This window comes from Triplophysa dalaica, chromosome 7, assembly GCF_015846415.1.
Source record: "Triplophysa dalaica isolate WHDGS20190420 chromosome 7, ASM1584641v1, whole genome shotgun sequence".
Taxonomy (NCBI): domain Eukaryota; kingdom Metazoa; phylum Chordata; class Actinopteri; order Cypriniformes; family Nemacheilidae; genus Triplophysa; species Triplophysa dalaica.
This window is the reverse complement of record NC_079548.1, coordinates 14111906-14241979: the sequence shown is the minus strand read 5'-3', so window position 1 is coordinate 14241979 and position 130074 is coordinate 14111906. Positions and strand designations below refer to the sequence as shown.

Sequence of the window (130074 nt, the reverse complement as noted above, 5' to 3'; positions counted from 1 at the left end):
GATAAAAATGCCAGTATGACAACAGAGGCAAATGGGAAAAAAGGGGTCTGAAAGAGCATTACTTGAAATTTTATGATTTAAGACTTTGCATGTACACTGGTTACGAAGCATGTTACTTTCAGAAGATATAAGAATACAGAATTATTTATTGTTATGTCAATCACATAATAAAAACTCACAAAAGGTTCTTTATTTATTGTGAGATATTTTTTTGAGGCTAATTTGTTATTGGCCATGTTAATTAACAAGTTCACCTTGTGCAGTGTGAGAATGCTTTGTCTCACACCCTTGGAAAGTAACCAAACAACGCAGTCTGATACACACTGTACCTTCAGCAACCCACGGACTGAGTAGGCTTTGAATTTTCAGGCGTGATTGCCTCGGGGAATTCACACCTTTTGAGGTGTCAATGTACTAAACACAGTTTGTGTGGCATGGAACTGGTATTAATCCTCGACAAACAATTCAATGGACAGAATCCGGCACCTTTACTCAGATTTTCTCAGAATTTGGCTGTGTCACCAGTCTGACATACTTTGTGGCCTTTAGGCCTCACCCAAAAAAAAAGAGAGGCAGAATGTGTATTGTATTAGAGAACCATATATGCAACTTCAGGGTTATGTAACGTTTTCAGTCAAAACTTGCAATACAAACTCTCAGAGAATGTATATTTATCACCAATATATTGAATCAACTGTTTAATTATATTTCATTTAACCCCTGATGAGTCCAGACATAAAAAATATGCACAAGTTTTCCATTTTAAAAGAGGGAAAATGTATGTGTTATAGATGTGAACAAAATAGGACACATATTTATGAGATGACGTACGTTGTAGATTTCTGTGAATTAAAATGTGCAAACCAGAAGCAATAATACCCAACAAAGGGAGAAGGGATGACTCTTTGTAGAAATATTTTCATGTGTCCATTTGTGAGGAATATGGACTGTTATGGATGTGACAATTGACTTACTTGACAATGGAAAACTGATTTAAAAACACACACAAAAAATTGCTTTTAAGAGAAGCTTCAGGTGAGTTTTTAAATTTCCAAATATTGACGTCTGACCAATTTTGATAAAAACCTTTAGTAAATAATAGATTTTTTGTGATATCTTGAAAAAAACAATGGCGCCTGATGAATGTAAGCATATGTTGGAATTCAAAAAATCCAGAAATACTCGAATAAATGCAATAATTCAATAAGATTATTTTATCCAGCTTTCTTTAGGCTACTTTATTTATTTAGGACACAGAGTATATTGTTAAAGGTATAGTTTACCCAAAAATATAAATTAAGTCAACTTTTATTCACTTTATAGTTTCAAAACTGTCTACATTTCTTTGTTCTGTTGAACACAGAGAAAGATATTTGGAAGAATGCTTATGACCAGACAGTTCTTGAATCCTATTGACTACAATTGTTGATTCTGTTGAACACAAAAGAAGATATTTTAAAGAATGTAGGAAAGCAAATATTTCTGGGTCACATTTGACTACCATTCCTACTATGGTAGTCAAGACTATGGTAGGTCCAAGAACAGTTTGGTTACAAGCATTCATCCAAATATATTTCTCTGTGTTCATGAGAACAAATTTTCCTTTTTGGGTGAAATATCCATTTCAAATATAATACATAAAAACACCAAAGCAGTGGATTTCCAGTGACTCTCCACAGCTCAGTTAGTTTGGTGGTCTTAAAGAGGCCGATTGAACTGGAAGATAAGTTGTCCAAACTCCTCCCTGTCTGACCCAGCAGTTGGCCCTGTACTGCGGTGCCCTCTGTGGATTCTGAGAGATGGCAATCTGTCTGTGCCCTCCTCTGTGTTTACGGACCCAGTGGTTTCATCCTGGAGGCTGAGCTGCAGGCCTGGGGCACATATGGGAACTGGTGATGTGCTGGTGGTGCCCCTTCCTGTGGCTGTGGTTCATTACTCTCTGTAATAACTGCACTGTGGGTGTCTGAGCGCTACAGGGGACCTGCACGTCACAATGGGCATCAGGACACCCAGACAAACTGCAAACAGGGTGCTTCGATTTGCCAGGGAATAAAATCAATGCAGGGAGATGCTGTTATAAGTCAGGGAGTAAGATGATGGAACATCTTCAATATGTAAAGGTTTACCGTTGTTTTGTCTTGAATCAGGATTTTACACATTCAAAGACAAATGTAAGGTGTACAGGTTCTTTTTAAATGCTTTAAATAATCTCTTTTTGTCTTCACAGACAGCAAGATTATGTAAATTGGTTTATGACATAATTATTTATATTCATATGGCTGGTGGTACGAATGGATTATGACATCATCATCATTTGAGAAACTAACTTTGTTGAGTTCTCTATGTTCTCGGATATATTTTTTATAACTCACATTGGGATGTATAGGCCGTGCATAAGTTCTGCACATATGAATTTTCATAGTAATTTTACCACATCACATATTCATAATAAAATGGTCTGTGTTGCACTGGACATGTTTGTATAAAGCGTAAAGAAAATGCACCAGAAATTCAGACACAAGGCAAACAGAGAAAGAAAGAAAAAACATTGGAATTTTTTTCTCAGATCTTCAGGGTTTTACAGCAATTATTGTGAAGTGTTACCAGATGTCTCGTGGTGGAGGTTATCTTATCCTTGAGCTTTGCTTTCCTTAAAGCTTTCTCAAACAAAAACTCCACACAACCATGGCAGCGGGCTATGATTTATGTTGTCATCCACAAGATACAGCTAAATCAATAAAATACTCCTTTTATTCTTTTCTCAAGCATGTTTTCAACTCTGATCTGAACATTTTCTCTCTGGAGTTTACTGGCGGTCCATCCGTATTGGATTACGTTTCAGCGGTGGCTTTTGAAATCCACTAGACCTGTTTCTTTCTTGGACTGAGCCATTTTGGCTTAATCCTCAAATTGCACTGAAAATATAGCTGTATTAGCGGTCCCTTTCCCTGTACGGATGAAATATTTAGTTAAACAATCTTTTATAGGTTGTCTCAGTTATTTAACCCCGGGGCGGTTTCTATTTTACCCAAAGACAATGAGGTTTTTCAGAGAGTGAGTGTGTGTTGTGTTTGGATGGAGCAATATCATGCCGCGATTGGTCTCCAGCAATTTTCCATGTGACAGTTTAGATTTTATTCAGAGAAACATGCAGAACTTGTTTCGAAGCCAAATCTTCAATACCCCTGAGAGTGGGCAAATTGCAACGGAAGCCTGTTCTACTAAGTACCGGTCGTTCATTTCACAGATAGGGATCAGTAGGCAAAAGTGCATGGAACATACATCTGCAAGTTTTGATGCAACTTCTGTGAGAAGTGCTATAACATAAAAAGCTATCTTCATTGAACTTCAGTCAGTGCTTAGTGTATTTCATAAAGAATAATACACGAAATGTAGATGATGAAAAGTTCATTGCACTTATAGATGTTAAACTTTTATAGCTCAGGAAACTTAATGGAGTTGGATAACATAACTGAAATCATTCGGTTTTTGAAAGAAGAAAGGAGAAATGTTTAAGCTCCTTTTCAAATCTTTGACTTTAATTGAACTTTTGACTGGTACCTTGGCTATTTAGTGTGAAAAATTGGAAAGATCTCATAAATAAACTCTAAGGAGAGATCTCAATTTCCATTTGCACACCCTTTAATCTCATTGCAAGTGAGAAATTAAGATCTCATTGTTTTTTCTTTCTTTATAATGAAAAGCATAAACAATAAAATGGAAAGAATATTTGTCTTTGAGTCAACTGGCAGGGAATGTCTGGCATGAATGTGAGATGGCAAAGTCTGCTTTCTCCAGTCTGAGGTGACAAAGAGCCTGTTAAGACCCAGCTGCAGGTTTAATTATGCCATCATGAAACATTTTATTGTCAAGTAATTGTGTGATGATAAAACCAGCATTAAAACATTGAAACTCATTTAAGCGCATGCACATTTTGTCCTCACACGCACACATACAGAAATCTGATGAATGGAACAAAAGCAGAATTTCTTTGGCACAGTTATGCATAATTCACACATTTGGTCTAAGCTTTGCACATATAAATGATAATATGACATAAATATATGATATATATAACATATATGTCCACATGTATAAACTATAATGTTTGATATGTTCATATACAGGCACATTATTATACAGCAGCCTTTAATCAGAATTTCAGTCCAGTGTCTGTTTAATTTCCCACAAATGATATAAAGTCATCCAACAGCAATGTGAAAGACTGACAGCATGACAAGACACATGAAAGTTGTAAAACTGCCTTATTGCATTATATATTCATTTTTGAACTGATCCTAAAATACATATATTTGTGTTGTGTAAACATTTATATGAACGTTTTCTTTGCAGTATTCAAGATCAGATTTTTTGTTACTTTGACCACTTTGTCCCATTTCAATTTAATTGACTTAGATTTAGGGAGAAATGTTGTCACTAGTTCAATGAATGAAAGAAAAATGCTCATTTTACTTAAACACGTGATTATAGAAAAACAGGTTTTGTTTTTGAGGCAGCATTTGTGTACTGTGCTTACATCGATTCTGAAGATATTGTACAATAATTCATCCTGTGAGTTTGGATTGCTTTGGGTAATTTATTTGACTTTAATGACATGATAGAAAAACCACGCTGTGTGGTGTATAAGCCTCCAGCCCTGTAACTCGAAGTTCATTTAATTAGTGGCCTGCAGAATTGGGCAGAAACAAACATTTTGGATTGAGTGTGCGGTAGGGCAGAAGGACAAGGGTGGAAAACAGAACTGATGTCACTGAGTGGCTTTATTCAATTTAGGAAATTCTGTGATATTGCTTTACAAATCTGAGATTTTGAATCATTTTTAATATAATATCAGTGAGAAACAGTTCCTTGAATATTAAAAGAAGTATAACACGAAAGTGGAAAAATGAAAATGTTAAGGGATCAGCTATCACTACTGATACAAAAAATTTGCATACGGGGCTTAAATAGCAAATGTAATTGTACTGACATTTAACCAAAGACTCCAATTTAGCCATAGTTGTCAGCATCTGTTTGTTGAGGAGATAAAATGATAAAATGGTCTCTTTTGAGTTGAAGAAAAGGACTGCAATCAAATGTTTGATAAACACAAAGTAAATGAGCACTGTCACACTCAAGTCATTCCTCAGTGCTTGATGAGTCCACACACAGCATCACCCACATAAAGCAAAATATTTGTATACACTTTATTTGAATGCCTGTGTGTGTGTGCGTGTGTGTGTTAGTGGGAGGGATTGTCGAGCTAGCAGGTCTGCTCCCCCTCTACCCTGACTGCAGATGGCTTCAATTGAGCAGGAGATGGTGGGTGGACATGCTTGGTGGTAATTACTAGGACACCTCTGTATGATTCTTTAAATAGCCGGCTTGTTTGCACTAAAAATAAACCCTGGAGTACATAAAGAAATCATGACCTCTGACCTTTGACAGGAGGCACAAAGACTTTGACCATGGCCCCATAAATAGCGGAGGCCCCATACACCGCTCACCTGCAAATGTGCGCGCACACACACGCACACACTTAATGAGATGTAATTGTAGCGCAGCCTCAGGCAGCAGGGCTTTGACTTAGGACGGATGGTGACTCCGGTTTAGATTGCAGAATATTGCAGCTGAAAAACATCCTGGTCAAGTGCTGTAAGATCGCAATTATTGATGCATCCACACTGAAAATACAGCTGCACACTGACTTAGTATTAATTGAGGGTTTGATGTAGTAAGGAGGATTCTGGAATTGTCGATATGTGTTCAGAAATCGTTTAAGGGTATTGACTGCAGACTTCATAGTCTGAAGCTGTCTGGCAGATTGCTGCAAAGGTGAGAAGCATATAGGTTATAAAGACTGCATTGGAGTATACCTCAAAAGCTTCACATGTTAACCTGAGATATTACATTTTAGCATGTCACATGAAAACTGTGATTAGAACCAAGAAGCGTGTAAAAACATTTCAATAGCATTCTATGTGACATTGATTTTCTATGCAAGTCTGTCTATTTTAAGGTAGCTAAAAAATAGATTTTTTATGCCTGACACTTTTTTCCAAAGCACGTATTTTATGAATGTGTGTGTTCCATCTGAAACTCATGACCTTGCTGTTGCTATCTCCATAGACTACAGGAACTTGTTTAAATGACTCGGCCTTTGTTAAAACATCAGAGAAAGCCAGCTGACTAATGGGCCGCAACAGATGTTTGGATCCAATTGAAAGTCTAAAACCTGCGTGAACTTTGACCCAGCCTTCACCAAGCTTCAGCCAATAGTACGTTGGCAGGCCATAGACATAAAGACAAATGGCCCTATCAGTGTAAAGTGCCTAATGACAGAGGCGAGGGGGGTCAGACATATGTGATGGTCGGGGGGTCAGACACATGTGGTGGCCCTTGATAAGCGGCTCTGAAAAAAAGACCTATTTGTGGGTGCTCTGTAGATGAGGAACCTCACCTCCAGCTGAGAAGAGTAAACAGGTTGGTTTGTTCCAGCAAATCCATGAAAATTTCAACCACAAAAGCTTACTGCTGCAACCATTATCTGAACTTGGCCATGACTGACAAGTGTACTGAAGCATGAAACCAGCTGTTTTAACAGGAGAAATTCTGTTATCATTCATATATGATTTGATGGGAAATTAGTTCATGTTGATGAATTTTTTTTGACTTTTGGTCATGGCAGATCTAAGTACAATGTTGAGATCTCCTTTGGAACTCTAAAGAAGTCTTTATTAACTCTCATTGCTGTTTTCATTTTTTACAAGGATCTCAATTTTGTAGGTATTTGTGCAGATTATACATTGAGTAGTCATCAAAACATTGTAGAAAGTGATAAACTATGGCACAGTGTTTTCAGGAAAAACAGATCCTGCTGTGCTCATTTACAAAGAAGAGGAAAGGCCTTTACATTTTCGTTTGGAAGTGATCCAGTCGGACAGAACTACTGCAGTCTCTGGAGAGGTTATGGCACGTCTTTGGCCCCAGTGGCTCTCTGAGACTGGGAACTGATGATTGCTTCAGTATGTGCACGAGGTAAAAGGAGGAAAGATGTATGAGATCCGTTCAGCTGCATTGTTAGAAAGTATTCCACATGGATTTGCATATGTGAAAAATACTTTTCTTATTGTGTGATAATCTGACATCCTGGATGTTTGTTTCAGGCTGGTCACTTCCGTCAGAAGTTGTTTGCTTTTCATTGGGCTTTTCAAGACTGCTTATTTTGTATTTGCGCAATTGAAGAACAGAGCTGATCTTAAAAAGCTTCATTGGTTTTAATAATTTATCCGAACCCATTTTCTCTCTCACATGCAATATAACACACAAACACATTGAAAACACTAATGTATTTTCAAATATCAGTTAGTGAAGAAAACACTATGATATAAACCATCTTTAAAATTAGATATTGCCTTTTGATATTGTAATATTACTGTAAAGCATTTATTTTTGTACTGTAAAAAACATAAATATATAATATATACTGTAAATATGGCTTGAAAAATAATACCAACTCACTTTATGGATTATTTAATACCTATGTTGTTTCATATTGTTTGAAATTATTCATACATTTTCATAATATCTGATATCTGTGTAAATCTGACTAAATACTTTTATTTTGGTCAATTTGATTGCATTTGTTTCTGAGAAAACCTTTATAGAAAATATTTTCTGACATATTACAGGTACAATAATGTGTCTGTGAAATATTGTCTTTATTTGCTGAAAAATTCTGCTGTTAACATCGTAATTATTAACAGTGAAACAATAAATAAAAAGTGAGGTCAGACACTTGGCCTGTTTTCACATAATTTAACACGTGGTCCTTAAGTTAAGGCTGGAAAATGTCTCAATGATTTTCAGCTGGTTTTTAAAACAGTTGTGAGGGACAGGAATTAACCATTCAGAAGTTCTGTGATAGATTTTTCATGGCTGAGAATAAATGCTGAAGTGCATTAAATCAGAGTTGTTTTAATCTGCTTAATACGTTTTTTCTTTCAAATTTATGTTGGCAAACTTTTCAAAACTAAAGCTATAATATAAATGCAGCAATAGGTTTACCAGCTTATGACAATTTGTTTAATTATTATGTTTCTTATAAATAACAATTATGAATGTTGTTTGTATGTTTTTTTTTTACATCATTCAAACAAAAGTCATTTCCAGGTTCCACTGGCTTAACAATGTATAACTATGTATATCAAGAGGGTTGTTTGACACACTTTTCGTTCTTTATTCAATAGCACTATTCAAACAAACATTAGGTCAGTCAAATGAAAAAATAGATTAAAAAGTTTGGTTCCTTGGGTAAAAAATCATCATCAACAACAGACATATTAAATGTCATAAAATATACTTTAACAACATTTGCACTGGTAAAAATGATATCCCATTTGCCTACTTTTTATTTTTGAGATGAATCATTTAATATAATGCAGCAAAGAGGCCAAATATATTTTCATTTATTTTTTTAGAATAATGTATGTAAATGTTTTAAATAAAATTGCCAGTAGTGAGTCCTTAGATGATCCTGTTGTTGCCCTATTATAATTTCTATTTTATTATATAAGTTAATTAAACTGTATTAGAGATCAACAATTGGAAAAGTTTTAAACATTTGCTTTATAATTTATTTGCTAAATTTCTTTTACATTTAGACAATTTAAATTAGATTAATTTCAGTTCAGAGACTTCGTTGCCCAGATGTTAGGATATCAGCAAGATAAACCATCACATTTGACTGTAATTCACCATTTATTTAGTACAAACATTAAGACACACACAAAAATACAAACGTTACTTTACTTTTTTTAACTTTAATTTTATTCTACAATTGTTGAAAATGCTTAGTTAATGTAAATAATTTAGCTTTTCTCTTTAAACTAACCTCGGAAGTGGCAGTTTTGCTATCGGTTAGACTTGCGCAATAATGTCTACACCTCAGCACGCACCCCACTCTGTGCAGGTTGTTGTACTGTTCTGCCCTCTACTGGTGACATCATTTCGTTCACTTTTATCATTTAGTCTAACAAAACAGCTTTTGATTGTATAATAAGTTAATTAAATATAAAAGTTATTGCAAAACCTAAGAAATGTGTAGGCCACGAATCTTATTTAAACATTAACAACAAAACAGCCCCATATGTGCTTATAATACGGTGCCTGTTTGAAAGCCTCTGAATGTTAAAATGCCTTTATCCTCACCTCAGTCACACACTGTTCTCCCTACAAGCAAAATTACCCACGTGTTTCTGATAGCCCACTTTTCTCATTGACAGGAAACGTTTTCTCTGACTTTTTCTGTTGCTTGTAGAGCCTCAATGACAGGTGTGATTGTAATATTATAGTTTAACAAGTAAGGGAGAAGGAAATTATAAATCAGACAAAAATATAAATCAGTTACTAAAATAAAAACAATACTGAAAATATTCTAGCCAAATGCACAGATGGGAGAGAGATAGATTATAAAACTAAAGACAGGGAGTGTTTAGTTTAAGCATCAGACAAGCAAACACAGCCCAAACCCAGACCGTTTACCTAATAGTCAACAGTCTGCGTCTGCTAGACTAGGGAGTGTTGAACTATTAGATAATTGATCATAATTGAAACCACAAATGAAGGAAGGCCAAATTCAAAGGCTGGGAATGATTTCCTCTGGTGGTGAGCTGGGGAATTGAAGGATGAGAGGATTTGGAAACACTTTAGCAACCTGTATGTAAGTACCTTATGTAAGTGTGCAGCTTTACAACCACCAGAAATATGAAACAAGTTTTTTATGTTAAAATCGATGTTAAAATGTTTTGTATAGCTAAGCTCAGGATTCTGATATATGTTATGTTTTGCTGACCAGGTTTAAACCAATGTTTCAATGCCTAATCCCAATCAGCCTTATAATGTTTTGTTGAATGAGGAAAACAAGGTTTGTTCATTTAAAAAAAAACATTCCCCGGCTACTGGCGCTCTGTTATGTCAAAACCCATCTTATTGAATTGCTATTATTGTCTTTATAGGCAAATACGGCAAAATTATATGTACATTACATTTAGTCATTTGGCAGACGCTTTTATCCAAAGCGACTTACAGTGCACTTATTACAGGGACAATCCCCCTAGGAAGGAATTGAAGGAATAGTTTATCAGAAAATGACTCTCATTGACTTGACCATTCTTTGGGTGAACTATTCATTAAAACAAATTTAAACAAATAATGTTTCTATGTTGCTCCTTTTAAAATTTGGCCAAAACAGTCTATATTTGGATGTTCGGTTGTGAGGCATTAAAAAATCTTCCTTAATCCGAACCTTTTCAAAAACCACACCATCATTTCAGACGTCATTGCTCTGGAAAGGGTTTTTCACGTCAGTTATATGATTTGCTCATTTATTTTGTACCTGTCCGTTAAAGGTGTTGGTCTACCACATCTAGATCTCATCTTGAGGTGTGATAGATGGTTTCATGCAAATATGGCGAATGCATTAAGAAGCAATCAACGTGTCAAGACCTGTGATACAGCGAGACTACTTCCTGCCGAGGAGTAAGTGTACCTGACACATCCCCGGGGCAGAGCAGTTCTGCTCCATCTGTGTGTAATCTCACACAATGCCAAAGAAAATAGAGAAATGGAAAGATCATTGTGTGTATCAGCAGGTTTACATGACTTTGAGACTTCTATGATGTCACAATGAGAATTTAAAGGATATATTAAATTTCATTTATGTTCCTGGCAGATGCATTTTATCTAGAGCAGTTACAAATCCAAAAAGCCCTTAAAACGGAATAAGAATAACTAGAGTGCAGCAGATGGAATCACTGTTTTAATAGTGATTTAATATGACGGACGGGCATCAAACCAACAAATGTTATGCAATATCTGAGTATTCACTTTGTGGATTCACAAAAGTGAGATCATGTGAATTTTTAGAACAATTGAGAGAATAACAATACTCATTTAGCGGATGGCACTTGCTAGTTTAAAAAATAAGAACTCACGCATGTAACTTAAGTAAAAAAAATGAAAATAGGCAAACAGGTAAATTTTAGATGAATAAGGACTTTTGGGCAATTTTGTATTCTTACTGATGTGCTTTGCCAAACAGTTAAGTACATTTTCTTGTGAGCTGATTCATTTTTGCCCAATCTTTAAATGTGTAAATCTATTATGAAAATGCATTGGTTTATTTCAACGAGAAGAAAACATTAAATGAACCGCTCACAGCTACAAGAATTGTGTTGAATCTTAGAAGAGATAAATGAAGAAGCCTTGAGAAGCCTTGTTAGATGCATTTTCAAAATGTTGAATAATCGACAGATATGACTGTAGAGTGAGTAATAAAGAAAGTTAAAGATTAAAAGGGTTGTTGTTTTCAGATTTTATGCCACAACACTGCACCACCAAATGGCTTGCATGGCTTCTTTAGTGAAGATGTGGATTTAGCTGAGATGTATTGCTGAAGATGACCTGTTTGATTAAGGGGGGAAATGAGATTTTCCCTAGATCATTCTTATGAATGAATGACAATAAACATCAAGCCTTTTGAACTGTCAAAAAGTGAAATCTGTCATATCAAGAGCAGAACTGACTCTCTGGGTCTTACTTCTTTTTACTTAATCTCATTCATCATTGCCCATATCTTATTTATTATGATCCTCTCTAAGCAATATCTTTAAGATTAGCACTATAAATTTGTAAATACACAAAAAAAAGAAAGACAGAAAAATGGAATGAAAAGAAACACATAGCCTACAACAGCAACGATATCTCAATGGGAGGAGCGAGTTTACCTTATGTCTGTATATATAAAGGTCTGCTGAACTGCATGGTAAAGTGGCATTTTGACGGAACTGCTTTTTAAGAACAAACCTCGTGAAAAATATTGTTCCTTTTTCTCTAGATTTATTTTAGATAAATAATGGATATTTTTAAATTGTCAGCTTTAGTGTTAGTCTTTTGTGCACAGGTGTGCATTACTGTATCAAGTGTCACTGAGGACAGAGATATCTGGACAGACATCAAGAACTTAGAGGTATTCCGACATTTATATTATATAGCTTTTGAGTATTTTTTCACTTTGTGCAGTTTAATGTTGTCGTTTCATTTTTTCATTTATAGGAGATGCCATCGAAAACAGATGTATTAGTGTACTTTGCTGATCTGGTGAAGCGAACCAAAGAGCAACAATTTCATGGATTAATGGGCAGAAGTATAGGTAATGTGTGTATACTTCTTTGAATAGAGAAATAGCTTTGTCAGAAAAACCAAAACCATCATATCTGAGACCGCTTGGGGCGGAAAATGCCTAATTTAGATCTGAATTTATTCAAACACAGAATTCAGCTATTCGAAAAATTCATAGTTTTTCCACAGCTATGCTGTACACATGACACTAACATGTATTACATTAAAACACCAGATCTCTCGTCAAATACTAGTTTTGTTGTTTTAGGTGGTTTTTAAATTAAAATGAATTTATTCTTCCACTTTAGGAATCACTCAGCCTGTGCGACTTGGTGGAAGAAGTAAGTTTATATCCTTATCGTGTTTACGTGCCTGCTTGCACTCTTGTTTATTGATGAATTTATGTGCATATCCTTATTTAGATTAAAAAAACTTGTATTTGTTTTAAGGAAACAAAGGGGAGAATTTTGTTGGACTTATGGGAAGAAGATCTCCTAGTAAAGGTAAAGATATTGTCTATGACCATCATGTTTTCAAGGTTCTAAACATATAAACCATTCATCGTATTGGATGTCTTCTTTGCTTTCAGATTTTCAAGAGGAATGGGACAGACCACAACTTTACTAACTATGCAACTGAATAACGACCTGCTGTTGTGTTAGACACAAAATCATAAAAAAACACCATTTAATCTGCAACATATTTTATACATGTTAGGGGTTTTTCAAATCTTTAAAACTTTAAATATGATAAAATAAAAACAAAATGTATATTAAATTAGGAATCCACAACATCAAGCAATGCAGGCTGTATTGGTTTGACATGATTTAAAACATATAGCCGAAAGGTATCCAGCAATGAAGTGCAATAGAAAATATGATTCACTTTCTTTATAATTCACTGAATCGTTTTTTTATGTTTGACTATATGACTGTGTAACTTGATTTCTAAATCTAAAGAATAAAGATGGTGTCAAACAAAATGATTATGAATTATTATAAATAATAATAAAAAAATAAATTAAACATATTTTGTTGACTTCACTGCATTGTTACTTCCTCAGAGTGTTGTTCACTGTTTTCCTTTGGTGATAAATATGCCATCATCTTTGATACACTAATATACACAATACTGTTTGAAAATATGGAAAGGTGTGCGTTCAGTGAGTCTATCTCAGGTATGTGCTGTACATCATTGTGACCAGCAGGTGGCGATAACTTGCGTTCTGGTACACGTAGCGCTCGACATCGAAGAAGTCGATGTTAGTGTATGTTTTGGGTTAAGTTAAATAGTATTGTAAATTCAACAATAAACAACCTTTAAAATTGCAGATTTACGCAAAGTCTCTGTAATAGAAGACTGTAGTTAATCTGCAATCATTTAACTGAACCGAATGTTGAATCTACAGACGCGATGGTGTTTTATTGTAGCGCGTATAACTGCAAAAACAGTACGAAGGACAAGAGTCTCTCATTTCACGCGTACGCATATTAAATGATCTTAACCTCCTTATGTACGCTCCGAAATCCAAATGATATATCTGTTTAGTTGCATTTCAGGTTTCCTCTGCACAACCCCAAATTGCTGAAGACATGGCTGAAGAATTTAAGATGGAAGGACTGGACTCCAGCTTCACACAGTAAACTCTGCTCCGTCCACTTTGAAAATAAATGTTTTGTGTCCGAGGGGAAGAGAATAAGACTGACACCAGGAGCTGTGCCGACCATCTTTACATTTTCAAACCGAAAGGTGTGGACTCCAGTCAAAATAAAAAGCATCTGGATGTCATGTACGTTAGGCACTTATTTTCTGGTTTTCTTACTGCAGGCTAAGATCGACCCAAGAAGTAGAAGGGCTTTGGTAAGTTACACAACCTTACGTGTGTTTCATTTACATATTAAGATTTTTTAAGGGAGATTTATGCAACATGCTCTCCCTTGTTTATTAATCATGTCCAAATGTACCTCTCCCCTTTGATTTGGGTTTAAAGGGGATTGTTGGCAACTTGAATCCTTCTCATCCAACTGTACAGAATACGACAGCAGACTCAGAAAAGTTGGATCAGTCCAGCTCTGAGAACAGTGCGAAGAAAAGATTAAAAACCACAACAGAAGACCTACAAAACAATGAGCTCATGGGACAAGATGAAAGGTTTGTAATTGCTCATAAGAAAAATTCATAACTGATGACTTTGTTGTAAGGGGTATAAGATTTCATTGTAAGATTGTCAAGAATAGTCAGCATCCTATCATCTTATTCACCACCGCAATCATCAGATGTCTGCTTTCATTGTTATTTCTACTTCATGTGTATTTTCATGCCTAAAAAGACCACCATGGACCATCCTGGGAAATGATGCTCTTGACAAAAGCATGACTATATCCAGCTTTTTTCACAGTGGATACTGTTTGCCAAAGGTATTGCATTTGTTTTCTGTTTCCTCTTAAAGTGATACTTCATCCAAAAATGACAATTCTGTCATCATTTACTCTCCTTCGAGTTGTTCCAAATCTGTATAGATTTCTTTGTTCTGATGAACACGTAGAAAGATATTCGAGAGAATGTAACTGGCTAAATTGGCCCCCCATTGACTCCCATAGTAGGAATATTTTTTTTGCTCTGTTGAACACAAAAGACATTTTGAAGAATGTAGGACAGAAAACAGTTCTGTGGCACTTTTGACTACCATTGTATTTTTCCTACTATGATAGTCAATGGGGGGGAAATCTGTTTAGTCAGAAGCATTTTTCCAATATGTGTTCATCAGAAAATGTATACATATTTGGAACTATTCGAAGGTGAGTAAATGATGACAGAATTTTCATTTTTTGGGTGAAGTATCACTTTAAAAGCTGTGTAGCACATTTCTGGTTTTGCCCATTAACAAATTTTGAATAGAAGACTCAGACAGACAAAAATATTTACATACATTTGGACATTTAAATCACCTAAATAACCTAAAATGTCTATTTAAAGTTTTGAACCTAATTGCATCTGACAATAGTAATAAAATGTTCAATATTACAATATATTTTTTGTTGCCACTATATGCGTGTTATTTCCTTCACAGAACCTTTGCTGGGCAGGAGATGATGATTTAAATATAGTAAGTATTGATGTTCTTCGGTTAATTTTGAAAGAGAGCTTTTAAATATTTAACATTTATGGCAAACATCCTTCTCTCCTAATCCAGATGCCACATGTAGTTTATGGAGTTCCAGGACAAACCGAACCCCATATAATTGAGGTAAGCTGGTTAACACATTATATAATAAGTAGGCTTATAAAGAATGAAAGATTTCAGTTCAAATTAATTATTATCCAGTGCTCAAGATTTTATCATGCAGAATGTATAAGATGCATTGCATTTTATGGAAATAGGAAAGACCACATCAGATAATGATGTTCATTTTTACCGCTGTGATGTAAATTAAATCTTTTCTCCCAGGTTAAAGAGAGGTGGGAGTGGCTTGGCCTTGATGTCAGAGGCCCGTTCCCCCCCACAGTAAATAAGCACACACACATCATGACCCTGACAGACTATCATTCCAAATGGGTGGAGGCATTTCCTTTGACTGACAAACTCTCGAAGGATGTGGCTGTGTGTCTCGTTGAAGTCATTCAACAGCAGGGATACCCTCTCGGAATTCTCTCCCGGCTTCCAAAGGGAACCATTGTGGAGGTAAGAGACGCAAATACATAATGCAAATCAGTTGCTACGGAAAACTCTTCAGTTTCTTCATATTTTCCTTTTTTTTTTTTAGATTAACCGGGAGTTAAAGAAACGTCTGCATCTGAATGCAAACTCCTTGGTAATACACCACCGACAAACTGGTTACCTGGATCTGGTCACTGAATCACTACTCAATGAGTATGCTATCTTTAGGATTATATTATAGATTAACTACCATATCAGTGCAACAAGAATTGAATACTTGGGTTTGTTTTTGCACAACAGGAATTGCACATAACTACTGAATAAATATTATTTAAACATTTATTTTTAATGCTAAAGTTTTTTTTTTTTTTTTTTTATAATTTACCAAAACCCAGCAGTGACCCTCCGGGATCTAGAGTTGTCTAGCCCTGACGTACTGTATGTTTTTAGGATGCTGGATGATCTTGTAAAGAAGCACAAAGGCTTTTGGCATGTGGCACTTCCTGCTGCCACCCTTAGCCTCTGCTGCATGAATCACCCCACGACCAGAGAAAAACCATTCAGCCGCATGTATGCCAAAGAGCCGGCATTCTCATCTTCACCCAGACAGCTCCCTGTAAGTCTGAAGGACAAAGTGTTCTTGACACAGGCTCTTTCATAAGAAGTTACTCATTGATTTAGTTTGTACTGTATTGTAAGTTGATATTCTTGGCAGTTTTACTGACTTTTGTTCGTTGTTTGCTTCTGTCTCGTTGCTTTCTATAGTACAATGCTACTGATATCCGCTTGAGTTCCTTTGTTATATCATCCACCGAAGCCAATAATCTTAGAGCTGACACAGAAACATTGGTAAGACCCTTAAACTAAACTAAATTTCATTCTGCTGTTTGATTGGTTTTAATAACAATATATTTTTTTTCAGGTGCAGTTGAGAAATCCGATTTGACCGGTACAGCAGATGTCATATCACCTCTGAATGTTTCGCTGTTTTATTTCCTGCTCTCTTCTTTTTATAAGTATAAAAACAACAGGTTGTAAATAAAAAGGCCTTTCAAGCATAAATTAATAAAATATTTTTTAAACTGAGACATGCTTCATTAGAACGTGTAAAGCATTTATTAAAATTGCATCAGTGAGTTGCAGTACACTATAGTTTGAGAAAGAAATTTTTAAAATGACAAAAATCTCATTTATTATTTTGGCTTCAGAATGGAATGCATACAATTACTGGAAAATGCTGTTTAGCTTTAAAGGGATATTTCACTGTCAAATCAACATTTCCCAAGGTTTTACTCACCCCCAAGTAGGGTTGTCAAGGTACCATGAACATGTCTTACGATAATATACCAGCTGAATTATCTCGATGCTGTGCCATGTTCATAATGCAAATCTATACAAAAAACACAGATTTAGATGAAATATTTTGTATTTACTATAGTAGACTATATTATACTTTGCACTGGAATATGCTAGTATATACTTTATATATTCAATCTATTATGATTTGTATTTTTCTGTGTAAACCACAGCACTTTTGCCAGTTGAAATTTATGTGTAAAGGTGACAAAAATTAAGTCAATCGTATAAATCAACAAGTTGTCACTGAGTAAAAAAAAGAATTAACACTGTAATTTAGTTTTTTTTCAGCTTTAAATTGATACCATTGAAATAATAATTAAGAGTTTGAGATTAAATGGGTTTAGGAAGTTTTCACATCATACCCAGTATTACCCATAGTTGGAAATAGTTGGATTTACTGCAGTGACTTTAAGTCTCCTGTTTTTTATTTTAATTAAAGGCCCAAACTATTACTTTCCATAATATTTGCATCAAAAAATGCATCCATTCTCGAAAAATATAGCTTGACCTATTTTTACTGCGTTTCCTGACTCTGATGTATATCACTGTCTGTGTGGGTTTGAGCATGGGCGTAAATCTCATTTAACAGTAGGGGGGACAATACATGTAAAATTTCTCAAGAGCAATTTATGAAGGGGACACAAATAATACAGTCAAAAACGACTATTACGTTTATCATGCAGACTTGTAGTCATATTATAACTGAACTGTCATATACTGTAATAAAAGTGAACAATAAAGCTTTTTTCCATTTATATATTATTTGTCTCTGTTGTGAAGATAGGAAACAAATATGAAAACACACTACCCATGATACTACATGTTGACAATGAGTCACTTTTTAAACGCTTATAAAATGTTATCTTGTTTTATACTGCAACATTGTCTGTCAAAGTCACCTTACATCGACATTAATGAGTGGTTGTTATTTTCCCCTGTAGTGCACTGCCTCCGCCAACAGACTTTGTTCATGTTTGTGTACCCAAACAAACAGTCAGTAACAGTGACAGATGCATAAATTCTGTGTTGTACTCGTTGATGAATTGCCCGAGTTTCAGTAAACTGAATGTTTAGTTATTCCTCCGCGCACATACTGCACAATAGATGCTGAGAAAACGATCCTCTCCAACTGAATGAAAGCTGTGCACCTTTAGTGGACGCTAGATATAGTGCCAACATCACAAAACTGTAACTGGTATGTTCAAGACTGTGTGTGACACGGGACCTGAATGGCGGGATCGGTGGGTATAATTGTGGCCGTTAATGTTCACATCATGCCAGATCGCCAAAAATCAAACAATGCATGAGAAACGGCTTCGGCGTGTCAGTTGCAGTGTGTGACGTCCTATGTAACAAGCTGACGTTAACTAGCTAAAGTGTACTAGCTAAGTAACGTTTTAATCGCTAACATAGCAGATTCATGGAAAAGTACATCGGTAAGCAGCATTTTTTGCGACAACTAATTTATTAATGAATCAGCATCAACTATATTAAAGAGAATCACTTCATTTAAAGTGAATAGAATAGCCTTGTTACTGGAGTTCAACAACCACTGATGAACTGAGCCGCATACTTGACTGGAATGTGCAAACTTAAGCGCAGGTGAGATGAACGGGGAGAGCAGGCACTGGATCAAACCACTGTGAGAGGCAGGGGAGGGGGAACTCAACAGTTTTTAAACGCATTTTTTGTGTTTGTACTTTCTTCTTATTACACAATTAGTTTAGGTAAACAAAATATATAATTATGACAATAGAGAATACGAGTATAATTGATCGAGGAGGGGACAACCCTCGGATTGACGGGGGACATGTCCCCTCCGTCCCCCCTGGGATTTACGCCCATGGGTTTGAGTATATAAAGATCAGCAGTGAAGACAGAAGTTCATTTAGCTTTGACTGATTCAGATACACTGCTTGTGTAAATATGTCTTGGGCATTTGTTTTGTTTTTAATCACTGTTGATCTCTGCAGCCTTGATTCAAGTGCAGGTCAGTGTTTTGTATTTTAACAGCATTTTCCATTTTGCCACTAAGGTTTGTTAAAAAGCAGTTTTTGTGTCAGTTTCAATTTGTCCGCTTTCAAACTGATTATATCTGATTATAGATTATAGGGTTTCATTACACAAAAGGTGCTAGAAGGATACTTTTATTACTAAAATGTTATAGTATACTTTTAACTTTTAAGCAAAATAACAGTCATATTTATTCATGTAGTCAAGAAAAGTAAAAAAAAAACATTTTATGATAACCTTGATTTTATCACTGTTTTTATGTGTCTTTCACGTCACTGTTGGACGACTCTGTTACTCCAGAGGTTTGATTTTGTTGAAATTCCACAGACACTGGACTGAATAGACAAAATACATCTAGAAATGCTGATTAAATGAAAATTTGGAATGGTCTCATTATTTTTTCCACATCTTTTTTATAGTCATTTATCTCTTAGTATTTTGTGTAACTGATTCCAACTGTTTCTTTACATCATATTTAGATGAACACAGATTTAAAGGTGGGAGTTACACCATTAGGTGTCCGGCACCTCAGAAAGATGCACTGGGTGTATATCTGAACACCAGACGAAAGGTAGAACGGCAAGTCCTGTATTATCATTGTCATACAGGCGATATAACAGCGAAAAAAGACTACAGGGGACGTGATAATATCAGTCTTGATGAAACGATTCTGACAAGCAACATTTGGAACCTTCAACTGAATGATGCTGGAGCTTCTTGGTGTTCATGCATCGCACTTTTTGGGAAATGTGAAATGACAGCAGGTGAAGGTGTTTTTCTTTCCGTAAATGGTAAGTGCACATTTTTCTGTTTTTATTCTCAGGGTTTAATTACAAACTACAGATTTTGATTCAATTTATTGTCATTACACATATACAAGTACAGTGTAACGAAATGGATTTAAAAAGAAAAATACAGCATAACATGAGGAAAGTGGTGAGAAAAACAGATACACATAATACACCATAGACAAGACTTGCAACAGGGTAAGATAATCCAGCTCCGGCAAGCAGCCATCCGGTCCAGTGCCATTACGGTGCCGCTCACAGACCCACTTGTCAGGCTGGCGGTTCAAAGCACAAGATGTAACAAAACAAAAGTTTTTTTAATGGCTAAAGTGATTTTTAATTTAGCTTGACAGAGCCATCAGGTGAACTGGCTTCTTCCACAGCCAGTTCCATGCAACAAATGTTTTCATGACAAATGTTTTGTGCCAGTTTGTTCAAGATAGGCGGTCAAAACTTAAAAAGCTTAAATGTCACTTTACAATTTAAACTAATGATTTTACAAAATTGACAATGTAACATGCCAACCACGCAGACCACAATTTGTCAAAAATGTCATGCAACACAAAACTCACACATCTACAAATGTGCCGCAGTGGAAAATAACTAAGACAACATTACAATTATTTATCATTGAGAGTTTTTATGGATTTAACTGAAAGTGTAGGGCAATGATCGTCCCGTTACATATCCTGATTCTCCTTATCTCAATGATCCTCAATGCTTCTTTCCATCCTGCTGTGGAATAGCCACATACATATAAAGTAAACAACAGATGATTTTCAACATGAACCATTTAAACAGTCCATGATATTCTTTCATAGCTTAGACATGCATGAAGGCAGCATCAGCTTTAAGGCAAGACAGCAAAGCCTACCACCTGCATCTAAGATCTGGGTCTGGAATGCCACTGGAGTACTGTATAGTGACCCATATGTGTTAGAGCCAGCACTACGAGCCCCGTTGGCACATAGAAGGTTTATTGTAGTCTGCAAGGTCCAGTGTATTTACTTTACAGTCTTTGGTGGAGGAAAGAAGCAGCTGGGCTGCATTCTTTCTGCAGAGAGGCATGTCTCCCCTTTCAGAATGTGATCCAGATAAATGATATAAAATGAGAGCCAAATGAGCAATAATATTTTACATTACATTATAATCACGATTAAACTGTTTCAATAAGTTATAATACAAGATTATAATGTATTATAATATAATGCTTTAACGGAAATACCAATATCCGCTAGTAAGAACCCACCACAGCAGATGGCGCTGTCGAGCAGGTCTGACCTGGAAAGTGATAAGCGAACAACAACACGACAGTACTACAGAAAACCACGCTTATATTATCAGTACTTCAAGTTTCCAACTGCAAACTTTTACCAGTATCCCATTACCGATTAAATCGTAAGAAAGTCGATAAAAATGAGAAAAATAATCATCGGAATTGGTGGGTGAGTAAAATAAACGAACTACGTCAAAAGTATTGTAGTAACGTTATTCTCTCATTGCAATCCATCGTATATCAGTTTAAAATCATGTCTGACTGATGTGCTAGAATGACAAATGGAGGAAAAACCACTCTGAGTACAAACCTACAGGAAGTTTTGCCTAACAGCTGTGTTATTTCTCAAGACGTCTTCTTCAAGGTACCCCGCCCACTTTGTAAGAAAGTTATGTTCTTATGTTACGTCATAATCATCCAACACCTACTTAACATGTCTTTATTATATTTATGTTCTTCCTTTTTCTCAGGATGACTCTATGGTCCCTGTGGATAGTAATGGCTTTAAGCAGTATGACAGTAAGAACAAAGTAGATCACATGTGTAGTTCCCACAATGCATCACATTAAAGTTTGGATTACATCCTCAATTCATCACGTAAAATGTTATCGAACAAGCTATCCTGTTTTGCATTAAACTGTATGTTTTCAGTGGTCATCCCTGGTTTATCCACACATGATTCTCCTGGATGATTTCGATGATCTGTTCTGCAGCTCTAGATGCTCTGCACATGGACAGAATGATGAGTGATATTGAATCATGGCAGAAGGATCCTGAGAGCTTCATGTCATCTCGCGGTCTCAGAGTGAAATCTACAGGATTGCAAAAGCCTAGTGTGTTTGCTCTCATAGTGGAAGGATTCCTCATTTTTAATCATGGGTAAAATGTTAAAACAGCGATTAGCCATAGAGAAATACATAAAGATATCATTTTGTTTTTAAACATGCAGTTTGCATTTATGTTTTTAAATGGGCCATTGTTTCATGTTTTTTTCATGTAAAAGAAAAACGCTTTCAGTTTAAAACATAAAAAGAATATGGTGTTTAGTCATTTGTTTTGTCATTGTTGTAAATGCCCTCTGAATCTAACAATAATGTGATATTTGTTGTGACTTAATTAAATGGGTTTTATTTCATTTCCAGGCCTCTTAATGTCTTATTTGACAAAAGGTTTTTCCTGGAGATTCCCTATAGTACATGCAAAGAGAGAAGAAGGTGGGTGCTGGACTCTTATGCTATTAGATGTGTCTGCTTCGATAAACACCAGTTCTTTCGACTGACACCTTCATCTCCGTCTAATAGCTCAAGAACCTATGTGCCTCCAGATCCACCTGGCTATTTTGATGCGTATGTTTGGCCCATGTACCTAAAGAACAGAAAAGAGATGGACGATGCTGTAAATGACATGGGTAACGCTGACATGTTTTTTGTTTTTGTATTAAATATTGTCTTTAGTTATGTAATGTGGTTAAATCTCTTTGCAGTGTTTCTGGATGGTACACAGAGGCAGGAGGAGCTGCACTCCTGCGTTCTTGCAGACATGCAGGAAATACTAATAGTTTTGCAGAGCTGAGTTCACGTGGGTAAATCTCCAGTAAAGATGCCACATTCTACACAGTGCTCTAAAGATTTCTCATGAAAACTATTTAATTTCTGCCTTTACAGTATTTAAATGTAGAATAAAGTGAAGTTCTCAGATTGAGCGTGGACCACTATTCCAAACCGCCATGACCATAATGTTTTAATGCATTATACATTAATGCCTCATTTTAACTTTATATAGTAATGCTATTTGCCATAAGCTATGTGACTGCCATGTGAGTATGCATTACAACACATGCATTAACTGTGCTCTCTGTGTTTTTCTGCAAACTCGTTCATGATTTTTAATAAATAGTTTACCTTCAAAATGAAAGTTCTGTCTTCGTTTACTCACCCTGTTGTCATTTACTGTCTTTTCAAACCTGTATGACTTTTTTCTTCTGCAAAACACAAAAGAAGATACTTAAAAAAATGTTTGTAACCAAAACCTCTTGAATTGACCTGTATGGACACAAAACAATCCAAGTCAATAGGACCAATGGTTTTCTGTTAACAACATTTTTCAAAATATCTTCTTTTGTGTTTTGCAGAAGAAAGTAAGTTATGCAGGTTTTAAATGACAAGATGGCATGTAAATAATGACAGAATTTTCATTTTGAAGGTGAACTATCCCTTTTTACTTGAATTTTTTCCCATGTCTCCAAATGTTTACAATCTTAAAAATCTACAGTCTATGAAGACAATGAGTAGTGTGAAAATGTATTTGTGCAGTATTTATAAGACTAAATTGCATTTATCACCATGATGTTTTTTTAACCATTTAGACTCAAAATAGTTCGACGGCCACGTCGCGAGTACCACGTAAAAAAAAAGAAAATCCAAGATTTCGAGAATAAAGACGAAGTGTTACGAGAATAAAGTCGAAATGTTACGAGAATAAAGTCGAAATGTTACGAGGATAAAGTCGAAATGTTACGAGGATAAAGTCGAAATGTTACGAGGATAAAGTCGAAATGTTTCGAGGATAAAGTCGCAGTAATACGAGATTACAACTTGTAATATTTTGAGAAAAATCACAGAATTGCTAGAAACAATGGATGTGAAGGATTTGGTTAAAGTACTTCAGCCAGGGTCCCAACGTGTTGTTATATGATAAACTGAAGCAAACATTGAAATATTGAAATAGAATACAAACATTGAAATATTAAAACAGTGCTTGATTACCTAATGTACAAAAATCTGGGTGCATCAAGCTAATAAAAGCCACAATCCTTAAGGATTTATAAAAATGTACAAATGTGAACTAAAGAGGTTTTAAAAATGACTGCTGGTGTTTGCAAGGCCTTCCGTAGAACTAAGAACTAACTCACTGGTTCAGATGATGTGCTTAAACATAACATGACTCTTAAACTACAACATTCACTTAAACAAAATATGTTTTACGACAAATTTATTCTCGAAACATTTCGACTTTATTTTCGTAACATTTCGATTTTATTCTCGAAACATTTCGACACTATTCTCGACATTTTGGATTTGTTTTATTTTTAACGTGGCACTAAAACGCTGTCGTAAAATAACGATGTTATCCTGCTTAGTTTCCTAAAACTTCCTAAAAAACCTTGATAAAACAGAATTCAGATGGTTGAATTACACATGCAGGATCACAAGAATATATATCACATGTGCATTTTCAGTGTAGTTGTGGAAATACCTCTTGTAGTTGGATTTACTGCATAGTGCATAGTGACTTTAAGTCACCTTTTTTTTTTTTAATTAAAGGCCCAAACTATTACTTCACAAAAAATATTTGCAGCAAAAAATGCAACCATTCTCGAAAAATATTGCTTGACCTATTTTTAACTGTGTTTCCTGACTCTGATGTATATCACTGTCTGTGTGGGTTTGAGTATATAAAGATCAGCAGTGAAGACAGATGTTCATTTAGCTTTGACTGATTCAGATACACTGCTTGTGTAAATATGTCTTGGGCATTTGTTTTGTTTTTAATCACTGTTGATCTCTGCAGCCTTGATTCAAGTGCAGGTCAGTGTTTTGTATTTTAACAGCATTTTCCATTTTGCCACTAAGGTTTGTTAAAAAGCAGTTTTTGTGTCAGTTTCAATTTGTCCGCTTTCAAACTGATTATAGAGGATTATAGAGTATAGGGTTTCATTACACAAAACGTGCTAGAAGGATACTTTTATTACTAAAATGTTATAGTATAGCTGCAGAAAAAATTAAGAGACTATTTCAAAATTAAGGTTTTTCTGAATTTACTATTTATAGTTTTTTGTTTAGGTAAAAAATGTTTTTTCATTCTGCGAACTACTAACAATATTTATGCTAAATTTTAAGGAACAATATGGTTTCTATCTGCATTTATTTGCATCAAATGAAAACTGGAGGTCAAAATAACACAAAAGACACGTTTTTTCATACCTTTTTCAGAAAGTTCATATGAACTTTTAAGCAAAACAACAGTCATATTTATTCATGTAGTCAAGAAAAGTAAAAAAAACGTTTTATGATAACCTCGATTTTATCACTGTTTTTATGTGTCTTTCACGTCACTGTTGGACGACTCTGTTACTCCAGAGGTTTGATTTTGTTGAACTTCAACAGACACTGGACTGAATAGACAAAATACATCTAGAAATGCTGATTAAATGAAAATTTGGAATGGTCTATTATTTTTTCCACATCTTTTTTATAGTCATTTATCTCTTAGTATTTTGTGTAACTGATTCCAACTGTTTCTTTACATCATATTTAGATGAACACAGTTTTAAAGGTGGGAGTTACACCATTAGGTGTCCGGCACCTCAGAAAGATGCACTGGGTGTATATCTGAAAACCAGACGAAAGGTAGAACGGCAAGTCCTGTATTACCATTTTGCAACAGGCGGTATAACAGTGCATGAAGAATACAGAGGACGTGTTAATATCAGTCTTGATGAAACGATTCTGACAAGCAACATTTTGAACCTTCAACTGAATGATGCTGGAGCTTATTGGTGTTCATGCGAGACAGATTCTTTTGAGAAATGTGAAATGACAGCAGGCGAAGGTGTTTTTCTTTCCGTAAATGGTAAGTGCACATTTTTCTGTTTTTATTCTCAGCGTTTAATTACAAACTACAGATGTAACAAAAGTTTTTTAATGGTTAAAGTGATTTTGCTTGACAGAGCCAACAGGTGAACTGTCTTCTTCCACTGCTAAACAACACAATGGCATGAGTGACTTCCTGATACCAGTGACGGCTCTGACCGCTGGAAGTGTGCTGTTACTCTTACTCCTTTTGTTTGGAGTGTGGCTGGTGCCCAAGGTAAATGTTAAATGAGTGTGTAACTCCTCAAAAAACATGTGAACATTGTACAGTACTGTTTTCAGATTGATCTGTAGCTGTCATTTGGTGCATGGATGTCTCCCGTCATATCTGTACATTATTTTGATCTTTCTTATGATTCTTCTTTTTTCTTTTTAACGTTTATGCAAATTTTCCTAAATGTCATAGTTTAATTAATCGTGTGTTTTCCCCCTCAGATAAAGACACGCAGAATGAAAAAAGGAGAAGAGAAAACATCTGGCAATGGAATATATGAGGTTATGAAAGTCAACAGTTCATGAGATTTTCAATGCTTCAGATTTTTTTTTAAACTCAAAATATATTCCCATAAATGTCTTTAGCTTTTATACTGTCATGTGTGGGATGATGTTAATATAGTAATAGACACTTGTAATTTGAAAAAGCAACCTCTGTGTGAGACCTGTGGACTCATTTTCGAAAAGTTTCTCTGAGGTGAAGTTTGACATTATATGCAGTGAGTGAAAAAAATAATCTGATTTAAAATAATGTCAGTTATGATTATAGTGATCAAAATATGTTTTTCCTCTATGTACCACACTGACATCTAACTTCTCAGTTTCACACACAGGAGGTGTTATTTTTTTTACAACTGTTGGGGTTTTTTTGGAGGGTGTTTTGCTGTGACTCAATTTGTCTTTCTAGCTTTGTGTTTATGTAATCTGAAGTTTTTTTTTCAACTTGGTATGATCTTCTGTTAAAATGTTATAACGGGCAGATCCTTTCTTTAAAAACGTCAGATTTTTTTATTCTGACAATTCTCTGACCACCTCTATATTTTGTAAATATTTTTTCTTAAACATCTCACATTTTAAATCTAACAGCATTAAATGTATAACTAAATTTGGACCATAACTCAAACTTGATGTTCATGCTTAATTTTTTATTTAGCTTCAGCTACACTATCTGTACATTTGTCACTTGAATGTATGTATGTGGGTTATAAACAAACTTTTTATGAAGCTAATATTCTTCACTGATATCGCATTTCAGACTAGATGTCAACTGCTTAAAAGTAACATAAGTTTATCTTTACAAGAATGAGATTTTTGTCATCCTGTAGCCATGTAAACAAGATTTGAAAATGCGGTCTTAGCTGCAGCCTGATGTGTTTTCACCTGGTCTTTGTCTGTAGTGCATTGCACATTATACATTTAGAGACAAGCATGCAGACTTCCTTCTGTGGTAGACAACATGTATGTCAAGACCCCTCTAAAAGAAACCCACATCTGCTTCAGAGAATGTCACCTCTTTTCTGCCTGAGCATCACCTCACACTCATAGCGTCAAAGGTCTTCAAACAGATCTTATTTGTTCCGTTGACAAAAACAATGCAAGATAATCTAGGTGTTTGTACTGCTATGCCAATAATTATAAAAAAAAAAAAAAAATTGTCTGATTGTTTTGAAAATGAATATCTAAATGTTTATCCTGTAACATGTTTGCTCTGACAGTAACAGAGCACAGTTTTAAGACCACAGAGGTTTTGATGTGACGATGGTGTGTCAGAGCCTCCTAGTGTAAAGGTCACGGATGAGCCCATTGGCTTTAGATGCAAACATTGCGGAAAGATTCGATCAAGTCAGAGAAACGTTGTTTTTCAGTTCAGTTGTCTGAAAAATGTCAACATGTGTCACCAATTTTCAGCACGTTCTTGTACTTTATATAAAAGGATTTGATTGTGTCCACTGTACAAATGTGAAATAAAACCACATTTTTTCCAACTGTGTTTATGTCAAGTACAGCTAAAAACATATCTAAATAAAAATACCTACTGTATCTAAAATACCTTTGCAGGATATGCATCCTTGTCAAAAAAACTTTCTCTCAACAGGTATTGTCCAACAATTGCACTTGTTAAACAATTATAGCTTTTCATATTATTTCCTTCCTATTACAAATCGTTGTATTGTTTTCCACATTTGTTAGTCGCTTTGGATAAAGTTAGCTAATGCTAATTATTATATAGACAGGAGAGTGCTTTAAGGTGTATTCTGTTTTATTTGAAACTGTACATTTTTGATAAAAAATAGCATTTTATATATCTGCATGTAACGTTAATGAGATTAATTATAAATAGCCTTAGAGACATCATAAATGTACAGCCTTTGGGCATGTTTTCACATGTCACGTGACTTGTTGACACAGTATGGGTTGACTGGAGTAATGACGTCTAAAACTATACTTTTATGTGTACTTTTTTGACCCCATATCACATAGACATGTTATTACACATTCATTTAAATGTATATATTAAATTCAATATTTATTTTTTAAATAAATGCATCGCACTACCGGACAATGCAAGAAACTCCGAACAGTTAGCACAAAGCCGACCTTTCCTAATACGTAAATATAGTCATTTCAACCCAAGACGTGGAGCTTCTCCAAATAAAGTCCACTTTTATAAAGCCTGACATTAGCTCACATACTTTTTCCTTCACTAACATACAGTAAGTCACCATCTGATTCGTGTATCTCTCTGAGGCGGAGTTTATAACCCACAGGTGTGTGAACAGGTAAACTTCGGCGGTGTGTGGGAGTTATAGTCCTGACTACACTGTGCGGGCGCTTAAACATAAAGACGAATTAAATCGATACATTTATTTACCGGTTCACGTGCGCTGTACCGAGCTTTAAGGGAGACTTTTTCCGCAACGAACGAACTTACTTCAGATGTTGCGATCTCATACGGATCTGATTGACTGAAGTTGAGATCCTTAGGAGTGGCCTGTGAACATGAAGAAGAATTCTGGTGAGTGTATACCTTTCATTAGGTTCATGCCAAACGCCATCATATATCTGCTATTATATCACACCATAACATAACATAACATTCAGATCATCTTTAGCACTATATGTCACTGTCGCTGTGCTTCAGTTCATTTGTGCCATACGTACTGTATGCAACCTAACTTATATTCAGTCTATTATTCATAACCTATTTAATTGACGTACATATGCATTTTTTTTCAATAAAACAATGTGAAATGCTATGAAGAAAAGTTTTGTTCACAAACTGTAGTTTACTATGTAGTGTCCATTATGTGTGGGTCAAAAATACATCTATTTTAAATGTTCTATATAACACATCCGCTAATACTTTATTCTAATTTGCACTGATTGATCTGTTGTGTTATTATTAATATTTTGGAATGTACACATTTATATTTTAAGCACATGCAAACAAACTTGCACTTGCACAGCGTTTTACTGTAGCCTACTTTTTGATTGACGTACATACGCATTTATTTCAATTAAATAATGTGAAATGCTACGTAGAATAGTTTTGTTCACATACTGTAGTTAACTGTCTATTTTGGGTGGATCAAATAGGCTATATATATTTTAAAATTTTCTATATTACAAATCCACTAATACTGTATTCTAATTTGCACTAATATGATTTACCTGTTGCGTTATTGTTATTATTTTGGAATGTACACATTAATATTTAAGCACATCCAAGCAAACTTGCACTTCTGTAGCACTTAACTGTACTTTATGGAAGTAGGTGTGTTCCTAGATACTCGCATCCCTAGAAGTAAACCTCAATGTTGGCCTATTTCTAGAACCGTTCAGCAGTGAGGGTGTATTTTGTGGTCCTTGCTTGCAATATTTCCTTTTTCGTTGTGCAACGAAGCCTGAGGCGCTACATAAAGCCCTTCCATTGAGAACAGCCGCGTGTTTCCTTCCCTATAATCTCAACAGACGCATAAGGCGAATTCTCTGTGTACACAATGATTTGGCAGGAATGTAGCGTTTCCTCGGGCCTGCCAAAGTCATTGTCACAGCCCAACTCCTCTCGCACACATGTTGGATCATGTAATCAGACTGTGCTTTTTCTCCTCCGCTCTCTGGCAGCACATTCTGCTGTGTATGTGTAAAAGCTGACCTCATTGTGAGAATATCCCTCACAAGCGGACAGCAGGAGGAAACCTGCTAGAAGTACCCGAAATACACACTTTATTTATTGATTTTTACAATTCACACAACACTTTGAATGGTGTGTGCATATGTTGCGTTATGGACTCTAGGCCACGCCCTGTAAATCAGTAACTCACAATGAGACTTATTCAAGCACTCAGACAAGAGTCTTTCAGTTACATTCACAGATAAGTGACATACTGTAAGTCACATTAGTTGTTATTGTAAGATTTTTGCAGCAGTTTGTTGCACTCTGGTTTTTCGGTGTAACTTCCAGTTGTTCATGTGCACCAAAAGTGGATTCGGAAGAATTTTGTCACCTCTATTTTGGTCTTCGGAGTGCCTTGTGCACAACAACTGTCCAGATAATTGATAAAATGTGACTTCTGCTTGTGGGATTGCATGTGACGCTTTCTATGTGTGAGGGTTTATGCTAAATTATATCTCCCAATTCTCATCTGAAAGTGAATCATTACGGGTGGATGAATGAATCTCATTGTTAATTCTTTATTTTGGAAGATTGCCCAACAGAGCTTACCGAGGCAAAAGAGACTCTGCACTATAACACATTTTTTTTATCAGTTTCTGTCTCCTATGGCTTCTCCCCCGCCTCCTCTTTCCTGACCTGCCCTGTCATCACAGTCGGGCTGACAGGTGAGTCAGCGTCAGTGAAACTCGCTGTGAAATTAACTAAAGCCAGAGCTGTTGATCACTATGATTTTCAGTATGTGTCATAGGCTTCAAATGTACACCAGTTTCTGACAGCACTTGATCTGACAGTAATTGACAGATGGTTTGGTCTTTTTTTCATGTCCTCCATGTCTCCCTGTCTTTTCACTCAAGGCTAAGATTGTTGGCTTTCTGATTACTCAGTGTGGACACAGGAATGTGGTGGATTGATAAGGGCACTTCATCTTGCAGAGTGTGTGTAAAGACAGGACTCTTTCAAAGCTCTGCAAGCTGGATCCACATTTGTAAATATCTTAAGTTTTTGTTCTTTTTAAACATCTCAAGGACTTCACTCCGGTGATTTTAGGGTATTTTTTTTACTTTATGTTTATAATTGTTCTACTTCAGCTTTCGAGCAATGTCTAAAAAGTGCCATTCAAATTGATTGAACTGAATTGAATACTTTTAACCAATAATAGGTGAACTGAGAAAATATACACAGCTGTTTCCATTGAAAGAGCTTTATGTAGTGCCACAGCCTCCAGTGCACAGTTAAAAGTACATAGTACATATTTATTGGTCGTAAACATTTTTTCACTAGCCATAAAACTTTAATCAAACATTTTAAATGTTATTGTCTGTTTGTTCATATGGCAATATGGGATTATTTAGCTGTTTTTACTTGTCTGCCCAAGTACATTTAAGAACACATCCTAAAGGTATTAAAAGTGCTCTATTGCCAATTTTTTACTTTTTGAATTAAAAATATAGTTTTTCCTAATTATACAAATGGTGTCTCAAAATAGCAAAGTCAAGTACACTTAGATCTTTAGTTAATCTTGAGAAGTACCCAAAAAAATTTTGTGTATGACACTCTAAATAAAATGGTGCTATATAGCACTAAAAGTGGTTCTTGGCCCGTAATCATAAGGTACCCCATTTTAACCATAACTTGGTGCTTCAATGGTTCTTCAGCAGTTATTTGGAATGACTGAGGTGCTATATAGAGCCGCTGAAGAACCATACTGCACCACTTCAGTTATGAAGAACGACTGAAGCACCAAGTCATTTTTCCATATAGCACTTAAAGTGGTTCCCCTGTGATAACAAGCCAAAAACCACTTTTAGTGCTATATAGCACCATTTTTTAAGAATGTAGGTACCAAGTTAGTGTGAGAAAACAGAGCACGTTCAGAACTTTAAAGTGTATTATTGTACTCTTTTTCACCAGGGTATTATAGCAGAGTGTTGTGACAGTGTATTTGTCTTGCTACATTGCATGAAATGGATTGTCTCTTTTCGTTAGTAATAATGTTATTGCATCATCTCTACTCAATTATTAGGAAATAACTGTTCTCTCTATGTTTGACTTGCCTTTGACCTGATTGTAATAGTAGGTCAGCAACCCTATTCTTTAAACTTCATTGCTTAAATAAACATTGAATAAAAAAAGACAACAACAGAGCATACAGCTAAGGACATCACCATTTGGAGAAAATTAAATGATGTTAAAAGATTTTTTCCTCCAGTTAGTATTGTTCATTAAAGTTTTGAAAAGCCTCACGTTTAAATGTTGACTCTGTCCACAAATGTTTTACATGCTACCTTGGAGGAGCACTTGAAAATAGAAGTGGTGCCATTTACAACTTGCAGTGAAATAAAATTGAGATCGAATTTTAAATACATGACAGTGTAGGCGTCAGGCAGAACACACAGCATGTAATGCAACCCACATATGTGTCTTTGTGTTTGGCAGTACTGGCTTGTTCAGTCATGTCTCAATATTATGTGAGGGGACCCCTTATGTATACATAGAAAACAACCGAAATGATCTCACCCATTCCTTATCTCAGTAGTCTGTCAATAAAGCTGAGATATTCAACCACTTCATTAAATCTTAGTTCATTTTGTCAGCCGTATTAACCCAGAGGGAAGTGCATTGTGCATTACTTTCTCGCACCCAGCCTGTTTTTATCATCATTGTATGAGTATTTTATTTTATATAGCTCACTATTCATTTTTATTTAGGATTTGAAAAAGGGTCCCAGAGGAGTTGGCTGGAAAATCACTATGTTTTTTAATTGTAAACTTTATTGCTGCCTTTAAAGGCCCAGCGTGTGAAATTTTGCGACATCTAGAGGAGAAGTCGTGAATGGCAACCAACGGCCCACTCCACTGCTCACCCCTCCCTTTGGAGGCTATGGAGGCTTACAGGACTAAGATGTTGTCACTTTTTCACTAATTTGCTGAAGGAGTGAACGTATTAACGAAACACACTCTGTATAACACTTTGTCTGTTTAGGGCTACTGTAGAAACAACATGGTGAATTCCATGCAAAGGATTCGCGGTGTATGTAGATAGAAAAAGCTCCTTCTAAAGTATTAAAAATATAATGCTTCATTATGTAAGGTCTTTATAAACCTCTGAAGACATAGTTAAGGTATGTTATATTGCATTTCTGTCAATGGATCATCCCAAAAAAATACACACAGCACCTATGAGCCAATTATTCAAACAACTTTAACAACTGATCAGAACATGATCTGAACAGTTTTATTTTGCCCAGTCAAGTCCATTATCAAACAACCTCATGTTAAAATTTCTAAATTTTAATATATTAAATGATGAACTATTAGAGAAGATGGTCCATAATTTGGTTAATGTTTGCCATTGTTCATAGATGCCTGTGATGCGTGTCACTATAAAATGGCCTAAAATAATTTGATGACATTGACATTGATTACTATAGTCCTGCCAGATTCATTAGAGTTTGTAGAGAATATCACTGACATGTTCAGGGCTATATTGGATGTCTTAACCAGATGCTTGTTAATTTTTTACAGCATTTTACCAAACAGCCATTATCCAGATTCCTCCATATCACCATAAAGTTTCAGGAAAGAGTGTCTTTCAGGGATTTAGCAGAAATGATTTATAAACCTTCACATCTGTGTGGAAACAAATAAAGGCTTTGTCAACAATGATGCACAGTTACCGTTATTGTTGCAGCACCTGTCATGTGTATGTGTCACATATATGTGTTACCTCACACAGGAAATTCACACATTGAACAGTGCACAATCCTTTGGTATCAACATGCACTAAAAAGGCCTTAAAGGCTTAAATTGTCATTAAGCAAAGTTTCATTCACTTAATTATTGCCTTTGATTTTGTTGAAAATATAACCTAGAAGATGTCCTCACCTTATGCATTGCACATTTATCAAGACACGTGGCTTACACCACCAAACCCATGCACGAGAGGAAATATTGGTTTGACAACTCATGAGTCAATCATGTACTTATCCTATCTGCATCAATATTAGAAACATCATCACTTTAAAAAACACACTTGATACGTTCATTCTCTCATATGGAGTGTTGAATTCCAACAAAGACTTTCTAAATCAGCAGCGTTTCATCCTTCTCTGTGTTTTTGTGACCCATCTGCCTTGATTTTGCAGACACATGCAGCCCATAATGTTAGTTGGACTGTGCGTCATTACTTTGATGTCTATATCCTCTGCTCCATTTCTTCTGGACTTTGTGTCTTTTGTCTTTTCTACAGCATCCTTCCGTCTGCAAACACTGCTCAGTAATTTCAGTAATCCTGTTTTTGTTATGTCTTCTGTGCTGACAGGCATCGCTCGGTCTACCAGCGGCAGGATGAGAAGGGCAGAGAAAGATGTAACCAGTCCTACTGGTACTGGTAAGTGTTCACATATTTGAAACTAGTTGCACTTTTCTCAGCTCCATTTTGATTGCTAGTGTTGTTTCTGTTTTAAAAACATCTCGCTACACCAGGGTCGCAGAGATGTTGATGGACATGTGCATCTCTGTACATTTGTGGTTGTGTGCCTATTAACACCTTGTGGATGTAAGCGCTTATATGTGCAGAGAGTGTGGTGATACCTCATCGCTGAAGCATCCTCTCTTAGCGGGAGTGACTTATGCAATGTCAGCACCTCTGCATATGGGGGGGTGGTTTAACATCCAGAGATCTGCATGAGTTGTACAAACAAAACATGCACATGAACACATGCACACATGCACACAAATAACATAGACTGGGTCAAGAATGGCAGCTAGTGCAATTCTGTTTGTGTGTTGTCCATGGCTGGTTTTCCCGAAACCGTCGTATCACTATGTCATTCTTGAGGAATACCTTCAGAGTTGTAGCAATATATTCTTAAGAATGACATTTCATTAAGAAGGCTTTGGGAAACCCGCCACAGGTGGTTATACATTTTAAATGTCATGTTCTGTTTAAAGCAGCTAATCAAGTTACTCATTGTGTGTGGGTGATACGTTTGTAAATGTCTGTTTTTCTTATGCTTACTCCTATTTGTGTGTATGAGTCAATGCCGTGAAACTTATTTTTGTGTGTGTCCCTGCAATTGAATAACATTTAAAAGGGATAAATGTGTCAAATAAATTTGCTAATTACATGCATACTTTCTCTTTTCTGCGGACCAAGACTGAAATTCTGGTTGTAATTCAGAGAATAATTGGGGAATGATTGCATGGATATCTTTTGACACCAAAAATAAATTGATAATTCATCATTATTATTAAATGAGTATTAACTTAAAAAATTAATTTAAATTATTTTTACCTTAGCAGACACCCCAATGTGACATGTTGATGAGATGTCGACTGTGCCAAGTTCTCTTGTGGACTATAGTAGGTCATGTGCTTCTAGCACAGTCCATTGCTAGCCAAAACTGTGACACAGCCTCTCTTTGAGGTCTTTGAAATGTCATGTGTTTGGGAATTTAAGGCTATGAGTCTAACAGTGGGTGTAGATCTACGAACTGTCTCATAGAGGCGGAATTGTTCCTGTGTTTAGGGGTCTTTAGAGAGAATGCTTTGCAAATCTTCAATGTACAAATCTAAAAATCAATGGTTGACATTTGCCATTGTTTGCCTGCTGAAGTATGTTTTATGTACATTTTACACTCTCGTTGTTTAATAGGGCACCATTGGAAAAAAAATGTGGGTTGCCTGATCAGTGTCATGCAGACTGACGCAATCAATAACAACTGAAAAGCTTATGAATGCTTTGAAGTGCTTTGAATAGTTCATAGAAGCTGTGGTCATTGTTTACCGTGAAATATGAGGCCAGGTTTCTGAGTTTGTCTTTAGTAATACACCAGAGTGTGTTTGACATCTTGACCAAAGTGTGTATTTCTTCACAAGTATTTGAGCTCCTCTCCCAGCTGCCTGCTCGACAAATGACCCTGGAGCTCCCCATAAGGATAAGCCAAAGGTCAGTCTCACTTCCTGAACAAAACCACATCATACTCACTCCGAACGATGGACTGCTATTGCCCACAGAGGAAAACAAAAGAAAATGTGGCTTTGAAGTACAAATTAGGAGACAAGATATGAAATACTCTGTGTATGGTCTGAACTATGAAGTTTAGACGTTTGTTTTCAAGCACACTGGTGTGGTGTTGGTCATCTTCTCAGCCCGTCACTTGTGATCACACAAACACTCGCCAGGAAATCAGAGGGCAGTCCTGGATTCCTCAAGTCACTAAGAGGAGATATTTTAGGAGACACTCGTATCACATGGCCTTGGGTTTCCAGCTTACACACAATGCTTCCTCAGTAACAGAGGACACAGCCAGAAACACTGAGTGAGCAGAAACAAAAAACTAAAGACAACAAAAGAGCAAGAAAGCCCATATGATCAGCACATGGGTATGCTGTAATTCTGCATCAGCTCATTATTACTGCACACGGAAGAAATTTAAGAGGGAGATTGGAGTAGAGCTAAGGAGAGAGAGTGAGAGAGAGAGAGAGAGAGAGAGAGAGAGAGGGAGGGAGAGAGGGAGGTAGGGAGAAGCAAAAGAAGAGCGAGGGAAAGCAAACAAGGAGGAGAAAGCGCTAGTGAGCTGCGAGAGAAAGGGGAAGTCTGAAAAAAAACGGCTGGAGAGAGAGGCTACATGTGGCAGAGGAGGGTGTGCGCTTAGCCATGGAGGGCGACAAAATTGCAGGTAAGAGAGCGGCTAACCGGCACACACTCTTCTCTTTGAAAGATTTTCCACATAAGTTTTGAGATGCTGAAGTATGTAGTCTGGTGTTTTTCACTCATTTATAGAAGAGTAAGCGGCTGGTTTCTAGGGAAGTGCTCCTGTGTTTGTCGCTTCAGCTTGGATCTGGATAACTCGGCGTGTTAAAAGCATCTGTTGAGTTTATGGAATTTTAGAAACCACCATAATATGTGTTTCTTCACAATCATGTTTAAAAATAAATCTCACTCCAATTAGTTTTGAGCTTTAAACAAAAGACAGATTTATGCTGTACTACTTTTGTCCCTGGTGGTGGTGCAGGCTGATGTAAGTTTGTAAGATTTTCCGTTGACAGGGCTGGATTTTCCATAGGCTTTGACTGGGAAAGGGAACCCGCTCATCAGGATGTGACAACAGGCAATAAAGAAAGCTGTGTGTGTGTGAATGAAATGCTCTCAGATGCTGAATCAGTGGTGTGTGGTGTGTATGGGTGTGTATGTAACTCTGAGAGTTACAAAAGCTGCCAGAAAATTACAGCACGGTGCTTTAGCTTTAAATAAATATATGAACATAGGAATATAATAAAGGCCTTTATGTTTGATTTGAGGGGACACACCTGGTGCCCTAAGTGAGAGGCAATGGCCAGATAAATACATGAAGAATGACCCTTATGATCTCCTTGACACTACAGCAGGTTCTGTTCAAGTTAGACATAACTCCAGGCTGGTCTGTAATGGATTTAGCAGGAACTGAGGCAGAGAGACAGAAGAGAGAAGTTTAGACAATAGGAGGGCTCTTACAGCTGATAATGCAGAACTGTAGATGAATACTGTGGTACTGAATGCTTGCTCTTTTATACACCCCAATAGCTACCATGGTACTTTTTGTTAGTAGTGGAGTGCTTGCACAGAGCTGAATGTACAGATTCATTCAACACTCTATTTAGTAGGAAAGACGTGACAGGAAGACTGAGAGATGGAAAACAGGAAGTGGTGAATAAGAGAAATGATGTAAGAATCAAGAACCTCAGTCTCTTTTGGTGTTTATTAAGATCATGGGTTTGATTTCGGGGAAACAGATAAACTGATCAAGAGTTTCCTGAACTGCAAATTGCTTTAAAGGAGAGTGTTTTCCATCTGCATAAATGTCAAATATATGATAATGAAGGTGGCGAAAGCTTTATCTCACAAATCACACAGGTTTACACACAGTCATCTGTCAGATAGAAGACGTCACTGTTTCACACAGTTTTTTTCTATTAGACAGGAAAACAAGACTGCGTTGTTCTGCGTCTTCCGTTCTATTATGTTTGATGAATGGTCATGAAAGCTAACAAAAACAAGATGGATAATAGAAAACAAAGACATTGGTGAGCATTATAAAAAATAAAAGAGTTCAAAGCCATTTGAAAGTCATAGAAGCAATGAACAAGAATGATGCGAACAATCTTGTCTAGTCTTGCATATAGCTGCTGCAACTCTTTTATTTTAGACTCACTTAACATGTTTTGTGACTTTCATGAGTCTCCATGTTAAATAGAACAGCTATGTTTATGACTGGAATCTCACCATCAAATACCTTTTTATTGAGGAAATTACGGGGTACACCTGTATTACATCTAGCATACTTTACAGTATCTAGGATATTTGTGATGGTTTCATTTTACTTTCAGAATGTTCACATTCTTTTTATCTCAACCACATGACTTTTAGGTGATTTTATATATTGCTTCAATTTTAATTAGGGTAAATTTTTTATTTTGGGATTAACAACAGATCGGACATACAAATGCCGTTTCTAATAAAGTTTTTAACAGTAAAAGTGTCATAAAAAGGAAGCACTTTTTTACTGTTCTGTGTGATTTGGCGACTCCTGTGGTCCAAAAAAAAAGGAAAAAAAATCTCTTTAATCGAAATTTACTGTCATCCAAATGCCTCCCAACTATAGAAGGACTATAAAAAGTAGGAATAAACAGATAACGTTTACCAACATCCGAATACAATTTTTAGGTTGCTATTTTCCAAGCACAACACAAGCTTCTTACGAACAACTTCACCTCAAACACATTATGCAAAAAGGCATCATTTAATCTGCTTGTCACAAACTGTCAAAGTACAAATTTCAGGCAGTTACGTCACATGAGGTATCAATCTTTTGTATCGGTGTATCTTTATGAGTATGAGCATGAGCTTGGTATCGGTGCGTCCCTTATAAAAAGAGAAGCATTTAAACTTGATCGTTGTGTACCTAATTTTCTAAGTGGTTTCTGATCTGACCGCATCATGACACATTTACAAAAGTGTAACACATTGGTGGGGAAGTTTAATAAGTTCATGCTCTCAGGCACCTCTGCCACATTACCACCGTATACCTTCATTTTCAACAATCAATTATTTCCAACCCGTGTGACCAATCAGGATCTGAAGTTAAAGCTTCATTTCATAATTCAATGGTTGGATTTAAAATCTGTACAATAACACAGTATGAGCTTTTCCACATACTCTTGTGTTTGGGATACATTGACCAGTGAGACATTTTTGGTCAGCCTGTGTCATGTTTTGCTGGCCCACTGCCACAGACCAGCACAAAGCAGACCAGGAGAGTGCAGATAGCCTGAGATGACAGGCAGTGTGTAAACATGCTTATGGGGGAGTGGAAGGATACTTTACCGGTGCTTTGCACTAAAATGTAGAGGAAGACTGGGAAATTATTAACACAATGCATTTTATCACATACACTAACAGGCCCAACCTAAAAGAATGTGAAAAATAAGTTTTTATTTTCTACAAGCTCAGGATATCTTGTATGCCGCCATTTCACCTTCAGAGTGATCTGTGCTCGCTGTGGTTTGTCAATTTGAAATGAGTTATTGGAGCAGACAGCCTGTTTACAGAAGCCTGTCTCAGGCTGGTACAGATCTTCATGCTCCATTACACAGTCTGTGAGATCTCACCATCTACAGCAAGAATCAAACCAGTTCATTATTTTTCACTTTCTGGATTCAAGAATTAGAGCTAGAATTCAAATTGACATTCTTAAGGTTCCAATTTCACTACATTTTATGTGTTATAGTGACATCTAGTGGTTATAATTTAGTTAAGGATTTTAAACCAATTGCTTCTGATCGTCCTAAATCAGATTGAGTCTGGAGACCTTCATAGAAAGATTTAAAGAAATGAACGCTAAGCAAAATTTTTAAAAGTGTAATGAGCTTAATAACCGCAGCTTTTTATGTCTTAGTTTATATTAGTATTATATTTTACAAAAATTGAAAGTGTTCTTAAACTTTTGAGCGGTAGTGTACTTTCTAGAATATTTAACATTTTTGTTTTGAGTTACTCCATAGTGGATCTCATTAACTGAAGTTTGTATGGCAATACGTGTCAAGCTGCTATGACACAAGATTTTTTGGTGATAGCTTATGAAAAAAATTGAAAATGAAAATGTTTGTCTTTAGATTTTTTATATCCAACATTACTCTTCATAAATGTAGCCATTTATTTATGCTTGGATGAGTTCACTTACTACAGTAATTATCTAACATTGTCTATATGCTCGAATTCATACATAATATATAGACACACACACACATAAATCTTGTCAACTGGTTCTTAAATATTAGTATGATGAACATCACATTTATTTTACTCTTCATATTAGACAGCCAAGTCTTAACTAATTTACAGAATAAGAACTAGCCATTCATTATAACTGCTCAGTATGCATCAGGATGGCATAGGATTCTGCTTTACATGCCCTTTCAGGTTATACACAAACTGTCCGTCTTCCACTTCTCCCCACGTCTGGATTTGTGGTATGTATGTATATGTGCAGTATGTGTTTGGACATCTGTGTACAAGCGCCTGCATGGTGTTTGCATGAGACATGCCTGAAAAGCTGTGAAATATGGTGTATGATTAGTCGGATGCAGCATGAATTTCCTGTTTTTGTAGGCTCTGGTCCATAACACATCAGCCATCATTGCAACATGTAACCCCTTTATCTCCAACATCACAGTCCTGCACTACAGCGTAGGTAGATGTGTCATAGTTTTACAAGAAGAGAACGATTTCCTTCTGGGTAAAGCCAATAAACCAGTCACACAAGATTGTATTAGCAGTTTGCAGATCAAATCCGTAACCAGCTCTTTAACTTTGCAGCTAAATACTAAACCTTTGTTTTTTGACAGTTGTGCGAGTCGTATAACTGTCAGGACTGTCCCAATGAAAGTGTGTTCTGGTGGTTTTAGAAGATGAGGTGTGGGCAGAAACAGAGCTCTGATGTGGTCCGCTATACAGATGAGGTCACTAATTTACGACGCCCTATGGACTCAGCCTCCTCCCCACTTCTATAAGACACACTAGCGGTGACCCGAGGCGGTAGATGTGCTCAGATTCAGGAAACTACTGTGGAAGCCGCAAGCGTAGACGTGCTCTCCTCAGGGATTCTGATGAAATACGTACCGCTGACTAGAACCTCCATTTTGCACATGCACATCTGTACTTTTATTGAAGGGTGTTCACCCACATCAGCACAATCCGAATGAGTTTCAAATAAAAATACTAACATAATCTCTTCTACGATTGCATGAAGTGTCCCGTTTCAGTGAGTGTGTGGGCGTACTGGGGAGTTCACTTGAATAACTGCGTGGTAGAAGCTGACCGATTCAGTTCGAGCAAGAGAGGGTGGAGAGAGGGAACGATTCATTGAGAGAGAGAGAGAGAGAGAGAGAGAGAGAGACAGCACGGGGGTGGGGGTTGTCATCGCTTTCTCATTCTGAGGTCTGGTACGTTCAGAGAGTTGGAGGAAGTGGGAAAAACTAAGTTGGTCCTTTAAGAAAGTCGTGGGCTTGGATCTTGGGACTGCTCCGATCGCCTTTTTTCTATTACCTCCTAATTTGGGATTTGTTTGGGAGCTGGAGAGCACAGAGTCTGTGAGAGCTTTGCCTTGCTGGGAAAGGTTGCATTGATCCTTCAAATTTATCTTCGAAATGTCTGATTCCACTGTAAATGCGCATTTAGAGGGAATTATCTCAGACTTTGAAGGTTTGTGCTTTTTCTTTACACACACTTTGTATAATACTTGTATATGTGTTCTATAGCAAAAGTTTTCCATTTGAAAAGTTTAAGTACCACGCACATCAAATTGATTTGGAAGCAGTATTATATATTTAATGTTGGGTTGTCTGCATTTTTTTGTCTTGATTTCTATAGCTGTGTGTGCTGTGTTTATGTCACACTCATCATGTGGCTGTCTGGCGTGTGTGTTTGTCCTGCACAGTGTGTGCTTTGACTTCATTCTGCGAGCTATACACACTAAGCCATGCATGACAGGAAACGTCCTCGCTGTGATCAAATGAAAGCAATTTTAAACAACAAGTTTGGTCAAAACTCTGACCAAAGCCATGAGCATAACACCTGGCCCTTCTCATTCCTCCTGCTCATCTCTATCACCTCCTACTGCTCAAGCTTCACGTCTCTGTCTTTCATTTTTTCATCGTTGGGCTCCTGGCATTGATTTACTCTGTCATCTTCTCTTTACTATCCTCCCTCTCTGCCTTCCTCTCTCAACACCTCTCATCCAGCTGCAGGAGACCCTCACGCCTCTCCTATCTGTCATGCACACACACGCACCAAACACACAAGACACATTCTCATATGTCTGTTTTTTTCAGTGTCATCGCTGCTTAAATCTTGGAATGCATTTTGTGGCACATATCAAATGGAATAAGGCATGTTAGTGGACAGGAGGCAGAGCATCATGTGTTTGGGCTGGGTGGTCTTCCTCAGTGACCCGGCTTACCCGGAAAAGGGGCTTTAGCTCATCTGTGAGCCTGTGCACCTGGCTGCTTATTCCTTGACATAAACTCGGAGACTGTTCATCTCAGGAGGAGTGTCAAGAGAAGTGAATGGATATGTGTGTGTGTGTGAGGGAGACAAACCGTGTGCTCTGGCTTTGTGCTAAAACTTACAGTTGGAGGGAGGAAATTCCACAGAAACTGCTGAATTCTATGGGTGCCGAAAATGGCGGCTTCGTCAGGCAGTGGAGTCCATTCTTTATGTAGACCTGGACCTGAAAGTAAAAGTGTGTTTTTAAACGTACACTAGTCTAGGATGTCCAGACCATCGACTAAATTAGCAAAAGCGCCAGGAAGTTGTGTAATATGATTCAATTGGATAAGAAGTTTCCAAATTGACAAACTAGCAGTTTTGTTTGCTGCATCAGACGGTCAACAAATGGCGGGTGGCCCTTGGGCGTGTCACCTGAGGCTAAAACGAAATGTACGTATAAGTGTAAACAAACAAAACAAACAGTGCCACTCAATAGTAAACAATAGAGTGTTCAGATGAACAAAAGATCATGTCATGTTTGATTTATACCCAGACAGACCCACTTCTTTATGTGTCTGTGAATAGGCTTTGCTGAATAACAGCATGCTTTGGATGACCTAAATTGGCATTTGGTCGTTTCAGCGACACATGACAAGTATTTCAGATTCCAGGGTTCATTACACTGCAGACAAATCAGACATCAGTATGGAAAAAGCACTCTCATTACGCCGTGACCAAACCACTTTCATGTTGTTGCATGTAAAGCTAAATGTTGCCTCTTTATCCACCATAAAGCGTGGCTATTTGCAGAATTATAGGCAGGACTGACCACACTGTAAACAGAAGTATGTACTTCATACTGTGGTTAGCTGCAGCTTTACCTCGGGGCTGGAAATGCGATGCGTCTCAGCTCAACGTGCACAAGCTCATTAGCTTTAGTTTATGAATCTCTGTTTTTTCTGCTTCACAATGTGCTTTCACTGACTGTTTAATCCTTTTAGTTGAAGAGAAGTGCAAGCCGATAGAACAGTTTTCATGGAATATCAACGATAACAGTCCTTAAAGTGATAGTTCACTCAAAAAAAAGATTCTGTCATCATTTACTCACCATCCAGCACTTCCATTGTATAGACAAAACCACTTATTTGTTCCACCGAAACAAACAAATGACTAGCAATTATAACTGTAAATCTACTGATACTTCCTAAAACATGTGCTATCTGCATGTGTTGTGGTAAGCCGTCACAAGACTTCCAGGCATCTATAACTGAGAGGATATTAAAGGTCCTCATTTATAAAGCATGAATAGGATGGATGCATAAAGATGCCGTACCAATGAGCGCCAAATATCAGCACTTGTTTAACCACAACTAAAGTCGGACGAGACCCTTTGTGCTGCATTGTTTAAAAAATATTCTGCTGTAGTTGCAGTACAGTACAGACAGATGTGTCATATCAGCCCTGGTTTTCATACTTTTTTACACCTCCATACATGTGGATGCATCTGTTGGTGTTTGTTTGTTTGCGTGCTTGTTTATGTGTTAATTCAATGCTGCAGCTGTGTGTACTGTGGAAGGGAGAGAGTCCTGCGTCTCTGTGAGGCCTATTTCCCACCAAAGCCTCAGGCTCCCTGTTCTCAACAGATCAGCAAGGCCAAACATATCATTACAGCTGAATCACACTATCTGTTTGTATGCCGTTGTTTTTGTCTGTATGCACCTCAAACACCTCTTTGGCTGTTTGGGGTTGGGCGGCCTCTTAGGCCTCATTCTGCCTGAGCGGATCTGACTGATAATTACGACAGATTACAGTCAAACCATTATGCTAGTTTTGGGGCTAATTTGAAACAAATAGCAATGAAATTGGGCACTTGTATTGTAATTAACGGGGCTTGCTGAGGCTTGAAGCTTATCCTGCGCTGCTGACGTGAATGGTCGTGAGGGTTGTTGCGGAGAGCTGTGCTGTTACATTTTGATTTGAAATTAAATTAGTTGGCAAATAATAAAACGAGTTAATCATTCTGTGGGTTTGCACTGAAGTCTGAAAGAGGGAACTAACCAAGCCATAACCAAAATATCACAGGGGATGGGCTATTTTGATCTGGGCCAGGATGTATCCACCTTAGCAACTCAGTAAAAATATATTGTATTTATATAAACACATACATATACTGTATATACCTTTATGGAACAAAACATATATGGGAATATACAGGAAAGCATAATGCAATATATTAAATGACACATGTCCAAATATTATAACCAAGTGCTTATATTGATCAATTTAAGAAGCAGAAATTTCTCACGTATTTTTCAATAAGTTGTAATATAGTAAATGTATTATCTAGATCTAGATTTATCTAGATTTTAGGTATATAATCAATTATTTGATATATTGACAGTTAATATATAAGAAAATATATATTCACTGTGTAAGGGTACACACGCCTATGTGAAATTTTTTATCTCTGCACCGATGAAACTCTCATCAGATGTTTCTAGGCACCTCGTCCTGTCAAAAATACACACATGTACTATATATTGTAAGAGATCATGTGTTTGCTTTGGCTGTAGTGTACTATAAAGTGCTGTGACTGTAACACCTCATATAGTGTGTGAGGCTACAGTGATAATGGATACCTGTCTGAAATCGACTTCATGTCTGTCAACGAAAGGGCTTTTTGATGATAGAGCCTAGCGCAGAGAATTCCTGTTGGAGAGCTAAGCATAGTTAATCTGTGTATGCCTCTTGTAAATTCGGGTTAATATTATATAGTGCACAGTTCCAAGCGCAATAACAGTGATACGGTTTTATTGCCTAAGCCAAAGGAAAGAATTCTCTCTTCCTGTTTCAGTCATTTTCCATTAAACCCTTATCCCACCCTAGGGACATTGTGTGTGTGGATGGAGTTTAGTTTGTCTTTGGCTGGCACATACATTTAACACATTGCCCTACATAGTTATGCAATGCACTTGCCACGTGGGTCTGCCTGGGTTTGTCCCTCAGAGTCCATATTAATCCTATGACTTGCTCCCAACAGGAAATTACATCATCAGGACGTGGCTTGAAAAAGAGCACCCCTCTCTGAACATGAGTCATGAGAAAAATGGTCATTCTCTTCTTTGGCTCACGAGAAAAGCGCACCAGTTGAAAACAACTTTATATTATAAGCCCAAATGTACTGTATAAGATATCCAATCATAACACCAGTGGTCTTGATTTAAAGTGTAAAAACCATGACTCCACAGCACAAAAATATTAATCAAATGAATTTCCTCTTTTCCTCATCCAACCGCAAGGGATGTACCATAAAACAGGATCACAAGCTTCCATCTGGTCTTTCAAACTAGGGGCCAAATCAGTTTTCCTGTGTGTTGGAGGAAACTTGATCAGTGTATTGGGATGGACACGTTCTGCTGTGTTAGGATAAGCACGCCACTGACGTTAAAGCATGTGGTAGAAAGAGGTTCATAGACCATCCTATAATATTATCGGTCTTGACAACCATTCAACCTGGACTCCTGATAGATCTGAAATTCTTACCCACTCTTAACATGAGACAACATATACATAAGAGACAATATCATCAAATATATGCTCTAGACCAAGGGTACATGCACAAACATGGGGTTGGACATCAGGTCAAAGCTTGCCTTCAATCAATTGATGAATATTATACATGAATGTCAAAAAATGTCATTTATGCACTACAGTTAGCTTAACATATATCCTGAAGCATACTTATGTTCTGAAGGATTTTAATAAAGTAGTGTTTACCCTAAAACACACAGTACCGGCAGGCATACACTCTCATTTCAGCGTTTCTGTCCCACAGCTGCTTGCATATCTGATCAAAAACAGCTATTGTTTATTTCACATAAATATGACTGCCAATAGGACTTCAAACACTGATGGTCTATGATGAACTATGATCCAGCTGTGATTTGGTTGTTTTGAGGTTTTGTATGAAAGAAAAAGCAATAAAGGCCTTTTGTATCCATTCAGCGTTTATTAACTCCAGAAGCAAAAGGGTCAATTTTGTTGAACTATGAATATGAGACTTGCTACAGAGATATGACACATAAGGTCAGAGTAAGTAGATTACACCGTCTGTTTTGCCTAATGTGTCCTTAGCACCCCTCACACACAACTAAGTTGTGCCAAATCTTTAAAAGAATAGACCAGACTGCTGTTTTAGTCTTGGCTATCTGGACATCGTGTGCTAAAATGAGCAACTTGGAAAATACTTAAGTTCCAAACGTCCAGTGTTTTGCCGGCGCAGAAATTAAGGAAGGTTTTCAACAAACAGCAGTGCCAACTGGCCATGCCATTCTCCACACGAGAGATCTGGGGCTTAATGTTTATACAGACCAACTGGACGAGATACTAAGCAACTGCTCAGAACTAAAGGGCATAACTTCTATAAAGTCTGTTAGCCATTACTATGACTGCTGTGTCTAGTATGATTGTGTGTCTAGAAATTTCCGGGGATTAGAACAGACATATGTACTGACCCACCAAACGCCCCTTTGTTTGTGTGTGTGTGTGTGTGTGTGTGTATTTCTATTGAGCTACACAATGCAGATAATTGAAAAATCTTCTCTCAAGGCTGTCCAGCTCCAGTTTCAGACCCTCAGCAATGTTCGCACTTTCAGCTATGGATGTCTAAGGGAATGCTAAAGCTCATATTTCTTTGTACTGGTTTCAAAGAGCACAAAGTGTGACATTGTTTGAAAAAAAATACTATCATCACTTCAACTCCACCAGTTAAAACGTATCAGTATTACAATCCGCTAGTGAAATAAATTAAGGCTTTTTTTAAGGAAGTTGACATGTCCTGAAAAGCAAACTAATAAAGGCCAAAGAGAAAGGTTTTCCAGTCCAACCACCAAAAATGTTTTATATATATTTTTTGTCCTCATGCACAAAATAATAACAAAGTTGAATTAACACTAAAATAATTTGTACACATGTCAAACGAGCCATATTTTGCCTTATATATTATATGGGTTACAAATACCTGTGCCTTAATGTAGGCCTACTGTAAAAACACCCAGACCATGTATTAAAAATATGGTCACTGACCTGCGACATGTTCTCCGTTGATTGAGGTGCTTTATTTGGTAGGCGGTTGCGCACTCTTCATGCGCTAATAAAATGAGTTGTTTAAAAACTTCGTTTCCCATAAATCTCAGTTCAACTCGTAGCGCTGAAGTAGAGTCAGGTGACCATCGATATCAGGCTGCCATGCTCACGAGACATCTGAAACGCGTCAAGTCAGGTATTTAACGATATAAATCCGAAAATTGTGTATACATACTCTTTATTTTCGTTCATTGTGGATTGATTTATTGATGTGGGCGAAATTCTTTCGACATTTTGCGACAAGGCGACGCTACTTTATTTCCTAACGAACGTGAGCACGGGGTTTTCAGAAGGTCGATGGGGAATTGTCTGGGTGGTCAGTGTAGGTGTGCTTGATTTGAAGTGTCTCTGCACAGACCGCTCGTCGTATGACGTCAAAGTAGCGCGAGAGCGCTCGTAAAGCACACGCTAAAAAGTGTGATCTCGCGGTACTTTAAAGTCATATGCAGGCCGGTCTACGCATCTCCGTCTGGTACATGCCCGTTTCCTTTTACGTCCAATTTTCAGTTCTTTTTTTCGTAGTTAAACCAGCTTATGGAGTGTAAAAAGTAACTTATGTCTTTTTTAAGTTCCAAAACGCACATATATGACGAGAACGTACTAGTTCTCGCTTTATGTGCTCTGCAGTTTAAATTGAACATAGCTTTAACATCATTTGCAGTTTGTACTTTTGTTACTCTCTCAAGATACAAATTCATGTTCTTTCTGTCCATCACACGATTCTTTTTTTTCTTGAATCGTTTTTGTTAGTATGTTTCTCTTTTAATTAAAAAAGGTTATTTTCCTTTGTTGAATTTATGTAACCAACTATACAGCCATAGCATAATCTATTCAGTGAATATTAATTGCACTTCAGAGTAAAACATATTGAGAGTTGCCTGATTTTAATGCAAACATATTTATTTGTTTACAGCACTTAAGAGGTCATTTGAGGTGGAGGAAGATGCATCCACAAACCCATCCCCTCTCTCCCGCAGAACAACCAACCCTCTGCGCTCCTCCACTTCTTCCAGCAGTCGTTTCCATGACATGAGCTCCCGCAACTCTGAGTCCACTTCCAGGCAAGATTCCTCCTCCAACCAACGATCACCAAAGTCCAGCCTCCGCCGCGTGGAGTTATCATCGGGACGTGCTCCAGAGAATGTGTCACGCAGGACAGAGATCTCCATTGATATTTCTTCTAAGCAGGTGGACAGCTCGCCCAGTCCTGGTTTTGCGCGCTTTGGCCTTAAGAGGCCTGAGGTCTCACTCCAAAGTAAAGCCACAGATGTGCCCATTCACAGAAGGGCTGAGGGTAACCACAGCAGATCCCAAGAACCTCCGACACCCCCCAGGAGAGCTGACCCACCTCTGTCTTCATCCAGGTTACCGGAGCTATCCCAGAGGAGAGCGGAACCTCCCAGTCCTCTGGAGATCTCTACTTCATCCAGACGGGCCGAGATGCATATTAACAGACAGCTGGACACACCTTCTCCTGCCAGGGAATCGGAGAACAGCTTCACCTCAGCAGCCAGCATCACTCCCACCTTGAATGAATACAAGACCCCTCCATCGGCGCACGAAAACCCCATAAGGCTGACCGAGAGTAAGTGGACTTCTTCAGTGCTCGCTTGCTGTTTTAAAACTGATCACATGATCTGGATTTGATGTTTACATTCTGTGTTTGGGGTGTCTGGTGAGATCTTTCGTTGGAAGTGAAGTGTACTAAAGCTGTGTTACGAGAGGAAGGGACCAATGAGGATATCTTCTTTTTGAGCACGATTCAGGTTGAAGTGATCACGTCACACTGAATCTAGCGCATGATAATGAGATAAACAGAAGCTCCTCATAGGAAAGAATGTCAGTGAGTGAGGTCAACAGATCGTATGCATTGTCTAAGCACTGCAATTATCAGGTTCAAAACTTTCTATAGAACCCCATCTCCCCACTCTGTGAAAGAGACTTGGGGGTGTTATCTCAAAGTTTTCCATCAGTACACCACTGCTTTTGAAAGTGTGAAGTTGATTTATATTTACCCTGACACTTCCTGCACAACTGCATGCGGTTGATATTAGCGAATTCTTAGCTTGAGGCTGTGCACATTCTTTTTGGGTGCCATCGGCCAATCAGCATTTTCAGGATGTCATTTTCCTTTGGCTCCAGAAGGATTAGTGACGTGGTGTGTACAGCTTAGTCTATAACTGTGTGTCTGAGAACAAAGATTGCAATGTAGACCATGTACTTCCTGAGGTGCATGTGCCGGCCAAGCAGCTAGTATTTGGAGCAATGGGAATGCTAACAAAAAGCTTTCTTCAGGTATTGTATACATCTGAGTATAACACTGGCTGATTCGGGAGCTCAGATGTGGACAATCCATCGGTATTGTATGTAGGGTCCATATTCCAAAATCATGACTAACAACCATGAATTGATCCAGTTTATTTCAACACGAGTGGAGTCTCATGTAAAACACCAAATAAAGACGAATTGGAAACCTTGGACGCAGCCACAATAGTTTTGTCTTTTGTACAAGTGTGTCTTTACTCACTTTCAGTCTTTTCCAATGCAGTTCCAATTCACCCAGGGTGATTCTGGATCCCTGTCACCAAAAATTAATGGTGGACAGCTTTGTTTACAGCTGTTTTTTAGTGTACGTTTTCCTCTATTTAGGCGTATCCGTATCAGCTATATGAGACATCTGTTTGTGATTGGTGTTATTATTGGTTCAAGGTATCAGATTCAGATTCTACATTTACATATGAGAGATAAATACATCTGATGACTTTGCTCTCTCCTTTTGCACAGTTGTCATGGGTGAGTTTGTGAGAAGACGTCCTTGCAGTCTGCTTTTAAAGGGCCTGTTGGTTCACGTAGCACATGCACGCAGCTGGTGGTTGTGTGTTTCTAGATCTGGACTTCATCAAATTCTTAGTGTAAAAATAGACATCAAATTCAATTTCAGCGTGTGTGCTGTTTACAGTGTAAACAGGATGGTTAACTGTTGAAAATGTTATATTGTCATATTTTATTCATACAGCAGGAGTTTGTGGACGTGTGTGTGTGTGTGTGTGTGTGTGGTAATGTAGTTTCACTGCGTTTAAAGTATGAGATAGGACAGAGAGATGGAAAACTTTTTCATGATGTGATCCAGGCAGCCTGCAGTACATCTGGGTTTAATTAGTGGTTCTCCATTCAGCGTGGAAGAAGCAGGGCTCTGCTAACACAGCCCAGATAAGGAAAGCGAGCTAGAGTGATACTAAGTAACACACAGGCCAAATGGGTCTCTGTAATGAGTCCAGATTTATACTGGCAGAAAAAGGGTTAAATTCAGCGTTGCCCTATCTGGATCTCACACTTGATGGGCTTGTTAAATAATTTTTACTCTTGCCTTCTCATGTTTGACCTTTTATGAATAGGCTTTACTCACTAGTAAGAGGGTTAGTGGTTTGATGTGTGTTACTCATGAACGGTTTTCCAGTATTTGTTGTTGCCCCAACAAGGGGTGCTGGATGACTGCATTGTGACTCGTAGGTCTGAGAGGCAGTTCAGCTTTCACAATGAGCTAAGCAGAATGACACATTTACCAGGTGACCGTACATCTGTTTCTGCCATCCTGCTGTGAGAAAATTCCTTCTAATTCAGATCACGAGTAGAGGAAGTTGTTGAGAAATTTAGTATTTGGAAAGCTGGTTGTATCATTGAAAAGCCATGCACTAACCGTGATTATACATTTGAACAGAATGTATGATGTTTTACCATTATAAAAACATTAAATGAACTTAAAGCTGCAATGTGTTATTGCCTCTCTATCGCCATCTCTGTTTGAAACATGAAATGCAGGTTCCTTTACATTTGTTTACTTGACATTTCATACAAAATTGTACAGATTGTCTTAAATCATTATTATGAAGACCATTCAAAATTTTCATGTATTCAGCATTTCTAGATGTATAGTGGTCATTCCAGTCCGGCGTCTGTTGAATTTCAACAAAATCAATCCTCACTCAGTAGTGACATACAACAGCAATGTGAAAGACTCATAGCATGACCAGACACATAAAAACTAGGATAAACACATTTAAAAAATGTTTTTTAACTTTTCATAAAAGCACATCTAAATATTATAATACTCCTGTATTGCTTATAAGTGAATATGAACCTGTTTTTTTGCAGTATTAGAGGTCTGAAAAAATATTTTTTTGTTATTTTGACCCATTTTTACAGTTTTAATTTTCTGCAAAGAAATGCAGTTTTATTTAAAATTTGGAAAAATATAGTTGGTAGCTCACAGAATGAAACAAAAATGATTCTTTTACTTAAACACATAAATAAAAAAAATATATATATAATTTTGAAATGGTCTCGATTTCTATCCTGCATATTAGAAAAAAACTTTTGGCCTCTAGAAGGGGTTGTTTTTGTCTCTTCATTCAAGTGACATGTAGAACGTTCTTTTTTTAAAAGGAATAATTGCCATGGGAATAATGCAAAGTGAGGTCAGTTTATTGAGTCTGTTATTTATTGGGATGTTATTTTCTTGTGTTAGGCAGTGAAGCCCATATGTTTTTAACTCTTTTATTTAGCCACATGTATTTTTGACTAGTCTCCGAGAACTTTGTGAGAAGGCCTTAGATTCTCATTGCAATGTATGTGTATATCCTTTGCTCCAGCAACCCTAAGGCTAATAGAAAATGATATGCCTGCAGGGACTGGGTCTTGTCATGCCAATTTTCTTTTAAATGAGGTATGACCTGATTAGACCCAAGCCACCCAGACAGACATCTAGAATTCGTTCTGCTGATCCATGACCGTCGGTTAGCTAGCATTTGGAAATTGCATTTGCATGTTGCAAGGAATGTTGTTGCATTTTATACTAATCACGATATATAAGTGAAGTCTCTCTGAAGAATTGAATATTGAATAGCATTTATGCTAGTGCAAAATTAATATTACAGCAAAGCTGTGCTGGCTGTGTTGTCTTCATCCGGAAGTGAGGAAGTGATCTGAAGCGGAGTTCATATTCTTACACAAACACCCACTTGTACGCACATTCGCACTGGCTTCCTTCCTAGTGCCATCAGCTGTGACTGGTTGACCTTGCTCTATTTCCTTTGGACTCAGTGTGGTAAACGGTGCAGAACTGCTTGCAGCATTTGCAGAAGCCTTTTAACTTTGCTCAGAAGCGGGTTGATACCGTGGTGATTGTTTCCAAGGAGCTGGGAACAGGAAGAGAGGTGGCACGTTTAGGTAATCACTACCAAAAATCTGATCTCTGGTGTTTTGAATGGAGAAATCACTTATTGTTACGCATGGTACCATGTTACTTCCTTACTGTTGCTTAAATGATTCACACATTGTTCATCCACATGCTGAGAGCCCGAACGTCCTCCGTTACTAAAGAATGACCTCCGCTCTGACTTCAGGAAGTAATCCACGTGGTGGAAACTTCAGTTAGCTGTGATATCAGAAGCCTTTAAATGTCATGCTAATTTGTAAAGTGTTTTAAAAATACAGGCTTAATAAATTGACTGACCTCCTTTCGTAAATCTGTTGGCCATTTTATAACCTGTTTGAGAGTTAGGGAACTGTTGACTGTGGTGTTTGGTTTGGTCAAAGGTTACTTTTGGTTTGTGCAGCTCTACAAACTATCAGCTATGAACTTTTGCGTTATCCGGGCGGTCATGAGCGAATGGATTTAATACAAAAGACGACAACATAATTTGAAGGCTGCTAAGATTGAGGTTTGTGTTCATTAAACGTAAAGCACTATTCTGTGCGCAAGAGCAATGATGGTTTTCATAGGAACTAGTTTATAACTATACATTTTTCTATTAATCTCAATTAGAATTGGTTGTGTTAAATGGTTGAAGGACTACGTTTTTTGAGATGAGTGGAATAATTGTTTCAGTGTTTGGCACACATGCTCTCCCCAGAGAAGCCTGTGAATATCAGTGATGGGAGGATCTAGAACTTTCCAGCTTTTTTGTTGTTTCTTTTTTTGTATGAGAAGTTTCCAAGAGGCCTTGAAACAAAGGGAGAGAGAGAGGGAGAGAGGGTGACGTTGGGGTTAGCATTGCTCATTGGTGCAGTGGATGGTGTCACGCTTTGCCAAGCGATCAGCCTCTGACCACATCTGTGCTTTGAGATAAAAAGCCAGCGCTGTCCAAATCTCCCTGTGTCTTTTTCAATTTGGATAAATAATTTACTCTGAGTGAATAGTCGGCCTCTTCTCTTCTACTGTCAAATTTCGGTCACTGAGAATGCACCAGGTGCTGTGTGAGAGCAGGTACGTTATAGAAAGAGAGAGAGTACCATCGGTACCATTACAGGTTCAAATGTGAACGGTACCCAACCCTATTTCTTACGATATGATCTGTCTCTTGAAATTATCTTGCGGTCGAGTAATCTCATTCGGGGTTTTGCCACACCAGCAAGTTTTCAAATAGGGACACTCAAACACACGTAGTGATTGCTGCGTTGGCTTTGGTTTGTATTACTCACTCTTAAACTATTCCTGTGAATTGTTACCTCTGTTGATCCTTTTTTTGTTTTGAAAGGGTGCTGATAATATTTTCCAGCTACATCAGAATCATTCAGGTCTGATTGAGGCCCAAACTGGATTCAGAGCAGCAAGTGCCATTAAGATCAAGAAATACTGCTGCCTGTGAAAGGAAGTCACAAATACAGGAAGTGGTTTTGAAGGCTATTTTGTGTGTGGTTACATTTCCAGGTTGAATTTCTATTAAAGAATTAAGAGCAATGCTCTCATAGGATCTCTCACTCTCAGTCTGCAGTTGCTTTGAGGTGCCAGTAGGAGTCACTGGTCTTCATATAGAGTATTATATCACTCCATTATTTAAAGATATTTGGTCATACTTCTGTCTCTGTTTAGAGACCTTTCATATATAATTCACTGTGGTGTGGAAAATATTAAGCATAGCTTAATAATATTCAAATTTTATTAACGGATGATATTGTGGTGCATTCATGTGACCTCGTTCCTTTGAAACACATCTGCAGATGTGGCTTTATATGGACACTGCTTGGACACTACCTGTCAAATGCAGCCATTGAAGCTACATGCTAAATGGAGGATCGATAGCAGATGTCTGATTCTCCACTGTTTTGATTCCAAGTAATATGCAATGCAAAGCAAATGCCATTGAAAGGTGGATGAGCAACCTCAAACGATTCCGTACCAGGGAGACATCTGTGGGATAAAATGTGAGGAATATAGCATGCTGGAAAAGTTAGGGAATAATTATTTCATCACATACTCGTCCTCATGGTTTTCAAAATCTGTATGCCTTTTTTTCTTCTTAAAAACATAAAATATTTTGACAAATGTCGATAAACAAACAACATAAGCCCCCATTTACTTTCATTGAATTGAGACAAAACCACTAAGACATTTTCAAAATATATTCTTTTGTGTTCCACAAAATGTTTTAAACAACATGAGGATGAATGAATGATGACAGATTTTTTTATTTTTCGGTAGTTATTTTTTTTTATCATTGTTTTTTTTACTGTTCATTGATGTCCGTACTGCAAAGAAAGTTTTTGGTGGAAATTGTAATTTTGGGATGAAAAATTCTGTCTTAAGATATTTGGAAGAATGTTCGTAATTTTCAGTTTCTGGACATCTTTGATAACCATAGTAGGAAGAATTAAATGGACGTCAAAGGTGCCCGAGAAGACTTTCTTTTCCTAAATTATTAAAAATATCTCATTATGTGTTCAACTGAACAAAAAAGTAATACAATATTTTTTTCCTACTATGGTAACGGATGATGTCCCAGAACAGAAAATTGCTAAGATTCTTCCAAATATCTCACTCTGTGTTCATTGGAACAAATAAATGTATGCAGGTTTTAAACAACCTGAGGGTGAGTAAATTATGACAGATTTTTCAGTTTTGGATGAACTATCCCCTTTGAGAGGCAGCTTAGACGACCTTTTCAACTATAAAACCGAAAACAATTGACTTTACTGTGGCGGTTTTGAAATGCTAATAGTTTATTTATCTTTGGCCTCCTCCCCCTCATTTCACACAAACCATAGAGGTTTATACAGTTTTGAAGCATGCTGAGGCTCTCTGTGTGTGAATGTTTTCAATTCGGTCAGTAGTTCTTTGATTTGAAATGTTCACGTTCTACGTCCTCTCCCACAGAGTGGGTTGACGTTGAGGTCAGTGAATCAGTCAATTTAGGTTTGGCCTAGATTATGCCGTCTCTTCTTCCAAATGAAGCAAATATCAGAGTGAATCAGCTCCCAGTTCTTGTTGTCATGTCCTCAGGCTCTTCATGCTAGAGGGAACAAAAGAGCTGCTGTCCATTGAGGAAGTGAGTGGTGGTTTCTCGTCTGCATGAAGCATGCTGCAGTACTGAGCATGTGCTGACAAACAGGCCTTTCACAGCGTCCGTCTCTGTTTTCTCTAACTGCCTCTTCAGTTTGACACCCACTGGGGTTTGCTCCTCAGTCTGTGTGTACCAAGTAAAAGGTTTAAAAAATGATTGTTTTGGGTATTTATTTTGTCTGGTGTCTTGCAGCTAGTTGGCATGGAAATTTCAGATTGTTTAACATTAAGCTGAGAGTTATCAGGCTTCATGGAAAATTGACGTAACAAACCTGTCTGACTTTCTTTTTCTGTGGAACACCAAATAACTACAATGTTTATGTTTTGATGATGTTTGGGATGTGGATTTCAGTTTGTATTATAGACAGTTTCATCGGAAGCATGCGTGCCTGACCCCAAGTTAACTTCCGGTTTGTGTAAGGCTAGTGTCGAATAATATAACTGTTTATGTTAATAATAATTTCTTAGATTACTTTACTGTATAATTGTTGTATTAAAGGAGGCATTACTTTGCTGTTTTTGAGGCTTTCATTGTCTTTTGGGTGTTTAACAATGGTTGTTCATGTTTCTAGTTCAAAAAACACTTTATATTTCAAGTCTATCGTTCACCGCTGTCCCTCTTCTAACAAAACGACTGGATTTCTTCTGGTCTATATAAAGTCCCTCCTTCCAAAACACTCTGTCGGTAAAGCTGACCAAGTCTGTCGTGATTGGTTACCTGCATAGTGTGTGTGTGAAGATCTCCCATCCATATCATATCAGCAAGCTTACGCTTCTTAGACTGTTGTGATTGGTCGGTGCCCCTTTCAGTCCACGTGTATTCATAAACTTTGGCTTCTAGCAATAAACCGTAACAATGGCGTCAACTTCACTTTATCAGTTAAACACATGCGGATTGATAGAAGTGTAACGGAGATCTGCTAGTGCATGTGCAAACGTCAATCCTTGTTAGAGATCTCAAATGTTTTTCCTACTACAGCGAAGGAAATGACACCTGACTGATTGGCGTCAGACTTGTTATATTAATTAACACTAACAACAGCTTTAGTTTTGCCTTTTTATGTTGGACCCGAGTTGGATAATAAAACAAGCAGATTAACTAGAAGAGATTTGCAAGCAGGACTTCTTAGGATATTTCATAAAAGTTTTTGAGGTATGCGTGCACACACACACACACACACACAATATCAGTGTATTACACAGAACAGCTTTCACAGTTTTCCCTTTTCTGGCGTATTTCTTTGGATGGAGGTTATTAAAAGCACTTGGAATAGTGACCATGTACCCGGGAAGTAGAGGGCTGTAGTCCGATTCTAGCCGTTCTCTGTAGTCCTTGAAAAGCGAATTCTGTTAAGACAATATCTCGCTTGGCACTATACTTCGAGCTTTATCATTTTGCTTGTATTGTTTATGCTCTTACAGCAAAATTACATGCATTTAAACAAACAGTATGGTACATTGACATCTAGTGGTTTAGCTAGGTATCGCAGTCTAAATTCAAAATATTTGAGAGGCAAGTTAGGGCAAGTAACATTTCTTCTCAGTTTATTTTGAGTTTTATCAGAAATAATCTACTCTATTGTATTGTCTATTATGACACAATTGCTTATATTAATTATTTGGGGTCTTTAAAGGACCACTCAGTGACATCTAGTGGTGAGTTTGGGAATTGAAACCAACAGCTCATTCCACCGCTCCCCCTCCCTTTCAAAGCACTATGGTGGCTGATACAGGACTTGGATGTCGTCACATTTTCTCTTCATTGCCGAAGGAGATAACGTATGTGCAAAACATGCTCTGTGGAGCAGTTTGTCCATTTATGGCTACTATAGAAACAACATGGGGAATTCCATGAAAAGGGGACCCGCGGTGTATGTAGACAGAAATAGCTCATTCTAAGGTAATAAAAACATATCGCTTCATTATGTAAGGTCTTATACACCTCTGAAGCCATAGTTATGTGTATAACATTTATTATGTTTGCAAGGAGAACAACAGTCTGCATTTCCTTCACAGTTGCTATTAATAGAAGAAAAATTATGACATTTTAGTGAGGAAAGGATGACAGAATGATAACCGAACAGTTTTGGGTGGACACAAAGCAAAGTTGTTCTCTTTAAGATTTTTTCCCCTTCTAAATTCTTGGCCATCTTAGTCCATCTGTGTTGCCAGGAATAGTAAAGAAGTCATCTAACAACCACACAAGCTTGGTGCTTTTAGAAAACCTTACCAGTGGCCTTTGTCCGTATCTCCGACTGTTGGCCCTGACTCTGCGGGGCTGTGGTTCGAACAGGGCCCTCCATAACTGCAAGTGTGTGATTTGTGCAGCACTTACCCTTTTATGAACCCCAGGTTTCCTTTTTCTTCCTCTTGGCCCTTGTGATTTTCACTGGGAATGAGCAAGTACAGCTGGGCCTCCTGCTGCTGCGTCAGGCTCAGGGTCTCTCTGTGCCAGCTCCACTTCGAGGGCCAAGCGGACACAACCGGCACGGCTTGCGACGGCAGCTTGTGGGCATATCGTGTCTCATGGCTTGGTGAGGCTCCAGAGGGAATAATGATATCTGTTCTTATCTGTCTGTCTGCATGTTCTTGAGGGGATAAACCCAATCGCAGCAGTGCGGGCCAAGTTGTTGATTGGACAAATTAGCGCTGGATATGAGTATGGGGGTCATTGTGCAGTCATGGGGATGTAGAGACAAGAGGTTGTAAGGTGATACTCCTGTTATTTGTTGTGAAGAATGTTGAGTGATAAGCCATCTGATAGGACTCATGCTACATACAGTATGTCATGATAATGGGGATAATTGCTGTGCCAGCTTGCTGAAAGTCCCCAAGAGACGTTTTCTTCTTGAAGGAATGCACATTTTAAATGAAAGCATTGGTTTGACTTGGAGTGTTATTTCTGATATTTGCTGAAGTTTACTGCACACTAAAATGCTTGGCTCTTTTCAACCCAGTAAGGGATGAATTCAACCATTGGGTTGTAATTTAACCGATGCTGGATTATCTTCATCCAAAATTATGATCAAAGAGCTGGTGTTCACGGAAGAGCAGTGCATAAAACACAGAATTGAAGCCTTTGCAGTTTCAGAATCATTCTAGACGGGTATAATTGGTGTGAATTAGCAAAATTAAACATTGTCTGGGTTCTTGAACCCATTGGCTGGTTTTGTCAGTTTCGACCCACCACTGTGTTGAAAACAACCCAGCTTTTTTTGTGTGGTTCATATAATTCTCCTCCATAATAAGGAAAAAATAATAATATCAATTTGATTATATAAAATTATGTTGATGATCCACTTGTCTGCCAAACTGGGGTAATGGGGATCTTTGCACCCAAATGCAGTCTTGATAAATTTGATTAAATTTGATCATTAAATTAAATTTGATCATATCATTATTAATAAAATAAAATACACAATTAGTATCTTACTGGTAAATCTTAAAGGTAACCACAGTGATACGTAAAGCATAAAGCCTTGCTTTCCCAGCAGGTCTAGCTGTCTTACGCAGAGCGTTTCATAGTTATGAACTGTTTGACTTCATATAAAGTAATAAAGCTCTTTGTTTACTCCTGTGGTTTAGGTCAGAAAAATATAAATTAACAACTGGGACCCTGATATGGGTTGGTAATGTGTGCCAGATCATGATCTAATAACGGTCTGAATCTAACTCTCGTTTCTTTTATATGGACTGGGGTCCCACTGCAACAAAGATGTGGAAAATACACATGGACGGCAATTATACAACAGATGGATGTAATTTTATGTGTGCGATTTGTGTAGCGTTAGGCTGGTCAATAATGTTGTGATGAGACAAGCTGGCTGCTCGAGTGCAATTTTGTTTCTGAATTGGCGTCAATGGAAGAGGTCCAAACCTAAAAAGCATGAAATTGTTTTAAATATTAAAACTAAAGAAATTCTAAACTGTCAGAATAGAATATTATTCATATACTTGCTATCAAAAATATATTTTTTTATACAGAAAGCTGGCCTATGAGGTTTTCACTATGAGTGTGTCTCGCATTGTGTTACACACTCGCACAACCTTGTAAGCTGTGCACTTGTGACCGCTGTAAAAGTGAGCCTCTGTGACAAATGGTTTGCATTAGTCTCACAGAGGAATAAATCAGCCTCTCTTTCTCAGTGCAAGGGGGAGAGGGGAAACAAAGATGGCGTGGGTCCATTGTTTATCTGCTGTGAGACCTCCTTGCACAGGAACAAATGGCTCTCATCCTCCCCCCTCCTGTCTTTCTCACATCTGCATGCGGAGCTTTCCAGAGACTGAATTTTGAACACGGTGAAAGACGTGCATAGAGACACCGGCCACGTTTGCTCATCTGATTGAAACACTGGGAATAAGTGAACGTTGAAGGAAAAGTCGAATCACATGAAGTCTGTTTTCCTGTTATCACTGTAGAGTAGATATACATAGGACATCTGATTACCATAAAAACCACAAGATCTCCTGCTGGATTGTGTTTTGCAACAAGCATCGGATCTCACTGGGTTCCTGCATGGAGCATCTGGGAAAACTTTGGTGCCTCTTAACATAAGGAAACAGCCATTTCCATTCTGGGGGAAAAATGCACAACCAATTAAGTAAATGCCTATGTTGTCCTAACCACTGGTTTGAACACTTCGTCTAGTATGTGGTCTTCTTTTAAACACAGAGTTTGCTCCTTTCACAAGCACTTCACAGGAATAGCGGAAAAGGAGCCCCCTGGAAAAGATGCAGAGTGAGGGATTTGCCCTCAGAGAATGGGAAACGCTGGGATTGGAATTGTTGTAAACTGAGGCAAACATTGAAAGGATTTATTTTCACTCTGTGCTAGTAAAACCCAATGTTGAAACCTAACCCCACTCCCCCTTGGTGGCTTAAGAAAGGGATGGTTGTGTGTCATGACACTCATTTGAAATGACCACAATCATGCTCGTATTCCCTCTAACATGCAAGTTTAGTGCAACAGACACTGGGTGCAAAACAAAAACAAATATGCATGGCGATGTTTTGGACTTGAATGAACCCTACAGATGGACTCATTGATTTGTAACCTAAGCTTTTGTACCACTGAGGGTTTTTGTAAATGCTGAGAAATGAAAAGCCTAATAGGTTAATAATTAATTTAGTTTTTCTGGATGAAAATCTTTTTAAGAGATCTACATTTAAAAGTTTCCAAATGTTGTATTTAAAGAAACCAATCTGTCATCATTTAATCGCCAACAAGTTCCAAATTTGTATCAATTTCTTTTCTCTGATGAACACAGAGAAAGATATTTGGATATTTAGATATGCTTGTAACCAAACAGTGGTAACCATTGAAAAATGCCCCAGAACTGCTTTCCAACATTCTTCAAAATATCTTCTTTGTATTAAAAAACATTTTCCTACTATGGTAGTCAATGGTGACCAGGAACTGTTCGTTTACGAGCATTCTTCCAAATATCTTTCTCTTGGTTAATCAAAACAAAGAAATCTATACAGATTTGAAACAACTTGTGTGTGAGTAAATGATGACAGACTTTTCAGTTTTGGGTGAACTGGTCTTTAAAAGGTTTCTATCACTCATATATACCTTATATCAAAACATTTTTAGGGTCAGATGACATTCTTATAAACCAGAATCTCAAATTTTGCTGTAGTTTATATTGCAACCGCATTCATTTCTCTGTTCTGTTCTGCTTCGGTTTTTCCCCTGAATTATCGGGATCCCACAAATTCTTGCAGTTGGAAGAACAACAGCTCAGCTCAGGTAATTCATAGCTCATAAATCATTGGTGCTGGACGGTCCCAAATCTGAGCTTAGTCTGTTTTCTCTCAATTCAGGCGTGGGGAGAGATAGAAATCCAGCCCCTAAGCTTTGTGTGTGCTTTGTCAGGCAGATAGGCCTCTTGCTTTCTTTCTCTCTTTCCTCTGGCCATCTCTTCTTTTTTTTCACTGCTGGAGTTGAAGGGGGTGTGGTGAGTGTCACATGACACCGTGGGCGGAGCCAGAGAGAAGCCTAGAGATTCCAGCTGAGGCTCACACTGGAGGTTTGAGGCTGAGCAGGGACGAGCAGGAGGGTAGGTCAACTCACTTTCTCTCTCTCTCCCCCCTCTCTGTTTTTATTTTTCTTTCTCTTTCAATATATGTCTACCGATCTGGTTCTGTATTGCTGTTTGGTTCCTTTTTGCTTTTTGAGTTCACAATCTTAGGGTAGTTTCTAGCAATGGATGTTTGGCTACAGCAATGGAGGTGTAGTATGTGTCTGTAAATACATGTGCTTGCGTACGTATGAGTTTTCCATGTTCGCACTCCGTCTGTTTTCCATGTTAGAGCTTTAAGGATGTTCAGGCTTGGAAGTTCTGAACAGGGGAGATTTATTGGGTCTGTAAGCATCTGCGAGTTTGCAGAGGGGGCGTGTTTGGCCTTTCCGCTCCTTTTTCATCCTTCACTCCCTGTCTACACCTTCTCTCTTGGCCTTGTAATTAAACTGTGGAGGTTACAGGGCTGCGTTAGACCCAGACCCTCTTGTTCGGTTTAATTTCACCTTTCCTGGCATCTCTTATCCACCTTTTCCTGGATTTATTCCGTGCGGTGTGTTTTCAAGGGAATTTTACGAAAACCTTTGAAGGATGTGCTTCTGACATATTTTGTTCCAAAAACATGAGAAATTATAAATTGCTTGAAGTACTTAGTCAGATTTAAGCGTTATTTTTATTGCGGTCATCATGATCGATTGTGTTTATTGTCTATGAAGATAACATCTTCATGAGCGAAATGTCATACTCAATTGTCAAGCTATTCAAAATAATGTTGTTTAGTGAAATTTGTTTCTCTAGAAACTTACAATGTCATTCATGTACCTACCCACATCCTGTAGCACAAATTTCTCTTCCTCTGTGTCTCGGCCACATCATGATCTATTTGTTGTATCAACATTTCCAGTCAACCTGTCACTCGCAGCCGATGACATTTGAACAGAATGCTGCTATTTTCTGAGGTGGTAATAACAAAGATAATGTTTAATCCTTGTCAACAGATTTGAAGTCCAGCCACTTCGACCAGGACATAGCTCGGAGGTTAAGTCACAGAGGGTATTAATACATAATTTGACCCCAATATAGTTTTCTCACACAGCATGTCTCATTGTAGGTGGCCATCTTAAAAAAGCATATTGAACATCAGGAACAAAATGAAGCCGCTCTTCCTGTCTTTTCCATAGCTTCCTAGCACATTTTGTCCTTTAGCTCCAGAGATCTCATGGGAAACATTTTGATGAGTCATTTCATTGAGCGCTCTCTATTCATGTTGTCAACCCTGTCCAGCAGACCTCTGAAGGTTTTAGCCCACTTACATTCGGGCTTTAGAGGGATTCTCTGCAAAGGAAACCTCTCTAATCTGCTTTGTAGGAAATATTCATGGTGTTTGTTTTTTACACTCATGTATGTGTCTACTAGCGCTAAGCCCTTTGGAGAGCTACAGTAATGAGCAGCAGAGTGCCGCCATGATGGACCTCTGAACTCGACTCATTTTCTTTCCCCCTGCGGTGAGGGCGAATGGCAGAACGTGTTGGTTCGGCCACAGAGCTGAGGTGTCATAAACACCTGCCCCGCATATGAGGTTAACACATGTTCTCTGGAACCAGACGCTGCTATGTCTGTCACCAAACGTGTGTGACTGGTGCTGATTTGAATTGCAAAGTATTGAAGATGTTGTGAATCTAACGGACATCAAGGACTTTTGTAATGTCTTTAAGCCTCTTTCAATTTTCAAGGATCGTTCTTAGTCCTGTCAGCTTGTGAATTCTGTTTACCCTTTGTGAAGTGTTCATTAATCAAACAGAACCAGAATTCAAACTTTACATGTCAGTTTGCACTGTGTATGCCTAAATAAACATTCATTTTTCATACAGGATAGCTCTCTTGTTGAAGCTGGTCTGGCGAACCTCTGCACTAACGTCAGTGTTTGGTTTCGCATTGGTCTTGCTGATCCCATCTGGTCTGAAGACCAAAGTGATTGTTTAATTTAAATCTTTTTTTGCATATTTGAGCAATCATATGACAACATATCTCAATGTTGAAATTCTTCATTCATCCAATGAACTGATTTTAAAGAACTGATAAGGGAACTTTTAAAGGAACAGTTCAACCAAAAATGAAAATGTGTCTTTATTTACTCCTGCTATGGTAGTTAATGGTTGCCAGGAACGGATTGATTACAAGCATTCTCCCAAATATCTTTGTCTGTGTTCATCAGAACAAAGAAATGTATAAAGATTGGAGAAACTCAAGGGTGAGTAAATGATGGCAGATGTTTTATTTTCGTGTGAACTGTCCCCCTTAGAATGAACTAAGGCATGCAGTAGACAGTTGCTTTCTTTATATCTCTTATTTGATCTCTCGTGTCATTTTCGTTCTCCTTGAGTTTTCCGCATTGTAGAGGTGATGTCATTGTGCTGCATCAGCATTTCTTCAGTGTTGTTGAGGGCAGCGTTTCACCACGGGTCAGATTTAGGAATCTTTCTGCTCTCTTCTATCTTCCAGTCTGTAATTCCATGGATACACTTTAACCTTGCTGGACTACTGTTGGCTCATTTGTAAGGAATGCCAGGAACACATTTCCAAATGCTGTATCACTCAAACTATGCGGTACATGTGGCTCATGTATGACTTGTTGACTAGAGGAAGGAATAAAGAGAGTGACTTCATTTCTACTAAAAGCTTTTTGGCAGATGATTTTCTCTTTAATGCATTTATTGCTTTGGCAGTCAATCATAGTCACAGTATTCAGCATAACAATATTCAATGTTGGTGAGCATGTTATCCAAGTTGCTTTATTATCATTTCTGTTTCTTCAAACATGAAACTTGATGAGGTTTTGGAATATTAACGGTTCCATGAGGATGAACTAATGGATGTTTTTCACACCATCCTTATCGCCCACTTACACTTCTGGTGTTCTTGGCCAGTTTGGGAGTATGATATCTCTCGCTTCCACACATTTTTCCATTGTGCACATGACACCATCTGCTTGTACAACCCCTGAGTAACAGATGTCACGCTTTCCAGCCTAGTCAACCCTGTTCCTGAGTGCTCACACCCTGTGTTTGCGTAGAGTTACAATTTCCCTTTTGCATTGAGCTGTTGTCTGCGGGAGGCCACGGATTTGCTCATTCTCACTCTCTCACTTTGTCTCTCTCTCTTTCACTGTCTTTTAGTTGTTGATTTTCACCCTGTTCTGATCTTGCCTCTATAATGTTTTTGTAGTTCGCTGGAACGTAATTATAATCTTTCATAATTGTATGCATGTTGCTGTATAATGCATGTGCTCAGGCTTTACTTATTCCATGTAGAGGCTTGTTTACCGTATGCATTCAGATAAGAAAGGTCTTAGCAAACTGATGTCTCCCTACGGTAATGCCTATATTTTACTTCTCTTTGAAGTATAATGGTACTTTTTAGTGGTTTTGACTTATTTAAGAGAGGTGATAAATCCTCATCCTTGCGTTTTTTGCTTTGAATCATCCTAAATTAGGGAATGGACAAGGAGAAGAACAGATGTGACCAGTTTTCCAGAGCCCAGAGGAAATGTCCTATCAGTTTGACATGAATTAATTTAAAATGCAGCTCATGACTGTCTGGTCATCTGGACTATGGAAGAACTCAGGGATGTCTGGTTCTCTTCTTTTTTTTTTATAGAAATAATATTCAGTTGTAACTGATTCTGGTAGATCTCAAAACTAAAGTTTAATCAGACACAACACATTGTTATTTTAAAGGGAAAAGCTTTTACTCCCATTCGAGCTGTTCTAAATCTGTATAATTTCTTCGTTCTGATGAACACAGAGAAAGATATTTGGAAGAATGCTGATTTTCCACCCGTTGACTACCATAGTTGGAAAAAATACAATGGAAGTCAAAAGTGCCCCAGAAATGCAATCTACTTATCATCCAAATATAATTAGTTTGTCTTGTCGGTTGAAACTAATGCTTGGTAAGATGGCATTCATTAAAGAAAGACAGGAAGTGAGTCATGAAATGCGATCTGACCTCACAGCTCGACCCGACTCCCCTATAGGGTGAGACATGAGTTTTGTTTTTCTCAGTCCGTACAACATCTCGGCTCCTCAAATCCTCAGGGTGCACTTCACAAGTGTCCCACCATGGACACTGTGATTGATTTATTCCTCTCAGCCTGAGGTAAAAGCTGCAAATCAGTTATTCGTTCTGACTTCCTCTCTTTAAACTCTTTTTACTGCGGTGTTGGAGTTGCTGGCATTTATTTACAAAGCTATTGAAATCTTGGATACGTGGGAGAAGGACGTTTTTTGCCTGTAATTGAAAACAGAAAGTGACTAACTTTGTCCAGCTTTGGCTTTCTGATGGAAAGTTTGTTTTTGTCTTTTGAGGGATTTGAGGGATTTTGGTGAAGGAAGCAGCACAATTTTAAGCAAAGAACTCCATTTTACCTTGTGTGCTAGTTTTTAAAGTATGTTTCACTGATGACAATTACTGTTTGTTTGTGATGGCAGGGGAACTGTGCTTTGGTTCTCATTATGTCAAGAATGACAAATATTGTGCTGATGCCTTAGAAACAGACTTTTTCTTTTTGTATGGCTGCCATGTTGTTTAAAAACAAGTCTTGGTGTGAAATTCACTAAGGAGCAGTTGTGCCTGTGATGACTCGGTTTATTTCGCACTTGCTGTTTAGTGCCCTATTTTTGCAAATAAGGAAACGATGGAAATGCTGCCACAAAATCTGTTATGTATGCAATGTGTATAATTCTATACTTTAAGAATGTGAGTGCTAGGTTATTGAGGATACAGCAGCTTTTACGGTGTAGATACACACACATACACAATTTAGGACACATGAATGAAATGACACTAGATTTTTTGTCATTACAGTATGATCTATAATGAGCATCATTTGTATAAAGGCATGTTCAGTTGTTGCTAAATTAGGGATAGTTTATCCATACATTTGAATCACCCTTTTGTCATTTAAAACCTGTATTTGTGGAACACAGAAGATATTTTGTGAAATGTCTACACAACATGCCCATAAAAGGAAGTCAATGGGTGCCAATGTTGTGATGTGGTTACAGCGTTCTTCCAAATATCTTCTTTTGTGTTCTGCAGAAGAAAGAAATGCAGGTTTGAAAGGACATGAGGGTGAGTAAATGATGACAGAATTTTATTTTTGGGTGAACTGTCCCCTTAAGCACATTTAACAGCTGGTATTTACCGCAGTAACTTTATTGAATGAACCCTCTCAGCGTTCGGATATGTTCTGCACATATGACTGAACCTTCACCTCCCCTCTCACCCACGTTGTTTTTCACTGTGGGTGTTTCAGCTTTCAGTCGGCCTGTCGAACTGTTATCTCCTAAGGCATGAAGTTTGATAGCGGCTGAGTCTTCACAGACATGTCAGTCAACACTGTTTCTGTCAAAGCTGTTCACTTTTGCAAGGAATGACAGGAGTCAGATAGAGGATTGCTTGCATTTTCAGCTCGGCCTTGTGACCTTACTGTAATAGTGTCAAACTATTGGGTCTTCAAACGTAAATTACACAGTTTTTGCCTTAAAGGGATAGCTCACCCAAAAGAGAAAATAATGTCATCATTCACCCTCATGTTGTTTCAAATCCACGTGGCGGTCAATTGCTCAGGTTCTTCTTCGATGGGAGAAAGTCATATGGAACAACATGGGGGTTAAACAACTGTCCCTGTAAATTACTGATAATTACATTTCTGTTTGGACATAATCTACAAATGCAGACTATGATATTCCATCATAGCCTTTATTTGGAATACTGGCGCATAAATGCGATTTTAATGATTTCCAGCTGTTTGCATAATTTGAGATGTTTTGTAATACCCGGGTTAATGGTACTGGAGATTTACGGGGTCAATCCATTCTCACAGACACCTGTGTTCAGCACTCCTTTTACAGGCATGTATTCCCATTCTGAAAGACAGAGTGTGGGGTCCGTTTATTTTACCAAGTTGGACAATATCGCTCAGGAAAAACGTCACGCATGGTCCTGGATGAAGGGAAAGCCGTAGATGTGTAGGTCATCTTGTTCCTCTGTTGTGCCTTGTCTGTTAACTGGGAGTTCCTGGACTTTCGGTATGATTCAGTGATGGGTGACTGTTTTCTTCCATTAGCTGCTGTAGCTGATCCAAGAACAGATGGAAAAGAAAATGTGTACAAAACGGTTCTGAAGAAGTTTATTGCCAAGAAAACTCGACAAACTCCTGCGATTGGGTCAAAAGTTGTTCACCTTTCATTGGGAGGTTTTGAAATGCCACACTTGAGTTCAGTGGAGTAAAAACTCAATGTTTGTGTTTGACCAGCCTTTGTGGTGTTTGTGGATTCCTTTCTCAATACAGGTGGGCTTTTTAGAAGCCTCAAGCTATTGTGCTATTGTGAGGAGCTTCAATGAGGGTATTAGGATGCCGGACATTACTGTGGGCTTCAGAGGATCACCACCAAATTATCCTGAGTGCAGGTTTGGGAAAGTGAATGAGAATGCTGCGTGCATGGGGTGACTTCACAAAGATCCCATCTGTCAAACCGGGGCAGCACACTGTCCTCCTTACAGATTATAAAGTGCAGAGGGAGGCCTTCAGAAAGCTCTTTGCATTGAGAACTTTGAAGAGCATCTTTCCTGTTGTGACGTCCAGAATATAAATGCTAACATTTAACAGGCCTTCTGTTAACATTTAGGGAGATTTGTGTGTCTGTGTGGTCATGTGACATGGTAGGAACATGTGCCATTTTTTGCTAATGTAATGTGAGTTTAAACTTCAATGACCATGATGAAAAGGATGAGAGATGACCCCTCAGTATTTCCTCGGGTCATTTTTTAGCCTGTGCATTCATCAGCTTGTATTTACTCAGGAGGTGAATGTTCACGCAGTGGAATGTAAAGGACAGGGTGATTCCTGCCTCGACCAGGCTGAATAGGAAGGAGGAGGGGACGCACGTTTTTAACTTCTGGACGGGAATGTGAAACTGAGGAAGTGGTCTGTTTGGGCTGTAGAGGTAGTTATAGGTGTGTCTCTTCACCGCATGCAATATAAGTGCAGTGTAAACAGTGTGGTTGGGAAATAGAAGTCTGTGTTCATACAGACATAGGAGTATGTCTGCTTAGGAAAATGATTGTTACCAACATGCCTAATGGGCTCCATGGTTGCCAAGTGTTCTCCGAATACTCAGGGTTTCTCAAACACAACAGAGAGAGATAGATCGAGAGAGAGAGATAAAGTCTGTTTCAAAATGTAGACAATGAATTGTTTCTCAGGTTCTTGTGTTTCTAGGCTACACCAACCAAAGGCAGGTCCATGTCTGCATGTTTCAACATGGAGATGTTGTCTGGATGTAGTAGGAGTATCAATGTGAATGTATCAAATAGTGAGACATCTAATTTCACTCGCCTTACTGTCCTGACAGCTGTGATTCATTCTAGACGTATCTATTACTGTTTCTGTGCTGACTGCTCCACTGGAATACCTGTTGTGTAATTTAATGTCATGTAACAGAGAGAGAGGGTTGAATCTCTGGGGGTGAGCATGTTTTTTGTGATGGCAGGAATCCAGTGACTGTGGGTTTGCTGGATGGATGCCCTGATGGATGGAGAAGAGTCGACAGGCGTTCTGAATACTTGTGCCGAACTGCCATTGGATCAAGTTACTGACTTTCAGAATTTTAACCTGGTTTTGGGCTCGCTTTGGGCGCCGCAAGCTTTGCGAAGGGGGTCCATTGACTTGAGTGGTGATGTTTATTATAGAGAGTGAAGATGTGTGTATTCACGACCAGATAGAAGAAAATTGTGCAAACAATGTTTATCGGTTGAAGAATACATGATTTGATGTTTTCGTCATCATGATCACTAATTATGACCAATGACATACACACAGAGGAAGTGGCACCTTATTGGAGTTACTTTATTAGGGATCATATGTTTATCTGTGTATGTCGTGGTCTTGCTAAAAGGAGGTGAAAGGACACTAAGATGCGTGTCAGGCCTGCCACCTTCGGTATTTTGGTTTTTGTAGAGACTGTGGTTAATATGTCAAATATCAATATATATGTTTATTGTAATCATGATTGATGCCCTTATGAAACTTCTGCATGATGTGTACTGAGGTTCATCTTTCGTCTGCAGGGTCAGAGGTCATTTCGAGCTACAGCAGCAGTAGCAGCAGCAGTAGCATCATGGCAGAGTCTGTTATACCAGAGATGCCCCCATCTATGTGCCTTGACAAGAACACCATGGACTTCAGTTATGTGGGCATCGATGCCATCCTGGAGCAGATGAGGAGGAAGGCCATGAAACAAGGCTTTGAGCTCAATATAATGGTAGTGGGTAAGTATACAGACTTCTTTACACTTTTTATTAATCTTCATGACAGTTCTAAATTTAAAGGCATTATTCAACCAAGAAACAAAATTTCCACATGTTTTACTCGCACTCAAGGCATCCTAACTGAATATGACTTTTTTTCTTGAACAATAATGCAGTCCGAGTTACAATACCATGTACTGTTGCAGCCTTAACATTTCATTTTTTCAGTGTGTGTGTCTCTGTGCATGCTTGAGTTTTCATATATTTCCTATGTCTGTCATTTTTTGACCGCGAAGTAGCCAATGTGACAATTTTTTTGTTACCCTTTAACATATGCGAATCATTTCCATCAATTGGTTTTGTGTTCACAGAGCTAATATGACAAAAGTATACAAGTGTCATCTCATTCCGATAAACATCTCAAAATATTTCAAAATGTCAAAAATAATCAAAGAGTCCCAGAGGGTTAAAATATTTTTTTGAGTGTGTGTTCGAAAGCTACTTTTTTCAGACATTTGTTTCATAAAAAATATTTGTATAAAATTTCATGTATTGTTTCTCAACATTGGTAATTTTCGTAATAGCTTTGCTGTAACAAGCTTTGTATTTAAGCATTTAAAGTATTTGAGAGACCATTTTCGGGAAAGTAAAAGTGTCTTGGATTACAGCGGGATGTTTATTTATTTCAACCTTTAATAAATCAAGTTTATGGTAATGAAAGCTTCAATTTTCCATAACACTTCCAACCTCACATACCTAGGCAGTGCAATTACACAGGCTATCTCAAGGAGCGCTCGGTTATATGCTACGAGGCTTGCCAAGTGCGTTTTGTTACATGTATATTTGTGTGTATGTCTTTTCATTTAAGTGTTTTGTGTGTGTGCACTTGTGAGCAATTTATTGTTTGCTTAATGCGACCTGGGCCATTGCAGTGTATTATATTTAGTATTTTTTCCCCTTTAGATGCAGTATGTTAATGAACTTAATTACATTCATTCAAGTGACCAACTGTGACATTCAGATAAAGCCTAAAATTATAGAGAGAACTGGGAAATTGCTGTTAAACTGATATAGGGTTTTAATGCACTGTTATAGAGACCACTTTTAGAGAAAAAATACTCTCAAATAAATTTAAGTAATTATATACAGTAGATAAATAATCCACTTCTGCCCAGTGTTGTAGTTTATTAAACAAACCGTCAGCTGTGTGGTCACATGGCTGTACTGGATATTAGCTCTTTGGATTCCCAGCTGCTTCAAACACAACTCGTCCAATTCAAGTCATTTCATTTTTGTTTTCTTTTTTTGCTTTGATCACTCCTTGAAAATATTAAAACATTCGATTTATACAGGCAGGTGAACTTCTACACTGGGTAAAGAATGTAAATGTAAAGGAAAACTGAAAGAGCCGTCTGTATTTAATAATGTGGCACAGAAGTGTTTAAGGCCTCAGATGATTGCGAGCACGTAAATGGAGGTGATACATCTTGATCACATTTGGTTTTAGGTAATATGAACTCATTTGGAACCGTCAGACTTTTCGGAAAGCGTTTCAACTTGATTCCCAGAGGATTTATTGACGCAGTTCTTGTACTAAATGTAAAATGATTTATGTGCTGTTTATGAGAGACAGTAATTAAGTTTGGTTAAAGACTGCACTGGCAACCTGGCATCTTTCGTGAGGCATGGCGCTCTGGGTGAGTGTGTCCAAACGTGCTGTTGATTTAACCCAGTCAGAGCTGAGAGCGCCAACCCTCTCCACAGACCTCCAGTTCCTTTTCCCAGCCAACCAGCTGCAAACCCATTTGTTCTCTGACTCGACCACATTTCTTTACAGTTGTATGAATGATAAGAGCATCTGGTCATGCTTATTCATTTGCTTGGGACGTTTTGCTGCTCGTCCGAGGGGCTCTTAAAGGAGCGGTCACACAAAATTAAAGTTCAGCGAATAATTCAATAATTCAACTTCTAATCTCTATTTTTGGTTCCACTTATTTTTAACTGATCCGCATCTGATATTGTGGATGTATATATGACTTTTCTATAAGTGCTACTCATGTTATCCTACGGCTCTGCTATATGAATGTTTTGTGTCATCCTTTCCACATTTACTGTAACAGAAGATTTACTGTGTATCAGAAAGACATGACAGAAAAAGAGCATGCCCGTCATTACTCGAGCGTGATGTGCCCGTGGCTGACAGATGTGAGCTTGCTGAGGTTAAAGTAGACCACAACTCGACACTACTTTAACGTAGAGCCGGAGGGGTGCTAACTTCAGTCAAACCACAGGACAGCCTGAGAGAAAGAATCACTCGTGCTCTGCGGATGAATTCGATCTATTCACACTAAATGCTCAACAAGAATGCGTGTCAAATCACTGACGAATGGATGTGTTAAAGAACTATTTAGGATCAAAATGAAAATACATTTTATGTCTTTATTTATAATGCTGATTTTGATTCATATGTGTGCACAGGTCAGAGTGGATTAGGAAAGTCCACACTCATGAACACGCTCTTCAAGTCCAAAGTGAGCCGGAAGTCTGTCCTGGGCACAGCTGAGGAGAAGATTCCCAAAACTATAGAGATCAAGTCTATCAGTCATGGTAAAAATACACGGATTCAACATGATCATGTATCAGTGTTTCATTCATTCATAATAGTGAATTCAAACAGCCTTTCATCTGCTGCCAGAATGTAATACATATGAGATTGGATGTGTTCGTTACTTGAATTATCTCTCTCATACAGACATCGAGGAGAAAGGGGTTCGAATGAAGCTGACAGTCATAGACACACCAGGGTTTGGAGATCAGATTAACAATGAGAACTGGTAAGTAGAATTGTGTGTTCTTTATCTTTCTGTTTTGTGTTGCGTTTGTGTTGTTTAAGTACACTGTGTCTCTCTCTCTCAGTTGGCAGCCCATCATGAAGTTCATCAATGACCAGTATGAGCAGTACCTGCAGGAGGAGATCAACATTAACAGGAAGAAGAGGATTCCAGATTCAAGAGTGCACTGCTGCATATACTTCATACCGCCCACAGGACACTGGTCAGTTCACACGCTGTGTGTGTTCACGTCACGTCTGTGTACCTTAACAAGTGATTTGATGAAAACATTCTCTTCCTGTTATTTAACTAAACATCTGTGTAAGCATGCACTTTCAGTTTGATTGTGTGTGTTCACATACAGTATCAAGGCATGTAAACATGACCTTGTTCAGTTAAGTTGAATTCATTTCCATTTCAATTTGTTTGTCACATACACAGTCATACACATGATACAACTAGCAATGAAATGTAGGTCTGGTCAACTCTACTTAGACTGTGCAATTAATAGAGCTGTAGAGAGGAAGTCAAAAAGCGCAAAATATACTTAAAGGGATAGTTCACCCAAAAATATGTTAATAATAATATATATGATGTATTAAATTATATTTGGAAGAACGTAAACAAATAGATCTCATCCCCTTTTAACACCCATATTGTTTATTTCCCCTACAGTGGAAGATGATATCTGTTGGTTAATGACATTCTTCCAAATATCTTTTTTTGTGTACATCAGAACAAAGACATTGATACATGTTTGGAGTAATTGATGACAGAATTTTCATTTCTGGGTGAACTATTCTTTTAACAATTGTATTAAAATATTTACAGCAAGAATATAAATACAAAAAAAATTATTGAACAGAAAAAAATATTTAAAGAATATCAATATCAACTATGGACGAATCGTTTTGCGTGATTCAGAGTCGACACCTTTTTTCCACGCCATTAACTTTGTTGTTCATTCATCTCGGATTTACAACTTGGCAGACTGCTTACTTTCAAACACGGAAAATGACCTCATGTTATGAACTCTTTAATTTAAAATGCTAGATGAATGGGAATGGTGAGGAATGTAATTCCCTTTACTTGGCCTCAAGAGGGCAGTGCTGCTTCTGCTGGGAAATGCAGCCATGAACTTTAAACATTTATGCATCTGGCAGACGCTTTTATCCCTGTGTCACAAACATAAACTGGCTTGGAATCAGTTTAAGGAATTATGTTTTAATTACAGCTTGTAAAAACTAGCTTGTTGAGTAGAGGCCTCACACATTTCATTTGTGAGCTCAGACTGGGAGTACAGGCATTTAAACTGTTACTGTGTAACATTTGTTTCCTATTTAAAATCAGTTTAAGGTTCTTTGGGATTTTAAACATTAATATCATGCTTTGTGAGCGGTAACTATTCAACATTTACCAGTAACTGCTGCTGTTGCATCCAAAAATATTTATTTGTGCCAAATGTAGTGGGTGGTCTGTTCTGGTGTTTGACTGTGATAAAGGATCATGTATGCTTGTATTTTTATAGCTGTTGCTGGAGAACATGTGTCTCCAGATGAATTTTGGGGATATTAATGCTACAGTATGACCTGTAGAATGAACTTGCAGTATTCCCATAAGAAACACAAAGTGTCTGAAAATGATGGCAATTCTTCCATCTATCCCTTTATACATCCTTACCTTCATCTATCCATCCATGCCTTTATCCAAGATGTAAGATCCCTAAACAAACACTCCCCGGATGTGTATGGACATCGTGTAGTGATGCCCCGGGAGCGTGTGGTGCAGGCCCTTCTGTGGCCCGCTTTGAATGAATAAGTGTTTCATGTGCGTCCAGCGCTGCAGATGTCACTGGTGTGTATGTGTGCTGCTCAGCAGCTGCAGTCTGGCTTTGAACAGCTCGCTTAATTAGAGTCTAACAGTCGGCTTTAGAGACTGCAGGCTGGGTCAGTGGCACAGTCACACTAGCAGGAGATCTGATCTGATCTAACAAACTACATCTGTGTGTCTTCTCCCTTGTGTGCTTTTCTTTCGCATGTCTGTCAAATCAAATGTCTCTTTACACCTCCCAAAGACATGCCGGAGTAATCTGAGAGCAGTTTCATCCCCAGCCTTTTTAAGATGTTTATTATCTCGCAGTTTATGTATTTTTGGCAGTTTCGCCCTCTGATGGTCTGCATGTGTGTTCCTTTTATAGATGTGTAAACCGTTTCCTCCAGTGTCAGAAATGAATGTTTAGCCCTATTTATAAATATTTTATCAGAAATATTTAGCCCTAGAGCAATTTATTTTTATTGTTTATTCTAACTATAAAAAAAACTTGATTATTTATTCAAATATATGTATCAAATTTTTCATCACTCGTTTAAAGGTGCTGTGTGTAATTTTTGGAGGATCTATTGACTGAAGACATAGTTATGAATATTATATTGCATTTCTGAGTTGTATATAGACCTTACCAAATTAAGCAATATATTTTTATTACCTTAGAATGAGCCATTTCTATCTACAGAAACCGCAGGTCCCCTTGCATGGATTTCTCGGTGCTGTTTCACAATAGCCCTAAACAGACAAACTGCTCTACAGAGCGCTTTTCATAAATATGTTATCTCCTTCGACAAAAAAGTGACATCTTATTCCTGTGTCATACGGCATAGGGCTTCGAAAGGGAGGAGCGAGCGGTGGAGTGAGCCGTTGTTTGCAATTCGCAACCTCACCACTAGATGCCGCTAAATTTTAAAGACTGGACGTTTAAAGTATCAGGGACATCTAATGAAATTATGTGTATTGTTTCTATAGTCTCAGGCCTTTGGATGTGGAGTTCATGAGACGCCTCAGCAAGGTGGTGAACATCGTTCCTGTCATCGCCAAAGCTGATACTCTGACACTAGAGGAGAGGGATTTCTTCAAGAAGAAGGTGAGCTAAAGTCTCTAAACATTTCTGCTTTGGGAAGAAAAAGATCATTTAAAACAAATGACTGCCATTCATTTTTGTATTCAGACAGAATTGTTTATAAAGTAATTATTTCCATTGACTGTCATGTTGGGCAGTTTGTCTTTATTTGTTACAAATTCATAGTATCTGGCATGTTACACAAACACGGTTAACTGCAAAAAATGGACTTGGTTGTAAATTATTGTATTAATGTGGAAGTTTGCGTGGTGAACCGCAGTGGAATACTGTGAATGTTACAGGTCAATGCAATGAAGCTTGGAAGAACTGATACATGCTGTCATGATCTAGTTGTAGTTGGCAAATATGACTTCCCTATGAGATTAGAGATGGTGTCTCCGAAGCTTCTACAGAAATGCTGCACTGAGCACTATGCAGATTTTGTTTCTGGCGGTTTATTTATGATAATATTCATAACAATAAAAATCAAGACATTTACAGTAGAACCAAAGTCATTATTAGGGTTCGAGCCCGTAGGGCTAGAAACCTATTGTATTTGTATGTTTTATTATTAGGGTTCGAGCCCGAAGGGCTAGAAACCTATTGTATTTGTTGGTTTTATTATTAGGGTTTCGAGCACGAAGTGCTGAAAACCTATTGTTTTTGTAAGGATTTTTATTAGGGTTTCGAGCACGAAGTGCTGAAAACCTATTGTTTTTGTAAGGATTTTTATTAGGGTTCGAGCCCGTAGGGCTAGAAACCTATTGTATTTGTTGGTTTTATTAGGGTTCGAGCCCGAAGGGCTAGAAACCTATTGTATTTGTTAGTTTTATTAGGGTTTCGAGCACGAAGTGCTGAAAACCTATTGTTTTTGTAAGGATTTTTATTCTTATTAGGGTTTCGAGCACGAAGTGCTGAAAACCTATTGTTTTTGTAAGGATTTTTATTAGGGTTCGAGCCCGAAGGGCTAGAAACCTATTGTATTTGTTGGTTTTATTATTCTTCTTCTTATTATTATTCTGCCATAAAACTGATACTGCAGCCCAAACCGTAAGGCCGACAGAACTGAGATTTGGTCAGATGGTAGTAGTCCTTGTCGCTACTCAGATACACGGAGCCAGCCATATCGACCCATAGGTGGCGCTATAGCAATACCAAACGCGTTTGCGCTTGTTACTCCGAAACCGTTTGTCGCACACCCAAGTGTCTTATATCAGTGTAATCACTGGCTCAAAACTTGAAAAACGTATATCTCCGATTTCATTTCCGCCATTATAGATTTTTCGCTAATTAGCATTTTATGAAAAAAAAAAAAAATGAACTAGTCCCTGGATTTTTGCCCTATCGAAAACAAACCAACGTTGATGAATTCTGTTGAGTGTGAATATGAATAATTATTAAAAAAAAGTTCAATTTTCAATTCACGGTCGCTAGGTGGCGCTAAAACATCCAAACCGGAAGTAACATATTTAGCAAAAATGACAATAACTCCTGAACTGTTTGAGATATCTTCATGGGGCTTGGAACACATGTGTAGACCCTCAGTCCGGGGTCACAATAAAAAAACAGTGGCGTTTGGCCACTAGATGGCGCTATAATTTGAATGAGCTAGAAAATGTCTATAACTACGCAACAGTTTGCCCGATTGACTTATTATTTGGTATGGTGTGTCTTTGTCTCATTCTACATAAATATCTAAATGGACATTGGCGTATATCAAAAAACATGGCCGCCATTGGTCGATGAAGTTTGAGCACTCATTACGCCGGGTTAACGGAGGCCGATCAAAACGCCACTCACTGGGCTTATTTGTCTCATGGTCCTGACGGTGTGTAAGAAACATGAACTTATTCGGCCACCGGGGGGCGTAATAGCGCTTTTGGAGTGCATGCACAACTGTGTATCACGTGATATTTGACATTTACCCAAACTATGGTTATATTATGATAGTACTCTTCATTCTGAGCAACTTTGCCTCTGGAACAACTTCTATCGATCAAACGGTTCGTGAGTTATCGCTGATGATGTCAAAAACCTACTTTCGCGAACTAGTTCCTGGTTTTTCAACCGATCGGAACCAAACCAATGCAGATGACTTCTGTGGAGTGTGAATGTAAATAATCATTGAAAAAAAGTTGAAATTTTTCTTTCACCGCTGCTTAGGGACGCTAAAACTTAAAATGGTCTGAGCCTATCACATTAAAATGGCCATAAATCCAGAACGGCTTAACATATCATCATGGGGCTCAGATGATATGTGTAGACCATCACTCCAAGGTCACATACAAAGGAAGGTGGCGTTTGGATACTAGGTGGCGCTAAAACATTAAAAAAGGCAAAATGTACATGTATTTTGGTGGCCTGGACAACTTTGTGTCATGTGACATTTGACTAATACACAAACTATTGATATCAAACGATAGATCTCCTCATTCATAACAACTTTGCCTCTTGAACCATTGATGTCTATCAAATGGTTTGTGAGTTATTGGTGATGATGTATAAAACCTACTTTTGCAAACTTGTTCAAAGATTTTCAAGCAATTACAAAATTTCCACCACAGTACATTTCTCTGGACTCTCTAGGTCAATAATCATCAAAATCATGTTGAGTTTTTTTGTTTTGTGACCATAACAGGGTCCTTTATTATATTAGCGTGAAACGAGTGTGGTGAAGGTCACCACTCCTTAATAATTAATCCAACTGACTTGCCATTAAGTACTATTATACATATTATGACACAAAACAAGCATGCAACATGTGATTCTTATCGGAAGAGGCATGCCTTCACAACAGTCAAAAAGGTGAAATATCATACATTTAAAATTACTATTTTAAACTTGTCTTTAATAAATACATCATTTGCTAGTCAAATTGCTAATCAGCCAGTCACATAGCATAAACTCAATCCATTTTGGCTTCTAGACGTGGTAAACACACTTGCTGAAGTTCAAACCGAGCATCAAAATGGAGAAACAATTGGATATATGGTATGGGATATATTAGATAACACATACCACCTGAGGATTGTTGCCAACCATGTCCATGTTTTGATGGCTACTTCCAGCAGTAAAAAAAATCGACCATGTCAGAAAGCTCAAATGATCTCAAACTGGTTTCTTGAACATGACAATGAGCTCACTGTACTCCAATGGCCTTCAGAGTCACCAGACTCAACCAAATAAGCATCACTTAAATGGCAAGGTCTTCTGGAATATTGTTGCAGACCATGAATGTGAACCAATTATCTATTTAAATTGGTCGTATTTTTTTTATCAATTCTTCAGAACACAAAATAAGCTATTTTGAAGAATGTGCATTGTATTAAAAAAAAGACCTATATATGTGCAATAGAATGTTTTAGAGACACAGGAGTTGCTTTGTTTTGCTAATGGCTTCATTCTTTATCAATTGACAGCTGCCAAGCCACGCCCTTAGCAACCAAACAGATTATTTTTTGCAATCGTCTAGCCAGACCTACATCTCTGCAGTAGAATATTATAAAGACACGGGGCTTGGTTCGTTTGACTTGTGGTTTGATGTGTTATTAATTGACAGGTATTAATTGACACCCATGGCAACCGAACAGGTTAGCTTAGCAACCGTTTAGCAAGATCTCTATCTCAGCAACAAATCATCATAGAGACATGAGAAATGGTTTATTGCACTCGTCCCTTAGGTATTATCGGTTTACGCCCGTTTTTGCATACGAGTGTACGCATGCATGGTCTGTATTAAAAGTTACCAACCGTTTCTGTCATATTTCTTGGTGTGGAAGAGTGTCATTCGTTGTGGATTTGTTACGGTGCCATTCCTGAGCCTAGTTGACAATGGCAAGGCCAATAGAGGCCTTAGACTGCTCGAACCCGCTAAATGCTGCTTGCAGCTTTAATTATTATTATTATTTTTCCGCCATAAAACCGGTCGCCCAGCCCAAACCGTAAGTCGTAGAAACTCGACACTTGGTCATTTGGTTGTATCTGTGCAGGCTACTCAGATACAGTGACCCAGCCAAATCGGCCCATAGGTGGCGCTACAGCGATGAAAAGCGTGTTTGCGCACGTTAACGCTCGTTACTCCTAAACCGTTTGTCGCACACCCAAGTGTTTTATATCATTGTAATCATTGGCTCAAAAGCTAAAAAACGTATATCCCCGATTTCATTTCCGGTATGCAAATTTTCCCGCTAATTTGCATTTTAGGAAAAAAAAAAAAAATGAACTAGTCCCTGGATTTTTGCCCGATCGGAACCAAACCAACGCTGATAAATTCTGTGGAGTGTGAATGTAAATATTCATTGAAAAAAAGTTGAAATTTCGATTCAGGGTCGCTAGGGGGCATCAAAACGTCAAACCCGGAAGTAGCCTATTTCATTAAAATGGCTATACCTAGAGAACGGTTTGAGATATCTTCACGGGGCTTAGACCATATGTGTAGACCCTCAGTCCGGGGTCACAATAAAAAAAACTCGGTGTTTGGCCACTAGGTGGCGCTATAATAGCAAAGAACTCGAAAAGGGCTATAACTAAGCAACCGTTTGCCCGATCGACTAATTATTTGTTATGGTGTGTCTTTGTGTCATGAACCTTGACTGTGTAAAAGGACTTTGGCGTTTCTCAAAAATCATGTCTGCCAACGGTCAACGAAGTTTGAGCACTCATTAGACCGGGTTAACTGAGGCCGATCGAAACGACACTTGCTGGACTTGTTCGACTCATGGTCCTGAAGGTCTATAAGAAACGTGAACTTATTCGGCCACCGGGGGGCGAAATAACGCTTTTGGAGTGCATAAACAACTGTGTATCACGTGACATTTGACATATACAGAAACTATTGTATCATATGATAGCTCTTCTCATTCTGAACAACTTTGCTTCTAGACACGCTTCTGTCAATCAAACGGTTTTTGAGTTATCGCTGATGATGTCAAAACCTACTTTCGCGAACTAGTCCTTGGTTCTTCAACCAATCGGAACCAAACCAATGCAGATGACATCTGTGGAGTGTGAATGTAAATAATCATTGAAAAAAAGTTGAAATTTCCTTTCACCATTGCTTAGGGATGCCAAAACTTAAAATGGGCGGATCCTATCACATTAAAATGGCCATAAATCCAGAATGGCTTCACATATCATCATGCGGCTCGGAACATATGTGTAGACCATCACTCCAAGGTCACGTACAAAAGAAGGTAGCGTTTGGACACTAGGTGGCGCTAAAACAGTAAAATTGACGTGTATCTCATATCTTAAACAATTGTGTATCACATGACATTTGACACTTACACAAACTAATGATATCAATTAATAGTCCTCCTCTTCATTCTGAACAACTTTGCCTCTTGATTCATTGATGTCACACAAACGGTTCACGAGTTATCGGTGATGGTGTTTAAAACTGACTTTTGCTAACTAGTTCTTTGATTTTTTTAAGCAATTTCAAAATTCTCTATTGCAGGTACATTATAATTGATCATAAAGATTATGAAATGACCATGCCAGTAAACATTCATAACATTTAGTTTGATAATTATTCAAGGGAATGTATTCAATTATACAACAAATCTCTTAGATGGTGTGTGACTATGTTCCACATTATAAATGTAGTAGCGAAATGGCCAGGCTCTGTGCACGACTCAAGTATCTTCAGAGAGTTATGCACATTATTTGGACGTGACAAGTCAAATAGACTTTACAAACTAACTGGATTACTAATTTTGGGCCTTTTTGGGCCTAACAGAACTGCATTTTTCTATTATACAGGTGACTATGATGGAATCCTGCTAGGCGACAAAGGCTACACCTGCAGGCAGTAGTTTATGACACCATTACCTGACACCAACCAACTTTGAATAAGTTTATTTTGTTGTTTTTATTAAGGGAAAACAGCTAGTCATGAGTGTGTAATCATGCAACGCTACTTTGAGGTGATACTGATCATTTCTATAATTTTTCTGTGTGTGGGACTTTGATCCATCGTGGGTTCGTTGGGGTTTGACCCCTTAGCCTGTTCGTGGATGCATAACTGCATTGAATGGCGCAAATTCTCGAAACCCGCTTAAAGGCTGCTTGCAGCTTTAATTAGGGTTTCGAGCACGAAGTGCTGAAAACCTATTGTTTTTGTAAGGATTTTTATTATTAGGGTTCGAGCCCGAAGGGCTAGAAACCTATTGTATTTGTTGGTTTTATTATTCTTCTTCTTATTATTATTCTGCCATAAAACTGATACTGCAGCCCAAACCGTAAGGCCGACAGAGCTGAGACTTGGTCAGATGGTAGTAGTCCTTGTCGCTACTCAGATACACGGAGCCAGCCATATCGACCCATAGGTGGCGCTATAGCAATACCAAACGCGTTTGCGCTTGTTACTCCGAAACCGTTTGTCGCACACCCAAGTGTCTTATATCAGTGTAATCACTGGCTCAAAACTTAAAAAACGTATATCTCCGATTTCATTTCCGCCATTATAGATTTTTCGCTAATTAGCATTTTATGAAAAAAAAAAAAAATGAACTAGTCCCTGGATTTTTGCCCTATTGGAACCAAACCAACGCTGATGAGTTCTGTGGAGTGTGAATATGAATAATTATTAAAAAAAAGTTCAATTTTCAATTCACGGTCGCTAGGTGGCGCTAAAACATCCAAACCGGAAGTAACATATTTAGCTAAAATGGCCATAACTCCTGAACTGTTTGAGATATCTTCATGGGGCTTGGAACATATGTGTAGACCCTCAGTCCGGGGTCACAATAAAAAAACAGTGGCGTTTGGCCACTAGATGGCGCTATAATTTGAATGAGCTAGAAAATGTCTATAACTACGCAACAGTTTGCCCGATTGACTTATTATTTGGTATGGTGTGTCTTTGTCTCATTCTACATAAATATCTAAATGGACATTGGCGTATATCAAAAAACATGGCCGCCATTGGTCGATGAAGTTTGAGCACTCATTACGCCGGGTTAACGGAGGCCGATCAAATCGCCACTCACTGGGCTTATTTGTCTCATGGTCCTGACGGTGTGTAAGAAACATGAACTTATTCGGCCACCGGGGGGCGTAATAGCGCTTTTGGAGTGCATGCACAACTGTGTATCACGTGATATTTGACATTTACCCAAACTATGGTTATAATATGATAGTACTCTTCATTCTGAGCAACTTTGCCTCTGGAACAACTTCTATTGATCAAACGGTTCGTGAGTTATCGCTGATGATGTCAAAAACCTACTTTCGCGAACTAGTTCCTGGTTTTTCAACCGATCGGAACCAAACCAATGCAGATGACTTCTGTGGAGTGTGAATGTAAATAATCATTGAAAAAAAGTTGCAATTTTTCTTTCACCGCTGCTTAGGGACGCCAAAACTTAAAATGGTCTGAGCCTATCACATTAAAATGGCCATAAATCCAGAACGGCTTAACATATCATCATGGGGCTCAGATGATATGTGTAGACCATCACTCCAAGGTCACCTACAAAAGAAGGTAGCGTTTGGATACTAGGTGGCGCTAAAACATTAAAAAAGGCAAAATGTACATGTATTTTGGTGGCCTGGACAACTTTGTGTCATGTGACATTTGACTAATACACAAACTATTGATATCAAACGATAGATCTCCTCATTCATAACAACTTTGCCTCTTGAACCATTGATGTCTATCAAATGGTTTGTGAGTTATTGGTGATGATGTATAAAACCTACTTTTGCAAACTTGTTCAAAGATTTTCAAGCAATTACAAAATTTCCACCACAGTACATTTCTCTGGACTCTCTAGGTCAATAATCATCAAAAACATGTTGAGTTTTTTTAGTTTTGTGACCATAACAGTGTCCTTTTTGATATTAGCGTGAATCGAGTACGGTGAAGGTCGCTAGTCCTTAATAAATGATCCAACTGACTTGCCATTTAGTACTATTATACATATTATGATACTTAACAATCATGCAAAATGTGATGCTCATAGGAATAGGCTTTCCTTCATAAGAGTCAAAAAGGTGAAATATCATTCATTTCAATGGCTTTCTTATAGAGTCACCAGATCACAATGCATGTAGCTTTGCTTAAGGAACGATAAATGTGTGCAGGATAAAGGTGTGTAGTGTGCATGTGTGTATGTTTCTGGGTATCATTTCCCTCTTTATCATAAGAGTGTGAATGCACTGTATAGTTCTGTGTGTCTTGTGTGATCGAGACTGTGCATGTGTGTGTAATGAAATATGTCTCACAGGAAGACAGTGTTAGAAATATAATGTATTACAGATTAAAAGTTGCTCCATATTTACACATCTATAAATATAGCACATGTCTGGCTGGTTTTAAGATGCTGTGTTGATATATATATATATACAACACACCTTTATTAGATAAAACCAGATTAATAGCATGTAAACCCAAATTGCTACTCAGCCAGTCACATGGCAGCAACTCAATGCATTTAGGCATTTAGACATGGTAAACATGACTTCCTGAAGTTCAAACCAAACATCAAAATTGAGAAGAAATGGGATATATCATGTGAGGTGTGTCTACCAAAGAAACATAATTTAAATGGCACGTCCTTCTAAAATATTATTGCAGACAAAGTCAATGTCCTACTGACCACAATGTATTCATGAATATGAATCAATGTATCCATTTAAAATTGTCCTAAATTTTAAATTCAATTTTAATTCTTCAAAACACAAAAGAGGCTATGTTGAAAAATATGCATTAAATTAACAAAAAAGACCAATATCTCTGCAATCGAATGTCATAGAGACAAAGAAGTTGCTTCGTTCTACTCATGGAAAAGTGTATTATAATATGACAGGTGACAAGCTATGCCCATAGCAACTAAACAGATTAGCTCTACAATCAGTTACACAGACGTGTATCTCTGCAGTTGAATATTGTAGAGACACAGGGGTTCGGTTAATTTCACTTGTGACTTAATGTAATATCAATTGGCAGGTGCCATACCACACCCATAGCAACTAAACTGTTAACTTAGCAACCATTAAGCTAGACCTCCATCTCTGCAATAGAGCATCGCAGAGTCACTGGAGTTGTTTCGCCACTTGTGGTTTGATGTGTTATTAATTGGCAGGTGCCATTCCACGCCAATAGCAACCAAACGGATTAGCTTAGCAACCTTTTAGCAAGATCTATATCTCTGCAACTGTATTAAATGTTTCTGACATTTTACTTGGTGCGCTAGAGTGTCGTCCGTCCTTGATCTGTTATGGTGCGATTCTTGAAACTGATCGGCGATGGCAGACGTACCTTAGATGCCTTAAATCGCTCGAACCCGCTAAATGCTGCTTGCAGCTTTAATTATTATTATTTTTCCGCCATAAAACCGGTCGCCCAGCCCAAACCGTAAGTCGTAGAAACTCGACACTTGGTCATTTGGTTGTATCTGTGCAGGCTACTCAGATACAGTGACCCAGCCAAATCGGCCCATAGGTGGCGCTACAGCGATGAAAAGCGTGTTTGCGCACGTTAACGCTCGTTACTCCTAAACCGTTTGTCGCACACCCAAGTGTTTTATATCATTGTAATCATTGGCTCAAAACCTAAAAAACGTATATCCCCGATTTCATTTCCGGTATGCAAATTTTCCCGCTAATTTGCATTTTAGGAAAAAAAAAAAAAATGAACTAGTCCCTGGATTTTTGCCCGATCGGAACCAAACCAACGCTGATAAATTCTGTGGAGTGTGAATGTAAATATTCATTGAAAAAAAGTTGAAATTTCGATTCAGGGTCGCTAGGCGGCATCAAAACGTCAAACCCGGAAGTAGCCTATTTCATTAAAATGGCTATACCTAGAGAACGGTTTGAGATATCTTCACGGGGCTTAGACCATATGTGTAGACCCTCACTCTGGGGTCACAATAAAAAAAACTCGGTGTTTGGCCACTAGGTGGCGCTATAATAGCAAAGAACTCGAAAAGGGCTATAACTAAGCAACCGTTTGCCCGATCGACTAATTATTTGGTATGGTGTGTCTTTGTGTCATGAACCTTGACTGTATAAAAGGACTTCTGCGTATCTCAAAAAACAAGTCTGCCATCGGTCAATTAAATGTGAGCACTCATTATACCGGGTAAACGGAGGCCGATCAAAACGACACTCGCTGGGCTTATTCGTCTCACGGTCTTTAAGGTCTGTAAGAAATGTGAACTCATTTGGCCACCGGGGGGCGAAATAGCGCTTTTGGAGTGCATAAACAATTCTGTATCACGTGACATTTGACATATACAGAAACTATTGGTATCATAAGATTGCTCTTCTCATTCTGAACAACTTTGCCTCTGGACATGCTTCTGTCGATCAAACGGTTCGTGAGTTATCGCTGATGATGTCAAAAACCTACTTTCGCGAACTAGTTCCTGGTTTTTCAACCGATCGGAACCAAACCAATGCAGATGACTTCTGTGGAGTGTGAATGTAAATAATCATTGAAAAAAAGTTGAAATTTCTTTTCACCGTTGCTTAGGGACGCCAAAACTTAAAATGGGCAGATCCTATCACATTAAAATGGCCATAAATCCAGAAGGGCTTAACATATCATCATGGGGCTCAGTTGATATGTGTAGACCATCACTCCGAGGTCACGTAAAAAAAGGAGGTAGCGTTTGGACACTAGGTGGCGCTAAAACAGTAAAAATGGCAAAATTGACGTGTATCTCATATCTTAAACAATTGTGTATCACATGACATTTGACACTTACACAAACTAATGATATCATTTAATAGTCCTCCTCTTCATTCTGAACAACTTTGCCTCTTGATCCATTGATGTCACACAAACGGTTCACGAGTTATCGGTGATGGTGTTTAAAACTGACTTTTGCTAACTAGTTCTTTGATTTTTTTAAGCAATTTCTAAATTCTCTATTGCAGGTACATTATAATTGATCATAAAGATTATGAAATGACCATGCCAGTAAACATTCATAACATTTAGTTTGATAATTATTCAAGGGAATGTATTCAATTATACAACACATCTCTTAGATGGTGTGTGACTATGTTCCACATTATAAATCTGGTGGCGAAATGGCCAGGCTCTGTTCACGACTCAAGTATCGGAGAGTTATGCACATTATTTGGACGTGGCAAGTCAAATAGACTTTACAAACTAACTGGATTACTAATTTTGGGCCTAACAGAACTGCATTTTTCTATTATATAGGTGACTATGATGGAATCCTGCTAGGGGATAAAGGCTATGCCTGCAGGCAGTATTTTATGATACCATTACCTGACACCAACCAACTTTGAATTAGTTTATTTTGTTGTTTGATTGAGAGAAAACAGCTAGTCATGAGTGTGTAAGCATGCAACGCTTCTTTGAGCTGATACTGATAATTTCTATAATTTTTCTGTGTTGGTGGGAGTTTGATCCGTCGTGGGTTCGTTGGGGTCTGACCCCTTACACTGTTCGTGGATGCACTGCTCCATTGACTGGCATAAATACTCGAAACCCGCTTAAAGGCTGCTTGCAGCTTTAATTAGGGTTCGAGCCCGAAGGGCTAGAAACCTATTGTATTTGTTGGTTTTATTATTCTTCTTCTTATTATTATTCTGCCATAAAACTGATACTGCAGCCCAAACCGTAAGGCCGACAGAGCTGAGACTTGGTCAGATGGTAGTAGTCCTTGTCGCTACTCAGATACACGGAGCCAGCCATATCGACCCATAGGTGGCGCTATAGCAATACCAAACGCGTTTGCGCTTGTTACTCCGAAACCGTTTGTCGCACACCCAAGTGTCTTATATCAGTGTAATCACTGGCTCAAAACTTAAAAAACGTATATCTCCGATTTCATTTCCGCCATTATAGATTTTTCGCTAATTAGCATTTTATGAAAAAAAAAAAAAATGAACTAGTCCCTGGATTTTTGCCCTATTGGAACCAAACCAACGCTGATGAGTTCTGTGGAGTGTGAATATGAATAATTATTAAAAAAAAGTTCAATTTTCAATTCACGGTCGCTAGGTGGCGCTAAAACATCCAAACCGGAAGTAACATATTTAGCTAAAATGGCCATAACTCCTGAACTGTTTGAGATATCTTCATGGGGCTTGGAACATATGTGTAGACCCTCAGTCCGGGGTCACAATAAAAAAACAGTGGCGTTTGGCCACTAGATGGCGCTATAATTTGAATGAGCTAGAAAATGTCTATAACTACGCAACAGTTTGCCCGATTGACTTATTATTTGGTATGGTGTGTCTTTGTCTCATTCTACATAAATATCTAAATGGACATTGGCGTATATCAAAAAACATGGCCGCCATTGGTCGATGAAGTTTGAGCACTCATTACGCCGGGTTAACGGAGGCCGATCAAATCGCCACTCACTGGGCTTATTTGTCTCATGGTCCTGACGGTGTGTAAGAAACATGAACTTATTCGGCCACCGGGGGGCGTAATAGCGCTTTTGGAGTGCATGCACAACTGTGTATCACGTGATATTTGACATTTACCCAAACTATGGTTATAATATGATAGTACTCTTCATTCTGAGCAACTTTGCCTCTGGAACAACTTCTATTGATCAAACGGTTCGTGAGTTATCGCTGATGATGTCAAAAACCTACTTTCGCGAACTAGTTCCTGGTTTTTCAACCGATCGGAACCAAACCAATGCAGATGACTTCTGTGGAGTGTGAATGTAAATAATCATTGAAAAAAAGTTGCAATTTTTCTTTCACCGCTGCTTAGGGACGCCAAAACTTAAAATGGTCTGAGCCTATCACATTAAAATGGCCATAAATCCAGAACGGCTTAACATATCATCATGGGGCTCAGATGATATGTGTAGACCATCACTCCAAGGTCACCTACAAAAGAAGGTAGCGTTTGGATACTAGGTGGCGCTAAAACATTAAAAAAGGCAAAATGTACATGTATTTTGGTGGCCTGGACAACTTTGTGTCATGTGACATTTGACTAATACACAAACTATTGATATCAAACGATAGATCTCCTCATTCATAACAACTTTGCCTCTTGAACCATTGATGTCTATCAAATGGTTTGTGAGTTATTGGTGATGATGTATAAAACCTACTTTTGCAAACTTGTTCAAAGATTTTCAAGCAATTACAAAATTTCCACCACAGTACATTTCTCTGGACTCTCTAGGTCAATAATCATCAAAAACATGTTGAGTTTTTTTAGTTTTGTGACCATAACAGTGTCCTTTTTGATATTAGCGTGAATCGAGTACGGTGAAGGTCGCTAGTCCTTAATAAATGATCCAACTGACTTGCCATTTAGTACTATTATACATATTATGATACTTAACAATCATGCAAAATGTGATGCTCATAGGAATAGGCTTTCCTTCATAAGAGTCAAAAAGGTGAAATATCATTCATTTCAATGGCTTTCTTATAGAGTCACCAGATCACAATGCATGTAGCTTTGCTTAAGGAACGATAAATGTGTGCAGGATAAAGGTGTGTAGTGTGCATGTGTGTATGTTTCTGGGTATCATTTCCCTCTTTATCATAAGAGTGTGAATGCACTGTATAGTTCTGTGTGTCTTGTGTGATCGAGACTGTGCATGTGTGTGTAATGAAATATGTCTCACAGGAAGACAGTGTTAGAAATATAATGTATTACAGATTAAAAGTTGCTCCATATTTACACATCTATAAATATAGCACATGTCTGGCTGGTTTTAAGATGCTGTGTTGATATATATATATATACAACACACCTTTATTAGATAAAACCAGATTAATAGCATGTAAACCCAAATTGCTACTCAGCCAGTCACATGGCAGCAACTCAATGCATTTAGGCATTTAGACATGGTAAACATGACTTCCTGAAGTTCAAACCAAACATCAAAATTGAGAAGAAATGGGATATATCATGTGAGGTGTGTCTACCAAAGAAACATAATTTAAATGGCACGTCCTTCTAAAATATTATTGCAGACAAAGTCAATGTCCTACTGACCACAATGTATTCATGAATATGAATCAATGTATCCATTTAAAATTGTCCTAAATTTTAAATTCAATTTTAATTCTTCAAAACACAAAAGAGGCTATGTTGAAAAATATGCATTAAATTAACAAAAAAGACCAATATCTCTGCAATCGAATGTCATAGAGACAAAGAAGTTGCTTCGTTCTACTCATGGAAAAGTGTATTATAATATGACAGGTGACAAGCTATGCCCATAGCAACTAAACAGATTAGCTCTACAATCAGTTACACAGACGTGTATCTCTGCAGTTGAATATTGTAGAGACACAGGGGTTCGGTTAATTTCACTTGTGACTTAATGTAATATCAATTGGCAGGTGCCATACCACACCCATAGCAACTAAACTGTTAACTTAGCAACCATTAAGCTAGACCTCCATCTCTGCAATAGAGCATCGCAGAGTCACTGGAGTTGTTTCGCCACTTGTGGTTTGATGTGTTATTAATTGGCAGGTGCCATTCCACGCCAATAGCAACCAAACGGATTAGCTTAGCAACCTTTTAGCAAGATCTATATCTCTGCAACTGTATTAAATGTTTCTGACATTTTACTTGGTGCGCTAGAGTGTCGTCCGTCCTTGATCTGTTATGGTGCGATTCTTGAAACTGATCGGCGATGGCAGACGTACCTTAGATGCCTTAAATCGCTCGAACCCGCTAAATGCTGCTTGCAGCTTTAATTATTATTATTTTTCCGCCTTAAAACCGGTCGCCCAGCCCAAACCGTAAATCGTAGAAACTTGAGGCTTGGTCAGTTGGTTGTATCTGTGCAGGTTACTCAGATACAGTGACCCAGCCAAATCGGCCCATAGGTGGCGCTACAGCGATGCGTAACGCGTTTGTGCTCGTTACTCCTAAACCGTTTGTCGCACACCCAAGTGTTTTATATCATTGTAATCATTGGCTCAAAACCTAAAAAACGTATATCCCCGATTTCATTTCCGGTATGCAAATTTTCCCGCTAATTTGCATTTAAAAAAAAAAAAAAAAAATGAACTAGTCCCTGGATTTTTGCCCGATCGGAACCAAACCAACGCTGATAAATTCTGTGGAGTGTGAATGTAAATATTCATTGAAAAAAAGTCGAAATTTCGATTCAGGGTCACTAGGGGGCATCAAAACGTCAAACCCGGAAGTAGCCTATTTCATTAAAATGGCTATACCTAGAGAACGGTTTGAGATATCTTCACGGGGCTTAGACCATATGTGTAGACCCTCAGTCCGGGGTCACAATAAAAAAATTGCGGCGTTTGGCCACTAGGTGGCGCTATAATAGCAAAGAACTCGAAAAGGGCTATAACTACGCAACCGTTTGCCCGATCGACATATTATTTGGTATGGTGTGTCTTTGTGTCATGAACCTTGACTATGTAAAAGGACTTTGGCGTTTCTCAAAAAACATGTCTGCCATCGGCCAATGAAGTTTGAGCACTCATTAGACCGGGTAAACGGAGGCCGATCAAAATGACACTCGCTGGGCTTATTTGCCTCATGGTCCTGAAGGTCTGTAAGAAACATGAACTCATTCGGCCACCGGGGGGCGAAATAATGCTTTTGGAGTGCATGAACAACTGTGTATCACGTGACATTTGACATATACAGAAACTATTGGTATCATATGATAGCTCTTCTCATTCTGAACAACTTTGCCTCTGGACACTCTTCTGTCGATCAAACGGTTCGTGAGTTATCGCTGATGATGTCAAAAACCTACTTTCGCGAACTAGTTCCTGGTTTTTCAACCGATCGGAACCAAACCAATGCAGATGACTTCTGTGGAGTGTGAATGTAAATAATCATTGAAAAAAAGTTGAAATTTTCTTTCACCGTTGCTTAGGGACGCAAAACTTAAAATGGGCTGAGCCTATCACATTAAAATGGCCATAAATCCAGAACGGCTTAACATATCATCATGGGGCTCAGATGATATGTGTAGACCATCACTCCAAGGTCATCTACAAAAGAAGGTGGCGTTTGGACACTAGGTGGCGCTAAAACAGTATGTTGACATGCATCTCATTTTTAAACAATTGTGTATCATATGACATTTGACATTTACACAAACTAATGATATCATTCGATAGTCCTCCTCTTCATTCTGAACAACTTTGCCTCTTGATGCATTGATGTCAAACAAAAGGTTCACGAGTTATCGGTGATGGGGTTTAAAACTGACTTTTGCTAACTAGTTCTATGATTTTCAAGCAATTTAAAAATTCTCTATTGCAGGCACATTATAATTTATCAATAGAGATAAAAAAATGGCCATGCCAGTTAATATGATGCGATTGTCTCCCGGCTTCCCTAATGTGATTGGTGCCATAGACTGCACACACATTGCCATCAAGGCACCCCCAGGCCACAATGAAGGGGATTTTTTATGGCCCAAAATGGGGTTCACAGTATAAATGTGAAGGTGAGATTCATAACATTTAGTTTGATAATTATTCAAGGGAATGTATTCATTTATACAACACATCTCTTAGATGGTGTGTGACTATGTTCCACATTATAAATCTGGTGGCGAAATGGCCAGGCTCTGTTCACGACTCAAGTATCTTCAGAGAGTTATGCACATTATTTGGACGTGGCAAGTCAAATAGACTTTACAAACTAACTGGATCACTAATTTTGGGCCTAACAGAACTGCATTTTTCTATTATACAGGTGACTATGATGGAATCCTGCTGGGTGAAAAAGGCTATTTTATGACACCATTACCTGACAACAACCTACTTTGAATTAGATTATTTTGTTGTTTTATCGAGAGAAAACAGCTAGTCATGAGTGTGTAAGCATGCAACGCTTCTTTGAGCCGATACTGATCATTTCTATTAATTTTCTGTGTGTGTGGGACTTTGATCCGTCGTGGGTTCGTTGGGGTTTGACCCCTTAGCCTGTTCGTGGATGCATGGCTGCATTGAATGGCGCAAATACTCCAAACCCGCTTAAAGGCTGCTTGCAGCTTTAATTAGGGTTCGAGCCCGAAGGGCTAGAAACCTATTGTATTTGTTGGTTTTATTATTCTTCTTCTTATTATTATTCTGCCATAAAACTGATACTGCAGCCCAAACCTATAGCAATACCAAACGCGTTTGCGCTTGTTACTCCGAAACCGTTTGTCGCACACCCAAGTGTCTTATATCAGTGTAATCACTGGCTCAAAACTTAAAAAACGTATATCTCCGATTTCATTTCCGCCATTATAGATTTTTCGCTAATTAGCATTTTATGAAGAAAAAAAAAAATGAACTAGTCCCTGGATTTTTGCCCTATTGGAACCAAACCAACGCTGATGAGTTCTGTGGAGTGTGAATATGAATAATTATTAAAAAAAAGTTCAATTTTCAATTCACGGTCACTAGGTGGCGCTAAAACATCCAAACCGGAAGTAACATATTTAGCTAAAATGGCCATAACTCCTGAACTGTTTGAGATATCTTCATGGGGCTTGGAACACATGTGTAGACCCTCTGTCCGGGGTCACAATAAAAAAACAGTGGCGTTTGGCCACTAGATGGCGCTATAATTTGAATGAGCTAGAAAATGTCTATAACTACGCAACAGTTTGCCCGATTGACTTATTATTTGGTATGGTGTGTCTTTGTCTCATTCTACATGAATATCTAAATGGACATTGGCGTATATCAAAAAACATGGCCGCCATTGGTCGATGAAGTTTGAGCACTCATTACGCCGGGTTAACGGAGGCCGATCAAAACGCCACTCACTGGGCTTATTTGTCTCATGGTCCTGACGGTGTGTAAGAAACATGAACTTATTCGGCCACCGGGGGGCGTAATAGCGTTTTTGGATTGCATGCACAACTGTGTATCACGTGATATTTGACATTTACCCAAACTATGGTTATAATATGATAGTACTCTTCATTCTGAGCAACTTTGCCTCTGGAACAACTTCTAATCGATGATATCAAAAACCTACTTTCGCGAACTAGTTCCTGGTTTTTCCACCGATCGGAACCAAACCAATGCAGATGACTTCTGTGGAGTGTGAATGTAAATAATCATTGAAAAAAAGTTGAAATTTTTCTTTCACCGCTGCTTAGGGACGCCAAAACTTAAAATGGTCTGAGCCTATCACATTAAAATGGCCATAAATCCAGAACGGCTTAACATATCATCATGGGGCTCAGATGACATGTGTAGACCATCACTCCAAGGTCACATACAAAGGAAGGTGGCGTTTGGATACTAGGTGGCGCTAAAACATTAAAAAAGGCAAAATGTACATGTATTTTGGTGGCCTGGACAACTTTGTGTCATGTGACATTTGACTAATACACAAACTATTGATATCAAACGATAGATCTCCTCATTCATAACAACTTTGCCTCTTGAACCATTGATGTCTATCAAATGGTTTGTGAGTTATTGGTGATGATGTATAAAACCTACTTTTGCAAACTTGTTCAAGGATTTTCAAGCAATTACAAAATTTCCACCACAGTACATTTCTCTGGACTCTCTAGGTCAATAATCATCAAAAACATGTTGAGTTTTTTTTTTGTGACCATAACAGGGTCCTTTATTATATTAGCGTGAAACGAGTGTGGTGAAGGTCACCACTCCTTAATAATTAATCCAACTGACTTGCCATTAAGTACTATTATACATATTATGACACAAAACAAGCATGCAACATGTGATTCTTATCGGAAGAGGCATGCCTTCACAACAGTCAAAAAGGTGAAATATCATACATTTAAAATTACTATTTTAAACTTGTCTTTAATAAATACATCATTTGCTAGTCAAATTGCTAATCAGCCAGTCACATAGCATAAACTCAATCCATTTTGGCTTCTAGACGTGGTAAACACACTTGCTGAAGTTCAAACCGAGCATCAAAATGGAGAAACAATTGGATATATGGTATGGGATATATTAGATAACACATACCACCTGAGGATTGTTGCCAACCATGTCCATGTTTTGATGGCTACTTCCAGCAGTAAAAAAAATCGACCATGTCAGAAAGCTCAAATGATCTCAAACTGGTTTCTTGAACATGACAATGAGCTCACTGTACTCCAATGGCCTTCAGAGTCACCAGACTCAACCAAATAAGCATCACTTAAATGGCAAGGTCTTCTGGAATATTGTTGCAGACCATGAATGTGAATCAATTATCTATTTAAATTGGTCATATTTTTTTTATCAATTCTTCAGAACACAAAATAAGCTATTTTGAAGAATGTGCATTGTATTAAAAAAAAGACCTATATATGTGCAATAGAATGATTTAGAGACACAGGAGTTGCTTTGTTTTGCTAATGGCTTCATTCTTTATCAATTGACAGCTGCCAAGCCACGCCCTTAGCAACCAAACAGATTATTTTTTGCAATCGTCTAGCCAGACCTACATCTCTGCAGTAGAATATTATAAAGACACGGGGCTTGGTTCGTTTGACTTGTGGTTTGATGTGTTATTAATTGACAGGTATTAATTGACACCCATGGCAACCGAACAGGTTAGCTTAGCAACCGTTTAGCAAGATCTCTATCTCTGCAACAAATCATCATAGAGACATGAGAATTGGTTTATTGCACTCGTCCCTTAGGTATTATCGGTTTACGCCCGTTTTTGCATACGAGTGTACGCATGCATGGCCTGTATTAAAAGTTACCAACCATTTCTGTCATATTTCTTGGTGTGGAAGAGTGTCATTCATTGTGGATTTGTTACGGTGCCATTCCTGAGCCTAGTTGACAATGGCAAGGCCAATAGAGGCCTTAGACTGCTCGAACCCGCTAAATGCTGCTTGCAGCTTTAATTAGGGTTTCGAGCACGAAGTGCTGAAAACCTATTGTTTTTGTAGAGATTTTTATTATTAGGGTTTCGAGCACGAAGTGCTGAAAACCTATTGTTTTTGTAAGGATTTTTAGGGTTCGAGCCCGAAGGGCTAGAAACCTATTGTATTTGTTGGTTTTATTATTATTATTATACTTCTTCCCTAGAACTGATACTGCAGCCCAAACCGTAAGGCCGACAGAGCTGAGACTCGGTCAGATGGTAGTAGTCCTTGTCGCTACTCAGATACACGGAGCCAGCCAAATCGACCCATAGGTGGCGCTACAGCGATAAAAAACGCGTTTACGCTTGTTACTCCTAAACCGTTTGTCGCACACCCAAGTGTTTTATATCAGAGTAATCACTGGCTCAAAACTTAAAAAACGTATATCTCCGATTTCATTTCCGCCATTATAGATTTTTCGCTAATTAGCATTTTATGAAAAAAATAAAAAATGAACTAGTCCCTGGATTTTTGCCCTATCGGGACCAAACCAACGCTGATGAGTTCTGTGGAGTGTGAATATGAATAATTATTAAAAAAAAGTTGAAATTTTCATCCCCCATCGCTAGAGGGCGCAAAAATGTCCAAAACGGAAGTAACATATTGAACTAAAATGGCCATAACTCCTGAACTGTTTGAGATATCTTCATGGGGCTTGGAACATATGTGTAGACCCTCAATCCGGGGTCAAGGTAAAAAAAATGTTGCGTTTGGCCACTAGGTGGCGCTATAATTTGAATGAGCTAGAAAATGGCCATAACTACGCAACAGTTTGCCCGATTGACTTATTATTTGGTATGGTGTGTCTTTGTCTCATTCTACATGAATATCTAAAAGGACATTGGCGTATTTAAAAAACATGGCCGCCATTGGCCAATGAAGTTTGAGCACTTATTAGACCGGGTTAACGGAGGCCGAACAAAACGACGCTCGCTGGGCTTATTCGTCTCATGGTCTTTAAGGTCTGTAAGAAATGTGAACTCATTCGGCCACCGGGGGGCGAAATAACGCTTTAGGAGTGCTTAAACAATTGTGTATCACGTGACATTTGACATATACAGAAACTATTGGTATCATATGATAGTACTCTTCATTCTGAGCAACTTTGCCTCTGGAACAACTTCTATCGATCGAACGGTTCGTGAGTTATTGCTGATGATGTCAAAAACCTACTTTCGCGAACTAGTCGTTGGATTTTCGACCGATCGGAACCAAAACAATGCAGATGACTTCTTTGGGAAGTGTTTGTAAATAATTATTGAAAAAAAGTTAAAATTTCCTTTCACGGTCGCTTAGGGGCGCCAAAATAAAAAAATGGGTGGAGCCTATCACATTTAAATGGCCATAAATCCAGAACAGCTAAACATATCATCATATGCCTCGGGAAATATATGTAGACCATCACTCCGAGGTCACATACAAAATAACGTGGCGTTTGGACACTAGGTGGCGCTATAATAGTAAAAATGGCTAAATGTACATGTCTTTTGGTGGCCTAGACAACGGTGTGTCACGTGACATTTGACTAATACACAAACTATTGATATCAAACGATAGATCTCCTCATTCATAACAACTTTGCCTCTTGAACCATTGATGTCTATCAAATGGTTTGTGAGTTATTGGTGATGATGTAAAAAACCTACTTTTGCAAACTTGTTCAAGGATTTTCAAGCAATTTCAAAATTTCCACCACAGTACATTTCTCTGGACTCTCTAGGTCAATAATCATCAAAAACATGTTGAGTTTTTTTTGTTTTGTGACCATAACAGGGTCCTTTATTATATTAGCGTGAAACGAGTACGGTGAAGGTCGCTACTCCTTAATAATTAATCCAACTGACTTGCCATTAAGTACTATTATACATATTATGACACAAAACAAGCATGCAACATGTGATCCTTATCGGAAGAGGCATGCCTTCACAACAGTCAAAAAGGTGAAATATCATACATTTAAAATTACTGTTTTAAACTTGTCTTTAATAAGTACATCATTTGCTAATCAAATTGCTAATCAGCCAGTCACATAGCATAAACTCAATCCATTTTGGCTTCTAGACGTGGTAAACACACTTGCTGAAGTTCAAACCGAGCATCAAAATGGAGAAACAATTGGATATATGGTATGGGATATATTAGATAACACATACCACCTGAGGATTGTTGCCAACCATGTCCATGTTTTGATGGCTACTTCCAGCAGTAAAAAATGGACCATGTCAGAAAGCTCAAATGATCTCAAACTGGTTTCTTAAACATGATAATGAGCTCACTGTACTCCAATGGCCTTCAGAGTCACCAGACTCAACCAAATAAGCATCACTTAAATGGCAAGGTCTTCTGGAATATTGTTGCAGACCATGAATGTGAATCAGTTATCTATTTAAATTGGTCGTATTTTTTTTATCAATTCTTCAGAACACAAAATAAGCTATTTTGAAGAATGTGCATTGTATTAAAAAAAAGACCTATATATGTGCAATAGAATGTTTTAGAGACACAGGAGTTGCTTTGTTTTGCTAATGGCTTCATTCTTTATCAATTGACAGCTGCCAAGCCACGCCCTTAGCAACCAAACAGATTATTTTTTGCAATCGTCTAGCCAGACCTACATCTCTGCAGTAGAATATTATAAAGACACGGGGCTTGGTTCGTTTGGCTTGTGGTTTGATGTGTTATTAATTGACAGGTATTAATTGACACCCATGGCAACCGAACAGGTTAGCTTAGCAACCGTTTAGCAAGATCTCTATCTCTGCAACAAATCATCATAGAGACATGAGAAATGGTTTATTGCACTCGTCCCTTAGGTATTATCGGTTTACGCCCGTTTTTGCATACGAGTGTACGCATGCATGGTCTGTATTAAAAGTTACCAACCGTTTCTGTCATATTTCTTGGTGTGGAAGAGTGTCATTCGTTGTGGATTTGTTACGGTGCCATTCCTGAGCCTAGTTGACAATGGCAAGGCCAATAGAGGCCTTAGACTGCTCGAACCCGCTAAATGCTGCTTGCAGCTTTAATTATTATTATACTTCTTCCCTAGAACTGATCGTGCAGCCCAAACCGTAAAGCCGACAGAGCTGAGACTTGGTCAGATGGTAGTAGTCCTTGTCGCTACTCAGATACACGGAACCAGCCAAATCGGCCCATAGGTGGCGCTACAGCGAAGCCGAACGCGTTAACGCTTGTTACTCCTAAACCGTTTGTCGCACACCCAAGTGTTTTATATCAGTGTAATCACTGGCTCAAAACTTAAAAAACGTATATCTCTGATTTCATTTCCGGTATGCAAATTTTTTCGCTAATTAGCATTTTATGAAAAAAATTAAAAATGAACTAGTCCCTGGATTTTTGCCCTATTGGAACCAAACCAACGCTGATGAGTTCTGTGGAGTGTGAATATGAATAATTATTAAAAAAAAGTTGAAATTTTCATCCCCCATCGCTAGAGGGTGAAAAAATGTCCAAAACGGAAGTAACATATTGAACTAAAATGGCCATAACTCCTTAACTGTTTGAGATATCTTCATGGGGCTTGGAACATATGTGTAGACCCTCAATCCGGGGTCAAGGTAAAAAAAATGCTGCGTTTGGCCACTAGGTGGCGCTATAATTTGAATGAGCTAGAAAATGGCCATAACTACGCAACAGTTTGCCCGATTGACTTATTATTTGGTATGGTGTGTCTTTGTCTCATTCTACATGAATATCTAAAAGGACATTGGCGTATCTTAAAAAACATGGCCGCCATTGGCCAATGAAGTTTGAGCACTTATTAGACCGGGTTAACGGAGGCCGAACAAAACGACGCTCGCTGGGCTTATTCGTCTCATGGTCTTTAAGGTCTGTAAGAAATGTGAACTCATTCGGCCACCGGGGGGCGAAATAACGCTTTAGGAGTGCTTAAACAATTGTGTATCACGTGACATTTGACATATACAGAAACTATTGGTATCATATGATAGTACTCTTCATTCTGAGCAACTTTGCCTCTGGAACAACTTCTGTCAATCGAACAGTTTGTGAGTTATCGCTGATGAGGTCAAAAACCTACCTTCGCAAACTAGTCGTTGGATTTTCGACTGATCGGAACCAAAACAATGCAGATGACTTCTGTGGGAAGTGTTTGTAAATAATTATTGAAAAAAAGTAGAAATTTCCTTTCACGGTCGCTTAGGGGCGCCAAAATAAAAGAATGGGTGGAGCCTATCACATTTAAATGGCCATAAATCCAGAACGGCTTAACATATCATCATATGCCTCGGGAAATATATGTAGATCATCACTCCGAGGTCACCTACAAAATAACGTGGTGTTTGGACACTAGGTGGCGCTATAACAGTAAAAATGGCCAAATGTACATGTCTTTTGGTGGCCTAGACAACTCTGTGTCACATGTCATTTGAGTAATACACAAACTATTGATATCAAACGATAGATCTCCTCATTCATAACAACTTTGCCTCTTGAACCATTGATGTCTATCAAATTGTTTGTGACTTATTGGTTATGATGTAAAAAACTACTTTTGCAAACTTGTTCAAGGATTTTCAAGCAATTTCAAAATTTCCACCACAGTACATTTTTTAAGATTCTCTAGGTCAATAATCATCAAAAACATGTTGAGTGTTTTTAGTTTTGTGACCATAACAGTGTCCTTTTTTATATTAGCGTGAATCGAGTACGGTGAAGGTCGCTAGTCCTTAATAAATGATCCAACTGACTTGCCATTTAGTACTATTATACATATTATGATACTTAACAATCATGCAAAATGTGATGCTCATAGGAATAGGCTTTCCTTCATAAGAGTCAAAAAGGTGAAATATCATTCATTTCAATGGCTTTCTTATAGAGTCACCAGATCACAATGCATGTAGCTTTGCTTAAGGAACGATAAATGTGTGCGGGATAAAGGTGTGTAGTGTGCATGTGTGTATGTTCCTGGGTATCATTTCCCTCTTTATCATAAGAGTGTGAATGCACTGTATAGTTCTGTGTGTCTTGTGTGATCAAGACCGTGCATGTGTGTGTAATGAAATATGTCTCACAGGAAGACAGTGTTAGAAATATAATGTATTACAGATTAAAAGTTGCTCCATATTTACACATCTATAAATATAGCACATGTCTGGCTGGTTTTAAGATGCTGTGTTGATATATATTTATATACAACACACCTTTATTAGATAAAACCAGTTTAATTGCATGTAAACCCAAATTGCTACTCAGCCAGTCACATGGCAGCAACTCAATGCATTTAGGCATTTAGACATGGTAAACATGACTTCCTGAAGTTCAAACCAAACATCAAAATTGAGAAGAAATGGGATATATCACGTGAGGTGTGTCTACCAAAGAAACATAATTTAAATGGCACGTCCTTCTAAAATATTATTGCAGACAATGTCCTACTGACCAAAATGTATTCATGAATATGAATCAATGTATCCATTTAAAATTGTCCTAAATTTTAAATTCAATTTTAATTCTTCAAAACACAAAAGAGGCTATGTTGAAAAATATGCATTAAATTAACAAAAAGACCAATATCTCTGCAATCGAATGTCATAGAGACAAAGAAGTTGCTTCGTTCTACTCATGGAAAAGTGTATTATAATATGACAGGTGACAAGCTATGCCCATAGCAACTAAACAGATTATCTGAACAATCATTTACACAGACCTATATCTCTGCAGTTGAATATTGTAGAGACACAGGGGTTCGGTTAATTTCACTTGTGACTTAATGTAATATCAATTGGCAGGTGCCATACCACACCCATAGCAACTAAACTGTTAACTTAGCAACCATTAAGCTAGACCTCCATCTCTGCAATAGAGCATCGCAGAGTCACTGGAGTTGTTTCGCCACTTGTGGTTTGATGTGTTATTAATTGGCAGGTGCCATTCCACGCCAATAGCAACCAAACGGATTAGCTTAGCAACCTTTTAGCAAGATCTATATCTCTGCAACTGTATTAAACGTTTCTGACATTTTACTTGGTGCGCTAGAGTGTCGTCCGTCCTTGATCTGTTATGGTGCGATTCTTGAAACTGATCGGCGATGGCAGACGTACCTTAGATGCCTTAAATCGCTCGAACCCGCTAAATGCTGCTTGCAGCTTTAATTATTATTATTTTTCCGCCATAAAACCGGTCGCCCAGCCCAAACCGTAAGTCGTAGAAACTTGAGGCTTGGTCAGTTGGTTGTATCTGTGCAGGCTACTCAGATACAGTGACCCAGCCATATCGGCCCATAGGTGGCGCTACAGCGATGCTGAACGCGTTCGGGCTCGTTACTCCTAAACCGTTTGTCGCACACCCAAGTGTTTTATATCAGTGTAATCAATGGCTCAAAACTTAAAAAACGTATATCTCCGATTTCATTTCCGGTATGCAAATTTTCCCGCTAATTAGCATTTTATGAAAAAAAAAAAAAATGAACTAGTCCCTGGATTTTTGCCCGATCGGAACCAAACCAACGCTGATAAATTCTGTGGAGTGTGAATGTAAATATTCATTGAAAAAAAGTTGAAATTTCGATTCAGGGTCGCTAGGGGGCATCAAAACGTCAAACCCGGAAGTAGCCTATTTTCTTAAAATGGCTATACCTAGAGAACGGTTTGAGATATCTTCACGGGGCTTAGAACGTATGTGTAGAACCTCAGTCCGGGGTCACAATAAAAAAAACTCGGTGTTTGACCACTAGGTGGCGCTATAATAGTAACAAACTCGAAAAGGGCTATAACTATCCAACCGTTTGCCCGATCGACATATTATTTGGTATGGTGTGTCTTTGTGTCATGAACCTTGACTGTATAAAAGGACTTTGGCGTATCTCAAAAAACATGTCTGCCATCGGTCAATTAAATGTGAGCACTCATTAGACAGGGTTAACTGACGCCGATAAAAACGACACTTGCTGGGCTTATTTGCCTCATGGTCCTGAAGGTCTGTAAGAAACATGAACTCATTCGGCCACCGGGGGGCGAAATAATGCTTTTGGAGTGCTTAATCAATTCTGTATCACGTGACATTTGACATATACAGAAACTATTGGTATCATATGATAGCTCTTCTCATTCTGAACAACTTTGCCTCTGGACACGCTTCTGTCAATCAAACGGTTTGTGAGTTATCGCTGATGATGTCAAAACCTACTTTCGCGAACTAGTCCTTGGTTTTTCAACCAATCGGAACCAAACCAATGCAGATGACTTCTGTGGAGTGTGAATGTAAATAATCATTGAAAAAAAGTTGAAATTTCTTTTCACCGTTGCTTAGGGACGCCAAAACTTAAAATGGGCAGATCCTATCACATTAAAATGGCCATAAATCCAGAAGGGCTTAACATATCATCATGGGGCTCAGTTGATATGTGTAGACCATCACTCCGAGGTCACGTACAAAAGAAGGTAGCGTTTGGACACTAGGTGGCGCTATAACAGTAAAAATGGCCAAATGTACATGTCTTTTGGTGGCCTAGACAACTCTGTGTCACATGTCATTTGAGTAATACACAAACTATTGATATCAAACGATAGATCTCCTCATTCATAACAACTTTGCCTCTTGAACCATTGATGTCTATCAAATTGTTTGTGACTTATTGGTTATGATGTAAAAAACTACTTTTGCAAACTTGTTCAAGGATTTTCAAGCAATTTCAAAATTTCCACCACAGTACATTTTTTCAGATTCTGTAAGTCAATAATCATCAAAAACATGTTGAGTGTTTTTAGTTTTGTGACCATAACAGTGTCCTTTTTGATATTAGCGTGAATCGAGTATGGTGAAGGTCGCTAGTCCTTAATAAATGATCCAACTGACTTGCCATTTAGTACTATTATACATATTATGATACTTAACAATCATGCAAAATGTGATGCTCATAGGAATAGGCTTTCCTTCATAAGAGTCAAAAAGGTGAAATATCATTCATTTCAATGGCTTTCTTATAGAGTCACCAGATCACAATGCATGTAGCTTTGCTTAAGGAACGATAAATGTGTGCAGGATAAAGGTGTGTAGTGTGCATGTGTGTATGTTTCTGGGTATCATTTCCCTCTTCAACCTGTATATGCTCCCAATGAGCCAAATAATGAGAAAGAACAAAATTGCTTACCACAGCTATGCAGACGACACACAGATCTACTTAGCTCTATCGCCTAACGATTACAGCCCCATTGACTCCCTGTGCCAATGCATCGATGAAGTCAACAATTGGATGTGTCAAAACTTTCTTCAATTAAACAAAGACAAAACTGAAGCAATTGCATTTGGAAACAAAGATGAAGTTCTCAAGGTGAACGCATACCTTCACTCTAGGGGTCAAACAATTAAAAATCAAGTCAGGAATCTTGGTGTGACACTAGAGTCAGACCTTAGTTTCAGTAGTCATGTCAAAGCAATAACCAAATCAGCATACTACCATCTGAAAAATATTGCAAGAATTAGATGCTTTGTTTCCAGACAAGACTTAGAGAAACTTGTTCATGCTTTCATCACCAGCAGGGTGGATTACTGTAACGGACTCCTCACTGGCCTTCCCAAAAAGACCATTAGACAGTTGCAGCTCATACAGAACGCTGCCGCCAGGATTCTGAGACGAACTAGAAAATATGAACATATCACACCAGTCCTCAGGTCTTTACACTGGCTCCCAGTTAAATTTAGGATTGATTTTAAAGTATTATTACTGGTATATAAATCATTCAATGGCCTAGGACCTCAATACATTGCAGATATGCTCAGTGAATATAAACCCAACAGATCACTCAGATCACTAGGATCATATCAGCTAGAAATACCAAGGGTTCACTCAAAGCATGGCGAATCTGCTTTTAGCTATTATGCCAGCCGCAGCTGGAACCAGCTTCCAGAGGAGATCAGATGTGCTCCTACAATAGTCACTTTCAAATCCAGACTCAAAACGCATCTGTTTAGCTATGCATTTAATGAATGAGCACTGTGCCAATGTTCGTCCGACTGTCTGTACTGTACTGTATTTTACTTTTATAAACTGTTTTAATTACTCTTATTTCTTTTTATTATTTTAATTTCTTCTATGTAAAGCACTTTGAATTGCCACTGTGTATGAAATGTGCTATATAAATAAAATTGCCTTGCCTTGCCTTGCTTTATCATAAGAGTGTGAATGCACTGTATAGTTCTGTGTGTCTTGTGTGATCGAGACCGTGCATGTGTGTGTAATGAAATATGTCTCACAGGAAGACAGTGTTAGAAATATAATGTATTACAGATTAAAAGTTGCTCCATATTTACACATCTATAAATATAGCACATGTCTGGCTGTTTTTAAGATGCTGTGTTGATATATATATATATATACAACACACCTTTATCAGATAAAACCAGTTTAATTGCATGTAAACCCAAATTGCTACTCAGCCAGTCACATGGCAGCAACCCAATGCATTTAGGCATTTAGATATGGTAAACATGACTTCCTGAAGTTCAAACCAAACATCAAAATTGAGAAGAAATGGGATATATCATGTGAGGTGTGTCTACCAAAGAAACATAATTTAAATGGCACGTCCTTCTAAAATATTATTGCAGACAATGTCAATGTCCTACTGACCACAATGTGTTCATGAATATGAATCAATGTATCCATTTAAAATTGTCCTAAATTTTAAATTCAATTTTAATTCTTCAAAACACAAAAGAGGCTATGTTGAAAAATATGCATTAAATTAACAAAAAAGACCAATATCTCTGCAATCGAATGTCATAGAGACAAAGAAGTTGCTTCGTTCTACTCATGGAAAAGTGTATTATAATATGACAGGTGACAAGCTATGCCAATAGCAACTAAACAGATTAGCTCTACAATCAGTTACACAGACGTATATCTCTGCAGTTGAATATTGTAGAGACACAGGGGTTCGGTTAATTTCACTTGTGACTTAATGTAATATCAATTGGCATTAACCATTTGATATCAACCAACATCAACCATTAAGCTAGACCTCCATCTCTGCAATAGAGCATCGCAGAGTCACTGGAGTTGTTTCGTCACATGTAGTTTGATGTGTTATTAATTGGCAGGTGCCATTCCACGCCAATAGCAACCAAACGGATTAGCTTAGCAACCTTTTAGCAAGATCTATATCTCTGCAACTGTATTAAACGTTTCTGACATTTTACTTGGTGCGCTAGAGTGTCGTCCGTCCTTGATCTGTTATGGTGCGATTCTTGAAACTGATCGGCGATGGCAGACGTACCTTAGATGCCTTAAATCGCTCGAACCCGCTAAATGCTGCTTGCAGCTTTAATTAGGGTTTCGAGCACGAAGTGCTGAAAACCTATTGTTTTTGTAAGGATTTTTATTCTTATTATTATTATTATTATTTTTCCGCCTTAAAACCGGTCGCCCAGCCCAAACCGTAAGTCGTAGAAACTTGAGGCTTGGTCAGTTGGTTGTATCTGTGCAGGCTACTCAGATACAGTGACCCAGCCATATCGGCCCATAGGTGGCGCTACAGCGATGCTGAACGCGTTTGGGCTCGTTACTCCTAAACCGTTTGTCGCACACCCAAGTGTCTAATATCAGTGTAATCATTGGCTCAAAACTTAAAAAACGTATATCTCCGATTTCATTTCCGGTATGCAAATTTTTCCGCTAATTTGCATTTTATGAAAAAAATAAAAAATGAACTAGTCCCTGGATTTTTGCCCGATCGGAACCAAACCAACGCTGATAAATTCTGTAGAGTGTGAATGTAAATATTCATTGAAAAAAAGTCGAAATTTCGATTCAGGGTCGCTAGGGGGCATCAAAACGTCAAACCCGGAAGTAACCTATTTCATTAAAATGGCTATACCTAGAGAACGGTTTGAGATATCTTCACCGGGCTTAGAACATATGTGTAGAACCTCAGTCCGGGGTCACAATAAAAAAAACTCGGTGTTTGACCACTAGGTGGCGCTATAATAGTAACAAACTCGAAAAGGGCTATAACTATCCAACCGTTTGCCCGATCGACATATTATTTGGTATGGTGTGTCTTTGTGTCATGAACCTTGACTGTATAAAAGGACTTTGGCGTATCTCAAAAAACATGTCTGCCATCGGTCAATTAAATGTGAGCACTCATTAGACAGGGTTAACTGACGCCGATAAAAACGACACTTGCTGGGCTTATTTGCCTCATGGTCCTGAAGGTCTGTAAGAAACATGAACTCATTCGGCCACCGGAGGGCGAAATAATGCTTTTGGAGTGCTTAATCAATTCTGTATCACGTGACATTTGACATATACAGAAACTATTGGTATCATAAGATTGCTCTTCTCATTCTGAACAACTTTGCCTCTGGACACGCGTCTGTCAATCAAACGGTTTGTGAGTTATCGCTGATGATGTCAAAACCTACTTTCGCGAACTAGTCCTTGGTTTTTCAACCAATCGGAACCAAACCAATGCAGATGACTTCTGTGGAGTGTGAATGTAAATAATCATTGAAAAAAAGTTGAAATTTCTTTTCACCGTTGCTTAGGGACGCCAAAACTTAAATGGGCAGATCCTATCACATTAAAATGGCCATAAATCCAGAAGGGCTTAACATATCATCATAGGGCTCAGTTGATATGTGTAGACCATCACTCCGAGGTCACGTACAAAAGAAGGTAGCGTTTGGACACTAGGTGGCGCTAAAACAGTAAAAATGGCAAAATTGACGTGTATCTCATATCTTAAACAATTGTGTATCACATGACATTTGACACTTACACAAACTAATGATATCATTTAATAGTCCTCCTCTTCATTCTGAACAACTTTGCCTCTTGATCCATTGATGTCACACAAACGGTTCACGAGTTATCGGTGATGGTGTTTAAAACTGACTTTTGCTAACTAGTTCTTTGATTTTTTTAAGCAATTTCAAAATTCTCTATTGCAGGTACATTATAATTGATCATAAAGATTATGAAATGACCATGCCAGTAAACATTCATAACATTTAGTTTGATAATTATTCAAGGGAATGTATTCAATTATACAACACATCTCTTAGATGGTGTGTGACTATGTTCCACATTATAAATCTGGTGGCGAAATGGCCAGGCTCTGTTCACGACTCAAGTATCTTCAGAGAGTTATGCACATTATTTGGACGTGACAAGTCAAATAGACTTTACAAACTAACTGGATTACTAATTTTGGGCCTAACAGAACTGCATGTTTCTATTATACAGGTGACTATGATGGAATCCTGCTAGGGGATAAAGGCTATGCCTGCAGGCAGTATTTTATGATACCATTACCTGACACCAACCAACTTTGAATTAGTTTATTTTGTTGTTTTATTGAGAGAAAACAGCTAGTCATGAGTGTGTAAGCATGCAATGCTTCTTTGAGCTGATACTGATAATTTCTATAATTTTCTGTGTTGGTGGGACTTTGATCCGTCGTGGGTTTGTTGGGGTTTGACCCCTTACAATGTTCGTTGATGCACTGCTCCATTGAATGGCGAAAATACTCGAAACCCGCTTAAAGGCTGCTTGCAGCTTTAATTAGGGTTTCGAGCACGAAGTGCTGAAAACCTATTGTTTTTGTAAGGATTTTTATTCTTATTATTATTATTTTTCCGCCTTAAAACCGGTCGCCCAGCCCAAACCGTAAATCGTAGAAACTTGAGGCTTGGTCAGTTGGTTGTATCTGTGCAGGTTACTCAGATACAGTGACCCAGCCAAATCGGCCCATAGGTGGCGCTACAGCGATGCGTAACGCGTTTGTGCTCGTTACTCCTAAACCGTTTGTCGCACACCCAAGTGTTTTATATCATTGTAATCATTGGCTCAAAACCTAAAAAACGTATATCCCCGATTTCATTTCCGGTATGCAAATTATCCCGCTAATTTGCATTTTAGAAAAAAAAAAAAAAATGAACTAGTCCCTGGATTTTTGCCCGATCGGAACCAAACCAACGCTGATAAATTCTGTGGAGTGTGAATGTAAATATTCATTGAAAAAAAGTCGAAATTTCGATTCAGGGTCACTAGGGGGGCATCAAAACGTCAAACCCGGAAGTAGCCTATTTCATTAAAATGGCTATACCTAGAGAACGGTTTGAGATATCTTCACGGGGCTTAGACCATATGTGTAGACCCTCAGTCCGGGGTCACAATAAAAAAATTGCGGCGTTTGGCCACTAGGTGGCGCTATAATAGCAAAGAACTCGAAAAGGGCTATAACTACGCAACCGTTTGCCCGATCGACATATTATTTGGTATGGTGTGTCTTTGTGTCATGAACCTTGACTATGTAAAAGGACTTTGGCGTTTCTCAAAAAACATGTCTGCCATCGGCCAATGAAGTTTGAGCACTCATTAGACCGGGTAAACGGAGGCCGATCAAAATGACACTCGCTGGGCTTATTTGCCTCATGGTCCTGAAGGTCTGTAAGAAACATGAACTCATTCGGCCACCGGGGGGCGAAATAATGCTTTTGGAGTGCATGAACAACTGTGTATCACGTGACATTTGACATATACAGAAACTATTGGTATCATATGATAGCTCTTCTCATTCTGAACAACTTTGCCTCTGGACACTCTTCTGTCGATCAAACGGTTCGTGAGTTATCGCTGATGATGTCAAAAACCTACTTTCGCGAACTAGTTCCTGGTTTTTCAACCGATCGGAACCAAACCAATGCAGATGACTTCTGTGGAGTGTGAATGTAAATAATCATTGAAAAAAAGTTGAAATTTTCTTTCACCGTTGCTTAGGGACGCAAAACTTAAAATGGGCTGAGCCTATCACATTAAAATGGCCATAAATCCAGAACGGCTTAACATATCATCATGGGGCTCAGATGATATGTGTAGACCATCACTCCAAGGTCATCTACAAAAGAAGGTGGCGTTTGGACACTAGGTGGCGCTAAAACAGTATGTTGACATGCATCTCATTTTTAAACAATTGTGTATCATATGACATTTGACATTTACACAAACTAATGATATCATTCGATAGTCCTCCTCTTCATTCTGAACAACTTTGCCTCTTGATGCATTGATGTCAAACAAAAGGTTCACGAGTTATCGGTGATGGGGTTTAAAACTGACTTTTGCTAACTAGTTCTATGATTTTCAAGCAATTTAAAAATTCTCTATTGCAGGCACATTATAATTTATCAATAGAGATTAAAAAATGGCCATGCCAGTTAATATGACGCGATTGTCTCCCGGCTTCCCTAATGTGATTGGTGCCATAGACTGCACACACATTGCCATCAAGGCACCCCCAGGCCACAATGAAGGGGATTTTTTATGGCCCAAAATGGGGTTCACAGTATAAATGTGAAGGTGAGATTCATAACATTTAGTTTGATAATTATTCAAGGGAATGTATTCAATTATAAAACAAATCTCTTAGATGGTGTGTGACTATATATCATAGTATCAATGTGGTAGCGAAATGGCCAGGCTCTGTGCACGACCCAAGTATCCTAGAGAGTTATGCACATTATTTAAACGTGGCAAGTCAAATAGACTTTACAAACTAAATAGATTACTAATCTTGGGCCTAACAGAACTGCATGTTTCTATTATACAGGTGACTATGATGGAATCCTGCTAGGGGACAAAGGCTATGCCTGCAGGCAGTATTTTATGACACCATTACCTGACACCAACCAACTTTGAATTAGATTATTTTGTTGTTTTATCGAGAGAAAACAGCTAGTCATGAGTGTGTAAGCATGCAACGCTTCTGTGAGTTAATACTGATATTTTCTATCACTTTTCTGTGTGTGTGGGACTTTGATCCGTCGTGGGTTCGTTGGGGTTTGACCCCTTAGCCTGTTCGTGGATGCACTGCTCCATTGAATGGTGCAAATACTCGAAACCCGCTTAAAGGCTGCTTGCAGCTTTAATTATTAGGGTTTCGAGCACGAAGTGCTGAAAACCTATTGTTTTTGAAAGGATTTTTATTAGGGTTTCGAGCACGAAGTGCTGAAAACCTATTGTTTTTGTAAGGATTTTTATTATTATTATTATTTTTCCGCCATAAAACCGGTCGCCCAGCCCAAACCGTAAGTCGTAGAAACTCGACACTTGGTCATTTGGTTGTATCTGTGCAGGCTACTCAGATACAGTGACCCAGCCAAATCGGCCCATAGGTGGCGCTACAGCGATGAAAAGCGTGTTTGCGCACGTTAACGCTCGTTACTCCTAAACCGTTTGTCGCACACCCAAGTGTTTTATATCATTGTAATCATTGGCTCAAAACCTAAAAAACGTATATCCCCGATTTCATTTCCGGTATGCAAATTTTCCCGCTAATTTGCATTTTAGAAAAAAAAAAAAAAATGAACTAGTCCCTGGATTTTTGCCCGATCGGAACCAAACCAACGCTGATAAATTCTGTGGAGTGTGAATGTAAATATTCATTGAAAAAAAGTTGAAATTTCGATTCAGGGTCGCTAGGGGGCATCAAAACGTCAAACCCGGAAGTAGCCTATTTCATTAAAATGGCTATACCTAGAGAACGGTTTGAGATATCTTCACGGGGCTTAGACCATATGTGTAGACCCTCAGTCTGGGGTCACATTAAAAAAAACTCGGTGTTTGGCCACTAGGTGGCGCTATAATAGCAAAGAACTCGAAAAGGGCTATAACTAAGCAACCGTTTGCCCGATCGACTAATTATTTGGTATGGTGTGTCTTTGTGTCATGAACCTTGACTGTATAAAAGGACTTCTGCGTATCTCAAAAAACAAGTCTGCCATCGGTCAATTAAATGTGAGCACTCATTATACCGGGTAAACGGAGGCCGATCAAAACGACACTCGCTGGGCTTATTCGTCTCACGGTCTTTAAGGTCTGTAAGAAATGTGAACTCATTTGGCCACCGGGGGGCGAAATAGCGCTTTTGGAGTGCATAAACAATTCTGTATCACGTGACATTTGACATATACAGAAACTATTGGTATCATAAGATTGCTCTTCTCATTCTGAACAACTTTGCCTCTGGACATGCTTCTGTCGATCAAACGGTTCGTGAGTTATCGCTGATGATGTCAAAAACCTACTTTCGCGAACTAGTTCCTGGTTTTTCAACCGATCGGAACCAAACCAATGCAGATGACTTCTGTGGAGTGTGAATGTAAATAATCATTGAAAAAAAGTTGAAATTTCTTTTCACCGTTGCTTAGGGACGCCAAAACTTAAAATGGGCAGATCCTATCACATTAAAATGGCCATAAATCCAGAAGGGCTTAACATATCATCATGGGGCTCAGTTGATATGTGTAGACCATCACTCCGAGGTCACGTAAAAAAAGGAGGTAGCGTTTGGACACTAGGTGGCGCTAAAACAGTAAAAATGGCAAAATTGACGTGTATCTCATATCTTAAACAATTGTGTATCACATGACATTTGACACTTACACAAACTAATGATATCATTTAATAGTCCTCCTCTTCATTCTGAACAACTTTGCCTCTTGATCCATTGATGTCACACAAACGGTTCACGAGTTATCGGTGATGGTGTTTAAAACTGACTTTTGCTAACTAGTTCTTTGATTTTTTTAAGCAATTTCTAAATTCTCTATTGCAGGTACATTATAATTGATCATAAAGATTATGAAATGACCATGCCAGTAAACATTCATAACATTTAGTTTGATAATTATTCAAGGGAATGTATTCAATTATACAACACATCTCTTAGATGGTGTGTGACTATGTTCCACATTATAAATCTGGTGGCGAAATGGCCAGGCTCTGTTCACGACTCAAGTATCGGAGAGTTATGCACATTATTTGGACGTGGCAAGTCAAATAGACTTTACAAACTAACTGGATTACTAATTTTGGGCCTAACAGAACTGCATTTTTCTATTATATAGGTGACTATGATGGAATCCTGCTAGGGGATAAAGGCTATGCCTGCAGGCAGTATTTTATGATACCATTACCTGACACCAACCAACTTTGAATTAGTTTATTTTGTTGTTTGATTGAGAGAAAACAGCTAGTCATGAGTGTGTAAGCATGCAACGCTTCTTTGAGCTGATACTGATAATTTCTATAATTTTTCTGTGTTGGTGGGAGTTTGATCCGTCGTGGGTTCGTTGGGGTCTGACCCCTTACACTGTTCGTGGATGCACTGCTCCATTGACTGGCATAAATACTCGAAACCCGCTTAAAGGCTGCTTGCAGCTTTAATTATTATTATTATTTTTCCGCCATAAAACCGGTCGCCCAGCCCAAACCGTAAGTCGTAGAAACTCGACACTTGGTCATTTGGTTGTATCTGTGCAGGCTACTCAGATACAGTGACCCAGCCAAATCGGCCCATAGGTGGCGCTACAGCGATGAAAAGCGTGTTTGCGCACGTTAACGCTCGTTACTCCTAAACCGTTTGTCGCACACCCAAGTGTTTTATATCATTGTAATCATTGGCTCAAAAGCTAAAAAACGTATATCCCCGATTTCATTTCCGGTATGCAAATTTTCCCGCTAATTTGCATTTTAGGAAAAAAATAAAAAATGAACTAGTCCCTGGATTTTTGCCCGATCGGAACCAAACCAACGCTGATAAATTCTGTGGAGTGTGAATGTAAATATTCATTGAAAAAAAGTTGAAATTTCGATTCAGGGTCGCTAGGGGGCATCAAAACGTCAAACCCGGAAGTAGCCTATTTCATTAAAATGGCTATACCTAGAGAACGGTTTGAGATATCTTCACGAGGCTTAGACCATATGTGTAGACCCTCAGTCCGGGGTCACAATAAAAAAAACTCGGTGTTTGGCCACTAGGTGACGCTATAATAGCAAAGAACTCGAAAAGGGCTATAACTAAGCAACCGTTTGCCCGATCGACTAATTATTTGTTATGGTGTGTCTTTGTGTCATGAACCTTGACTGTGTAAAAGGACTTTGGCGTTTCTCAAAAATCATGTCTGCCAACGGTCAACGAAGTTTGAGCACTCATTAGACCGGGTTAACTGAGGCCGATCGAAACGACACTTGCTGGACTTGTTCGACTCATGGTCCTGAAGGTCTATAAGAAACGTGAACTTATTCGGCCACCGGGGGGCGAAATAACGCTTTTGGAGTGCATAAACAACTGTGTATCACGTGACATTTGACATATACAGAAACTATTGTATCATATGATAGCTCTTCTCATTCTGAACAACTTTGCTTCTAGACACGCTTCTGTCAATCAAACGGTTTTTGAGTTATCGCTGATGATGTCAAAACCTACTTTCGCGAACTAGTCCTTGGTTCTTCAACCAATCGGAACCAAACCAATGCAGATGACATCTGTGGAGTGTGAATGTAAATAATCATTGAAAAAAAGTTGAAATTTCCTTTCACCATTGCTTAGGGATGCCAAAACTTAAAATGGGCGGATCCTATCACATTAAAATGGCCATAAATCCAGAATGGCTTCACATATCATCATGCGGCTCGGAACATATGTGTAGACCATCACTCCAAGGTCACGTACAAAAGAAGGTAGCGTTTGGACACTAGGTGGCGCTAAAACAGTAAAATTGACGTGTATCTCATATCTTAAACAATTGTGTATCACATGACATTTGACACTTACACAAACTAATGATATCAATTAATAGTCCTCCTCTTCATTCTGAACAACTTTGCCTCTTGATTCATTGATGTCACACAAACGGTTCACGAGTTATCGGTGATGGTGTTTAAAACTGACTTTTGCTAACTAGTTCTTTGATTTTTTTAAGCAATTTCAAAATTCTCTATTGCAGGTACATTATAATTGATCATAAAGATTATGAAATGACCATGCCAGTAAACATTCATAACATTTAGTTTGATAATTATTCAAGGGAATGTATTCAATTATACAACAAATCTCTTAGATGGTGTGTGACTATGTTCCACATTATAAATGTAGTAGCGAAATGGCCAGGCTCTGTGCACGACTCAAGTATCTTCAGAGAATTATGCACATTATTTGGACCTGGCAAGTCAAATAGACTTTACAAACTAACTGGATTACTAATTTTGGGCCTAACAGAACTGCATTTTTCTATTATATAGGTGACTATGATGGAATCCTGCTAGGGGATAAAGGCTATGCCTGCAGGCAGTATTTTATGATACCATTACCTGACACCAACCAACTTTGAATTAGTTTATTTTGTTGTTTTATTGAGAGAAAACAGCTAGTCATGAGTGTGTAAGCATGCAACGCTTCTTTGAGCTGATACTGATAATTTCTATAATTTTTCTGTGTTGGTGGGAGTTTGATCCGTCGTGGGTTCGTTGGGGTCTGACCCCTTACACTGTTCGTGGATGCACTGCTCCATTGAATGGCATAAATACTCGAAACCCGCTTAAAGGCTGCTTGCAGCTTTAATTAGGGTTTCGAGCACGAAGTGCTGAAAACCTATTGTTTTTGTAAGGATTTTTATTATTATTATTATTTTTCCGCCATAAAACCGGTCGCCCAGCCCAAACCGTAAGTCGTAGAAACTCGACACTTGGTCATTTGGTTGTATCTGTGCAGGCTACTCAGATACAGTGACCCAGCCAAATCGGCCCATAGGTGGCGCTACAGCGATGAAAAGCGTGTTTGCGCACGTTAACGCTCGTTACTCCTAAACCGTTTGTCGCACACCCAAGTGTTTTATATCATTGTAATCATTGGCTCAAAACCTAAAAAACGTATATCCCCGATTTCATTTCCGGTATGCAAATTTTCCCGCTAATTTGCATTTTAGGAAAAAAAAAAAAAATGAACTAGTCCCTGGATTTTTGCCCGATCGGAACCAAACCAACGCTGATAAATTCTGTGGAGTGTGAATGTAAATATTCATTGAAAAAAAGTTGAAATTTCGATTCAGGGTCGCTAGGGGGCATCAAAACGTCAAACCCGGAAGTAGCCTATTTCATTAAAATGGCTATACCTAGAGAACGGTTTGAGATATCTTCACGGGGCTTAGACCATATGTGTAGACCCTCAGTCTGGGGTCACAATAAAAAAAACTCGGTGTTTGGCCACTAGGTGGCGCTATAATAGCAAAGAACTCGAAAAGGGCTATAACTAAGCAACCGTTTGCCCGATCGACTAATTATTTGGTATGGTGTGTCTTTGTGTCATGAACCTTGACTGTATAAAAGGACTTCTGCGTATCTCAAAAAACAAGTCTGCCATCGGTCAATTAAATGTGAGCACTCATTATACCGGGTAAACGGAGGCCGATCAAAACGACACTCGCTGGGCTTATTCGTCTCACGGTCTTTAAGGTCTGTAAGAAATGTGAACTCATTTGGCCACCGGGGGGCGAAATAGCGCTTTTGGAGTGCATAAACAATTCTGTATCACGTGACATTTGACATATACAGAAACTATTGGTATCATAAGATTGCTCTTCTCATTCTGAACAACTTTGCCTCTGGACATGCTTCTGTCGATCAAACGGTTCGTGAGTTATCGCTGATGATGTCAAAAACCTACTTTCGCGAACTAGTTCCTGGTTTTTCAACCGATCGGAACCAAACCAATGCAGATGACTTCTGTGGAGTGTGAATGTAAATAATCATTGAAAAAAAGTTGAAATTTCTTTTCACCGTTGCTTAGGGACGCCAAAACTTAAAATGGGCAGATCCTATCACATTAAAATGGCCATAAATCCAGAAGGGCTTAACATATCATCATGGGGCTCAGTTGATATGTGTAGACCATCACTCCGAGGTCACGTAAAAAAAGGAGGTAGCGTTTGGACACTAGGTGGCGCTAAAACAGTAAAAATGGCAAAATTGACGTGTATCTCATATCTTAAACAATTGTGTATCACATGACATTTGACACTTACACAAACTAATGATATCATTTAATAGTCCTCCTCTTCATTCTGAACAACTTTGCCTCTTGATCCATTGATGTCACACAAACGGTTCACGAGTTATCGGTGATGGTGTTTAAAACTGACTTTTGCTAACTAGTTCTTTGATTTTTTTAAGCAATTTCTAAATTCTCTATTGCAGGTACATTATAATTGATCATAAAGATTATGAAATGACCATGCCAGTAAACATTCATAACATTTAGTTTGATAATTATTCAAGGGAATGTATTCAATTATACATCACATCTCTTAGATGGTGTGTGACTATGTTCCACATTATAAATCTGGTGGCGAAATGGCCAGGCTCTGTTCACGACTCAAGTATCGGAGAGTTATGCACATTATTTGGACGTGGCAAGTCAAATAGACTTTACAAACTAACTGGATTACTAATTTAGGGCCTAACAGAACTGCATTTTTCTATTATATAGGTGACTATGATGGAATCCTGCTAGGGGATAAAGGCTATGCCTGCAGGCAGTATTTTATGATACCATTACCTGACACCAACCAACTTTGAATTAGTTTATTTTGTTGTTTGATTGAGAGAAAACAGCTAGTCATGAGTGTGTAAGCATGCAACGCTTCTTTGAGCTGATACTGATAATTTCTATAATTTTTCTGTGTTGGTGGGAGTTTGATCCGTCGTGGGTTCGTTGGGGTCTGACCCCTTACACTGTTCGTGGATGCACTGCTCCATTGACTGGCATAAATACTCGAAACCCGATTAAAGGCTGCTTGCAGCTTTAATTATTATTATTATTTTTCTCCGGTAAAACTGATACTGCAGCCCAAACCGTAAGGCCGACAGAGCTGAGACTCGGTCAGATGGTAGTAGTCTTGCTCGCTACTCAGATACACGGAGCCAGCCATATCGACCCATAGGTGGCGCTATAGCAATACCAAACGCGTTTGCGCTTGTTACTCCGAAACCGTTTGTCGCACACCCAAGTGTCTTATATCAGTGTAATCACTGGCTCAAAACTTAAAAAACGTATATCTCCGATTTCATTTCCGCCATTATAGATTTTTCGCTAATCAGCATTTTATGAAAAAAAAAAAAAATGAACTAGTCCCTGGATTTTTGCCCTATTGGAACCAAACCAACGCTGATGAGTTCTGTGGAGTGTGAATATGAATAATTATTAAAAAAAAGTTCAATTTTCAATTCACGGTCGCTAGGTGGCGCTAAAACATCCAAACCGGAAGTAACATATTTAGCTAAAATGGCCATAACTCCTGAACTGTTTGAGATATCTTCATGGGGCTTGGAACACATGTGTAGACCCTCAGTCCGGGGTCACAATAAAAAAACAGTGGCGTTTGGCCACTAGATGGCGCTATAATTTGAATGAGCTAGAAAATGGCTATAACTACGCAACAGTTTGCCCGATTGACTTATTATTTGGTATGGTGTGTCTTTGTCTCATTCTACATAAATATCTAAATGGACATTGGCGTATATCAAAAAACATGGCCGCCATTGGTCGATGAAGTTTGAGCACTCATTACGCCGGGTTAACGGAGGCCGATCAAAACGCCACTCACTGGGCTTATTTGTCTCATGGTCCTGACGGTGTGTAAGAAACATGAACTTATTCGGCCACCGGGGGGCGTAATAGCGTTTTTGGATTGCATGCACAACTGTGTATCACGTGATATTTGACATTTACCCAAACTATGGTTATAATATGATAGTACTCTTCATTCTGAGCAACTTTGCCTCTGGAACAACTTCTATCGATCAAACGGTTCGTGAGTTATCGCTGATGATGTCAAAAACCTACTTTCGCGAACTAGTTCCTGGTTTTTCAACCGATCGGAACCAAACCAATGCAGATGACTTCTGTGGAGTGTGAATGTAAATAATCATTGAAAAAAAGTTGAAATTTTTCTTTCACCGCTGCTTAGGGACGCCAAAACTTAAAATGGTCTGAGCCTATCACATTAAAATGGCCATAAATCCAGAACGGCTTAACATATCATCATGGGGCTCAGATGACATGTGTAGACCATCACTCCAAGGTCACATACAAAGGAAGGTGGCGTTTGGATACTAGGTGGCGCTAAAACATTAAAAAAGGCAAAATGTACATGTATTTTGGTGGCCTGGACAACTTTGTGTCATGTGACATTTGACTAATACACAAACTATTGATATCAAACGATAGATCTCCTCATTCATAACAACTTTGCCTCTTGAACCATTGATGTCTATCAAATGGTTTGTGAGTTATTGGTGATGATGTATAAAACCTACTTTTGCAAACTTGTTCAAGGATTTTCAAGCAATTACAAAATTTCCACCACAGTACATTTCTCTGAACTCTCTAGGTCAATAACCATCAAAAACATGTTGAGTTTTTTTTTTGTGACCATAACAGGGTCCTTTATTATATTAGCGTGAAACGAGTGTGGTGAAGGTCACCACTCCTTAATAATTAATCCAACTGACTTGCCATTAAGTACTATTATACATATTATGACACAAAACAAGCATGCAACATGTGATTCTTATCGGAAGAGGCATGCCTTCACAACAGTCAAAAAGGTGAAATATCATACATTTAAAATTACTATTTTAAACTTGTCTTTAATAAATACATCATTTGCTAGTCAAATTGCTAATCAGCCAGTCACATAGCATAAACTCAATCCATTTTGGCTTCTAGACGTGGTAAACACACTTGCTGAAGTTCAAACCGAGCATCAAAATGGAGAAACAATTGGATATATGGTATGGGATATATTAGATAACACATACCACCTGAGGATTGTTGCCAACCATGTCCATGTTTTGATGGCTACTTCCAGCAGTAAAAAAAATCGACCATGTCAGAAAGCTCAAATGATCTCAAACTGGTTTCTTGAACATGACAATGAGCTCACTGTACTCCAATGGCCTTCAGAGTCACCAGACTCAACCAAATAAGCATCACTTAAATGGCAAGGTCTTCTGGAATATTGTTGCAGACCATGAATGTGAATCAATTATCTATTTAAATTGGTCGTATTTTTTTTATCAATTCTTCAGAACACAAAATAAGCTATTTTGAAGAATGTGCATTGTATTAAAAAAAAGACCTATATATGTGCAATAGAATGTTTTAGAGACACAGGAGTTGCTTTGTTTTGCTAATGGCTTCATTCTTTATCAATTGACAGCTGCCAAGCCACGCCCTTAGCAACCAAACAGATTATTTTTTGCAATCGTCTAGCCAGACCTACATCTCTGCAGTAGAATATTATAAAGACACGGGGCTTGGTTCGTTTGACTTGTGGTTTGATGTGTTATTAATTGACAGGTATTAATTGACACCCATGGCAACCGAACAGGTTAGCTTAGCAACCGTTTAGCAAGATCTCTATCTCTGCAACAAATCATCATAGAGACATGAGAATTGGTTTATTGCACTCGTCCCTTAGGTATTATCGGTTTACGCCCGTTTTTGCATACTAGTGTACGCATGCATGGTCTGTATTAAAAGTTACCAACCGTTTCTGTCATATTTCTTGGTGTGGAAGAGTGTCATTCGTTGTGGATTTGTTACGGTGCCATTCCTGAGCCTAGTTCACAATGGCAAGGCCAATAGAGGCCTTAGACTGCTCGAACCCGCTAAATGCTGCTTGCAGCTTTAATTATTATTATACTTCTTCCCTAAAACTGATCGTGCAGCCCAAACCGTAAGACCGACAGAGCTGAGACTTGGTCAGATGGTAGTAGTCCTTGTCGCTACTCAGATACACGGAACCAGCCAAATCGGCCCATAGGTGGCGCTACAGCGATGCCGCACGCGTTGGCTTGCGCAACCTTTAAACCGTTTGTCGCACAGCCAAGTGTTTTATATCAGAGTAATCATTGGCTCAAAACTTAAAAAATGTATATCTCCGATTTCATTTCCGGTATGCAAATTTTTCCGCTAATTTGCATTTTATGCAACAACAAAGAAAATGAACTAGTCCCTGGATTTTTGCCCTATCGGAACCAAACCAGCGCTGATGACATCTGTGGAGTGTGAATGTAAATAACTATCAAAAAAAGTTGAATTTTCCACTCACGGCCGCTTGGTGGCGCTAAAACGTCCAAACCGGAAGTGGCATATTTAGCTAAAACGGCCATAACTCGTAAACCATTTGAGATATCTTCATGGGGCTTGGAACACATGTGTAGACCCTCAGTCCGGGGTCACAATAAAAAAACTGCGGCGTTTGGCCACTAGGTGGCGCTATAATTTGAATGAGCTAGAAAATGGCTATAACTACGCAATCCTTTGCCCGAATGACTTGATATTTGGTATGGTGGGTCTTTGTCTCATGCTACATGAATAACTAAAAGGACATTGGCGTATCTCAAAAAACATGGCCGCCATTGGTCGATGAATTTTGAGCACTCATTACACCGGGTTAACAGAGGCCGATCAAAACGACACTCGCTGGGCGTATTCGTCTCATGGTCCTTAAGGTCTGTAAGAAACATGAACTTATTCGGCCACCGGGGGGCGTCATAACGCTTTTGGAGTGCATGAACAACTGTGTATCACGTGACATTTGACATACACTCAAACTGTTCATATCATATGATAGGACTCCTTTTTCTGAGCCACTTTGCCTCTTGAACCACTTCTGTCGATCAAACTGTTCGTGAGTTATTGCTGATGATGTCAAAAACCTAATTTCGCAAACTAGTCGTTGGTTTTTCGACCGATCAGACCCAAACCAATGTAGATGACTTGTGTGGAGTGTGAAGGTAAATAGTTATCCAAAAAAAGTTGAAATTTTCTTTCCTGGTTGAATAGGGGCGCCAAAATAAAAAAAATGGGCGGAGCCTATCAAATTAAAATGCCTATTAATCCAGAACGGTTTAACATATCATCATGGGGCTCGGGAAATATGTGTAGACCATCACTCCGAGGTCACCTACAAGATAACGTGGCGTTTGGACACTAGGTGGCGTTATAACAGCAAAAAAATGCAAAATTGATGCGTATTTCATTGCTTAAGCAGTTGTGTATCACGTGACATTTTACATTTACACAAACTAATGCTATCATATGATAGTTCTCCTCATTCTGAACAACTTTGCCTCTTGATCCATTGATATCAATCAAACAGTTGGCAAGTTATTGGTGATTATGTTAAAGACGTACTTTTGCATACTAATTTTAGGTCTTTCTTGAAATTTCCAAATTTTCACCACAGTACAATTCTCTGGACTCTCTAGATAATTAATTATCAAAGACATGTTGAACTTTTTCATTTACGTGACCATAATAGGGTTGTTTATTATATCAACCTCAAAAAAGTCCACCTGAAAGCTTGCTACTCCTTAATGAATAATCCAACTGACTTGTCATTAAGTACTATTATACATCTTATGACAGTGAACATGCATGCAAAATGTGATGCTCATTGGAAGAGACATGCCTTCAAAAGAGTCAAAAAGGTGAAATATCATAATTTCAATGGCTTTCTTAGAGTCACCAGATCACAATGCATGTAGCTTTGCTGAAGGAACGTTAAGTATGTGCAGGATAAAGGGAAAAGGGAAACAAAATTATTTTTGCAGATGTGTTCACTGTCCACTGTAAGGCCTTGCTGTCTGATGCACTGCATTGTGTATTATATGTGCATAAGTGTTTCTGTATAGTGTAGAAATAATTTGCATACGAGTGTTAGCATTTGTGGTCTGTATTAACCATTGCGGACAGTTTCTGTTATTTTTCTTGGTGTATTAGAGTGTCATCCGTTGTGGATGTGTTATAGTGCGATTCCTGAGCGTAGTGACCAAAGGCAGTCGACATTAGTCCACTTAGCCTGCTCGAACCCGATGATTGCTGCTTGCAGCTATATTTTAGATTGTTTTTACTGTAGATGCAAGTCTCAAAGCTGGTTTATGTAGATAATTATGTAGTTTTAGTAAATCTGGTGCAAGATTGAGATGACACATGGTATGATGAAGTTTAGATGTGCAACATCTGTTTTTAAACTGTTAGCTGCAGTGAAGAGCATTTGCCAACCTCAACCGCCTCTTGGGCTTGTGCTGGCGTGCCTCTTACTGAAGGAAAACATACCACCTGGAACACTAGCGTTGAGATATCTCTGTTTTGGAAAGCTTACTTTGCTTCTGAAACCACATCATTGCATCTCTTCTTGCCAATAAGGGAAAAAAATATCTAAAGCTACTTTTACCTGTAGGGTCTTTTATGGTTTAGATTATTTATATTGATGTAATTTATTGGTTTTTAATTATATTAATTTCAGACTTATGTATGGATCAACTTGTGAATAGAACAGACTTGAATATGAATTGACTGGTTCTTGCCATGAATATAGCCTGAAATGATGATAAGAATGAATAAAAACAAACAAACAATTATATTAATTTATATTAATTATCAACATTCCTTTGCATTAATTGAATTTGCTCAAACGTTTTAGGCTGATGTTTCTCAGGATAAAATAACTTTGTCCATTATATAAAGAAAAACCTATCCACCTTGCCCCAACAGGACTTAACTATGTTTTTATTTGATGTAGATCAGGGAAGAGCTTCGTGCAAATGGTATAGATGTCTATCCACAGAAAGAGTTCGATGAGGACGCCGAAGACAGGATGATCAACGAGAAAATAAGAGTGAGTTTGCACTATTTAGACCATATTCGCATTTTATGATTGAAAATAGGATGAGACAGATGCTACAATCCCACTTTCCTCTTTCAGGAGATGATTCCATTTGCGGTAGTAGGAAGTGACCAAGAGTATCAGGTCAATGGACGGAGGCTCCTGGGAAGGAAAACAAAATGGGGAACCATTGAAGGTACAGTACGGTGACTGGGGAAACATCTCTAAGACTGTGTTGAAATGAGAGGGAGTGAAAGTGATTACTGAAGCGTGGACTATGGAGACACCAGCGTTCTTGAAGCACATCATGGGAGCTCATTAACTGTAGACACACGGCTATGAGTCAGGCATGTTAAAGCAGCTCTTATCTGCTGGAATTGAGGACTCACTCAGAAGACCATTATGACTGCGTTGTTTGTGAGTCAGCGGCCTGCTGTCGGACCAATAAGATGCAGTTGCCAGGAATGCCCGGAGCTACACGCACCATCGTAATGGTGATGTCATAGTTCCTTTTGTTAAAGACCTGCGTTAAATGAAGCTTCACAGGCAAGATCATTGGCTGGCCATTTTTTTTAAATACGTTTTTTGAGCTGGTTAGTCGTGTTGGTCATACTTTTGATAATTTTATTTGCATTCCAACAGATACAGAAAGAGAGTTCTATAAATGTAGCCTGATGGACAGGTCAAAACGTTTGAGCTGAATGTCACACACTTAAAGGTGATGTGTAGTATCAAACGCTTCATTCAGAAAGACAAGGAAGCCAGGTCGAAGGTTTGACGTTGGCCAGTGTTGTGATTTTAGGGCCAGATAATCCGTTTGTCCAAGAACTGTCAGATAGAAGGATTGTCCTACTGAAATAACTAACCTCACCTTTAAGTGCATCTGTTGACTTGTTTTGTTGACAGCAATAGACAGATTTGTTGTGTGGTAACTGCCAGGATAGTTGATGGAAAGCAGTAAAACCGCCGCTTTGATGAGAAGTGTTTTGAGAGTTAACGGAGTTAAATGAATCCCCCTGTAATTATCCTGTAATGTTGTTGAGAAGATGCACTCTTTCTTTGAAAACCTTTCATTTTCTGCACGGATGTTTCTGTGTGGTTTCTCCGTGGTGGTTTTCTTGGTTTCATTTTTGGAGCTATAATTCAGAAGTATAAAATGTCTTCCTGTGGCATTAGCACAAGTAAGGAGTTAGATATCAAAGGAACACATGAATTGCTTAAATGTGTTGGTCACTTAATCTAAAGTTAAAAACACATATCAAATGCATAAATATTAAACATAAACACACTTTTTGTCACACAGATTTTGTCTGTCATTCATAAACGCTTACCTTTTCCTTATTTCTATCCACCATGCATATTTTCTTGCAACAGCTCCGCCTAGTGGCCAAGTGGTTATTGCTGAAAACATAACTCCACATGACTAAAGAGGAAAAACTGCACAATTCATTTGATTATTACAGCGTTTTATTTATTGATATTTAAACTTTTAATGTGTTTTGTGTTTGTGTCTGTAGTTGAGAATATTGCCCATTGCGAGTTTGCTTACCTACGTGACCTCCTCATAAGGTGAGTTACTTCAAACACCAGCAGTATATGCGTGGGATAACTAGCTAATATTAAAGGGATAGTTGACCCAAAAATGAAAATTCTGTCATGAATTACTCAATCAGTGGTTGTTCCAAACCTGTATACAAATATTTGTTTGGTTGAACACAGAGAAAGATATTTGGAGGAATGCTTGTGACCAAACAGTTCCTTGACCCCATTGATTACCGTTGTAGGAAATGTTACAATGGTAGTCAAAGTAACCCAGAATTGTTTCCCTTCCTACATTCTACCAAATATCTTCTTTTGTGTTCCTAAGTAATTTTTTCCTACTATGTCAGTCAATGCTGTCCAATGACTGTTTGGTTTCAAGTATTCTTCCAAAATGTCTTTGTTTGTGTTCATCAAATTTATACAGATTTGTTACAACTAGAAGTTGAGTAAATGAAGACAGAATTTTTGTTTTTGGGTGAACTATCCCATTAATGGAAAAATTTATCCAGACATTATTTTATATTTTCTTTGCACCATTGTTGTTCCACACTTATGACTTTTGTCATCTGTTAAACGCAAAATGAGGCACAGTAATTGTATGCATACAGTATTTTCCATTTTTGGTGAACTGTTCCTTTAAATGTACATTGAAAGTGTTAGTGATGCATGAATCCATGCTTGGCTTGTTCCGCAGAACCCACATGCAGAACATTAAAGACATCACCAGCAGCATCCACTACGAGATGTACCGTGTCCGTCGACTCAACGAGAACAACACTCAGGCCAACGGCCTCGGCGATCACCACCCCGCCTCCCACGAAATCTAGCTCCCCGGCTGAACACCCATTTCTCCCTCCTCCCCGCGTCCAACTTACACTCCACTCCAGCCCCTTCAATCAGCCGTGGACTGAGGTGAAGAGGTCAATCAAGAGAAGCACATAATGACTTTACCTCCCACAAACTTCATGTCCATAAACCCTCAAAACCTTTTATTCTGGCAACAGAGACCCAGAGCAAAGAGCTCCATCTTAAAAATAAGTCTGATTTGCCCGTTAAAGAGCTTCTCTGTATATTGCATGTGTTTGACTGATGCTGTGTGCATTAGGAGTCATTGTTCAAACTGTGCAAGATTATGATTCATGATTATTTTACAGGGGTTTTCTCAGAAATACATATTTTTATGCGATTTGTCAACTGTTCTAATAATATTTATGCTTCATTTTGAGCAGACCCCATAACAGGCAAAGTCATCTTCTGTATCCAGGGTCTCATTCCATATTAAATAATGATCCATTTGTTCCAGCTGTCTCTTTTCGGCACAGGTGGAGTTGATTGTAGAATCTACAGGTTATAACGTGTCTTTCTTTACAAAGCCACAAGCCAACATCCATCCTGTGCAACATGTTTTGCTGTTGGTTTTGCTGTTTTAAAGTGTTCGGATGATACAGGGAAACATTCACTGAACCCCTGGTGCCTTATTGAAACATTAATGAGTGGAATCACACGGTTAGGATTTGTATTCCAAACATTGTGAATAGTTTTTGTCCATGAACACGAAAAGATCTCTGAACTGAACAGTGGCTACAAATGATCTTATTTATGGTCAAATGTGATCTGGATTTGACCTGATGGACAACATTCAACAACCCCGCTGTCCATCATGCTTCAGTTCACGTGTCTGTACACCTGGCACAGTTTTATCAGGCAAAATTGAGTGCCTTGTTTTTACTTTGTTTTTGGATATGTGGAAATGTACACCAGACAGCTTTTTATTTGTCAGTTGTCTTCTAGCTTGGAGGAAAAGGCCTGCAGGAGAAAGGACTTTAAACCGTGCCAAGATTTCTGTGTGCCTGAACTTTTTAAAGATTCCTTCCATGTCTGATAAGGAGCCACTTTTAAGAACGGCTCTGGCTTTTTTTGTTCTGTGCAAAACTCTTCATAAATGCTCATCTTTGGGAAAATCTATTTGTTTTGTCCTGTGCTGTGTATTCATAGTGATAAGATTTTGTATTATCAGAGTAACACAAATAACTCCTGGTGTTTTAAAAGAATAAAGATTTAAATGATAAACAATTATTTTTGATTAATGATTAATTGACTCGCAAATTTGTCTTGACGGTGCAACTGGGAGAATTTGTTAATTTGGTTATTTTTCACTCTCATTCAATGTCATTGTTTATTAGGTTTGATTTATTAATGAAACTCGGTTTTTTTAATAAAGCAGTAGGATTTTGACATGTGGGTAGTCTTCAGTATAAAAACATCTCTCACTTTTTGCCCATGTCTTGGTTCATTAGCTAAATTGTTGTGTGGCAATAACATCTATTTTGTCTCCTTAAACCTTAAGACAAAACAGCTTAATGTCATTACCTACAGTATTAAGTTAACGTAATGTGTAGCATGAGACTCTTGTTTTCTAAATGAAGAGGTGATTTCCCATGATGCTTTACCTCACCCAATCCGACTCAAAATGGAGATGCCCTCAAAATGGCGCCCTCTTTCTCACCTTCAGGGAAACAGATGGTGCCCTGCTTTGCCCGCGATGCTCGTCTTCACCACCCTTCCCTGCCCATCCCGCACAACTCTGTTTTCCACATTCCTTTGCTCATGCATCCCACAAAATGAGAAAGCAAGGCATCTGTTACCCACTATGATCTATTTGTTGTCCCTCCTCCACGTTGCTTCTCCCTTTTGATATTTATAGCGGCTTTTGCATATTGCCGTACTTAAAAGAATTTGCCATTTCAATGAGCTTAGTTTCTCTCTGATTGCCCACTTTATGGATGTGAGCGAGCCCTCCGAGTAGACTTCCTAGTGGGCAGAACACCCGCTGTTTACAAAGCACTAAATTCTAGAGGTGATGTTTATATCGCACCTGAAGATGACTGCTACTGTATCTGCTGGCCATGGGGTTTGTATAAGCTGTCCAGACTCATTCAAATTTTGTGAAAATATGTTATCAAAAAAAATGACTAGATGTACTAGGTTTAGCATTAATAGTCAGCGTGATGTAATTATTCCGTTGATTTACTGTGAAAACTTAAAACCAATGCTGTTGGTGGGCCTTGGATGTCAAAGTTTTGTGTCTGGCTTGTGTAGATGGGTTAAAAGCTTTGGGGAAAGCATACCTAATGTTTGGAGTCACTGGTGTGTAAGATGTTTAGTCTGCTGTTTGTTAAACTGATAGTGGGGATTGTGAATGAGAGCATCAGTTGAGGTTTCCATCATCTTGTTAGGAAAGGCACAGATAGGCGACGTTTATTGGGGCCACTTTAATAAACGTTAACTGCATTGTAAATACACATTGCTTTGATACATTTGCGCAGTCTGCGTGTTCAAACCAGTGTCAAATTACATTTTTAAGAAGGGAAAATATTTGCTGCTTGAATTTAGATTTCAGTGTCTAATTGAATTGATCTCTACAGTGTTTAAACACACAACTAAAGCTTGAATTATGAAATATATCAAATTTACCGAACGATTCATAATAGATGCCAAACAAAGAAATGTGTCCATTGTTCGTCATTGCATTTTTTATTTATTTCTGCAGCATTCTTGTGGCTTTCTGGAAAATTTTGGCCTCAAACTCTGTTTAATTAATGAGTCGTATTTAAGATAATAACAGAAGTGTCAAATAAATGTAGGGGGTGTAGACTCATTATCTAGAGTAGCTTTACCCATCAAGTCTACTGGTTAAACCCTCGTTCATCTCGCCTCTTTTGTGTTTTTTATGTTCTCGATAATCAGCATCTACTAGACCTGTCCTTGAGGTCTCCTTCATTATCATTAGCAGAACGTTGTCCAATGGATGCTCTGGTACTGACTTCACCTCTTTAATTTGCATATGTCACTTTTAAGACCCTGTGTTAATTAAGATTGTGTTTTTTAATATAATAAAGACATTTAATGACACACATCACCTGCCATTTTGTTTTATGTTAATGCTCTGCACTGGTGTGGAAGCGGTTCCTTCTCGCCCGTGCCCCTTTATCTGTGTGGTTTGTGTCAAATTTGTTTTTCTTCTTTCAGTACTGCGTTGCTTCATTTTCTGTATTCTTTAGTCGCTCTTCACCACCATCATTTCCGCCCTGGTCCCTTCCTGAGCTTCATGTGTCAGATGTTCTCTCTTCCTTTCTGTCTGCTGGCTCAATGCCAGATGCCAGCCTCTCAGACATGCAGGGGAGGGTTGGCGGCTTCAGCCATATGCAAATCATACTGGACTTGATTAGGAAGCAGCAGCAAATTCAATTAATTTCTGTGTGTGTGTGTTGAAGGGGATGTCTGCCAAGTCAAGTGCAAGATATTGAGGCGTTAACATTTACCGAAAATAAAATTCCTTTTGACACTTGAGATGGTTTCGATTCTAGAGGTTTTTTTTCCGTAGATTTATTTTTATATTCTAAGAATAAGATCATTGTGAAAAGCAAAACTGTTATTTCTAAATGAATAGATTTGCACATTACTCATCGTTGTATGTTTGCATTGAGGGTTTGTTCAAGACGTAAAACAGCCAACCAAGAAATTGAGACCGAGAGAGAGAGAGAGAGAGAGAGAAAAGAGGATCCTCCCTTGTTTCCTTTTGATGTGATGGTTTTTCCTGAGGCTAATAGCTGTGAGTAATTACACCAATCAGTTACCAGTGTTCTCGCTGTCGTGGCATCGAGTGAGACAATGCTGTGGCGTGATTCATGTATATTAATTGCGCGCGCGTGTTTGTCTGCTTGCATTGGTGTATGTGTGTCACTAAAAAGTGGGCATAAAGGCATGAAGGAGGAGGGGGGATGATGTCTTTTTTTTTTAAATGCTTCTGGTGGTAGATCTTTTCTGTTGTAGCAGCATTGGCCGTTCTGTTGGGTCAAAACACCCTCTCTTTATGACAGAGTCTCTTGGGTGTGAAAAGGTGAACGCCACCTTCACACCCTCATTGTCCCTTTCACACTTTTGGGATGACACCCTTGGCACTTGGCCAAATTAGGGGTTTCTGAAGCCGTCTGTAATGATTTGTGGAAGTGTGGCTGTCGTCTGTGGAGGGGCGTTTCG

The 130074-nt window shown here is 38.3% G+C and overlaps 3 protein-coding genes and 2 long non-coding RNA genes across 17 annotated transcripts; 3 read left to right on the top strand and 2 right to left on the bottom strand.

Annotated features, from left to right (window-relative positions):
• The first annotated feature begins 13425 nt into the window (after positions 1-13425).
• Positions 13426-16924, top strand: zgc:163143 (uncharacterized protein LOC795946 homolog). Of its 2 annotated transcripts, none has more exons than XM_056753018.1 (12): positions 13426-13661; positions 13740-13929; positions 14008-14040; positions 14213-14331; positions 14510-14597; positions 15251-15286; positions 15374-15427; positions 15629-15862; positions 15945-16051; positions 16289-16454; positions 16604-16687; positions 16761-16924. In XM_056753018.1, exons 1-12 carry the CDS (start codon positions 13594-13596, stop codon positions 16782-16784), a joined length of 1203 nt encoding a protein of 400 aa, XP_056608996.1. In that variant the 5' UTR covers positions 13426-13593; the 3' UTR covers positions 16785-16924. The 2 variants fall into 2 exon arrangements, with proteins under 2 accessions (XP_056608996.1, XP_056608995.1); XM_056753017.1 differs by having other exon boundaries at positions 14171-14331.
• A 2160-nt stretch (positions 16925-19084) lies between these two features.
• On the top strand, positions 19085-27905 carry nmrk1 (nicotinamide riboside kinase 1). Of its 7 annotated transcripts, none has more exons than XM_056752833.1 (9): positions 19085-19187; positions 19690-20001; positions 21548-21638; positions 21745-21793; positions 21988-22153; positions 22417-22488; positions 22576-22682; positions 22758-22852; positions 25592-25732. In XM_056752833.1, exons 3-8 carry the CDS (start codon positions 21549-21551, stop codon positions 22844-22846), a joined length of 573 nt encoding a protein of 190 aa, XP_056608811.1. In that variant the 5' UTR covers positions 19085-19187; positions 19690-20001; position 21548; the 3' UTR covers positions 22847-22852; positions 25592-25732. The 7 variants fall into 7 exon arrangements, with proteins under 7 accessions (XP_056608811.1, XP_056608810.1, XP_056608812.1 ...); XM_056752832.1 differs by having other exon boundaries at positions 21519-21638; XM_056752834.1 differs by having other exon boundaries at positions 19690-21443; positions 21988-22107; positions 22599-22682.
• Positions 27906-28686: 781 nt separating this feature from the next.
• On the top strand, positions 28687-127110 carry septin9a (septin 9a). Of its 6 annotated transcripts, XM_056752766.1 has the most exons (12): positions 28687-28936; positions 34418-34486; positions 48684-49355; positions 70265-70465; positions 72923-73051; positions 73197-73278; positions 73361-73498; positions 76075-76192; positions 123409-123504; positions 123592-123688; positions 125010-125061; positions 125729-127110. In XM_056752766.1, exons 1-12 carry the CDS (start codon positions 28921-28923, stop codon positions 125859-125861), a joined length of 1803 nt encoding a protein of 600 aa, XP_056608744.1. In that variant the 5' UTR covers positions 28687-28920; the 3' UTR covers positions 125862-127110. The 6 variants fall into 6 exon arrangements, with proteins under 6 accessions (XP_056608744.1, XP_056608746.1, XP_056608745.1 ...); XM_056752768.1 differs by lacking the exons at positions 28687-28936; positions 34418-34486 and adding an exon at positions 36620-36779; XM_056752767.1 differs by lacking the exons at positions 28687-28936; positions 34418-34486 and adding an exon at positions 41587-41839.
• Positions 42329-47891, bottom strand: LOC130426177 (uncharacterized). The gene is made up of 3 exons (XR_008907160.1): positions 47711-47891; positions 42766-42866; positions 42329-42406 (listed from the first exon to the last, which is right to left on the bottom strand). It is a non-coding gene; the product is annotated as an uncharacterized LOC130426177 (long non-coding RNA).
• Positions 52845-53323, bottom strand: LOC130426176 (uncharacterized). The gene is made up of 3 exons (XR_008907159.1): positions 53283-53323; positions 53082-53204; positions 52845-52965 (listed from the first exon to the last, which is right to left on the bottom strand). It is a non-coding gene; the product is annotated as an uncharacterized LOC130426176 (long non-coding RNA).
• Positions 127111-130074: the final 2964 nt, after the last annotated feature.

Excerpts from the sequence above, each read along its gene's own strand:
- nmrk1 (XM_056752828.1), top strand. The coding sequence starts at position 24,798 with ATGTCTTGGGCATTTGTTTTGTTTTTAATCACTGTTGATCTCTGCAGC. Across the intron at positions 24,862-25,591 it reads CAGCCTTGATTCAAGTGCAG|ATGAACACAGTTTTAAAGGT; the intron begins GTCAGTGTTTTG and ends CATCATATTTAG. Across the intron at positions 25,907-26,003 it reads TGTTTTTCTTTCCGTAAATG|AGCCAACAGGTGAACTGTCT; the intron begins GTAAGTGCACAT and ends TTTGCTTGACAG.
- zgc:163143 (XM_056753017.1), top strand. The coding sequence starts at position 13,594 with ATGGTGTTTTATTGTAGCGCGTATAACTGCAAAAACAGTACGAAGGAC. Across the intron at positions 13,662-13,739 it reads AAGAGTCTCTCATTTCACGC|GTTTCCTCTGCACAACCCCA; the intron begins GTACGCATATTA and ends GTTGCATTTCAG. Across the intron at positions 16,052-16,288 it reads ACTGAATCACTACTCAATGA|GATGCTGGATGATCTTGTAA; the intron begins GTATGCTATCTT and ends GTATGTTTTTAG.
- septin9a (XM_056752766.1), top strand. Across the intron at positions 34,487-48,683 it reads AACCAGTCCTACTGGTACTG|CACTTAAGAGGTCATTTGAG; the intron begins GTAAGTGTTCAC and ends ATTTGTTTACAG. Across the intron at positions 73,499-76,074 it reads ATACCGCCCACAGGACACTG|TCTCAGGCCTTTGGATGTGG; the intron begins GTCAGTTCACAC and ends TTGTTTCTATAG.